Source organism: Phoenix dactylifera, chromosome 3, assembly GCF_009389715.1.
Source record: "Phoenix dactylifera cultivar Barhee BC4 chromosome 3, palm_55x_up_171113_PBpolish2nd_filt_p, whole genome shotgun sequence".
Classification (NCBI taxonomy): Eukaryota; Viridiplantae; Streptophyta; class Magnoliopsida; order Arecales; family Arecaceae; genus Phoenix; species Phoenix dactylifera.
The window spans coordinates 19,689,064-19,813,246 of NC_052394.1; the positions used below are offsets into that span (position 1 = coordinate 19,689,064).

General features: G+C 38.6%; 8 protein-coding genes, 2 long non-coding RNA genes and 1 pseudogene across 14 annotated transcripts in view; 5 read left to right on the forward strand and 6 right to left on the reverse strand.

Annotated features, from left to right (window-relative positions):
- Positions 1-49, forward strand: part of LOC103713428 (putative potassium transporter 8) — a 9,618-nt gene extending 9,569 nt beyond the window's left edge. The window contains exon 9 of the mRNA XM_008800354.4: positions 1-49. This exon is cut by the window's left edge and continues 1,412 nt beyond it. The gene's annotated coding sequence lies outside the window, so the exon portion shown is untranslated.
- A 9,274-nt stretch (positions 50-9,323) lies between these two features.
- LOC120110129 lies at positions 9,324-12,399 on the reverse strand (annotated as a pseudogene).
- A 2,254-nt stretch (positions 12,400-14,653) lies between these two features.
- On the reverse strand, positions 14,654-17,120 carry LOC103713429 (U-box domain-containing protein 16). The gene has a single exon (XM_008800358.4). It carries the CDS (start codon positions 16,891-16,893, stop codon positions 14,863-14,865), a length of 2,031 nt encoding a protein of 676 aa, XP_008798580.2. The 5' UTR covers positions 16,894-17,120; the 3' UTR covers positions 14,654-14,862.
- A 13,766-nt stretch (positions 17,121-30,886) lies between these two features.
- On the forward strand, positions 30,887-31,561 carry LOC120110093. The gene is made up of 2 exons (XR_005510845.1): positions 30,887-31,184; positions 31,315-31,561. It is a non-coding gene; the product is annotated as an uncharacterized LOC120110093 (long non-coding RNA).
- Positions 31,562-41,408: 9,847 nt separating this feature from the next.
- On the forward strand, positions 41,409-43,189 carry LOC103721959 (EPIDERMAL PATTERNING FACTOR-like protein 4). 4 transcript variants are annotated; one of them, XM_008812353.4, is made up of 4 exons: positions 41,410-41,544; positions 41,705-41,854; positions 42,357-42,391; positions 42,724-43,189. In XM_008812353.4, the coding sequence occupies exons 2-4, from the start codon at positions 41,716-41,718 to the stop codon at positions 42,913-42,915; spliced, it is 366 nt and encodes a 121-aa protein (XP_008810575.2). In that variant the 5' UTR covers positions 41,410-41,544; positions 41,705-41,715; the 3' UTR covers positions 42,916-43,189. The 4 variants fall into 4 exon arrangements, 3 of the variants coding, with proteins under 3 accessions (XP_008810577.2, XP_008810575.2, XP_038980842.1); XR_005511189.1 differs by having other exon boundaries at positions 41,409-41,544; positions 42,357-43,189; XM_008812355.4 differs by having other exon boundaries at positions 41,409-41,845.
- Positions 43,190-47,217: 4,028 nt separating this feature from the next.
- LOC120110301 lies at positions 47,218-55,553 on the forward strand. 2 transcript variants are annotated; one of them, XR_005511191.1, is made up of 3 exons: positions 47,218-47,538; positions 51,421-52,160; positions 54,184-55,553. It is a non-coding gene; the product is annotated as an uncharacterized LOC120110301 (long non-coding RNA). The 2 variants fall into 2 exon arrangements; XR_005511190.1 differs by having other exon boundaries at positions 47,218-47,423.
- Positions 55,554-60,691: 5,138 nt separating this feature from the next.
- LOC103721957 (CBL-interacting protein kinase 18) lies at positions 60,692-63,714 on the forward strand. The gene is made up of 2 exons (XM_008812351.4): positions 60,692-60,915; positions 61,870-63,714. The coding sequence occupies exon 2, from the start codon at positions 62,191-62,193 to the stop codon at positions 63,541-63,543; it is 1,353 nt and encodes a 450-aa protein (XP_008810573.2). The 5' UTR covers positions 60,692-60,915; positions 61,870-62,190; the 3' UTR covers positions 63,544-63,714.
- A 1,148-nt stretch (positions 63,715-64,862) lies between these two features.
- On the reverse strand, positions 64,863-71,236 carry LOC103721956 (structure-specific endonuclease subunit slx1). Its single transcript, XM_008812350.3, has 4 exons — positions 71,057-71,236; positions 70,101-70,239; positions 66,300-66,433; positions 64,863-66,205 (listed from the first exon to the last, which is right to left on the reverse strand). The coding sequence occupies exons 1-4, from the start codon at positions 71,218-71,220 to the stop codon at positions 65,377-65,379; spliced, it is 1,266 nt and encodes a 421-aa protein (XP_008810572.1). The 5' UTR covers positions 71,221-71,236; the 3' UTR covers positions 64,863-65,376.
- Positions 71,237-73,735: 2,499 nt separating this feature from the next.
- On the reverse strand, positions 73,736-82,468 carry LOC103721955. The gene is made up of 13 exons (XM_008812349.4): positions 82,088-82,468; positions 81,018-81,683; positions 80,080-80,174; positions 79,865-79,981; positions 79,414-79,501; positions 78,561-78,652; positions 78,371-78,475; positions 76,890-76,999; positions 76,056-76,143; positions 75,943-75,978; positions 75,640-75,723; positions 75,459-75,553; positions 73,736-74,063 (listed from the first exon to the last, which is right to left on the reverse strand). The coding sequence occupies exons 2-11, from the start codon at positions 81,670-81,672 to the stop codon at positions 75,640-75,642; spliced, it is 1,470 nt and encodes a 489-aa protein (XP_008810571.2). The 5' UTR covers positions 81,673-81,683; positions 82,088-82,468; the 3' UTR covers positions 73,736-74,063; positions 75,459-75,553.
- A 1,504-nt stretch (positions 82,469-83,972) lies between these two features.
- Positions 83,973-96,453, reverse strand: LOC103721954. Its single transcript, XM_008812348.4, has 4 exons — positions 96,337-96,453; positions 94,499-96,229; positions 93,292-94,373; positions 83,973-84,429 (listed from the first exon to the last, which is right to left on the reverse strand). The coding sequence occupies exons 2-4, from the start codon at positions 95,918-95,920 to the stop codon at positions 84,297-84,299; spliced, it is 2,637 nt and encodes an 878-aa protein (XP_008810570.2). The 5' UTR covers positions 95,921-96,229; positions 96,337-96,453; the 3' UTR covers positions 83,973-84,296.
- A 12,896-nt stretch (positions 96,454-109,349) lies between these two features.
- Positions 109,350-111,154, reverse strand: LOC103721952 (CBL-interacting serine/threonine-protein kinase 14). The gene has a single exon (XM_008812346.4). The coding sequence runs from the start codon at positions 110,989-110,991 to the stop codon at positions 109,564-109,566; it is 1,428 nt and encodes a 475-aa protein (XP_008810568.2). The 5' UTR covers positions 110,992-111,154; the 3' UTR covers positions 109,350-109,563.
- Positions 111,155-124,183: the final 13,029 nt, after the last annotated feature.

Genomic DNA, 124,183 nt, shown 5'->3' on the forward strand with positions numbered 1-124,183 from the left:
ATTTGTAACTTTTGAACAAATAGTGATTCACTTTTTGGTTCTACTTCTCTATGTCGGGCGCACTTATTATTTGTTGAGAGAGTTTTTCATTCAAAAGGGTTTATTTTATTCCTCAAGCATGTAGAAATGTGCTATACTCGAGCGCATTAGGCAAGCTCATGCAATCCTGGTTGTAATTACACAAAATGACTTGAAGATGGTCTTCAAGTTGTCAACTATGACAATTAGGGCTAGAAATGGCATAGATCTTGAATGTTCTCATAGGAAGATGGTCGTCTTATTCCTCTGAATTTTGAGCTGTTTGATGCATCTCTCTAAAACATCTACAATACATATATTTTTATTTGGATATCTTGCAAGTCATATCCAATGATTTATATTTTCATTTTGTAGTATATATTTGTAGCTAAAGCTACCATCTTCATCTAGATCAGCATCAACATTGACTGTGCTTTTTATGCTTTTGGTTCTGTCCTTCGGTGCCACTAAATATTCAGGTTCATTCTGTTTGTGTATGCCTAGATCACCTGATATGCGCTTCCGAGATCTGAAGGCCCAAGAAACCGCGCAGTGCTAAAAAAAACAATTCAATGGGGTGGAAGATCCACTATGATCACTTTTTCATCCAAGGACATCTCTCTTTCCATCTATACTACCAGGTTGGGCATGTGAGTTGATGTTGGGAGGTCTCAGCTCATTAATTTGAACCTGGGTAATTATAATATAGATGAGTCCCTCTACCTATCTTACAAAATAATATAAGATTTTTTTTTAAAAAAAAAAAAAATCTTCTTAATGAAACCATGCAACCTGAGATTACTTTACATGGAGTTTCAGAGATACAGAAACTCCATAATTAATAATTACAATATTTTAATTTGGGTAACCACAACAATCAGCATTATAAGGTGTTATGTGAAGTAGAGGATAGAGCAGATTTGGCAATATATAGGAAGTTGTGTATGTGATCGGTGACCAAGTTTGGTGACCCAATCAGCGGTCCTATTGCCCTCTCAAATGGAGTCACCAAAATCAGTCCAGCTGGGGTTTGGGTTTATATTTTGCGCAGAAAATAATCGATCTTCTTTCATGACATTAATCGTTGGATCATGCCTCACATGGACCTCAAAACACTCCATATTTTATCTTTCATCTATCTACTTGTATAGATTTTGTAGCGGCTATTGCGTGATTCAACAGTGCGCATCGTGAAAAAAGGTGAATTATTTTTTTGGCGTGAAAGATACAATCTGAACCCGCCCAACTACAATGCAATCCTCCAAACGCCTGAAAGAAATAGATAAGAAGAAGATAGGATACATAAGAACAAAAGTGAGCATACTTGTTTGATTGAATAAAAGTGAGCACACCAATCAAATTAAATTGGATTGGATGTGGATTTATAGCTTGCATTAAGCACTTGTATAACATCTATTGAACCTGTCACGTGCATGGCAACGTGTTGGTAGTCTCCAAAAGCTGAAGGATTCCACGTTCATGCTTCCACAAAATCAGGGATTATTACTGTTGCCAGCATAGCTAGGAGCCTTGGTGGCCAGATGCGCAAAGTCCACTCAAACTTATGCTTGAGTCACCCATCTATTCCGAGGTATAGGGGAGAGATAGGAAACCTAACTTCAGCCCAAATAGAAGCATGACTTAGAGAAATTAAAGTTCAGGTTCTAATCCAACATGTTGCGGGGACGGCATTCTGCCGGAGCCTCACACAACAGCCTAGCCCACATTAAGCTAGCAGAGAAAGAGGACCGCGTTCCTCCCGAGGTATTGTCCGCTTTGGGGGTCGAGCGTACCCGGAGCCCTCCTCACGGTTTTGTCCCACAAAAGGGCCCTCGAGAGGAAAGGATAACCATCCCCCATTTAAGGCACGGAACCTTTCCGCTACTAGCCGATGTGGGACTAAATTCAAGGCCCCTCCTCTAGCGCCACAACATAGCCCCCCAGCGGGAAGGTTCCGGCCAGGTTTTACCCCAACGGGCCCCCACAGTCCTGGAGGGTAGTCAATGGCGAGAGGAGGCGCCCCTACCTGGCGCGCCATCTGTTGCGGGGACGGCATTCTGCCGGAGCCTCACACAACAATCTAGCCCACATTAAGCTAGCAGAGAAAGACACATTAAGCTAGCAGAGAAAGAGGACCGCGTTCCTCCCGAGGTATTGTCCGCTTTGGGGGTCGAGCGTACCCGGAGCCCTCCTCACGGTTTTGTCCCACAAAAGGGCCCTCGAGAGGAAAGGATAACCATCCCCCATTTAAGACACGGAACCTTTCCGCTACTAGCCGATGTGGGACTAAATTCAAGGCCCCTCCTCTAGCGCCACAACACAACATATGGATAAATAGAAAACAAATTAGAGTCTAGGATTTTAGCCAATGAAGAGAATGGAGCAAGATATATATATATATATATATATATATATATATATATATATATATATATATTATGGCTTACCTTTGATTATCTTCTGAGATAAATTGGAAGCGCTCAAATGTGAGAACTTTTCATATTTGTTAGTCTTAAGCGATCATCGCTTCACCACCCTGGCAAAAATGAGCATGGGAGCTAATTTATTTATTTTTTTGGAATAAAAAAGGAAAAAATTAATTTTATATAGCATATTTTATGAACATTTGAATTGAGAGATTTTTTTCTTCTTCTTTTCCATGAATGAATTGAGAGTTATTGGCCTTGTATTCCTCAAAAAGTGGAGTATATCCCGTAATTCTAGGAAATCCACGGGTTAGACCGGATAACAAAGATTTGCCTTCACCTAACAACTTCTAATCTGATGAAGTTAGAATTTCAACTCCAATTCCGGGTCCAATTACTCTGCTAATTAAGCAATGAGACATAATATGATTTGTTTATTTTAATTATATGATTTACTTACGTAATAAACAGATATATGTATATTCCAATGCAAATCCGGGTTCTCCCGAGACTGTCGGGTGCCCGAGGTGGGCAATTCCACCTGTCTGGGTTACAGAAGAATTTGCCTTGTAGCAGAAGAACTTAGATCCTAATACGGATGCAAGACGTAAAGCCCACTTTTTATACCATTATATATCGTTTCACTTCTTCATCCTTCAGCTTCTTCTTCTTCTCTCTCTCTCTCTCTCTCTCTCTCTCTCTCTCTCTCTCTCGTTCCACTCCCTCCTTGCTCATGGATGATCGAGTCCTGCAACGCATCTTGCTGTTGCTGGTCGTCTTGGCTTTCCTGGCGGTCGGCATTACCATGTCCTACTGCATCTACTGGCTCTTCTACCGTGATGAGCCCGAAAACAGTCGCGGCCGGGGATTAATTAGCGGTTGAAGACCTCCAGAAGCTCCCCATATTCGAATGCAGAGATGAAGCGGCTGCCAGCTCCGACTGTGGTATTTGTTTGCGGAAGTTTGAGCAAGGTGATCGTAGCCGGGTTCTTCCTCCGTGTCGTCATAACTTCCATGTTCACTGTATTGATCGATGGCTTAGAAAGTCCTCCACTTGCCCGACCTGCAGAGCAACCGTGAATGTGAAGCACAAGAAGTAGAGTGCGATGGTACGACCTTTGGTTGGCGCCAATGAAATTACTGTTTATTTCCAAAGATCTTTTGACGTAAAGGAGGAAGCTTAGCTTTTCATGCAAACACAAGTGCTAGTATACATCAGTTAATTACATAGAGAGAGAGAGAGAGGGGATAATTAGGCTTTCCGTTCTTCCTTCTTCATAGGTTCGAGGTCGAATATATGATCTCTTTAGTTATCGTTTTTCTTCCTTTTTTTTCTGAGAGGAGTTTTTCTTGATCAGGTCTTGTAACGTGAGAATATGCTTCAAACCTAAAGTAATTTCTAATTTCTAACGTGAGCAAATTGTTTGATTATGCATGCTCTTGCTCAGATCTAATTTCTAATTTTACTTGATTAGTGTCATGCCTCCGACTTGAGTTCATGAATCGGAGGTCGTGACAACCACCACATATTCATAGAGAACCCTCCCCACAAACATGCAAGGCATCTCAACATGATCTCATAAATATGCAGTAGAATAATTTTAATAATAATATACAAACTTTATTGCAATAACTAGCACAACATTTAAAGTCCTTCAGGATTGCACATATTTCGTAATAATATACTATCCCTCAAATTCATGCATCATGAATAATACCACTCAAATTCATAAATATAATAATTTAAGGATTGCTATAAATTTAGAAAAGTGAAATATTACTTATCTTGCGAACGCAATCTAATTAACAGATTCAAATAATTCTGAAAATACTTCCCAAAGCTTAATATCCAAAAAAATATTTTTTTTATTAAAATTTCATCATAATTATTTTTTAAAAATAAAAATCTTAAATTCTAGCACCTTTACAAGGCTGACCAAGTGGGAGTGTCCGACAGTCCGGTCAATCCGATCAAAGTGAAATTCATTAAATCATGCTCAGACTATGGCACATATAGTTCAACGAAGATCGGGGCAATCAAATCTAACAGTATATGACAGGAGCCAGGGTAGGGGCTGACACGCCGCCTGATGATCCTGGATCAGGACTTTCCACCTAGGTCAATTTAAAAATCACTAAGAGTCATACTTACAAGGTTCAATCAAGGCGGAATTCATCTAATCATACTTGCACTAGGATACAGGGATTTCGGTAGACATCAGGATGACTAATTCTAACAATATCCGAGAAGGGCCAAAGTGGGATGGCGCGCCACCCACTAGTCATGGATCATGGCTCTTCACCAGGGTGGATCTAGAATCATGAAGAGAAGTATCTTATTGGGTCTATTATCTCTAAAGAGAGTAGAGAGAGAAATTCCAGTAGAGAAAGAAAATAAGAGAGAGTAATAAAAGAAAGAGTAAGAGAGAGGAGAGAGAAGAGAGAGAGAGAAAGAAGAGAGAGACTCTCTTTTTCTTCTCCAAAACAAGGGAGAGTTTGTCTCTCTTCTTCAGTTGGATCGATCTAGGGGGCAGTCGTGGTGGCCAGCCCCGATAACAGCAGGAGGCAGCCAGGCTTGGCCAACAGCCAGTCGGCGATGACTGGCAACCAGCAATGCCCAAAAAAAAAATTCAAAAACAAGGGTTTCAACCACTCAAGTCATGAAACAGCAAATCTGGTGGCCAGATCTTTGGCCATGACCATTAGCCGCTGTAAAGGGATGAAGGAAGGTCTCAGAGACAAGAACCGGAGACAGAACCTACCGAAAAGCAGAAGAAGGTCTGTTTTCATAAAACAAGGGAAATAGGGGCTTTGCTCTTTCTCAGCCAAATTCTGGCGATCTCCGGCTAGAAACGAACTTTCAAAGGTTGCGGAAGATGGAGAGAAGGGTAATCCGAAGATTTTCGGATTCTTACCTGGCTTTCCGACGGTGAACTGAGGCAGTGCGATGGCGATCGGTGATTGAAAAAAAAAAATTAAGAAATCCAACGACTACTCTCCGATTGGAGCTAGTTCTCTGACGGGGGTATGGGGAGGATGGGGAAAAGCTTATATAGAATGGAGACTAGGATATCTTAGTCTCCGACAAAGTTCAAGGAGGAGGAGTCGTGCTCAACCAGGGCTCTGCCCTAGTTCTATTTCGGACAGGCCTTCGGGGCTGCGTTCGGATGCTGTGCCAAGCCAACAGGCCAGCCCAATAAGGTTGGGCCTCACAATTGGTTTTGCTGAATAATTTTTGTTTGGTAATTATATTAAAACGCAAGAAGGCCCAAACAAGTTGGCACTCAATCAGGTTGAATTGCTCAAACATGCAAGCATAGTACTTATTAGCCTCTTGCAACCAATCTGATGCTCAAAATCAAAAAGTCACTTCGGATAAAGCGTCCTTTGAGCTCAAGCTAAACGCCAACCCTATTTCGAGTAGGTTTCGTGATCAAATCCGCTTAAAATTAGGTATCGTAATTACCTGTCCGTCGAGTCCTTTTCGGAGTTGGATGTCTCTCTCCAGCACTAATTACATAACATAGAGCCCATTCAGATACCTAGTGGAAGCAGTCGCAGTAGTACTCCTCTTATAACTCTTCTCCTTGTTAAGAGACTTCAAACTCCTCGCTAACTCCGTTCTTACCTTCGATCACTCCTTGCTCTATACCTACACCCATGTTTCCAGTGCTGCCATACAATACTATTCTTGGAGTTTACTCAGCCATTCTCCTAGGAGTGTTTGTTTATTTGATCTATCGTTATCGAAGAAGAGACTATGCGATCCCCGGTCTATCACCTAGAGATATAGAGAAGATCCCGTTATTGCATCACCAAGATGGAGCTACTTTCTCCAGCTGTGTGATTTGCCCCCGAGCATTCCAGGGCGGCGATAAATGCCGGCTTCTAGGGTGCCACCACGCCTTTCATGAGGAGTGTATCGTCCGGTGGCTGCAAAAGTCGGCAACTTGCCCAATATGCAGGGCCATTGTTAGCCGACGGCAATGACGCAATGGCGTGACGCAATAAAGGGTAATAAGCTGGTCTTCTTCCCCCCTTTTTCCTCTTTTTTTTTAATGGAAGAAATATTCATATCACATTATTCTTTTGAGAAATCCATGACGCTTATCGAATTTATAGTTGTAATTGGGAAGATAAACCTTTGAGTTAGGGGTTAGCCAAAGATAATATTATTGTAGCAGGATAGCAGCTACATGCTAATGCACGCCAACATTGCCAATATTTTCATGAATACATGCATTTTTTTTTTATTTCTATCAAATTTAATTTTTTCCAAAATTTATTGACTTTAATTTGTACGTACATATATTTGTATGATAAAGATTTCCTTGTAAATCAATAAAATATATTATCCATGGATAAATTTGACACAGATCCAAGAGACCCTCAACGCTTGGTATAGATATATATGTCAAAAGAAAGATCTAATGTACCTGTAATATTTCTCTCCTTGTAATCTACTCCCTGAAACTTTGTCATCGTAAGCTATTCTATAGGCATTGTACTAAGATAGCAAATAAACTTTCATGATTTCTGTTTTCATTGTGAAATTCCTACTGCTGAATTTTTAAGGAAAGGATTGTCTCTAAAGATTTTGTATATGAACTTCTGTAGCACTATGGAGAGATTTAATGTCTTTAGAAGTATTATTAATCCTTCCAGTTATGCAATATAGTCGTTGGGTTGAATTCGGAAAAGTAAATTTTATACTTTAAGAGAAAAAAGATGTTGAGAGACTTTAGTTAGTTCTATGTGCCCAACCCATGAAGCAATGATATTCTAAATTTAATTACTATTTGGATTGTTCGTAAATTGCAGAAAACATTCTAAACTTAATGTGTACGCGCGCATGCATGTATCTATATATGTGGGTGTTGGGAGAAAAATGGATTGCCCCAGAATACGTGGACGCATTGCCGGCACGTGACCTCCAGGCGCTCGACCTCCAAGCGCCCGACCCCAGCGCCCTCAACCTCAGAGCTCACAGCCTTGCGGTTTTGATCGACCTTAAGTCCGAAGAAAACCTAGTCAAAGAATGAAGCAGACCTCTCCACTCCAATGGGGATCAAGCTCCCCTCCTCCTCTCCCAGGATCTAATCCCGCGATTTCCGCCTAAACAACTGTCAACAATTAAATGCGCATGATCTCCACGGACCTCCAGCTTACTCAAAATCTCAAGCCTTCCACGGCAACCAGTTGACTTACTCAACTCCGTCCAGTTGCCCACGGCAACTCATTAATTTACACGATCACGCCCAATCATGACGGTTATTCATTAATTCGCCTGGTCATATCACACAGGTAACCCTGGCACCCCTCCTATAAAAGAGAAACCTTTTCCTCTTGGGGGGGGGGATGGGGATTTTCTGGCTTTAACCTCTACATAACAACTATCTCCTTGACCATGAAGGCCCCCTCTGACTTAACCATCGGAGGGTCGGCGTCGGAAACCCCGGCCACCGGCTTCTTACAGGTCTCCGGAGGACGCAACCCGCCGACGCACCAGCACCACCTGCCGGAGCTCCTCCTTCTCAACCAGTGGTCACCCCCGGGTCCAATTTCCAGCAACAGTGGGTATTAGGGTTTACAGAGGATCCAACTTGATTCTTAATTATGATTTAGTTGTGTCTGTTAAATTTGGATTTTGAGCCAGTCAAACTTACTCTTGATTGTGATTTGCAATGGGAAAGGATGCCAACTGACTGCGATAGGTTGATTGGTTTATTGCAAGTCAAAATTTTAAAGTAATTTTAAGATTTCAATTTTCTAAATCTCCACTGGTCCTATTCTATATATATTCTCTCAAAAATTGTAATGCTATTGTCTAAAGAGCTATTTGGTCATTAGAAGTCAAAGAATGGGACAATTTTAAAGTAATATGTAATATGATATCATAGGCTTAGAGAACTACTTTCAAATTAGAACTTCAATACATAATAATTTTAAGAATTATGAATTCTGAAGGACCTAGCAAACTATCATTTGATAGCTTGACTTTAGATCCTTAATATATGCAATTAAACTACATGATGCAGTTGTTAGTAGCGGAGTATTTATTGTAAGGCTATCATGGAATATAAGGGGGAGCCATGCATTAATTTTTGCTACCCGGACGCCAAGTCAATGCAACAAACGAAAACTAGATTCTGCTGCATAGATTTTCCTAGTTTTGCAGATTGTAAAAACAACGTACACAAATGCATGAAAAAATAATAAAATATAATCAAAAGTTATAATTGTTCATAATTTAATTATAATTTTTTGTCTAAATTGTTATAGTATATTATTTAAAATCTTTGCCTATGGTGGCCATAGAATCATTTATTTTATGATTTTTATATTAAACTTGAAAAATAAAATTTGAAACAAAAATTGCTCTATGATTCTCATTGATGATAGAACTCAAATTTTGCTTTTTCATAATAATAGCTACAAAACTATCCTTGGGCCACCATATGAAACATAAAGAATAAAATTTATTGATTGATTTTCTATAGTTTATTAATTTTATTAAAATCTAAATCTCATATCTTTTCACTACAAAAGAAAGGATATCTCCCGGCGGTTTTTTTGGTCTATACCGACGCTTTTAAGCGTCGGCGAATTTCCATCCCACGCACCCGAAAGCGTGGGTCAGACGTCGGGCAGGTGGGCGTGGGTCCGGTTTTTGCCGACGCTAAAGGAAAGCGCCGGCAAAAACAGAACTTTCCCGACGCTAATAAAAGCGTCGCTAAAAGACTCAACGCCGACGCCTATAAGCGTCGGCATTAGCCACCTGTTTTTAAAAAAAAAAATAAAAAAAGAAAGAGGGGAACGGGCATGGCGCTCGCTGGCCTGGAAAGAGAGCTGATGGTTCATGGCATGGAAGAAGAAATTTTACAAAGATTCCATGAAAGAGGAGCCAATACAAATTGAATCTATCAAAGATCTAAAGGAACCGGGGCAAAGATGAACCATAAAGGAACCATAAAGCAAAGATCTAAAGGAACCATAAAGCAAAGATGAACCTAGAAGGAGGAGGATGATCTCAATGTCGTCGATCATCGAGATCCTCTTGACTGATAAGAGCTCCATCCGACCTCTGGCCTCCGGCAAGGAGGAGTCCACCCTGGAGTCCTGCACCAAGTGCCCCTGTTTCGAAGCCCAGGCGAGGACCGCAGGGACCCCTGCCTGTGCGAGATCCTCACTCTCCGGCACGTTGAGGGAGATGTAACATGAGAATCAACGCCTCGGTCTGGAGCTGCTCCCCAAAATACACCAGCTGGACGAGGTGCTTGGCCCCTCCGGCTTCGATGATGGCGGCTGCTCCCTCGACACGATGGCTTCCCTCTCGTCCAGCAGCCGCACCAGAGGCCCGATGATCCGCGTCTCCATCGCCCGGAAGGTCTTCGACAGTCAGCCGAGAGCAGTGATGCTGGGAATCAGAAGATCGTCGAAGACGCCCTTGTCGGCGATCCGGAGGAGCTGGTCGACGACCGCCTTGGCGGCAGGCGAGGTGGGCTTGAAGGCGGAGTGGCGGAGGTCAGGGTTGTGCTCGGCGACGCGGTCGATCTCCATGATGGACATGGCAGAGTAGTAGCGCACGTCGCCGGAGCCCTTCTCGAGGAGGACGGCGAAGCAGAGGAGGGCGCGGGACTCGGTGATGCTCTTGCAGATGGAAGGGTTGTTCTTGGCCAACTGCCACAGCGCCATGGCCGCCATGGCCTTCATCTCGGCCTTGGTGGCCGGGTCCTCCACCTCCCTCCCAGAGAAGACGAGGAATGGGCGAGAGAGATGAGGGCGGTGGCCGGGAAAACGGAAATCCGAAGAGAGGAGGGAGGAGGGATGAGAGAGATGAGGCACGAGGGTAGAGAGAGAGAGACTGGTGTGTGAGGGAAGCTTCCGACGGGGGTGGTCAGAAGAGGGTTGGGTTTGGCTTCCGACGACGCTTTTTAGCGTCGTCTTAGGCCGGAGACTACACCGACGCTTATTAGCGTCGTCTTTTTCCGACGCTTTTTACAAGCGTCGGCAAATTTTGGCGCTAGAACGAAACTTGCCGACGCTTGTAAAAAGCGTCGGCAAAAAAGCGTCGGCAAAACCGACTTTTTCTGTAGTGTTTTGTTGCGACAATAAAATAACTCTATAGTTATTATATCAAACATGAAACAATAGAATTTGATGATAAGTATCACAGATAAATTTCGAATTATATGCTTTCATATAGTGATCAAAGAGCCATTTTGAAGCCACTATATGAAATGCATAAAAAATAAAAGCTCATGGCAGACCCTTCTATTACTCGTTAATTATATTGAAGTTTCACTGGAAGTGTAGAACCCCATTTCTCTGTGGGCCTGGTCCAGCCTGTTGGGCTTGGGCTGGCCATGTGGGCCACTCAACATGCATCTGGCATGTGAGTCAGGGGAGAAAGACTCTCGATGGGAGTCTTCTTTCTCCTCGAGTATGGCAAGGAAAGCAAGGATCTAAAGGCCTGTTGGACTCCGGCACTGCTTGAAATTGGCTTATAAAAGGCCCTCATCTCTTCTCTAGGATCTCGCTCCTAATTCCCAATCAACATCGGCGAGATCCATTGAGGTTGTTTTGATTTTTTGTTGAGATATCTAGGTGAGTTGTTGTCAATTTCCTCACTGGAGTTGAGGTAATTGTCTCTAACTCTTCTTGTCCATTTCTTTTTCGATCCCAAGACCACCATTGACGACCAGATGAGAGTTGTCGAACACCGAATTTAGCCATGAGAGGTTCATTTGTTTTGATTTTTTTCTTTGCCCTGTTTCGATCTCATTTTCTTTCGAGTTCGTTGCCGCCGGCCGCCGGGGTTGGTCGAGCCTTGTTGCTGTCTCCTGCCGTTATCAGGGCTAGCCACCACGGCTGCCCCATGGATCTGACCGAAGAGGAGAGAGACTCTCTCCTCTTTAAGAGAAAAAGAAGAGAGACTATCTCCTTTTTCTCTCTCCTCTCTCTTCTCTCTTTCTCTTTCCAGTTTTCTTCTCTCTTATTTTGCTCTCTATTGGACTTTCTCTCTCTACTCTTTTTAGAGATGATAGACCCAGTAAGATACTTCTCTTCATGATTCTGGATCAACCCTAGTGAAGGGCCCTGATCTATATTCGACAGGCGACACACCAGCCTCCATCTTGGCCCTTTCTAGATCTAATTAAATTTGTTCACCTCCGATCTCTATTGAACCATTTGTACCCTAATTTGAACATGATCAGATGAGTTTTGTCATAATTAGACCAACCAGAGTATCAGGCACTCCTGCTTGGTCAGTCTTATGAAGGTATTGAAATTAGGGTTTCTATTTTTGGAATAATTATGATAAATTTTAATAATTTTTAAATACCAAGATCTTAGAAGTATTTTTGAAACTAATTGAATTGATACTTTAGATTCACTCACAAAGTAAGCATTGTAACTCTTTTTCTAGATCTGGTGGCAAATTATAAAATTTTCTTAATCAAATTATTTTTGATTTATGAAGTTGATGCATATATTTTATTATTATATGTGCCTCTTTCTAGAATATTATATAATTCTTAATTGAATGTATTGATTTCGATGTCATATGAATTTATGTATCTTTCGATTTAGAACACTGAATATGGCTTTGAAATAGATTTTGACTTGCAGCCAGACTATATATCGATACCCCACCAGTGGAGGTTATTCGCTAGTATATCAACTCCTTACCAGTGGGGGTTATTTGCTGGTATATCAACACCCTGCTAGTGGGAGTTATTTGCTGGTATATCGATACTCTGCTAGTGGAGGTTATACATTAGCATATCGACACTCTACCATGGAAGTTATTTGCTGGTATATCGACACTCTGTCGGTGGGAGTTATACATTGGCATATTGATACCTTATTAGTGGGGGTTATACGTTGACACTTTGATGAATAAATTCATATTATGGCCCAACCTTGGGGTATAAAAATGGTCATACCTCATGGCTGTTGAGATGAACTTGATGATTTGAAAGATAATTGATTTATATAACAAGATTCGAAATTTGAAGTGACTGAATAGCATATCGATTTAGTTTTGAATCAATGTATTTTGCATGCTTAATTTTAGTATATTATTAATATTTTATTACTTGATTTATCTAGTTAAAGTATTCGTAGTTTACTGGGTTGTCTAGCTCATTATACGATTTCTTACTGCTTTTACATATCCGAAGAATTAGCTCGGCACAGAGATTTATCATTAGAGAGCGATTAGAGACAAAATTTTGACATCTTTATTTAGACTAAATTTTATTTTAGAATTGATGCAAAATTTTGGAATATTATTGGTTCCGTAAGACTTTTAATTTTACTATTTAATTAAAATTTGAACATTATTATTTAAATTATTTTTGCTGTTTCATTTTGATATCATGATGAGATGTCTTTCATACTCGTGGGAAGAGTTTTCTATAAGTGTACGACAGTTACGATCGATTGTTATATCATAGATTTCAAAAATTACTTTATTTAGAAAGAAGAATATCCTAAAGTAATATTGCATGTAAATTTTAGACCTCTCAAAAAGTTTGTTGTTTGATTTAGTCTCAAATGTGATTTCCGAACTCTTTGTCTGGACCTATCTGAAGGGCCAGAGTAATAACAATATGTTTTTTCAGTTTATGATAACTAGTTTAGCTCCTAGAAACTCAATCAATCTTTTCTTTCCATTTGCCACATGGGATAAGAATAGAGCGATGAATAGCATGAATCATCTCATAAACAAGCACACAGGACAGTCCGAATTACCAAGTTGGGAAGCTATATATTTAGATAATTAACATCTTGTGCATGTCACTTGGTCGGTCAAACATGCCAAACCAACTGAATAGTGCAGGAAATGAATCCATCACGATAAGTACAAAAAACCAAAAGAAAATGGTAAGGGGATTCATAGAAATTAAATGGTAGACTAAAAGATGGAAAATGATTCTTTTCTTTGATCATGGATATTTGTAGACGACTCCATTTGAATTTTTACTTTTCTGTCAACTTTGATTAGGTAGGCATAAACATCTATATAGTATAATATAAATGCTGATATTTTCAGGAGGGATTGCATATAACATTGCCAGCAAATATTGCCACGTTTATGCAGTAAAAGCCTGTCACCTATTCAGCAAAAATTCTTTAAGATTTAGCCGGCTATTATTTTTTCCCCAGAAAATTATATATATGAGTGTTTCAAAAAAATTTAGAAGCTCCAAATACTTTTTTCTTCGATGTTGCATAGATTGAAGAGTTAGAGTAATAAATATAATTTTACTTGAAAGATTTCTAAAATTTTTTAAAAGCATGCTATCTATGTAGCAAAAAATTCTTAACATAAAGCTACCTAATAATCTTTTCTTAGAAAATTTCACATGAGTATTTCAGAAAAATTAAGAAACTCCAAACAGGTACCTGTTTTATATGATGCATAGGTTGAAAATATATCTATCTAAAGTAATAAATAGAATTTTAATTGAAATACTTCTTAAAATTTTTAAAATGAGAAAGAATTGAGAGAGATAGAAATATTGATAGTAAATAGAAGATTGGTAATCAATCCCAAAAAAATATAAAAATATTGAGAGAGGCGTACAAAAAGAATCAGTGACTCTATCTTTTATCCTAAAAGACTCGCTATTCTCCACCAATTCACTAAGTATCAGATCGATACACTTCTTATGATAAATAATAAATAGCAGTTCCTTTATAATCTAATAAAATGCAATTCAATAAAAATTTACCTTTATTTATAATTTCTAAGTCTACAACCTGTATATATATGTTGGCCCAGCCCTTTTGGTCCAAATTATGGGCTTGGTCTTAGCACCCTTATTTTATCCGGTTCGGTGGCAAACGCGTCAATCATTAGGATTCGAAGTCAATAGAGTATGATACAACTTGCTTATGCTGTCACGCATAAAAAAGGACAATCGTCTCCATCATGGTTAGGTAGCACAAATATCGGCGTAGAACAAGATCAAATCGGCACCCGAAGATTCGGTGAGCCCTTACCAAACGCACGGATAGGATGGTTCTTGATCTCCCACAACTCGCCTAGATCAAGAGCCGGTCATGGGGAATCGTTTCCCCGCAATCTCCAATTCCTTTACGCATTCGCTTCTTTTATTCGCAAAATAAAAGCTTCACGGATCGCCAAGACTCGAGAGATTGCTTGCGGTCCCCTTACGTTCCCCCCATCTGAATAATGGTAAAAAATGAAAAGAATAATTTTCTTTTCTTTTCTTTTCTTTATTTCATTTTTCAATTCCGAACAAATCAATCTCAATCCAACTGTGAGTAAAATTGTAAATTAGAAGAAAAAAAAATCACTCCAATATACACACTTGACGAGCCAAGCACATCCGTCCGATGGGAGAGTACCTAATTATTGCTGTACAAGAGAACCAACGAGACATCAAGATTGCGCCACCGTCGTGGTGGTGGACGCCGTAATGGTCGGGGCGGAAAATCCGGCCATCCGGTCGGCCTCCTGCGCCGCGGCCCACCTCCGGCAGATCCGGCCGAGGGCGGCCGCCTTCCGCCTCGCCCTCTCGGTCCCCGACCCCATCAGCTCCCATATCACCCATTCGATTCCCGGCGTCGCAGCCAGCTCCGCCACCGCGGAGCCACAAGCTCGCCGGCAGACCTGCACCAGCGCCGCGGCCGCGCTCTCCCTCGCCCAGTCCGACCCGCGCCTCAGAACCCGTACCAACTTGGAGATGGACCCGTGCGCCTCACCCACCGCCTCGGCGCCGCCCCTCTTCGCCACAGCTGCGAGAACCGCCACCGCCTCCGCCGCCACCTCCGCCGCCTTGATCGTCTCCAGCGCCGCCTCCACCACGCCGCCCTCGACCAACCGTGAAATATTCTCCCGGTCTCCGGCCAAGCTCAAAATCGCGGCCAGCGCGTCTTTTTTCGTGCTGGTGGGCCCCGCTTTGACGAGAATGACCAGTTGCTCGATGACACGTGGATTGCGGCCCAATCGCCTGCGGTAGGCATGGACGGAGGACAGGCTCAGGATCGTGGCGGCCGCGTTCTCCTTCGCCCGCCACGTGGCGCCGCTCGCCATCACGTCGATAATGCCGTCAACGACGCCGTCCGCGTGCATGATCCGCTTCTTGTTGGCTTCCAGGATGGAGAGGTTGAGCAAAGCCGTAACGGCGTTAACTTGGAGGCCTCGGTCTTCCGAACGGAACAGGGGGAGGAGTAACGGAATGGCGCCGGCCTCCGCGACGAAGGCGCGGTTATCGGATCCGGATTTGGCCAGCTGGCGGAGCTCGTGGACGACGCGGTTCGCCGCCTCCGTGGACGGCGAGGCGGCGAGTTTCTGGACGAGGAAGGACGCCGTCATCCTCGCCGCCTCGAGGGCGGCCTTGTTGGCGCTCACGGCGTTGGCCTCGCCGCCGTTCCCGGGCTCGGCGCCGTCGAACGGCACGTGCTGCTCGCGGCACCACTGGGAGATCAAATTCTTGAGGCCCCTGTTGGGGATCAAGTTGGTGTGGGCGAGGGCCTGGCCGGTCTTGGGACAGGTGGCGTGACCGGAGGTGATCCACCGGCTGATGGACTCCCGATCGTACGTCTGCCCGGTCGCCACCACGACGGGATCCCGCATCAACTCGAGCGAGATCGGGCACCGGAAGTCGGCGGGGACGGCAAGATCCGTCGCCGAGAAGCTAAGTTTTCCGGCGGACTCCGATCTCGGGGTGGAGGCGCCGTAGAGGACGCACTTAGCGTAGCGGACGAGGCCGACGAGGGCGATCATCTCCGCCGTCCATTTCTCGGCGACGCGGTCGCCGATCTCGCCCTCCAGCGACTCGATCTCGCTGCGGCAGCTCCGGGAATCGTCCAGCCCCAATCTTTCGAACAACGCCTCCAGCTTGGACCGGTCGGGGACGATCTCCCGCTCGATCTCGCGGATGATGTCAAGAATCTCGCCACGGAGCGCCGCCTCCGCCGGATCCACGGCAGCCACCGACCGGCGGCACTGGCGGCGGACCAGATCCACCAGATCCTTCACATCCTCACCCACATCAAGCTCAGCCAGGGGAAGAATATCCAGCAGAGTAGACAGCTCGAGGGTGAGCTCATGGAACTCGTTGGCGACGCTCTCGGCCTGTAGGAGAAGCCGCATCCGGCTCCGGGTGGAGCAATCGCCTAGCAAAGCCTTGAACCGCTGAAAAACGAGAAGAATCTCTTTGAGACAAAGGGATGTGGATCGGGGAAGCTCGGGGGCGGGATCGCGGAGGAGCTCCTCGAAGAACACCGCCAACAGCTTCGATTTGCGAGCAATTGATGAAAAGTTTCGATTTTGGAGTGATTTGGGGTGCTCGAAGAGGGAGATCTCTCGCGAGAGCCGAAGAAGGGAACGAACGACGTCGGAATCGGAGGGAGTGGGGAGAAGAGGGGGACGAGAGGGACGAGGGAGATTGAAGGAAGAGATTGCCATGGAAGGCGTGTGGAACCAAGAACCAAAGGCCAAAACCTTTTCTATTTGGTTGGCAGGGCGAGGGGAGAGAACATTTATAACACCGATTCGGCGTTGCGTGCGACAAGTTTTGTGAGGTGTGAGCTGGGAGAGACGAGGCAAAGGCCGGAACTTGGAAGGATCGCCGGCTTTTCTAAATTTTATATTTATGTTTGCGACGAGGGAGATCGGGGCCGTTGGATGGGGAGAAGGACGGCGGATGAGGCGCTCGCGTGGAAGTGGTCGTGGGCTCCGAGCGGGGTTGGGCGGGTCCAACTTTTGATCTTTTCGCGGCTTCCCGGTCTCCTCTTTCCGGTGGGCAGCCGGCTGGAATTATCGCATTTCTTTAACGAAATTTACTGGAGTTAATACCACCGAGATTACAAAAATTTACCAGAATGCCATGACGATAAGGACCGGGCTCCTTCTGGATTGGTCAATTGGTGGCGCCTGCATTAGTAGGTTTGGACATGGTACTATTTTGTTGTGCGGCCGAGATGATGGATTGAGTCGCGTATTATTTCTCTTGACTACTATTATACACGTTTTAAATATAATGAAACAACTGTCAGAGATTCAAATTAAGAAATTTGAATCTTTCTTAAACATTAAGCAGAATTTAGAAGAAAAAATATCTGTTGAAAAAAAAAAAGAAAACTGATGGAATTCATGACAATTTTTCTGATCCTGACACCATGCTAGCATGTGAATTAAGTTCCATCATTTTACGCTAAAAATTAAAACCATTAATAATTATTAGATTATGTTTTATGCGTCTCTTTTAAGCAGAACAGATAAACTTCGACACAAGTGTTGTGTTCTTCTCCGATTTCCAGAATTTTGTTGCTTTTCGGCACTATGGTAGCGCTTCGAATTTAGACATGTTATTTTTTTTTTTTCCATTTCCGTCCAAAAAGAATCCCTCCTTTAATGAAAAGACATACACGATATATTTTTATGGTAATTAAAATAATGTATTCTATATTGTTCAACTAATAATTTCTTTAGTTATTATCCACTTCTCGGTGATCATTAAGTTTTAATTGTTTATTACTATAATGAATATTTTCAAGATCCATGATATATTCTCCTCTTTAAAGAATTTGGGTTCTAACCAAAACAATTAATAGTTGACAAATGGAGGTTAAAGACTATTCTGTCTTGATCAAAAATGAGATACTACACATCTTCAAAAACAAAATAAAAGAATATCCTTTAAAAAAAAAAGACTTGTCAAAATTTTCTAAACTTTTTTTTTTTTTTTTGCATGCCCGACTCAACTTGCGCCTTCTTGATTAATTTCATACGTACGTACGTATCATCGTGGGGGCAATTTCCGCACACCTACGTAATAGACTTCCTCAATCACAATTAAGCCTTGTCATCTTTTCCAGTTGTTCTTGGATCCAATTGCAGGCCATGGTCCCGTCGATTTGACCCTTGGTTACTTTTAGAGGTGGATTCCATTACGTCCAAGATCATACATTGGCCAAGTGCATCTTCCACGCGGTTTAATCACGGATGACAGCAGGATGATTGAAAGAGAAAGACGGAAAGACAAGCAATGCCTGTCAAATTCCTTCAATGTCTTCGATTTAGGTTTAATTGATAACAACATCAATGGCAGGTTCCCCCTTGTGAACACGCCGAAATTAGCTGACTAGATAAAGGCCTCCTTTTAGTTGCTGCGAGGTATCCATCTCGTACACCATTACCTTCAGAGTTCAGACCCTGTACAGAGTATGAAGATTTGTTATTATCAACGTCACCACCATCTTAGATCTTATCCAACTTCCATGAGACTTCTGTTAATATTAACTGATCCAGAACATAGACCTCTGGTCTCCCCTCTTCCATGGAACAGGACAGAGCTTTGAAATGGTCATGGGGAAACTGCTGAGAAATATATTTAATACCTCGACATTTTTCTGTCAGTGCCGTAGCTTTGCATGGCATTGGGCATCTGCACAACTTTTAGCATTCTAAACTTGTGTGGGCAAAAATTAATAAAGTGTCCTTTGCGTGTTTCAAAAAAATATTGCAGAATAATATTTCTTGTTCAACCTCTTTTCATTAGTTATATCAAATAAATTTCTATTTTGTACATAAAAAATAATGAATTTCCTGCTTGATCCCATTTATTTTTTATTTCGCAAAGGAACATACCATCGAATCTAATATATATTGCTGATCTTTTATATATCAGCTAAAACTTTTCATTTTGATTGATTGTATATTACATGATCAGGGTGGATATATAACTCAGGGTATCAGAAATTGAAAATGAAGGTAATATAATATTTTCTTTTTTAATAATTTATTTTATTTTTTTGAATGTCAATCTATGAAAATTCGTGCGGGCGTATATTAGTCCCACATCGATTATTCGTCGAGGTGATCTTACGTATTTATACATGATCAAAATACCTAAATAATATCTTCCGTCTAACTATTTTCGGCGAGGTCATGGGCGAGGAGTATGTGAGGATCCGTGCGGACGTGTGTTTAATCCCACATTAATTATTTGCCGAGAAGATCTTGAGTTAAACAATCGATGGATGTCAGATGCGAGATCTTCTCCAATAGTGTCATGTTCCATGCATCTGGTACATTTAGAGTTTATATCTATATACAGGAACACATGTATGCTTCAAAATGTGCAGCTCATGGCTGATTTAATTGAGGAAAATGTAACTATGCATGCAGGTCAGTGTAGACTTTGATCTTGGGAATCAAAAGAAACCGTGTCGTCGCAATAGTGACGAGGAGAGCTAAATGAATTTTTTGTTTGCACCAGGAATAAATTCGTACTTTGTGCAACATTCCTGGTATGGCATGCTGGAAGCTAGGAAATTAATGGCAGCGGAAAACTTTGACCTGCAACCACGTCTGCAAAATGAAATTTTAATTTTATTTGACAGATTCTAAGAGAGACTCAAAGAAAGATTAAAACCTTCATTGATAGCCCTTATATGCACCAATCTTGGGTAAAGCCCCTCGAAATATCTACTGTAATCACCATGAATTTGTTATATGATGATATGAATGAGAAATAGCAAACAAACCACGATTGATAAAAAGCTTCCTGGGGTCCAGGGACACCCTTATCCGGTTATATTCTTCGATTTTTGTATATTTTCTTGAAAAAAGAACTTTTGTTTTCCACATAAAAGGAATCCACAAGAAGGATTTTTAAGAAAAGAAAAGGGTTCGAATTTTTTTGACCTTTCATTTTCCCTTGTATTTATAGCCTCATAGTTTCTATTTTGGATTTCCTCTCATATGCATAGTAAAATGTATGCCATTTTTCAGATGAATTCATGTCTGCGACATTAGAGTAGAATGGTCTCTCTCTTTGAAAAACAAAGACATCCATGTCATGCTCTCTGAGTAAACATGTATGCTTTGAAGCTTTCATGTTAGAAGAATCTTGCATAATAAATCAACAAATATATCCTATTATTGTAGCAAATAAGATGCCTTCTTTTGATGTTTTGAGCATGAATTGCATATGTTTGGACTAGTCAGACTCCAGCGGCTAAATATTCATTTTAAAAGTTGATGCTTTGATGATGAAGCTCACAAATTTCAAAAGGATGGAGAAATGAGAAATCAATGCGTAGTATCCTAACAATGAATAAATTTACAGGGCAATATTATTCATTTATTCATAATGTATAACATGCAAATCTTGTAGTCACATAAAAGCCAATTTCTTGGACTAGTCCAGACTAATAGGCAAATATATACTTTTGACACTTAAAAACGTATCATGAATTGTGTAAGAATATACTAGATAAAGTAAATCAACCTTATCTTAGTTGGTTGACATCCCTCTATGAGAGATGTCAAGGATTTAGATCCTGTGATGATATTCCCACTATATTTTATATTTAAAAAAATCATGTTCATATGTATTTGTAGACTTTTTAAGTAGGGCAACTTTTTTACTTCTTAGTTCCTCATCAAAAGCTCCTTGGAATAGTTAGGCCAGAAGCTTTTATTACTTGATGTGTGTATGAAAATGATGACAATGTCACATTTAAAAAAGTAAAATAGTACCTCCCTCGATCTCCTCCTCTTCTTCTACCATGGAATCTTGGCTAGAGCCTAAAATTTTAATGATTTTGAAATGTCATATTGAAGAATATAAACAGTTTAAAATTATGGTTAATAAAATACATAATATCTTTTAACATGTGCGCATGTGTATATCAATGCTATAACCAGATTTTGATTTAAAGATCGTATACTAATTAACAAATCAAAGAAGCCAAAAAAAAAAATCCACATTGATATATTACTATTTTACCTAAGACCGTCTTGTGTTCTAAGGTGGTGCTTCATCGATGGCACCACTCCGAAGCAATGATCTGATTTTGCTTTCCAAATTCAGCCATTAATTTAAGAGATTCCAATATCAATCATAATCACTTTAAAAGTTGAAACTACTCCCGAGCAACCTTTGCTAACCACCTAATCTAAGAGATTCTCATACCAACATCATTGAAAAACTAATATTTGCCATTCCAGCACATACGGGTCCCTTATCTCCTTTTCATCTTAAAGCCACGCAGATTTTCACCACAAGGACACTGTAACCAAGGATGCTTATGCTAATGTATAGAAGCTAAAAATGCTTCTAAACGTATCCCATCGGCCTAATCCTACACAAGCCTTGTCAAAAATGACTTCAGCTTTCATATCTGAATCTCATTTGCTGACTTCGTAGTGGTTTCCATCGGATCTTATTTCTGATCATGTCTTCAATTTGAACTTTTACACTTGCTTTTGGAATTATCACTAGATTCTACTTTTGTTTTTTTGTCGACTCTAGTGACATTATAAGACTTTGGAGACAGAATAATATATTGATGAAAAAAAATACTTATTAAGACAGTCATTCAAATGGATCAAAGTTGCACCACATTCAACGATCACAAGAGCATAAGATCAACTAGTGAGTACTCTTTGTTGGCACATTTTGTATGAAAAAAACTCTCTCTCTCTCTCTATATATATATATATGAAAAGCTATAGAGAGCCACAGAAAATTAACGTCCACCAATGCTGACCCCTAATTGAATCTTGCACAAGTCCCCCTCCTTTTCTTTATTATCCCCTTGTAATTAAATAATTTAATCTATTAATAAAATTGGGGAAAGTGCCTTACTTCCTGCGTTACCTTTTTTTTTTAAAAAAAAAAAAAAGTTGCACCACATTCAAAACTGGCCATACCCTTGTGAAACAGCTGTGTTTGAACTTGATATTATATTTGTATAAAAATAGTGGTCACGAAGTTAAATGGAAGATGAGGTGAAAGCACCACAAGATTGTAAGAAACAAAGCAAGACTATATAGAGCAAGAGAATATAATAATGGCGCTAACAGAGGGAGCAATTAACGTAATGCCATGCACTTACCATGTCATTATGAAGTTTTTCTTGCAGATGTGGCGGGAATTGGTTGGTGTAAATTCAGAAGACCATGCCACATTCGTGCGATGAACCAAGCAAAGATACGATGGGGTGCCAAAATATTTTCTTTTTTGGTTGCATTTGTTTGATACACTTGTATATACGATCTATAGCGTATCAAAAGAATATCAATTGTTTGAATAAAGGTTTTATACTATTAGCATGTAGAATATCAACGTGTCATATGACTACCATATATCTGAGAAGGTAAACCAAAACAACTCTTCTCCTCTCTTTTCTCTCCTTGTTAAATATAGATCTCACGGCTTTTCTAAATGACCACGCCCTCCGGCTAGAACGTTCGTCCATCCAGTGATCCTCCCTCGAACGAGACCAAGCGTCGAGCTGAGGGAACTAAAGGAGTAGAAAGAAGGCAACATAAACTATTTCTAGCTTTTTAGATTTCATTTAGAAAGGAAAAGAAATGAAACAGCCCATAGTTTGAGGTTGGTGATTCAAGGTGCGCCGTGACAAGTTTGGGAACATGCTGTGTGCTCCATACCAGGCCTCTTTGTCTTTATTAATTTCTACCAAGTTGGCCTCGTTCTTATCATCATAATTTAAAGCCACCATGTGGACCACACGTATCAGTTCCATCCTTCCACGTTGGAAGATTATCTAAAACTTCACCTAGATATGTGTCATCTATCCAAAATGGATGCTCAAATGGAACCGAATGCTCCTAATACATGCAAATCCCACCATCTATCATCCTTTTTAAATTCATGAGAGCTGCTTCGATTGAATAATTCATTTATACCTTACACGCAACTCCTTCAGTTAGTAAAGATCAAACATCTCTAATCCAAGCTCGAGTAACGATTTTGATCGAGCTTGTAGTATATGCATCTTCTTCTCATCAAAAAAAAAAAGATGAAAAAAGAAGCCTAAAGAATCTTAAAAACTCTATGTTAGCTAGGTTGCTTTATATGTTACAACATGAACTAAGAGTTTATTGGAGACGATGTGTTTCCAAGCATTCGAAACCTAGACATCCATCCTCCCATATATATGTGCATCCTATGCAAGCACCATTCTTCGGGTAAACGATATTACACGAGCATATGAGATGGCTTTACAAGGTCAACAAAGATTGCAGATTCAGCAGCATCACAGAAAGTTCCATATGCTATTTGCAGTCAAGCCTTCTTTACGAAATTAGGCAATGGATGGCGAAAATGGGCTGAATCCGTGTCCATCCAACCACTTAATTAATTATAAGCTACAGCTTAGTTGGTTGGAAATTTGCTCGAACGGACAATGGTATCCAATCAAATTTTGGGATGGTCCCGCGGAGTGGACCCTCTAAAGAAGGTCAGAATGTCCAGCCAAAAAAGGGGTTGCGAGCCCAGCTCAGGTAGGCCATGGAGTTGTCACGTTCCTTTCATCTTCTCAAGTTGGCGCAGACCCCACACGGCTGAGCGACACGTTTTGAGCCCCACCTGAATCCAACTGGTCCCAATTGCACCATCGTTGTCGGTAATGCCGAGGGGCCATCTTTCACTTTACCATGGTGAGTAGCTGCATTTCTAATGAATCTTTTGAAACTCTTTTTGTGCCTTGTTGCTGCTCCAATGCCATGACACGCCACGAATGTTAAGGCTGGACCACCAAACCAAGCTTAGAGTAAAAGTTCGAGACCACCAACCATTGGAAACCTTCGTTATGGGAGCCAACTCATCTCAGAATGTGACGCTGACGCCTTTTCTCGGGTATCATGCCGCAACATGCTGCGGGGGAATGCGACAAGAGTATTAATGGGTTCTAGCTACGAGCATAGCCGAGGTCCCCAACGTGTTCTCCCAATCCATCCTAAATTACCTGTTGAGGGCATGCAAATGAATCTCCCTAAAATCACCATTTATTCTAAAAACTTAAGCTAATAAAATAATATAAATTTTTTTTTTTTTTTCAGACGTAGGCTGGATTTTTTTTTAATGGATGCGCCCGACATGTAAATTTTATTACTAATAGAGTTAAAAGTGCGGAGATAGAATTCGAACACAGAACCTCTGCTCTGATACTATATTAAAATTACCACTTATCCGAAAAGCTTTATAAGAATATATAAATAAATCTACATTATTTTATTAATTTAAGTTTTTAGGACAAGTGGTGATTCTAACGTGGTATTAGAATAGAGGTTTTGAGTTCGAATCCTATCTCTGCACTCTTTTAACTCCATTATTGAAAATTTCACATGTTGGGCTCGTAAGGAGAAGTAAAAGAAAATATAAAATATATAAATAAATTTACCGTATTCTATAAGCTTAAGCTTTTGGATAGTGGTGGTGACGATCGTTTTGCCGATGAGTGGATAATACTGTTATGGAAAGTTCCTTGTGCATATTATTTTCTTTTCCCTGAAGAAATACAACATCATCCTCCTAATTCAAACATGGGCCATAACCCGGGAAGCCGAGTTAGTTGGCTAGTCCCAATTTTAATTTATAGCACCTAGATCCTAACTCATATTTAACAATAACAATTTATGTTTATTGATTTTCGTACCGACAAAATGGTAAAATGGGGCCTAACTAAATTTTAGGCTAATTAAGTAGATGAGTCCTTTTTATAATAAAAAATTGGATAGAAAATATTCTCGAGAATTTTTTAAAAAGAAATCTCACAATAAAAAAATTTCAAACAGCGAACGTACAACTTCAATCTTGCTTCTCTTTTAATTTAAACACTATGCAAGAAGGACAGAGAGACGTGCCATGGTGTAACTACAAAAGAAATGTTGACTTATTCATGTGATTGCTCTCTTTTTTATTTTATTTTGATGAAAGTGATTTCTCAAAGTCATAATAGCATAAGTTACAACATGTCGTTTCTTTATTGCATTCTATGTATGTTCTTTACCATTATAAGATGATGATCAGGTGACACACCCACTTCAAGACCGTCCGAGCCATCCAATCATTTATTTGATTGGTGCAGGCTCCTTTTCGAACAGATTGCAGGAATCTTTAGGCAGTGCTTAATGATGGACACCCAACAGTTAAAATTATAGCTTCAACTTCTAATCATCTTAATGTTAAAGGTAACCACCTCAATTGCATTCCCAGGCTAGTTTCAATCTTCACCATTCAATATAGTAGTACCCATTTCTTTTTGGGAGAGGGTGTGGGGGTGTGGGGGTGTGGAGGATGGAACCCTCCCCAGCCAGAGGCGGCCCAAGCCCTAGGCGACCGAGGCGGTCGCCTAAGGCCTCAGCCTCAAGGAAGGCCTCCGGGCTCCGGCCTTCCACAGTGAGTTCCACAGTTCCACTCTCCTGCCAGGCAGCCAGGGCATCACGATTTTGGGATTGGGATCGCCATTCGCCGCCGAAGAAGAAGTCGGAAGAGTCACCCGTCACCGCGTCACGGAAGGAAGCTACGAGCCTACGAGCCCTTAGCTGCCTACCCCTTGCGGTCTTGCCTACGAAGTAGGATCCAGGCATCCAGCCTCCACTCTCCAGGCATGGCACTGGCAGCATAGCCAACGCGGCAACGCCCAACGGGCAATGGACAGCGGGGCGCCGGGGCTATGGCCTATCAGCTTATGGAGGGCCCTATGCGGCTATGCCCCCCTACGATCCTCATTCCCCCATAGCCCATCTTCTCCATCCGCCGGCCATTGTCACCAGAGGCAGAATGGCAGTCTTGGCAGATTTGCAGAATCCCAGATAAGTAGATAACCAGAGGTCCAGAGAGAGTCCTTCTCCATTTCTCCTTCTAAACTCTTCTTCAATCTTCCGTTCTTCCTTCCAGGCTTCCCTAATCCCCAGCCCTAGTTGATTCAAATTTCAATCTTCGGTTCTTCCGAGCAGGGGCGGCCCAATCTTCCGTTCCGAGTTCCGACTTCCGAGACTCCGACCCGACTCTCCGAGTTCCGAGTTCCGTCCTTCGCTCGTTCGCCGTCCTCGGCTCGGTTCTTCCGAGTTCCGACCTCCGAGACTCCGACTGTCCGAGTTGACGAGTTCCGTCCTTCGCCCGTTCGCCGTCCTCGGCTCGATTCTTCCGACTTCCGAGTTCCGTCCTCGGTCCTTCGCCTATCTCTTCTCCTTCTCGACCCAGCCCGGCAGCCCTCCGCCCTCGCCGCCGTCGCCGGAGCCCGGAGGTGACTGGTGAGCTTCCGTCCCCACTCCCCTGTGTTCTGTGTTCACAGTTCACTGTTCAGTGTTCTGTTTGTTTGTTGGGTTACTTGGGTTGGGTAATGTCGTAATGGGTTATTGGGTAATGGTAGTTAACTAGTTATTACTTACTTATTTTTGTTATTATATACTCATAATCCTATTGCAGGTTATTGGATATTTGGGTGATTGAATAATATAAAGTTTTAACAGATTTCCCTTCTTTTCCTAAATTCCCTGTCAGTGAAAATTCCTGGAGCACCTATTTGAAAGAATGGAATATATTATATACGATGTAAATATGTAATGACTTATGAATGCATGTTTACTTTTCGATTATTCATCTTTTCCTCTTTTATGCATGTTTTATTGTCTATTGCTTTAAAATTGACATTAGCTTTTCATGTTTAGGGTCCCCATTAAAATTGACAGTAGCTCCGGCACCACTTCTCGCCGTTGAGCTCGGCACCGCTTGTGGGGACTTGAGTTCGTCGTCGAATCCGGGCCGTCCAACACTGCTTCTGTTGACATTTCGGGTTATATCATTTTTAACTCTCTTATATTTTAATTTGTTTGTAGTGATTGTCTTAATTATTTTGTTTGATAATATTATTTTTAAATTCAAATGTCTAATAGAAAATTTGAATGTGGATATGAAAAACTCAAAAAGAAAAAAAAATTGAAAAACTTATTCTATCTCAAAAAGGTGCTTTAGATAGATTTATTGTTACAAATAAACAAAATACTACATCAAGTTCAACTCAGAATGAAATAGAGTTTGAAGATGACATAAAAAGAACGAAACAAAATGAGATAGACAATCAGATTCATAATAGTATTCAAACATCTGATGAACCAATCTCTAATGAAGAACACAATGAAAAATTAGATGGAGATAAGATAAATAAGGATAGTATAGAGTTTAATGAAACTAGTTCTAATCCTACAAATATATATGATCCTGGTCAATGGAAAAATATTGATACAAAGTTGAGAGATCTATTAGTGGAAAGAGGTCCAATTAGAGACTATGATCTTTACTTTCCTAGGGATGAAAATAATAGACACTTCTCTACTATACATTATATTCGTAAATTACCTAATGGTGAAAAATATGATAGAAAATGGTTAGTGTATTCGAAAGATTTGGATAGAGTATATTGTTTTTGTTGTAAATTATTTGATTCAACACAAAGCACGACTCATTTAGTCAATGAAGGAACTAGGGACTGGAAAAATCTAGGTATTAAGCTCAAAAATCATGAAACAACTAATGAACATATTACTAGCATGAATAAATGGATTGATTTAGAAGTAAGATTGTTAGAAAACAAGACAATTGATAAAAGTCTCCAAGAACAAATAAACCAAGAAAAGGACCATTGGAAAAAAGTACTATTAAGAATTATTGCTGTTGTTAAAAATCTTGCAAAAAATAATTTAGCATTTCGGGGAAAGAATGAAAAGATATACCAAAGCAATAATGGAAATTTTCTAAGTTTTATTGAAACAATTGCAGAATTTGATCCAATAATGCAAGAGCATGTTCGACGTATTCAACAAGATAAAATTCACAATCATTATTTAGGTCATAAGATTCAAAATGAATTAATTCAAATGTTAGCATCTGAAATTAAAACTATAATAATTAAAAAGATTAAACAAGTAAAATACTTTTCTATAATACTTGATTGCACTCCTGATGCAAGCCATCAAGAACAAATGACTCTAGTTTTAAGATGTGTAGATACTACAACAAGTCCAGTAAAAGTAGAAGAATATTTTTTAGAATTTTTAGAAGTAGATGATACAACTGGAAAAGGTCTTTTTAGTGAACTTATAAATATACTAGAAAAATATAAACTTGAGGTTAATGACATAAGGGGACAAGGGTATGACAACGGGTCTAATATGAAAGGAAAACATCAAGGTGTACAAAGAAGATTATTAGATATAAATCCTAGAGCGTTTTACACACCATGTGGATGTCATAGCTTAAATTTAGTATTATGTGATACCGCTAACTCATGTCCTAAGGCTATATCTTTTTTTGGAGTGATACAACGAATTTATACCTTATTTTCTTCTTCTACAAAACGATGGAAAATTTTACAAAATAATGTATCCACATTAACTCTTAAACCCTTATCACAAACGCGTTGGGAAAGTCGTATTGAAAGTGTCAAAGCAATTAAAAACCAAGCTCCTAAAATAAGAGATGCCTTAATTCAATTAGCAGAAACTAGCGAAGATCCTAAAACAAAGAGTGAAGCCATATGCTTAGCTACATATGAGATTGAAAATTTTGAATTCTTATTAGGCATGAATATTTGGTATGATATATTGTTTGCTGTTAATTCAGTTAGTAAAAACTTACAATCTGAAGATATGCATATTGATGTTGCTATAAATCAATTAAAAGATCTTCTTTCTTATTTGAAAAATTATAGAGAAAATGGATTCATGACTGCTTTGATTTCATCTAAAGAAACTGCAATTGAAATGAAAATAGAACCTACATTTCGTGAAAAACGTGTGATCCGTAGGAAAAAACAATTTGATGAAAATAGTGATGATGAGATAGAAAGATCAACCGAAGAATCTTTTAGAATTGATTACTTTTTATATATAGTAGATCAAGCTATTTCTTCAATTCAAAATAGGTTTGAACAATTCACCATATATGAAGATATTTTTAGTTTTTTGTTTAATTTTAGAAAGTTTAAATCTTTGAATGAAGAGGAGTTGAAAAAGTATTGCCTTAATCTTGAAAACTTTTTAAAGCATGGTGAAAATTCTGATATTGATGGTCTTGATCTGTTTTCAGAGTTAAAAGTTTTAAAAGAAGTTTTACAAATAGAAACTAGTACCCCTATTGATATTTTAAGTTTTATAAAAAAAACAGATTCTTTTCCAAATGCATGCATTGCTTACAGGATATTGTTAACAATACCTGTAACAGTTGCTTCTGCTGAAAGAAGTTTTTCAAAATTAAAGTTGATAAAATCTTATTTACGGTCAACTATGTCGCAAGAAAGATTAAATGGATTAGCTATATTATCGATTGAAAATAGTATTTTAATGAATCTTGAGTACAAAAGTTTGATTAGTAATTTTGCATCTCAAAAAGCTAGACGAATTATTTTTAAATAAAAAAATATTTTATATTTATTAAAAAAATTATTATTATTTTTTAAAAAGGCCTCTTTTAGTGAATTCGCCTTAGGCCTCCAAATGTATTGGGCCGCCCCTGTCCCCAGCTTTATTAAAAATATGTACAAAGGATAAGACCTGGAACTAAGTCCTCATACCAATGAGATTCTCTAGAGTTGTTACAAAATATTTATGTATCAACCAAGATTTCGAAGAGCAAAGGACACTTCATGATTGGAAATGAATGACCTGATCTCACCAAGATTTATGGCCTGGGTTGGGTTTTAGCAGGCCTGGTCTAGGGCTTGCCCATGCTTACCCAAGGTTATGAAGACTTGAAGCCTCTGCAAGCAGATGAGGCCCAAAAAATAGTACCTCATTAGGCGAATAGTATGGACCAACCCAACTAGATCCTGTGGTTAAGTTGTTCTAATTCGCCATAAAATATTCCAAAGAGCTGAGACTTAACTAAATTGAAAGCAATTCAAGAATTGTCTAATGGGGCAATCGAACTTATTTAAGGGCTGTTTGGATATTCATATTGGACTTGCATAAGAATCGAGCCTGTTGGCTCATCTAGTTTATATTTTCTAAAAGTCTGTCTAAATCCAACCCAAATCCCCAACTTTGTAACGGTCTATCCAAACCCAATTCAGATCCTAATCTATAAGCCGCAAGATAAAAATATATATATATATATATTGATGTTTTTTTTTTCTTTCTGCAAAATTTGGATTGGATAGAGTTTGTTTGATGTAGGACTAGTTCAATCTATAATTTTTACTGAATTTTCAGCTTAATTTTATAGAAATAGCCAAACAGGCCCTTAGAAATTAGATTCTTCTTAAAGTAAAATTCCAAAAAATTCAGGTTTTTCCTTGGTTAGTGTAATGCGTGGTCTCCATTTATTGTAGGGATCAAATCAATGTTCTCAAGTTATAATTAGCAACCCATATATTAACAAATCCAATGTCCTTGCCAAATAATCAAATTAGATGAAATTAAATCAGCAACTTTTTTAATGCTTATTATTATTATTTACTATATTGTGCCGGTACAGTCTAACACATTTATTAATCGATAACTCACGTTATAAATAGCAGTCTATATATCGTCTGGATCATTTAAAGTCATAAGTTACATAAAATTAAATCATCACATCATGCAAAAGATTCATTCCCCACCCTCCACCAAGAAAACCTCTATAAATAGGGCCTTCAGAAATTGCTTTTTTTCCCCAGAGTTAGGCTTCATCCTGCTGATTTCTCATAGGCTATTAGTCATGGAGTATAATGGTGTCAAGGCGATCTTCGCAGTAGCTACCATTCTAGTCCTGCTTGTTGGACAAAGCTCGGCATCACAATGCTTCGACCAATGCTTTAACGAATGCATTTTCTTTCGAAACCCATTCCCGTTTTGCGTAGAAAAGTGCCATCAAAAATGTGATGGTCAGCATTCTGCAGCTAAGTCTGATTCCGGTTGTATCTCTGCGTGTGCCAAGTCCTCCTGTAGCCAACTTGATCCAGGTGAGAACGAAATTATATTATCTGGTATCCTCCCTTGGGTGGTATTATAGATTCTATTATGAGCCACTTGCTCGTTAAGCATAGATTATATCCAGCTGCATCTCTAATTAGCTTTGATGCTTGATGACAGAGGGAAATGATATGGGGGCCTGCTTGTCTACATGCTCAAAGAGCTGCACCAAAGCGAGGAAGTCTCTCTGATGGAGGCCTGCATCAATCTAGGACAGATGATAAGAATAAGCTCTTGACTTGCTATAAAGGGAGAACATTTGGACAGAGATAAATAATGACAAGCTTTGGCTAACTTGTAATAGAATAAGAATGTCCTAGTTTCAATGATGTATGGTAGAATTTATGGGAACTAAATAAAATGTTAATCTCTTAGTTACCTCGCTTCAAGTTTTTCTTAGCTTTCATATGCTTGTTTGTCTTCATGATCTCTCCCCACTTAACAAAAGATGGAGACAAGAGTTTTTTCTTTTATTTATTTATTTATTTATTTATTTATTTATTTATTTTATTTAGGTCAGAAATATGAGTTTCTTCACAAAAAACTTAAGACGCGGTATTTGTGTACATTCGACATTATGCGGTGACAAGATTCATATCAAGTTCGAACCCAGGCTACTAGCTAGTACTCCATCTGACTAGTTCCGGATTCGAGTCCCGGACAACCCATACGGAAAAAAGAAATATTTTTTTTTATTTTAATTCACTTTATTTAGAAATTGTTTCCTCTTGCGAATAAAGGCTCGAAGCGAGAGTATAGTGGGCAGCCTCTCACGAATGGCTTTCGGAGGGCAAGTGTGACCTTCAAGAAATCCGCCTTAGACTATAATTTGAATTAACTAGTCGTATTGAGTTGAGGCTTATTTCCATGAAAAAAAATCCGCCAATCCCGATAAACCACGTGATAGGTCAGCGAAGCGTGAGCGGGCGCGGAGAAGGAAAGGCCAAACACTTCGGCCTAACGGGAATGAGCAAGGACGAAATGACAAGATGAGGTGCCCCGGGTATGCGAGGATTGGTCAATCTTCCCTAGTTTTTTTGGGGGGCCAGGTCCAGCCCGAAGCTCGGCCATCAGTCCTTTCTCTCTCTTAAGGGGGCACCGAAAGGGCTTTCTTCGACCTTAACCGATAGTTCTCAAGGGGTTAAACCCCAAGGATCCGGATAGGGCGGCGAAATGGGCTTGGCCGTTTGAAGGTTGGTTCCTTTACTGGAGGTTTGATCGGGGATAGACGGGAATGGAATGCTTTCTGTCAGTTACTAGTCCAATACCATTCTATCAGGCAGCATTATTTCAGCTCCACGGTTTCTTTCCCTTGAATCAAAATTAAAAAAATTAATAAAGTATAGCACTAAATTCAGTTATTTGTAGCGAACAAGTATTTAGTTCATCGTAATCAAAAAAATGTACCAACACCAATTCAAATTAAAATTGGATAATTGGATCCTTAAATTAAAATTCCAAACTTTCATCTACCAAAAACAAAATTCTAAAGTTTCATTTTTTTTGCCTTTATAGCTATATTGCCCCATATCCCTTAATTGTAGGAATCAAGTCATTCTTCTTAGGCTATAAATAGCAGCCTACATATTATCTCGATCACTGAAGAATACTAACAAATCCAATATATTACAACAGAATCTCAAATAATATGAAATCAAATCAAACATTACAATAATTGTAGCTTCCAGCTATCTATAGGCTAGTATAGATAGCAGAATGAAGAATATCATTTTAATTGTTCTCATTTTGATTGTATTCGTCATGCAGCAGCTGAAGTTTTACTGTAGCTGTAACTAGAATGTGTGAGGTCCATCTTGACTTAGGATATATTGCATCTAAAATATCTAATGTCCTCCCTTATCATGAAGTGGTTGATTTGATCTCTTTGCCTTATATTTGAGTGGTATGATTTGTGCAAGCACCAGACATCTGTTCATTTAGATTATATCAACCGTATTCCTTATTACCTTCAATGCTTCGCTGCAGAGGACAAGGATGATCTGCCTACATGCTCAAAGAGCTGCACCAAACTGACAAAGTCTCCGTGAATGCAATGTGATACACGCCTACATCATGAAATATCTAGAGGGATGATAACAATAAGCTCTAGGCTTTCCACTGAGCACAAGCATTGTCAGGGCGATGGCAGAATTCATCGAAACTAAATGAACTAGATCTGCTCGAATCCATGCGAAACGCCGGTGCATAATTCTTGGAACGTGCAATAGCCTGCCAGTCATGGCCGGCCCACATGTCCAAATACTTCGGCGGTAGGTGTTAGCTCTCACCTATACAATCCATCCTTAGGAGGACTTTCCAAATACGTGCTTTTGTGCTCTAACATGATATTACGCTATCACTTCTCTACTCCCCAAGCTTTATTTTGGACACTCTCCGGCAAGAAGACTTCTCCGCCTTTGCTATTTCAAGTCAGAGTCGGACTACGAATTAAAGTCCCATATGCAGCCAGAGTTTTTCAGGGCGGTTCTGAACGGACAACAGCTTTGCACAGCATCCTTTTTCGCTCGACGACTGGGTCAAATGGATCCTCGGTGGCAAAAAGACCCAAAAGGATCGAGTGTTTGCGTACAATTTGTAGTTCAACATGTGATATACTTCAAGTTTGAGGTGGCTCCAGCATGTATGATGCAATATACCAAGACTACTTCAAACTTCATATTATCAAATGAGACTATTTGCATCCACCCAGCTCAACTCTTTGACTGGAGGTCAAACGGTAGCACCTATTAATGCCATCCAGGCATCTACTACTACAAACATAGTGGGTCACAATTTATACAGATCCAAATAACTGCAGCACAGGAACCTAAGAAGTAACTTGAGAGCACAAAGGCGGGGGCCCACTCATATATTGTTCCAAAGCCATCACCGCTCTTAAGGGCTCCCTTCAAGTAGTGTTAAGTTACGTACCTAAAAGAAATATATCTTGGTGATTTGCGCATCAAAATGGCGACATGTTCAGCCGTACGTGATTTGTCCCGTGCTATATCTGATGCTCAAAGGCATAGAGCTTAGATTTATCTTGATCATTCTGATCATATCTCATTAGAACATAAAATTTTTAATGCACATATATACGAGCAGCTCCATGCCATGCACATGCAAAGTTCTCTCGTTCTCTCCAAACCCAATAAGGTGGGGATCGGTATTCGGTACTGGTGGTCGCGAAAAGCCTGGCTCCACTGGAAAGGAGTAAAGGACTGTCTTTGAATTTCCCACCGATCCTCCTAATGTTCAAACACCAAAGCTTTTGAATAATTATTGAAGCATTCGCACGTGCACTCGTGGATGAAGGGGATCGAGAGACCCGAGGGGGACGTGAACACTAGCTATGACACATGGGCATGGGGGTGGCTACCCATGAGCCAAGGATGCGGATAGTTATCGTACCGTGGCAGTGGTGCACCCCCAGTTTTGCTCCCAATAAAACCAGGGCTTAGTTATTACATAAATAGATGGCATGTGTACGTAGACGTAACCTCACTTGCAGGTACAGAGGAACATGTGCTCCTTCACAGTTTTGCAGAGTCTACATATATGTGTGTGTGTGTGTGTGTGTGTGTAGGGAAACATAGCCAGAAGTAATTAGAGTACACTGGCAACCAGATGGCAAATGTAGTTGCCAAAGGTACGAAGATAAAGTGAAAATTCTGATAATGAAACGAAACACAGAACATCAAATGGATGAAGATGCATGCAGGGTGATCTTGATAACATGTACATTATTGGACGCACAGCTGGTTTGCATTAGGCCACTTGCACGCATCTTGATGTGTTTAAGGTATCATGCGAAGAGACTCGGTATTCGTCCTGTCAGCGAAGCTGAACTGTTAACCCCGTTAAGAAATTCTAGTATTTTACTTAGATAAATTCACCTCTAGCAGAGTATATTTAGTACCCTTAGTTTTTTTGGAACGAGGGGGAGGCAGAAGCCACCCAATTTATTCAAAAGAACTGAACGAATTGCACGACAGTTGGTACATTGCAGAAAAGTAAAGAAGTGGACGGATGAACAGAGAGAGAGAGATGAAGGACAGAACGAGAACAGCAGAGGGGAGTATCCGAATAGAATCAGTAGAATAGGGTTAGAATAGTTTGTTGAAAAATACTAAGTTACATGAATTCACCCGTTGCAGTCGTTCCTCGAAGAACTGTAATATTTATTACTCAAGGTTCAATGTCTAAGAAATGTTAATAGTCATGAAACCGAATATACTATCCGTATGATGTGCCATCTCAAACATAGCAATTCAGGAAACATGTAAACATATCAACTAATAATATAGCACCCTTGTCGGCATGTTCGTGATCTCCAATTTTTATTCTGATAAAGTTTATTAAAAATGAAAAAAAAATCATGCATCGTAGAGTAGTTTATAATTTATTTCAGATATCATTTCAGACACTAATGTGTTGGAATTTCTTTGAAATGCACTAGTAACTGGCATTAGCAAACTAACACCACAATAAATTGGAGGGAGAAACTATATCTGGCAGCATGCCATGATCTTGGATTAAAGCTTCTGTGTTTCACCAAATTAACAGGGTGAGGGACCCTAGAGCTTGGAAGACTCATGGGATGTCCAATTGTGTGGTCTAGGATCCTTTTCCCAACATTGTCAGGACTCAAGTGAAAAGGAGGTCTCTCTGGTGCGTGAGCTACTACATTTTAAGAGAGGAGACTGGGGCCGTCGTCAGAGTCTCAGAGATAATTAAGGGATAAGGTGCGCAATGCCAGGGTGCAAACAAAAGCTAGAGAACAAAGACTTCCCAATTGCCCTGAATCAACTACTCCTCGCTTAAATTTGACCAGACCTTTAGGTTGGGGGAAGGAGTCTTTTTCTTCTGTGTTATAACTCATAACACAGCGTTGGTTGGTAAAAGAGAGAAGGGACAAACAGAGAGAGGTTGGAGAATATTGTGTAACATGGAAGGTGATGGCTTGAAAGGGATGCTTCTTTTCCTAGTCACTTTCAGGTGCCTGAGATCTTGACATGCTAATTAACACAAGGAGATGGTTATATTGTAATAGCTAGAATGGCCTCCAACATTGTGGTAGATAATGGATTAGCTTGTTAGCCGCATTTTCCAAACCCTTCCATTCAGAGGGGGCGAAAAAAAAAAATTCCGAACCTTTCTTCCACAGGAACCCCTATAATAATTAGTGTACAAAGACATTTCGCTTCTCTTATTGGTTTTTTGAAAATGATTCGCCTCTACTAGATGCAGTTGGTCTTAATTCTCTTAGAAGACATGATGGGGTGCACAAAGTGGCAGGGTATGTGTTCTTTTACTGTGTCTGAAACATTAGTTGGATGGACTTATAATCAGGAGGTGTGGGGTTAACTACTATAGACAAAAGAGTCCAAGTTAGGCTTGATTTTTCTGTTATCCTCTGAATAACAACCAAGATGTTTGGTCCCATGTAATTGTCATGTATGGTATGATTAATCAAATGACGAATGAGATAAAGTTCAAATGTTTTTCACAAATGACGCCCGCACAAATTCTCACATATACTCATTCTCATAAATGACCTAATCCAGTCTCTTAGCTAAAACCTACCTATACTTGAGAACATATCGTCTAGTAAATTGTATTATAGATCCAACATAAATCAAATACAGAATCTAATAGAATGTGCAAGGCATGGAGTTTGAGACTCATGGTGCATGTAGACAAAATTTTGCGTGCATGCATCATAGGCCTAGCACCTCCTAAAAGAACACGAGGTCCCACTAAAAATTTTGTGATCTTTCACCCTTTGACCAGACTTGTGGGCATGTGGTGTGACTCAGGGGAAGCCAGGGAGGACAATGCTGTAAAATCTCATCCTTAGGTTCTATATACACCCCCCCTATTGCTCAGGACACCCCCCAAAAATTAAAAAAAAATTAAATACTCTCTACACCCCCCCCATTTGCTAAGGACACCCCTAAAAAATTGAAAATTCCTAAATTACCCCCCACCCTTCCCACCCCCTCACCTAAATTGCTCTCTACACCCCCCAAACCCCCCCCACCCCGCTCTTCCCCTCCAAAACACCCGCCGGCTTCTCCCTTCCGCCCAAAAAACCTCGCCTCAAGCACCTCCCCGGCCATCTCCCGAGCAACGAGCACCTCGCCGGCGGAGGAGGAGAGGGGAGGCGGAGGAGGAGGACGGGGAGGCAGGGGGAGGCGGAGGGGGAGGTGGGGGATGGGGAGGAGGAGGAAGGAGGACGGGGAGGTGGGGGAAGAGGAGTGAGAGGAGGACGGGGAGGTGGAGGGGGAGGTGGAGGGGGAGGACGGGGAGGTGGAGGGGAGGAGGGGGGAGGTGGGGGATGGGGAGGAGGAGGAAGGAGGACGGGGAGGTGGGGGATGGGGAGGAGGAGGAAGCGGGCGCAGGGGGGAGGGGGGGAGGAAGACGAGGCGGAGGGGTGATGGGGGAGGCGGAGGAGGAGGCGGAGGCAGTGAGGAGGAGGGGGGTGTACTGAGAAAATTTCAAGGGCAATATGGTAATTACACTAAAGGTTAGTTTGGGCATTTTTTTTTTGGTTTTTGGGGGGTGTATATAGAACCACCCGTAGAGCTGCGGTGCTGGCGACTAATCGACTCGTCCGAGTCCAATTACTCGGCGAGGTCGGATATTTCTTCTGGAAATTGACTGAAGAGCCCTCATGCTATTACCCATCGTGGAGCGCTGCCAACGGGACCAATTTTGTGACTGTTCATGGGACCCACCTTTATGGCGCAGCTTTACAACACAACGAGGTGGTGGGACCTACAAAGGCTATGTCTAGATCTACGGATTACGGAATCAATGTAGGCAACCGTCTGCCTCCATCCACGTTCTTCGCTGATTCTGTGATTCATGGAAGGAATTCGATAGCCGTGGCACCAAAAATTTTCTGGGTGACAACTATGGCACGAAGGGAGGAAGAGGGGCACGCTTTTCCTTGGAAGAGAGAGATCCTTTTTATTTTTAAATCAGGTTCTATTATGATTCTAGTATCTTGTCTTGCATTATAAATTCGCGGAAGTCTCAAGAATTTACATAATAACATCAAATGTGTGCATGTGTGACTCAAATGACAGAGAGCAAGAGCGGAAAAGGCTTTTGGGAGGATTAACAAATAAATGTTAACTTTATTTTTTTTCTAAACAAGTCTCTAACTTAAGAGTTTCGGGGAGGTATTTATCTTATATAAATTTTGCATCAAAATCTACTTCATTATCATCGATTTTGTAAGAGCGAATTGGATTTTTTTTTTTTGATAGAATGAGACATGTTTAGGGATCCTTCAATAAATATTTGGTCTTGCATATAAATATAAATGAGAAATATATGTATACTTAATACTCGATAAATGTTTGCTAAATAGTTGACGCCTATATTTTAAAATTTTGGTATGTGTTTGTTTGGACTGCAATTTCTCTTAAATGCAAAGCTAGATATAGAATCATTGAGAAACTCCTCGATATTAAGTGAATTATTATGTAGTAATCATCTTCTCGTATTAGACTAAGGTGGTTGCTTGGATGCAACCATCTCTTACCACTCAAGCAAGGATTAGGATTTAACCTGATTGGAGTCAACCTTCAAAGGATGAGCTAGGTATAAATTAGGAAGGCGAGAATGACCCATCCATATCTAAAAAAATCATAGAAGCATAATAAATTATTATTTGATAGGGGTTCACCATGAGGTAGAACTCTTCATGCTAAAAAAACCTAGCAATGGAGGTGCCTCGCATATGGGAGCATTAAGAGCATTAAGGTTTTGTAGTGGAATAAATAACCATTAAGACTATTAAGAGCATTGGGGTTGCTTGAATCCTCACATGTGCCTCACATATGCTGAAAAATTAGCAATGGTTATGATTAAGATGGATCCACATGATTCCTCTAAAACTATCTTAAGATTATAAACTATTAAGTACTAATGGGGTTTTTGTAAGGTTGTACCACGAGCGAGCATAGTAATATTCTAGCCGTAAATTGAGAAGAGAATTGGTTGGTGTATATCATGCTAGGGCAATTGATTACTCAATCTAGCGAAAATGCACCGAAAGTCAACAATGAATTTATATGTATGTCTAGCTTCATTGATTTATAAGCAAGTTAAAGTGCAATTGGTACGTGGACGCTACCGAAAATTTGCCATCAATATTTTAGAGGAGACTCAGAAAAGATAATTAATTATGACACTTTGAGGGAGCATGATTAATTTTATTAATTAATGTCTCAAGGTGCATATTGTTGTGCAGGTGATTTGACTGAATTTTGTGTAATTGATGTTTAAGCTTGTGTTATAAGAACCATGTGTACAAAATAGAAAGTTGGCATTCCAAGGAAATATCCCAAACTTCACAAATCTAGAAGATAAACTCCCTTGAATTGACTATTAAACAGATAGAATGTTAGGTTTGCTTGATAAGGTTCACAAAATAGACTAGACATTTAGTGTATTGGACAATAAGCCATACTTAGCTCCAGTTCATATGGCCTAAAAGCATCACTTTTAATATCAAAGTTTATAGAAAATCTTTAATAGAAGAAAAAAGAGTCACATCAAAGTTTATTTTTTTAATTAATTTTTTCCTAGAAAACACGGGAAGAACACCAACACATTTATAAAATAATTTTATATCAAAGTGATATGTTCATTCAGTTTATATATTTTTTTCTATAAATAATTTGACAAAAAGAATTCATCTAGTATTCTCATAAAGGACAAACCCATGGCTCCCATGGAAGCGACGTTACCTTGATCTAAAGATCGACTTTTTCTGGCCGTTCAAACGATGTTACCCATTTTATCCGACAGCCGGAATCGTCTGATCGGTGGAGTCGTCCCAAGCGAATCTTCGTTCCAGAAACCTTCGATCGAGCTGATTTCTCGCTGACGGCGAGGTCACTTGACGAGGCGCCGAGTTTTTAGACCACCACGGCGCTGGGCCGGTTAATCGCCGGCTCAAGGCCTGGTAAAAGTGCTAAAACGGGCAGTGGATAACTCTAACGGAGGAGGGGGGGCGGTACATAAAAACGGTAAAAAAAAAGGGAAAGGACGGTTTGGGAGACAAAGGGTCTTGGGATGCCTGAGCCAGCCTGCAGAGTCCACTACCCGATGCGTCTCTTCCTTTCCTCCCTCTCACTTCCAATTATTTGCTCATGACCACAGCTTTCCCATCCTTTTTTTTTCAAATAAAAAGATTAAAGATTATACAAGCATCAATAATGTCAAAATAATTTGATTGAATGGTCCCAAATGCATGATTAGTGATCTTTTTTCCTGTGTTTGTTGTCTAAAATCCAAAATTTGATGGCTGTATACTTCTAGTAGAGGTTGATCTGATCCACTTCAAATAGTTGGAGTAATTTTTTTTTTTATTTTGACAGGAGATTGAGTAAGAGAAATGCATCCATTGGCCTTTATTAATCAATAAGAGGAATATTTACAAGGTGTGAGAAATAGTTTAAACTCTACTATTACATTTCGATAAAGTCTAGTATCGATCTTGATGTAAATAATAACCAAGTTTTGATGCATATTAAATTGTCTATATAGTAATAGATTGAAAATAGACGTTGATATGACATAGTTATATTCACGATATTGCAACATATATTTATATAATAGAATGAGAATATATCTATTAGCGTTGCTTTATAAAAGTTTTTTCAATTTTTTGAAAAAAATATTGCATCATGCAAATTTGTTTTCTGCTTTCTATTATTTGATATCTAACTTTGTTTCCATGGCAAAAATTTAGAGTACGCGAGCACCAATCTATTTATTGAAGCCCATGCGAACCGAACAATCAAAAAGGTTCAAAACAACAAATTGACAAGCATTGGGTGATAAATTGGACCACAAGTACCATGTATTCAGTTGATGTTATTAAATTATTGCCCTCTAATCTGACAATGTAGCCATAACTCAATTCTTTAATTAGATCTTTAGATGGTAAAGTTGAGTGAATCATGAGGACAATGTTAATAACCTAAAAAAATTAAGAACTCTATTATAATTAAGTTAGGCTGTCTCTGTCGAAACCAAGCCTAACCAGCCCAAATCCACGCCCAGATGGTCCCTAAGAGAGCCTACGGACGATCTCAATCAATAAATTCGTGGATTCTATTTTTTAACTAAATGAGCGGGTAAATCCGTCATTTCAGAAAAAAGCTGATATAAAACTTTAAACGAGCGAGTCTATCAGGAGATTTTTCCTTCCGGTTTCTCACAAGACACACAGAGAGGTGGAGAAGAGGATCAAAAAGCCCCGAGGAAACACACGGAGCGAGGGCGGGCGAACCAGAGAGAGAGAGAGAGAGAGAGAGGTTCTCAAATGTATATTATATTTCTCTGCTTGTCTTGTTCGATTGGTAGTGCCTGAGATCTGGCGCTGCTACAGTTAGCGGGAAAACGAGGAGATATGGCTTGAGATCTCGAGTTCTTTGTTTCTTCGTCTGCTCTTTTTTCTCTTATGGTTTCTTCTAACTTGTTTAAGAGGTGGTGTTGATGGAGTTGATAAGAGGGAGGACGAGAGGTGGATCGGTCTCAAAGTCGGCTCTTTTATGCTGGGTTTTCATCTGCCTCTTCTCTGCTTGCGCTTTGATTCCAATTACTAACAGGAGGAGTGTTCATTCAGGTGATCAAGGTTCGATTGTTATCACTCTCTTTTCGTTCTTTTGAGAAGTTGGAAAATTTATCAAAGAATGTAACATATTTCCATTGTTTGCTCCTCTCTGTTTCTGTTATCTTCTTTGGAAGTTAACCTTATGTTAACTTGGCTAGTAAAAATTTACAAGATACTCACTTCAAATCACAAACTCTTCTTCTTCTTCTTTTCTTCTGAAAGTATGATGGTTGTAGAGCTTTGCTCATTTGCTGCCATTATTTTCACTTGAAGGACATATTCAAAGAATTTGCTTTTATTAGTATCAAGTAGATTCTATAGCAGTGTTATTTCACTGAGATGTGACTCATCGAATCTATTTTCACTGTTTCGGACATCAAACTTACTTCCCTGCCATACCACTAAGAGTCTCAGATGTTAGACTTTGCTCCATCTCAGTCTTTCAAGTATCTGTTCATTTCTCTCTCTCTCTCTTTTAGTTCTGGACTTTACTTACTTATTTTTCTCTCTGTTACTTGTGCAGAGAATAAAAGCTCAAGAGCGGATTCTTCTACTCAGGTGCTCTTCCTTCTTCACCCTATTCTGCCACTTTTAACCCATTATATATATATATATATAGTCTCGATATTCTATGACTAATCAACAATTACGAGATGTTAATTTTAACCATAAGCACCCTATCAAATGCGGACTGCCTTTGCCGGCCCATTGTACAAGATCAACGCTCCCCGGCTAAAATGCACCCGTTTAGGTTAACCGGCGGCGATGGCCGCGTTTAGGCCGCCGGCTGAGAGCCCGCGGCGCATGTTAGCAAAGACTCGTGGGTTCTGCCAAATTCTATCTCGGTATAAGGTCTGTTGCTAACGTGAGCTGGTGGGGGGTGGTCGCAGGGAGTATCGGTGCGGAGGCGGGAGCTGAGCGGCGGGCCGGGGTCGTATCCGCCGCTGTGCACGTCCAAGTGCGGGGCGTGCACGCCGTGCAGCCCGGTGCACGTTCCGGTGCCCCCTGGCACGCCGGTGATCGCCGAGTACTACCCGGAGGCCTGGCGGTGCAAATGCGGCAACAAGCTCTACATGCCCTGACCTCATCTTCTCTCTCTGTCCTCATCACCACCAGCACCACACTAGAAGAAGAAAAATTATTATGCAATACTCTTCTTAGTTCTCATGTTTACTTGAGAGTTCTCCTGTAGCAATAGCATAGAGTTTAAATGATGCCCGCATATGTATCGACCATGAGATGGAAATTAATGATGGGGTGTGAAAGAGGAGAAAGGAAGACTTGTGTAATTCTTAGATGAGTGTACAGACTTTTTGTTTATTGAAGTAGGGGAAATTTTTTTCTAATTTTCTTCACCTTCACCTTCTTCTCTTACATATTTTACACTTCGACTCAGGAAGGACAGAAGCGTATTGGGATGTTTAAATTACAATGGTTGTCTGCATTGTTCCTTGAGAAAATTATTCTGTGACATCGCATGGTGGTACAGTTTAATTAATTAGTTGGTGCAAACAAAGATGGCCTGCGATTAGGATATCGGCATGGTTAGGTAGAACAGTGCTTTCGCAGCCTATTAAGCTTTTTACGTTATCCAGCTCAATGCAGCTCATTTAACCAGACAGAACAAATCCAAGCAATTATTGTTATTCAGCATCGATCCAAAAAAGTACTAATTATCTGAAGCTTATCTGAAGCACTAGAGCCATTTTATGCTAAAAGAACGTAAGACTATTGGGTGTTGGTTGAGCGGCCATGCTGTCTTCTTGGTTAAGGACTACAAGTGAGGCCGAGTGACTTGCCGCCTAGTCAACCATCGATGTTTCTGGCTATGAATTGCTAATTTTCTTCTTTTTTTTTTTTTAAAGAAAGGCAAGAGGCAGAGACTTCCATCATTGTGACAAATTATAACTAACAAACCCAAACTCAACTCTGTTATGCTCCAACTCCCATATGATTCCGTGGTTATGAGTAGACCTGTGCAAATGATTCCTGACAAAATGATTCTTGAAAATTATTCTCAATAAACAAACTAATAATGAATTATTCCGTTGTCCTCAAATTTGAAAAGCGTTTTGCAGTCTATAAATAAATCATTCAATACCTAATTCTAGAAAACTTTTATCGATTACAAAATAATTGATGTCGAGTATTTTTATTTCCTCTTTCTTTCGCTAGGTGTTATTGTACGTACCTCTCCTATGCTTATCAAAATACTTTATGATCAAATGTGATTGAGCATTCTTGATTTTTTAATCCTAACCCTTGAAACATGTAGTGAATATCCCAATTTTTTCAAAACTACAGACCTTTTTTTTCTGGGTAAAAGCGGCTACTCATTTCATATAACTCTAACGTAAGTACAACCTGCCAAATCGTGAAAAAGTAAAAGGTACAAAGAAGGATGAACGTCTGATGCAGATGTCCAAAAAAAATTCTCGGAATGCCGGGCAATAAAGGAGGCGATTCAGTCTGCAGCCCTGTTCACCTCTCTAAACACGTGTCCTGTCTGAACATCACCCATCAACCGTCCCATTCTACGGGTCTCCCGAATTGGTTTGAGGGCCAAACTTATGAAGATGCCCCAAAATACGTGTTGTATGGAGGGCTGACATATGATATCACATGAACATATTTCTATTGTGTGATTTTATGGTCTTACCAAATTAAATATATTTAACTATATAGACTTAGGAAGATACCTAATTATTTTGTTTATAGTATTTCTTGATGATTATATTAGAGACCTCATGTAAAAATCTATATGGATGTATGTCCAGCCTCACATCGGCTATGCATCGGATAGATTTTGAGTACTTATATAGGATCAACTATCAAAAAAAAATTAATGTAAATAATTTTTTTGGGTGCAGCAAGTATCAGAATAGGTAAACTAAGTTATACTGTAATATCGTTTTATTTGGTTTGATTTATTTATAATTAAATTTGTACTATTTATAGTTATGTTTGAATGGATTAGGATCGGTATCGGGAATCTGACCAACTAAGCATCGATAGGGCCTCCTTATGAGCAAAAAGGACGGGCCTGCACCATTGTGGACTCCGACCATTGGTCTTATCCGGCCCGGGACTCGAGAGAAAATATAGTCCTCTAAACTGTGGACTGGCACTATATTATTGCTTGTGTACGGACATGGCTCAACGTGTCAGCAAAATCTGATCTGAAATTAGACACTAGTGGAGTTAGGGAGACGAGCTCCAGTCCGGCGATCATGTATGGGAGTTCCACAGTTCTAACGCAAGTGCTCAATTTTGCCTCCAAATGGGCACTATTAAAGGTTGCCTCTTGGCTCGAGTGCAATGGAGTATGCTCGAGTCAGAATGATGTTTGGAGCGGTTTAGCTTGGTCCAGTCCAATGATATAGTCGAACAGTGTTAGTTTTCATTTCATAGATTCCAACTTTGATTAAGTTGCACTTGGTCAAAGCATAATGATACAAATGAATGAATGATAATGTATATGTATTACCTCGGGCCATTATTTTTCTATATTTTTTATTTTGTCGCCCCCTTTTGTCTCTCTTGGTCTGACATTTCTTTAAAAAGATCCCCTTCGATGCATTGAATTCTCTAAATCCACAATTATGCATTTCTATTTAATGACCTAAGTATTCAATTTAGAAGTAACAGTTTGCCTTTCCGTTTAATCTGCATCCTTGCTATGTTACTTGGTCTTGATTATGGTGCTACTCTCTTGTTATCTCAATCACCTAAAAATCTTCTTAGACTATACATAATAGTCGATTTACTATCTTAATTACCTAAAGATATGATAGAGCCAATATCCTTATATAAATTACATGAAATCAAGTCAGAAAATTGTCAGATGAATGATGGATATTATTTCAAATAGTTTAGGACAATACATAGAGTAGTATATGACCTGCCCACTCTTAATTGGAATGAGCTTTCTAACGAAAAACTTGTAATGATCTAATCAGTCTTCTCATGCTATATGTAATATAACTTCCATATATAGTATCTCAATCACTTGGGGAAATCACAAAACATATGAAATCAAATCAAATTAGTGAGCCGCTCTCGCCCATCCTTTCAATGACCTTCATATGATAGTGCTTACAGGCCATTTTACTCCGCTCTTTCCGTTGTTTCTCACAGCGGGATCATGGAATCCAAAGGTGTCATGGCAACTTTTGCAATCAAAACTCAGAATGTTAGGACAAGTGCTATGCAAAATGCAGGTCCAAGAATAACCCTCCATGGATATGTCAATACAGGTGCACCATTTAGTGCATTGGTCATTCTGCAACTTAGACCGTCTCCAATTGTAGCTTTGCATGTGCCAAGTCCTCATGGGACCATCTCAACCTAGGTGAGATTGAAATTTTAATATCTAGTACCCTCCCTTGGCATGATGCACATCATAATCTCTAAGCTCTAGATTTAGGCAATATAACTTGCTCTAGCACAAGCCATTTGATCAGGCCAAAGTTTTAATCCAAATTTGACCCAAATAGGATTTCGTGACCAACTGTTGCCATCCCTAATTGACATAAACTTGGAAGTAGAATTCTATTTAGGTCAAAATAGTTTAGATTGGATTTAGTTATGGTTTTAGATAAATACTTTTTGAATGATTGGCAGTTTACTTGATACTAGTTGTTTAAATTATTTTAAAAACTAGTCAATGAGAATTATAAATATTGAATTTGATAGGTTAGCTTATATTTATTAAGAGTTGAATCTTGCAAAATAGATCAGATTAGAATCAAATGGATGATCTGAAATGAGCCAAGAGTCAGATGGGTCGAGAGGTCCTAACTTGATGGTGGGTTGGATTGGATATGGTATCATTACTTGACCTGATTAAATCTAACTTAACTCAATCCATCGCCATTTGTAATCTCAATTTACTTATACATTTTTGCGATCTATCTTCAAATTTCACTTCCGAACCTTAGTTTGGATGGTATATGCCTCACTCTGTGACAAAATGTAGATTTGAATCCTAAAGGTATTGGCTCTCCCTTCAACCATCGTATATATAAATTCTTAATCTTTGAGCAGTAGCTTGGTATGCTTTGGGGCTTGGACTCTCACATAAGTTAGGGTGGCTGGATGGATGGAGAGCAGAATGGGTAGGGACTAGCCCCTTCTAGATCCAAAAATAAATGTGTACAGGGCCATATCTTTCCTGGGAAAGAAGAATTCATCTCCTTTTGGACTAATCTACTATTAGGCCGTGCTATGGTTGCTTCAAAATCTATGGAGACAAATGAGCAAAAAAGTTGTGAATGCTTCTAAATTTGCCCAAAAGGGCTCGTGGATGTTCAAGCGAATGTTGCAAATAAGTCCTTCTAAGTTATAAATATTACAACGAGATCACTTACGACCCCGTACTTTTTGAGAATCCCGCCCGCTCCCTAAACCCTAATTCGCTCCTGATCCCCTGTATTCGTCCGAACGCTCCATCGCATCTTCACTCTTCTTCCTCCTCCTCCTCTGCGTTTCTTCAGATTCTTATTTCCCTAATCCATGGAGATGGACACCGCCTCTCTCTCGAAATCCGATCTCCCTACAAGGACTTAGCTTCGGCTCTACTTGGGATCAGGTAACCGATGCCAACCTAAACCTAATCCTAACCCTAACCCTCGCGTTTTATAAACCCGAAACCTATCTTAACCCCAATGACGATCAATCGAGGAGAACGAACAGCTACGACAGTGGTACTTGGTTTGCTTTCCTCGATTTCTTGTTACTTTTTCGTCCCCACTATTATTCTTAAACTTTTAATTTGTTTTCAGGGTCAGGTATCACTTTCATGATCGATATTAATTTCAGCAATATCTTTTCTTCCGTTATCTAAAAGGTTCATGACCGTCTTTGATCGAATCTTATATATTTCATGTAAGCTAGGTATTCTTCTTGTAGATATGAAGTATTAGCTATCCGAATTCACTAATTGGGAACTTGGAAACTTGGATCGCCTTTTTGCTCCTTGATGATGAATGATGTGAAATAAAGAGCTTCTGAAAAGTAGTATTATGTTGGATAACTGGAGTAGTGCGATACGAACCTGCATGAGAAAATGTTGAGTAAAAAGTGACCAACCACATAATAAAGTTGTTGAAGAGTTGGTTTAGCATAGGATTGATTGGTAAAGATGGCGGCGTGAGATTTTTTTTGAATTTATGCTAGCAAAGCGGATCACTTAGGCAGTAAATCAAATAATTGATCAAAAATGTTAAAGAAAAACTAGTGAAAATCAACTCCATCAAGAAAGCCCAGAATTACCTTGGTTATACAATAGTTTTTAAAAACATTGTAATTATGTTAGGCATACGTTTTACATTAGAAAAAATAAAAGAAAGCTAGAAGTTCTTATTACCTATTTAAGAAAAAAGAGGGAAATACTTTTGGCTTGTTTGGTGTTGCTTCAGCTTTGTGAGAAGAGAAGGAGAAGCCAAAAGCTAGGTTTTTTAGATTCTGATAGAAGCACTTTTTTGATCTTATAGAAGCACCTTTTAGAAAATGTTACCAGACACTATTTCTAGAAGTATTTTTGTTGCTTTAGAAGCCATAAAAATGCTTTTTTTAAAGCAACATGATACATTCCCTTAAGCCGTTACACTCATGCTATTTCTATATGTTAACATTGCATTCTCCAATGGTACTACCCACAATTTTTTTCTCCTCCTGCCTTTTCTCACTTTCTATGCATTACCAAGATCAACTTAACTTCAGGAGAAAAAATGATCAAATGTTGTAAGTTTGGGTTGTTCAGCTGACCCTTAATGTTCTCTGTGTACGATGTCCGAATATCTTATGCCTTTTTACCACTTTTCATACACACAATCTGCATGTTCTCCTTCATGCATTTTGTCCTGTGTGAGTTTACTTCAATATTGCGTGATTCTTGCTAGGGTAGATATTACTTTTCAGTCTACTAATATCAGATATGATGTCTTCAAGCTTCTAGAAGAGCTGGAGCTGTAAGCATCATGTTGCCAATTGACGTGATTCAAAATAGTCATTATGAATGTTGTAGACTTGTCTCAATGTGCTTCATGTGTTCTCATTTTTTATGTATCTAGGTAAGCCAACTGCCTCCACAAATACTCCGGTTACTGTAAAGCCTTGCAACTATTATAAATTGATTATAAAGTGTGGACATTATTGGTCACATTGGGTTTACAACAAGGGTGAAAACATGGTTCTGATTTGAGCAATGGCCAAGTTGAATGAATTTTGATTTTCACAATTTCAGTCATAGAATCATGAAACATGCAAGAAAAATAAAAGAAGGAAATTTAAAGAGAATAAAATAAGTAAAGAAGTTACATTATACATTTATTGGAATATACTAATATTTGTCTTGGACCTTTGGGTGTATAATTTAGTTGGTTTGGGCCAAACTATCAAGGAATTATTTTAAAATAAGTAACTGTGCAAAAAACATTTTTTGATGTCTTGTATAGCCATTGACAACTGAAAATGATTTATAATTAAATCCTACAAGTATTATCTCAAATCAATTGGAAAGCTGATCTTTTAATCTATGTTTCTAATTTTTCATTAGTAGTTGGACTCTTCTACTGAGGGTGGTTGCACTCATTTGGTATTTGTTAAGAATCTTGCCCTTGGACCTGGTTCTTATGCAATTCCTTCATGTAATTTTTTTCTGGAGTTTTACTTCTGCTGCTCCTGAATCAACCTCTGGTTTAGGTAACTAAGAGTCCAACTTCTGTAGATACAATTATAGATATTTTTTTTACAATAACATATAATATTGACTTATAGACATTTTGTTTTCAAATTTGTTTAAATTTGTCTTAATAGAAATATTTGTCCAAGCTTCCCTATGGTAACAAATTGTAATTTAAACTTATATTAGTCAGAATATTTGGTGCTCCAGCAAGTATGTTGAGGTCGAGGAGATGAGTTTTCTATGACTAGTGTTGGGCGTGTGTGATACATGTGAGTGAAGGTATGAATATGATTACATGATAGGAAACTTAGATGGTTGGGATCTCATTTGGTAAATGCACTCCCACATTTGGCTGGTGATTCCTCTTTTTTCCCCTCATTCTTAAGTAAGAGTTTAGCTAGCAGGGTGTATGTTAATTTGAAGAAAGAGTGTCATCTAAGTTTGATTCATAGGTGAACACATGGCAATGCTTCAGCACGCTGGAGGCTTGAGGGCCATGAAAGAAGGTTCAAATAATTTGCAACATAGTAGCAGAAATAGGTTTACATCACTTGCAACACATGCATTTAGGCCCCTTCCTCCTCCTCCCTCTTCCTCTTCCTTCGTAATGTTCCATAATCCTGTTAGTTCCTTGCTAAAAGTGGGCATCATGCCGTCAATTTGAGTTGCTGACTTGGATTGTACTTTATCATTAGCTCTTATTTTTGGTCAGGTCTTCAGAAATTGAAAGTTGATTCAATTCTTAAGACTTATTTTGAGCCAATACTCTTGAATTTATGGAAATCATTTTTGAATCCATGTTCAGTATTTTGTTAGGGCATTCCCTGTATGGTGGTCCTTCGTTATCATTGTGAATTTCATCTATCTTGGTCCATGGGAGTTCTCAAGGCAAATCCCTGATGGGGCATTTTACTTGCCCCTATGTAGCTATTATTGCAGCTTGGTTATACACGGTGGCTAAGTAACAGCTGTCCAGTCGGTACTGCACTCTTGTATGACATTTAACAGAGTGGTCTCGGAAGTGACTCAAGAAGAGAACAGTGTCGAGTGGTTTTTCCTTGCATAAAGTTGTGATTTGGGGTCCCCCTTGAATGTCAATTTTAACAAAAAAAGTTAACGTAGAAAACACTTATGCAGGAAAGTACGTGAATTAAGGACTAGCTTGTGAAAAATGGGGCAGATATAACATAAAAAGAATTGGTTACCTGTTTTTCTCTGTGAATGTTAAATTTCGGAGATGAATGATCCATGATTTGCTTTTTAAGTGTCACCCTGTTATCAAAAAAATTATTGCATTATCTGTGTTAGTGGAGAGGAGACGTGCGCTTGATCTGATTCAGAACATGTAAAATAAGAGAAATGTGTTTGCAGTCAACTTGCTCTATTGTTTGCAGGCATTTTATAGTTTTTGCTAATAATACATATAGTTGTTTCAGAGTATCCTTCTTATATTCCACCAATCCCTGTGATGAGAAGTTTAGTAATCCGAACTTTTGTTTGAATCATGAATGATCGGTGCTCCTTCATAAAGCATGTTGGTGAGGTTGAGGAACCGGGATTTCATGATATGTGGATATCAGGCATTCTGAGGGATGTATTTGGATTTAGCATCAATTATTTTCCCCTTTCTTTTGGCTGCTTGCTTCTCCAGTTTTTCATGTGCTTTTGGTTATGTATCTTGACAGCAGGTTCTTCATTGTTTTTTACTTGTTTCAAAATGTTTGCTGAAGTATTTTTCTTTACATCCAATAGTTATGTGAATTTTTAATTAGTTTTTTCGGGTTATTTTGAGAAAAAAAATTCATATTTCTCAATTGAAGTAAATCATACTGTTAAATTGAACACAATTTAATCATGGATATTAATTCATAAGCACTGGTTCGTATTGTTTTTGATGAAGGACGGAGTATAAAAGAAACCCCTCATTTCTCGTGTTTCAATAGAAAATACGGACAGGAGGGAGGGAGGAATTGATCGAGGATCTGCTGCTCAACATATCCCATTACTTCTCAAATACTTGAGGAGCTAGTTTGTACATGTCCATGTGGGGTTTTTCTTGTATTTCTTGATCTATATCGGTTTCTTCCTGAAAATGGAAGTTATCAGAGAAAGGAAGAAGAAATAAAGGGTCTGATTGTTCTCCATTTGAAGTCTTTTAAGTGTTATGTACCAAATGACATGTTCTAAAAATAGTTATTAAGCAAATCTTATTAGTTTCTTATAAGATGAAGACTTCTGTCAGTGAGTGAGAAGCACTTACTTGACTTTTGATGGCTAAGCGTATCTGAGCTTGCTAGTGAAGGATTTGTATGTTTTAGAGCACAGGTGAATATTTAGCCATATGAAAGGCTAGGTTTGGTAAAATGAAAAATTTAAGAAGGTTTCATATCCCTGATCCTATCCCCATCCTTCTCTTTTCTTTTGACAGAGTTTTGAATGAAGACCTGAAGAGAGATATAGATTCCTTCTGAAATGATGGAAGAATTCAGTTTTGAGATTAAAAAAAAGCAAGGGCACTTATTTTCTTAGAAAATGTTATATCATTAGCCCCTTCTCTTTATTCTTCCCCTAAGTTTTGATGACAGAAGTTCAATTCTCACTCCAAGTTGAAGCTGCTTGCTCTCCACTGGACCATCAGATGTATCTCTTTTTCTCAAGAATTTCCATTTTCTCCTTAAACTACCACTCATTTTTATTGTAATTTGAGCGAATTAGGCTTCTCCTTAAATCCATAGTTGTTTATATACAAACAAGTTCTTTGGCTGCCTAATTTGAAGTTTCTGAATGCTTCTCATATAGTGTACTTACATTCATGCACATATACTTAATCAAAGAATTAGAGCTTTGAAAGAGGAAAAGAATGGTGAGACTGTTCATTCCCTTCCGCTTAATCTCACAACCATGATATGGGATTGCATTTAGAACTTGACTTTAAAATAGATCTTTGGTAAGTTGATGGTATTTGCTTATTGTTCTTGTTCAAAGCCCCATGATCATGAAATTAACCATTGATTTAAAGACCTCTATGGGAAGTTTACCGGGGGAAACATGTTTTGAATGTCATTATAAATGGTTTTCCCCCTCCCCAATAAAGCCTCATGGATTATTGTTTCTCCGATTTGCCTTAGCTTGCTTGTTTTTGTCATAATTGGTCAGGATAATTTTAATTTCAATTATGCATCCAGGAGTTGCTAAGATTTGTAATTATTTTTTTGAGTGATGATATTGCTTGTCTGTCCTACCTACCCTAAATCATTAGGGCTACCTACCAAGTCTTTGATTGCCAAACCTTGTGACCAATCGAAAGCTTACACAGTATGTTCATGAACTTTGCATTTCATGTATGTTGGCATTTCATGTGTACAGAGACCCAGTAAAGTGTTCATAGATTAAAATATGCTTCGTATTTGAGTATAAATAACTTCATTCTTACAAATATGATTTTCATGCCATAAAATTTGGTATCTTACATTTTGATGCTAATATTATGAATTTCAATTTCTTTTATTTATTCTTACCAGAGACTAAAAAATATGATCAATTTGGATTATAGAGATATCATGTCCTCAATTGTTTTACCTTAGTTAACAAAGCAAAATTTGCTTAACGAATGTGCTTGCATTTCGCTTCCTATCTTCTGTATTGTTTGCAGCTCTTTTATGATCTAGACTTCTTAATTCCACCTTTACTTCTTTCATAGGACACAGACCTTGGTTAAGAGTCTTTGGTGACATGGGATCCGACTGTAAAATTTCTCTCTACAGGATCAGCATGTTATTTTATTTTTATGTTTATGTCCTCATGGTTTTATCTTGATCTCCGTATTTTCGAGATTATTTAGACAAAAAAATAGCAGCATAAAGAACTGGTTTTTAATTAGTGATTTTTTGTCTTTTTTCTTGAAATTAATTGCTTACCTCTTATCATTATGATCTGTCTAATGTATATTCATAATTTCACATAATGATATCCTTTTGATCACTCGTTCAAGTTTTTATGCAGCACCATGTCTGCTGCTTATTGTGCCTTCTCAGCGTAACTCATTTTGCGATAAGCATTACTTGTTAGGTGCTTGCTCGAAAGTTTCTATGCATCGCTGCCTCATATCTTAAAGTAATTTACAGAAAGAAATATAATTGTCATAGATAAGATAACATAGTATGAGAAGGGTTTTAAAAGTTTAATCCAATATTGAGAACATTATCTTCCTTGTGCGGACCGGCCTTGAGCCTGAAAAAGCTTGCTTACATGTGCATCTTATTTCTACATGCCCGGCACATTTTATCCTCCTCACTGTACCCCTTAAAATGATGAGTTGTTAGTAGTTTAACTTATTATACTAAAAATATTTTAAAATTTAGTGTAGTCTCTGCAGGCACCAGTTTTTTAAATAGAGGTTTCATTTCTTCCTCCTTTGGGATTAGTACAACAGCTACAGCTAATTCTAAGCCACATAAAATATAATAGAATAAAATATAATAAAACATCATCAACCATTCCTGTTAAAGTAATTGTATTTTAATTTGATGTAAGGAGGATATTCTTGTTAATATTCGCCTTATATCCTGGTAACTGTATTTGAATCTATCTCCATGCTTTATTATTAATTTATGTTCTCTGCCTGGATATTGTTGGTGCAATGATAATCTTGTTTAACTGGCAGTGCAAGAAAAGTTCCATCAAAAGACAGGTGGAAGAAAAGTTAAGAAGGCGTGCAAGAGGATAGCCAAGCAAATCCTGCTTGTCAAATGCGTCATCTCATGAGCAGAGAAGGCGGAAGAGTTGGTCCTTGATTGGAATGGTTGATGAGCACTTGATCTAATATTTTTCTCTCTGCATCCTAAAACATCTATGATCTTACTTTGGGGAAGGTGGGAACCAATCATGAGGCGCTGTGGTTTCTCTTTCCATCCTTGGCTTGGCCAATGTCCAAGTACAATTGAAAGCTTTTCGTTTTTAAATAAAATGGCTTGTCCAACGCCCAGAAGTAGTTTTGGCATTGGTTCTATGATTTCTTGCTGCAAGCTCTGCCAGATGTCTCCTGGCCTTCTCATCCTCTTATTTCGCCCTTCCAAGTAAGTTAGACCACATGGCGTCTGAACTTTTGCTAATTCTCCTGCATAGCTTGCAGACAAAATTATCAAATGATTGCATACGCAAGATCAAGCCATATCTTGGCCCACAAACTCTTCGAAAGTTTGTGGTTTAACATAATGAACTCGGTCTTGGCCTTTTATGTACCCCTCAAATAAAGTTTTGATGAAGCCGGAAGCCTTTCCAACCCCATATTTGGTGATGACATGTAAGCATGACCTATAGATTCATGGCTGGATTTGTCATGGAGATTTAGCTGGCTTAATAAAACCAGATGACCACTTTTTGATAAGAAAATGCAAGCATGACCAATAGAGATACTACTAGATTTGTCTTGCAGATTTAGTTTGCTTGCTGAAACAAGAATGGCAATTTTCGATGAGATATTGCAAGGACAGAAAATGGATGTGCCACTAGTCTTTTTTTGTCTGGATCTAATTTAGTTATAGAAACAAGAATGCTGCAATATATGCATCCAAAAACAAGGTACGTACTTACCCCAAGCACTCATTTGCTTCATTTATCATTTGATCCACATTTGGACCTAGCAAAGTGGTGCGAAATACAAGGGAATTGCTGGGGTGACTGGTTTAATGCCTCTAAACCATGGCACCATGTACTGCATTACACTTACAGCTAGTTAATCCGTGTCAAATATTAGTTCGGGTGAACTCTATTGATGTTCATGGCAATCAAGTGTTTTGATTTTAAGGTGTATTTGAAGTGGTCCTTTCTACAATGTAAATGGTTTTAATCTAGTTGTGCAGGTTTATGTGATCACTAGGAGGTATATTGGGAGCACCATCCATGAATCAAGCTTTGATCCTGATTGGAAAAATGGAGGGCACAAGGACAATGTTAACTGAAGAGAGGAAGAAAATAGTGCGGCATCCATGCATTCTCTATAAAATTTTCTAAAAGAATCCCTCACGAGACATCTTATTCTTGGATGAGCTTGAAATGTCGCATGAATGATTATTGGCAAACAATTGCAAAAATAATATTATTATGTTCTGTAATTGATTATTACTTTGCATTACAAAAACTAATGATGATTGTTATACTAGCTATTATTTTTTAACTAAATTCAATATTCTCTGTAAAATTTTCTAAAAGAATCTCCGATAAAATATCTGATGCTTGTAATATCGTGCAAATGTTCGCTGGCAAACAATTGAAAAAATATTATTATTATTTTCTGCCATTAGTTATTACTTTACAGAAACTAACAATGGTTGTTATAATAGTTATAATATTAATTTAGCAAATAATAATCTTTTATATTATAATTATGCGCAATGGTCTAGGAGGATTTTTTTTTTTGGTACAACGGCTGCTTATCCTATTTTAGCGTAGGTGCAACCGGCAGAATCAAGTGCTACAATCTAACACAAATGCGAGGGAGAGCTTGGCTAACATATCTCTCTGGAGTGCTGCGCAGCATAGAACCGACCTAGTCTGCGGCCCTACTCATCTTTCGGTACACGTGCACTGCCAGAAAGGTGCTGCAGTTTCAGCACGAGACGGATGTCGCATGGTAGGAGATTTCTATTTCTCTTCTCGTATCCAGTTGATTATTGTAGCCGAGTCTTCTTCGAGAATGATGCGCTCAGCCTCTAGCATCCGTCTTGCGTATGAAATGTTTTTTCATGCTGTCCTGCGCTCCATCTCTATAGCTAATAGCCCATCGGTGCTATGCACGTGGGATGTTTCTCAAGATACTCGGTCATTGAAGCCACGAGCCCTAGAGGATTTTGGATCGGATTCACAACACTATTTCGAAAGCTGCGTGGCATCAATCCCTAGGTTCTATGAAACGGCCACCATTGACTCCTTGCAGTAAGAGTTGAGTGCAAGGCAATCCAAGATGACAAAGTGGCGAGACTACCCTCTTTCAATGAGTCAATTAATGCCATCATGGAGGGGGAGTAACGTAAGAATGCGGGTCCGTCCGCCAGAGGGGCCGGGTATTGTTGCAGCAACGGTCATTTCTGACGCCACGTGGGTTGTCCATTTAGAACACGCGTATGGACCGGACGGGGGCAGAGAATCTTGTCACTCGACGATTGGACTCTCGTCCAAAGGTAGCTCGCGGATCACGGGACCGCGCCGGCTTCCGAAGGAATTAATACTTAATAAGAAAGATACCCCACCATAAATTAATTTTTAGTTGGACTGAATCCACCACTAACCAGCAGCACGACAAAAAAGATAAAAAAATAAATATAAAAACTATTAAATATCAGGAAATATAAATAGATAGATTTAAAGTTTTAAATTTTGGATCCCGATTTGATCCCATTCTACTCGTATTGATTTGCGTTTAGGATGAAATCGGATATGGATATCAATATATTCATCCCATTCTATTTCATATTAGTTTTGTTTGATTAATACAAATATCAATATGGATGTTAAATGCAAAATATCATTTTCTATTTGTTTTAAACTATGGCTTAAATCGAATCGAATCGGATACTAGTATATCCATATTCATATTTGTTTTATTTGACGAATACAAATACGGATATGAATGTTAGTCAGATGCAAAAATTCATAGCCATATTTATTTTAAATGGATATGAATATAAATCAGATACCAAAAGTACGGATATCAATATGGATATAAATTGGATGATTAAATTTTATAACTATAGAACCAAAAATATGACTACATGTATGATATATCAAGTTAATAGCATGGTAATATGGTCATTTATGTTTTTTAATATTCATGAGTACCATTTTAAATTAAATAGGGTTACAAATGAAATCGAATTCGGATACAGATCAAATAGTTGTCTATCTATATTCATATCTTTTTTTTTTGACGGATACGAATATTAGTCGAATGCCCAAATTTCTATTCATATTTGAAAGATTCAGATACGAAAATAGATCCAAGCAGATATTATCTAATCCACTTTTATTCCTATTTTAAACAGATATGGATACAAATCAAATACTAGAAGTATAGATATAAATATGAATATATGTCAAATAATTAAACTTTATGACCATAAAATAAAAAAAAAAATCTAAGTGAAAGGTAAACGAAGTTAGTAGCATAGTAATATGATCATTTATTTTTCTTAAAAATTTATAAGTGCTATATAAAATAAATAGATTTATAAATAGAAGTAGATATTTGGATACAAATTGAATAGTTGTCTAACCATATCCATATCTATTTTTCTTTGATAGATTACGATATAGATACATATGTCGGGTTCAAATTTCTATCCATATGTAAATAGATTCAGAATCGAAAATAGATTTGAACAGATATTATCTTATCTACTTTCATCTCTAGTTTTGATCAAAAATTATTATTCTCTTCTTCTTACCGATGTCACTTGGTACATCATTGAAGCTTATATCTTCTTTTTGCTAGCTTGAGATTGAAAAGAAATAGATGAGTGAATTTTTAATTGCTTTAAGTTACAAAAAAAAAAAATCTGATTAATTTAAGAAATGATAAATCTTTTCTTCCACCTATAGCTATTTTTTTTTAACTTATATCTATTTGGAAAGGCCTTGAGCTACAAATAAGTTTAGATTTCGAAATTGGGAAAGACATGATTCGTTCATAACATGGGAGGAATACTATTTTTTTATTTTTTTAAAATTTTATATATTTCTAGATAGGGGAGAAATTTAATAGTTAAATTAATGGATATATAGATATATACGTAGATATGGAGATAATTTATTGTCCACTAGATATATAGATAAATAGGGGGATAATTTAGTTAAATGAGCTCTACAATAAATTAATGCTTATGATTAATTAGGTAAACTAATGAGCCGTTGGTTTTTCCTCTACTTTTCGGTGCGGAGCCGCTGGTTTCCCGCGGGAGGTAATGGCATTCCGGGCCCTTCGGGCATGGGTGGTTCTATATACACCCCCCCTATTGCTAAGGACACCCCCCAAAAACCAAAAAAAAATACCCAAACTAACCTTTAGTATAATTACCATATTGCCCTTGAAATTTTCTCATACACCCCCCCTTCCTCCTCCTCCGTTTCGTTTTGAAAAGAAAAAAAAAAAAACACCCCTCAAACCCCCCTTAAATCCCTCGATCCATTTACATCGTTTAGGCGATCTTTGAAAGAGATTTAAGCCCCATTCGAAGCATGGACAAGCAACTAGTGATTTGGGACGAAGAATCGGCCGCAAAGGTACGTGTTCCACCTTGTTTCGAAATTTTTTTTTTTTCACGGTTCGTGCTCCGTTCGGCACTGGATCGCCGAACAAAAGGCTTCTGTTCGGCTGAACAGTGCCGAACAGAAGCCTTCTGTTCGGCAACCCTCAACCGAACAGATCTGTTCGGCTGCACAGTGCCGAACAGAAGGCTTCTGTCCGGCACTGTTCAGCCGAACAGAAGCCTTTTGTTCGGCGATCCAGTGCCGAACGGAGCACGAACCGTGAAAAAAAAAAATTTCGGGAGAAGCCGGCGAGGTGGTTCCGGGAGAAGCCGGCGAGGTGGTCGGAGATCGGGAGAATGCCGGCGACGAGAGGGAGAAGGGGGAACGGGGGGGTTTTGGGCGTTGGCGAGGTGTTTTGGAGGGGAAGAGCGGGGTGGGGGGGGTTTGGGGGGTGTAGAGAGCAATTTAGGTGAGGCGGTGGGGAGGGTGGGGGGTAATTTAGGAATTTTTAATTTTTTAGGGGTGTCCTTAGCAAATGGGGGGGTGTAGAGAGTATTTAATTTTTTTTTAATTTTTGGGGGGTGTCCTGAGCAATAGGGGGGGGTATATATAGAACCACCCTTCGGGCATGTATGTCTACGATCAAGATTGACCTTACACTTCTCGTAAATTACGAATTAGCTAAGGATGGACCTTTTATCTATTGAATACTGATCCTAGTCAAGTTGGCTCCGAATGGAACTCCAATAAGCCAAATTGACTACATGTTAGGTATAGACCTTATGGGTCCTTGTGTATTTCCTCTTGTGAATCTTAGGTATGGTCATTTTTTAAACAAGCGTTTGTACCCCCCAAAAAAAAGCATTTCTATGTAACCTACATTAATTTTTCATAGCAGATGCTATTATCGGGTTTTTATAATATTGTGGTGATATATTATATATCATCATGTCCATTGTATTTCTCTTTCCTACGTTCAATATTTTAATCGTTTGTTCATCATGCTGGCGTCAAAAATTTTCTAGCTAGACTTTATATATGTAATGAAAACTTGACCATTAAGTCTTCGTACAATAATAATAAAAGCTTGACCATTAAGTCTTCTCTTCTTTTTATATAAACGTCACAATCATTGGCCAAACATTTTCCAACCTATGAACTATGTGCAGAGAATCTATATCAACGAGGCTACAAGGCCGTTGATCTACACACTCATGAAGTCGTCATAGATCCTAACATTATGTGCCCCAACTTTCGTGTAAGAGTAATACTATTGTTGGTAACACGAACTATATCATGTTAATTATTCAATGTGGATTCACAAAAATATGATTGTCTTAGTTCATGTATCATACCCATACAATTTACTAAGCTGGTTGTCTCAAGTTAGGCTGGCGTGTACAATATCAGAAGCCCGGTAGCTCTTACAGTTGCAATGCTCCTCGATACTTTGAAACATTCGAGATTGGCTTTGGACAGATGCCCCACAGGGTAGTAGAAGGCTGCTGTCGCAGCGGACTTTCCACATTGCATCGTGCAAGCTTTTTGGCCTGCGACGGACGTGCTACGCACTATTCGTTCTCGACGAAGCTGGCACGCTCTTACTATTGCTATAGCGCTGCCGCCAGCCTCTCATGGTGGCCGTGTGCGGCACTTCGGCTCCATCCGTCCGTCCATCCAGGACGCGCATACCATACATCCTGTTTACATCAAAATGGATCGCGACCAAGCTGAACAACAAATTAGAAAGCCTATTGGACTTGTCATCCAGCTACGTACGCGGAGCCGCCATCATAGAAGCGATACAGGCGCGTCCGAGGCCGGTCTATCTCTATCACGGTAAATTCGAGAAGAAGCAGGGGCACTTTCGTACATTGGAAGGGGACTACGGAGAAGTTTCGAATCGCCGTATATAAGGCAGCTTGGGCTCCCGCAGCTAATTTCATAAAAAGCCATCGAGAGGTGAAGCATAAAAATAGGGCCAGGGTTAGGGTTTTTTTCTCCTCTCCGCTCCCATCCCCGATTTCGATCTCAGGCTGCCTTCCTCTCCTCCCCTTCTCGATCGATCCATCTGTCGGAGGTTGGAGGTTTGGATCCCATAGGATAGGCCAAGAATTTACGGATTTGGTGGATTTCTGGTACATTGGGAAAGGTAAATTTCCTTTGGGTTTTTTTTGTTGCCCTAAATTTTTTAACTGTTATATGTTTAACTCCAATTTTTTGGCTTATGCTGATGTTCGCTTTGGAGGAAAAATGGTTTTTCCCCCTTAAAAGATTAGGTTGTTAAAGGACCTGTCTTTGATTGTTTCCCTTTTCCCTCACAAAGCCTAATCGTTTTCTTGATATAAAATTGTCTTCGCTTATTTGAATGGTTTCTTGCATTTTTTCGTGTTATGAGAGCTACAAAGTTCCATTTTTTTTTCATAAAGTCGAGAATTTGATTTATTTTTTTAAATAAGGATGGCGAACCTATTATTTAGTTCATAAAAAGAATGAAGGGGGATTTTTTTTTGTTGTTGTTTCTGCTACGGTCGTGTTTTCTGCTGATAATTTTATATCCTTGACTGCTTACTATAATTGGATAGTGAGATCTTGAATTTTCTTCGTCTCTGTTTTGTTCCCTGCGTGTAATTACCTCTTTCTTTGTGATTTCTTTATTGGTTTTGCAAAGTGTTCGGCTAAAAGGAATTAATATCTTTTAAATTCGAGGCCTGTCTTACATCTACTTTTTTGGTAAATTGATATTTGCTTTTACTGGGTTAAGGCTCCAGTTTTCTGGTTTGCCATACAAACCGATCATGTTTGAGAATTAACAGAGTTGAAGTAGATGTCCTCAATTAGAACTTATCGACTTTGCTTGTATTATTGTAAATGATGAATATGCTTGCGTCTGTGCTACAAAGAAGGAAAAATTATATATATGATCATTTTGGTAGCTGCATGGTTTCTGGTTGTTAACCTTTCTTTTTCCTGCTTGTGTCAGATCTTTCTTTCTTTTCCGTTTTCTGAATGTTAGTTTACGAGTCAACCCTGGACAAGTAGTTATAACTTGAGATGTTGTACTAAAATTTTAATATGGATTTGTCTTTCTTTCAATTATTTCCAGCCAATCACGGAAGACAATTATCTGGGAATGCTGAAAGATGTGCTTGAACGCCAAGGTGTCCTTGTCTGAGGCACATGGGATTGTAACTCCCTTTGGGCCTCCCTCGGTCAATCTCTATGGGATCAGACAGCACACACAAATCCACTTCATGCTCCATGTGCTTATGCACAATGGAGATAAGGGAATTATAAAGCCTGCTGTGCTGGATCATGACATTGGCGACGATGGTTGAATTCTTCCGCTGGTAGAGTTTTGTAAATAGTTTATATCGTGACAGCAGGATCGTGTAGCATTTGTTTTGTGAAGATATAATAGAAAGGAATGGAGAATAGAGGGACTACTTTGATGCAAAGGTATGAGTTGGGGAGGTTACTAGGACAGGGAACCTTTGCAAAGGTACACTATGCTAGGAATCTTAAAACTGGCCAGAGTGTTGCTATAAAGATCATCGACAAAGAGAAGGTGTTGAGGGTTGGGCTTGTTGAGCAGATTAAAAGAGAGATTTCGGTAATGAGATTGGTGAAACATCCAAATATTGTTCAACTTTATGAGGTAATGGCAAGCAAGACCAAGATTTACTTTGTCCTGGAGTATGTCAAAGGTGGTGAGCTTTTTAACAAGGTTGCCAAAGGTAAGCTCAAGGAGGATGTTGCACGAAAATACTTCCAGCAGCTGATCAGTGCTGTGGACTATTGCCACAGCAGAGGTGTATACCACCGTGATCTGAAGCCTGAAAACCTGCTGTTGGATGAAAATGGCAATTTAAAAGTCTCAGATTTTGGGTTGAGTGCCCTTGCTGAGTCTAAGAGGCAGGATGGCTTATTGCACACTACTTGTGGGACTCCGGCTTATGTTGCTCCGGAGGTGATCAACAGAAAAGGATACGATGGTGCAAAAGCTGATATTTGGTCATGTGGGGTGATTTTGTTTGTGTTGTTGGCTGGTTATCTTCCTTTCCATGATTCAAATCTGATGGAAATGTACAGGAAGATTGGAAAAGGTGAATTTAAATGCTCCAGTTGGTTTCCTTCTGAAGTTCGGAAGCTGCTATATAAGATCCTAGACCCAAATCCCAGTACCAGGATATCAATCGCCAAAATCATGGAAAATCCTTGGTTCAGAAAGGGTTTTGATGATAAAATAATAAATAGTGAAGGAGAAACCCAAGAAAGTGTTACTGTGGATGTTGCTGCAGCCTTTGGTTCCTCTGAGAGCAACACTGTTGAGGGAAAGCAAGAGTCAGTTAGGGTCACAAACTTGAACGCTTTTGATATCATCTCTCTTTCGGCAGGTTTTGATCTTTCAGGTTTATTTGAGGAAGGGGACCACAGGAAAGAAGCAAGGTTCATTTCTATGCAACCTGCATCGGCCATCATCTCAAAGCTGGAGGATGTTGCCAGGCGCTTGAAGTTAAGAGTGAAGAAAAAGCATGATGGGGTGTTAAAGATGGAGGGGTCAAATGCAGGGAGGGTCCTGGGCATGGATGCTGAGATTTTTGAGGTTGCTCCTCTATTTCATTTGGTGGAATTGAAGAAGTCAAATGGGGATACTCTGGAGTATCAAAAGCTCTTGAAAGAAGACATGAGACCAGCTCTCAAGGACATTGTCTGGGCATGGCAAGGCGATCGTGAGCCTCAGCAGCAGCAGCAGCAGCAGCAGTCGCAAAATCAGTGATTGGCATTTTTCTTTTATGTTTGTACGAGTGATTTCAAATTGCTACTGTTTGCATGTTATCATAATCTCTATGTTGTATTTCCAGTTTCTTGATCGTCGTGATTTTAAATTTTGTGAACTTGTTCCAATATTAAGATGTGTATGAGCACTACTATTTGCTGGTATTTTATATTTTTGGTCTTTGAAATGACACGACCCTCTTCAGATTCGGCAATGGTCCTTGGAATGGCGTAACGATATAGGGCTTTTTACCTTGAATATGCCCGGTAGAAACGAAAGTGTTTCTAAGATCAGTCTTTTCTCGCATGGACTTTGGAACTGCCATTTGGTCTTTATAAGGTCAGATAATTGGAACAGTGAATGGGTGGAACCTTGCACAATCTGTGCGAGGGAGCTGCTGGTAGTGCGGTGCCAAGATTATTCTGATTGATTGATGAATCAGGGGTCTTTTAGATCCTTGATTACATTTTTCCAGGTTTTGTAGCAGTGGCTGTTCTTGCAGCTACTGGGCTATATTTGTATCTTTCATGCGAAAGAATGATTGATCTTCTTTTGTGGCTTTAACCATTAGGTCATGTCCTGCATAGATTTTAAAGCATTTCTGAATGCCTTCATTCATAAGCCTGTATAGATCTTGAAGCGACCATCGTACGATCCAATGGTAGATTCGTGCGAAGGAAGGTCAATCCTTGTTTCACATGAAAGATGCTACCGTCTTTTTGCAAACTGCAACTTGCATTTCATGACTGAAAGAAAGCAACAAAGGATGGTGCAATCCAAGATCTGACTGTTGGTTTGTAGACAATGAAAAATGTCGGTGGTCCGTTATTATGGACTGGTAAAGCAAAGTTTTGCCATAGTTTGTTGCCACTTTTTCTAAGGACTGATTTAGTGCATGGCCTTGCCCCACAGGTCATTTGCCTATGTAAGGTCGGCATCTCCTTGTCCATGACCTGGGCCTCTCAAAGTAATATCAATGAATTTTACTAGGGCACTCGATGAAGGTAGGTGCATAGCCGATTGAATGATTTCGAAGGTCCTCACCTGCAAAGGTGGGTTTTCTATCAAGCTCTAAAGATCTGACCAAGCTGATCAAGCTAAATGGAAATTGCCAGCTTTAACCAGTGAGACTTTGGTCCTCCAGTGGGCGCCTCTCTCAGTACCTGCACTGGGCTGATGCTCCAAGTTGGAAAGTTGGAAAGGTAAGGGCCAGTAGCTCTAACATGTAGTCTTGGTCTGGAAAAGCACATTAATGATCATGATGACTAGAAGTTGTGTGATCTAATGATGAATATGCCTAAAGGATAAAATTATCTATGAACATTAGGTAAGTGGTCATCTTCATTACAAGTCAGCAGTAATACAATAATTACAGGCAACATCTCATTTATCTGAAGAAGCTTAAGTTTACACATCCCTTTTTACTGATCATTCCTCAGTCCACACAGCAGAAAAGAGTCGAGAATCATCAGGTTGAAGAGTGGACTTGGTAACTATAAAAATCATAACTGAAACTCCCTGCCTCGATAAAATGCTGTAGTTTCATATGGCCATGTGCACTCCTTGCACAAGGAACCATGAGACAGCTTTTCCAACCACATGGTCCTAAAGCTCAATCAATGATCACAAACACTAGCTTCATTTACTAAACTTGCAAATTCACCATAGCACTTCCAGGCTCAAGTTTCTAGAGCAAAATCAAAGCAAGATGTACAATTAATATCTCCTCAACAACTCCAACATACATAGATTGACCAGGATTAATGACAACTCCAACATACAGTGCCGAGCAGTGGTGCATGCTTGCTGGCCATTTCCGGTGTCCAGAAGTTATTACAGTTGAATAATGACAGGAGAGTCGGTCAGATCGATGATCTCTGGGTAAACAAGAGTCCTCTTGGTTCGGAAGTGAATCAAGTAGCTGGATGGTGTCACCAGATTTATTACATCACCTTCAGGGGAAAGAGATTGGCTATCCAACGAAGCCTTATTATTGGACCTTTGGGGAGTTGATGGTTGTCTGGACTCGTCCAAATCATTTCCTTGAAGACACCCAATGGGATCTCTACCACATGATCTGGGAGTTCTGCTTGATGAGGTTTTGCTGCGCTCCAGGATGGGCTGAGGAGATTCGCTAAGGCAATATGACATTGCCTCCATTGACCGTCTAGAATTATCAGATTCCTTCCAATGGAACAGGTCATCGAAGGAAGCCTTACCCACATTATAAAAATCTTCCACTTCGTGATTGACTGATACATCCAGCATGTTGGTGGAACTGTTGCAGGATGCTTTTCTGCAATATTCCTTGGTGAGCTTTGGAGACTGGAGGACGGCACATAGAGAATCCTCTAATTCCACTGACCGTCTGAAATCATCAGCGTCCTTCCAATCAAAGAGGTGTTTACTGGATGTCTGCACATTAGAGGCATCTCCTTCCACATGATAAATTGATATATCTGATGAAGCAGAAGGATTCGCATCTTCATTATTGTTCTCGGGCTCATCTTCTTCATTGTTGACATCTAATATCTGACCTTTCACATAGCAGGGAAGTTCATCCATGACACAAATTACAGCGTTCATTTGCTTCGGCAATCCCGGGCAGCCAGAAGTATGCTTCATATACTTTGTTGAGAAGAAATTAACGGTGAGGTTTAAACTGATAGAGGAGAATCACAGTAAGTGTTCCTACCATTGTAGACAATGGCCAAAATGTAGAATATGAGAGTCATAAATTGCATAAAGGCACTTACTTCTCCCAGGCTGGAAGAGAGAGCATCGTGTATGCAAGCTTGATCTTATTTGCTACGCCAGAGAGGGATTTAAAATTTGAAGCAGCTTTTCTGACAGCTAAAGACTCTTTCGGGTGCTGCCAGGCCCATTCAAACTGCAGCCATAGGCTTCAAGAGTTATGTTCTAAAATCTTGTAACATCCTGAACAAATGATATCAATTTGTTTCTAAAAGATCACAACATGAGAAAAACAGATGTTTTTTTAACTAAGAACAGAGTAGATGGAGGTCCAAAGGGCTGATGTCTTCATGTTTTCAACTGCAGTAAGAACTAGAGAATATTGTGTTTCGATGATTATTAATTACATAATATTTTATCTTTTTCTTTTCCAATTTTCAGCAATATCACTTTTTGTTTATTTTCTTCCTTTTTTTTCTAAAAATTTCCATTTAGCACATGTTTCTGGAGGAAGGTTAGCTATATTTAAGGGAGCTTTGTCCCAATGCGCTAGATGGGAAATTTTATTTTGGCATATTGGGCATTCATAGTATACTAAAATATAGCTAACCTTCCTCCAGAATCAGAACAATGCTTATGTATTGTATTCTATATAAAAGAAAACATAGAGCTTGAATAAATTCTAGGGGCACAAAACTCAATATAAAATAGTGAAATACCTTCACATAAGCAACAAAATTGAGCTAAATGAATCTTGATCATTGTTCTTTTAAAAAAGCTTCCACCTCATTTTCATTCATACAATATTGCAGAAGCTACAAAAGCTTAAAGTCTATAAAATAAGCCTAAAACAAATATGCCTATCTCAAATTTATTCCACCTCATTCTCATTCATTTTATTAATAATGCCAGCTATCAGGTCATTAAATGACATTTCTGTAGATATGACTTAATTTTTTTTGAAAACATAAAGATGCTGAACCTTGGATCAAATTTCTTTTGAAAGCTTTATTCCCCTGCACTGATCCAAGGAATCTGGCTATTCAAGAAGAAAAAGAAATAATCTAATAATATATAACACTTTCACGAGCAAAGAAAAATCTTATAGATATGCCATGCATTGCCTCCCTCGCCCACCCACCAGGCGAAAAAAGAAACCCCCTCATCAAACTCTGCCTACTGAATATTTTTCACATTATTTCTCTATTTCCTATAACTTCAACAATTTTCCTGGCACAATAATCATGAATCTGAATGTGTTACTATGTTTCATGCGCACCACCGATGAACTTATTTATGCCTATATGAACTCTTTTTCATTTTATCCTGGATAGATGAAATACCTTTTTTGAATCTGTCTTTAATTGGCCCTTAATTTTTTTTCTGCCCCTTATGGCTCATGCAATAGTAAGGCAACTAATTTAGAATGCTACCTCTCAAGCATCAAATTATTGAATATCCAATGTTACAACTAAAAACACATTTAGTGTATCATGCTTGCACAAGACTCACAAACTCTTCCAGCCAAATTTTGTCCTCCTGGGCACATCCATCAATAACATAAACCCCTCTGATCACCAATATGGCTGAGAAACTCTACCTCCAAGATCCTTATGAATCCAAGGAACTTTTTGAACCCTTACAGAAGCAACAACAACATTGTTGAACATTAACATGGATCTAAAATACAAGTTAAACTGAATACCTTGTAGCAGAGGCAGTAGTTCTACAATACAGAACACCAGAAAACATACTTAATGGCCAATCTTCTCCAACAGTTGTAGGGGTAAAAGAACATATATTATACCACGAAAGTAAGCAATCATGCTTCCTCTCTAAAGACTCATTCTTCAAATTCCTCAGCTCCTTAATTTGATTCTATTCATCAAATTGTTGGGCGGCTTACTCCAAAGGCAAATCTCCTTCATCTGGAATAAGTTTCACAAACTCTTTTCATAGTGATGGAAATATGCCTCAACCATCTTCACATTAGCAATTTGTTAGGCAATAGGATCTCAACAAGCCAAATTGCTAGCAGCGCAGCTGGGCGCATAATATGACATCTACAAGCCACAGCCTTTGGCCAGTACACGTGATTGTAAGAATAGATGTAACCAACAAGTCTTGTCACAAATTTTTCAGCTTGACCTTGAAATCCTCAATCCAACGATTTTGGTCAGATTATGTTTGGAGTTATATTATTGCTCAATTTGAGGTTTACTTCCTCAAACATAGTATTCTCTTGAAAATAGTTAAATGTTTGCTCAGTTAAAGTCCTCCTTTCCACATTATAGACTTCTCTAACAATTGCATAAATCTTATTAGTCGATATTCTCTCTTCTAATCATAGTCAATATTTAAGAACATGTCAATTTACTAGTTAAGAAAAACTAAGATGCATGAACAACAGTTTGAACAATACTACTCCAAAGGTAAGAACATAAAAAAAGCATAATTTTAACAAAATATTCCAAAAGTAAGAGTATATAGACCTCTCACAAATCTAGCATTGAGATTTGATCTAGACACTAGGTTTAGAGAAAGCAAGAACCTAAAGCGTATACTTAAGGACTCTCATGAATTGGTACAAACAATCCCTGACTAGAGAAAGATGAAGTAACAAGGAAACTCCATTGAGATATTGTCAGAACCGCCGTGCAAACATAAAAATATGATTCAAGCTAACTTTGCCACTCCAAAGGAAAAAAAAGAATTATTCTGTTTGAAAACACATCCATAGAAACATTCAACATGATATATGTCAAATTATGTCATCGTTATCTTTCCTTGCTTCACATCTTTCACCAGCAGGTGCAACTATCCTAGTTGTTTGTTTGTTTTGAAAATTCATTCAATCCGTATGTTCTCAAAGGACTTCTTTAACAGCTGCATAAATCTTATTAGTTAATAGTCTTTCAACTCATAGTTAGGATTCAAGAACATGTCACCTTACTAGTTAAGAAAAATTTAGATGCACAAAAAACAGTATGAACAATATCATTTCAAAGGTAAGAAAATGTAAAAGCATAATTTAATAGAATATTCCAAAAGGCTAAGTCCATAAGGCTCTCACAAATCTAGCATCAAGATTTAATCAAGACCCTTGGTTTAGAGAATGGAAGAACCTAACTCTTATAGTTAAGGATTCTCAAGAATTGGTACGAACCCATCCCTACCTAAAGAAAGACAAAGTAAGAAGGAGAGCCCCATGAGATATTGTCAGAAGACTCAGAACCTCCACGCAAACATAAAATATGATTCATGCTAACTTTGTCATTCCAAAAGGAAATAAAAAAGAATTATCCTATATGAAAACATGTATATGTTAAATTATATCAGGGTTATATTGCCTCACTTAATATCTTCCACCAACAGGTGCAGCTATCGTAGTTGTTTCCATACTCCAAATCTTTTTTTATTTTGAAAAGTCTTCAGTCAATCCTTATGTTCTGGGAATTGTAAAAAGCACTTGGTCTGCATCAGACTAAAGAAAAATTACTTATGATGTAGTGACAATCAACACCATAATGTTTCAGTCCTTGCGGTGAAACATATAGCAAAATGTCATGGATTTGGTGCATAAAGCTTTTGTGATGTTGGAGACTTGTAACTACCCAACATCCACGAGTATCTTTTAGTTCCCCTTTAAAATACTGCATGACAAATAACAAATTCCGGTGTCAAGGTCACCAATCATATAACCACGTGTATTAACCACCACAATCTCAACTGTCAAATTATATGTTCGATCTTATCCGGATTGATAGAGAGTTAAACTATTAAGATTTTCAAATTAACAGTGAATTTGGATCTTTTAAGTCAAACATGCATAATTAATTAGAACAAATGCACATGGTAACAACCTGAAGAGCAGAAACATTTGAGGGAAAGCCGTAGATGCACAAAATCATCTCCCAAGGACGCCCTTGCTTTGTCCTCCATGCACCACACCTTATTTCACCATTGTGCTGTCTAATCCTCCGTCGAGGATTGACAGTAAACCTACAAAAGGTAGAATTTTAATCATATATAATCATGATGACTTTAACATGTACATCACTAATATTATGTTTAGATAAAAAAGAAAGAAAAAAACCTTTCTAAATGGAGAGTGTTCACTAATTGTTAGTTGAACATTTGCAATCTGGTCACCTAACAAAATTCAGAGACCAACACAACAACAGAAAGCTATAATTTGGCGTCAATAAATTTCATGACAAGTACTTCTCGAGCAGCAAAAATGTCCAATATGAACTGAAATAACCTGTTCAAAAGAGACCGCTTTCCTGGAGTATACTGGATTTAGATGAGTTATACGTAATCGCTAACAAAAAGATATCAATAACAAGATGGGCCTCTAGTAGGGAAGAAAAGTAACAAGCGATTATCATTTCATTTTACAAATTTCACCTTTTCTTTCCTGGTATAACCCTCAGAGGTAACATCAAGAATTACAGCTACAGATTTGGATCACCACTACATTTTCCTTACTCACATTCATTCTTTTCTCTCTTTTACCATTCCTTTGATACCACAAGAACAGTTAAAAAGGAAAGTGCCATAGAAGACAGTATATAAAACCAAAAAAAAAAAAAACTTAAGCAAGAATAAAATATATAAATCGAGACAAAAGTTCAACAAGAACGTTGAAGAAGCCTGATTTGGGTTGTCCTGTGTGGAAAGAACCAAGAAACAACGACTAAAAGGGGGAGGCTTTGTACAATAAAGATCCTAACTTTCAATTGAATGGATCAAAAGAAGAAGAAGAAAAAAAACAAAAAAGAAAAAGGGACGGAGATAGATTGGATGAATGGAGTACCCGATGTAAGTGCGGCGCTTGTGGCGCGGGCTCAAGGAGCAGAGCAGATAACACGCAAAGAAACCGCTCTCCTTCCCCTCATCTACTTCCTCCTCCCCCACCTCCCTCCTCTCTATCTCTCTCGCCTCCAACTGGGTTCCCGATCTCCCTCTCCGTCTTCCCATCTCTCTCTCTCTCTCTCTCTCTCTCTGAGGCTTGGCCGCTTAGGGTTTCATGACAATTTGACCGTTGGAGGCGTTTGGGGCATTTTATTGACAAGGTTGCCCCTTTCATTCTGGAGGCTTCCATTCGAATTGCCAAGAACCGCACAGGGAGAAGGAACACCGGATCAGGAGGAACAGCAAATCCAATCATCCGTGTTATGTGATACACCGATAGCGGATGATGATGAATTGGACGCCACCGGTTCAGATAAGAGCCTTCTCTCGAGTGGCCCCAAATAGACTCGATAAACAACCTAATCGAGTCCCAAATAGAATCGCAACAGATATGGACCGAGAACGATTAATCTACAAAAAGTCTAGTCTATCCTGGACATTAGGTCTAACCAAGATCCACTGAGTAATGGAGCCGAATCCAGGGTTTAAATCTACACCTAAAGCTACGCAAATCTTACACGCAATCTCCAGAATTTTTATTCCTTGCAAATCTAATCATTAGATCATCCTCAAAATAGACGCTGCAATTTTGCATCTAAGATGCAGTTTAGCTTGCTCACGCTTGAAGCCCATGACATTTAATAATGCACGACACTTGAAGGTCATCAAAATCATAGTTTACTACAGTGATTTATCGAGAATAGCAGCATTAGGCCGGTTGCGTGCCATTCACCGCTAGTGGAAACCCGCATCCTTGCTGGCTACCGAAGGCAACCTTCTTTGTTAAGTCATTTACTTTGCATAGCTAGTGAATCAAATAGGGCAGGGGGAAATTCCGAAGCATATAATTATAGTTGGAATTGCGGTTTTTATGTTCTCTTAGTTTTAAATCCAACAAATTTGGAAACTAATTTTACTACACCATGTTTGCATGGTATTTTTGTGCATGTTCTACCATCAAGAAAAATTGAAGGTTAAGATCACAACCTTCGTATACAATTGATTTTGGCGTATATCATCCAAAATGCATAGAATGATAAGAAGTTGAATGGTATGGGTTCGCATACAAAAACACATGCAAACACATAAGTATCATCTTTGAATGGTAGTTTCAAGGACCCTGAGAAAATCCTTCCTCATTTGTTCATTGTGATCACACCATTCATTCTTTGCCAGCAAATCAACTGGTTTATTCTCATCCTTAAGGATACCAGATTTGCATAGCTAAAATAGCAGCCCAAGCAACACGCAGTGGGATCAAACCAGACCTGCTCTTTATGTTTGAAGGGATGGCAGAGGAAACTCCAGATTAACAATGCACTTGGCGTCTTAGAGTATGTCTCAGTTGGTAGAAGGACCTCCTGCATGCGAGGTAACCTAGGTTGGAATCCTTGGATATGTATATATTTAATCTTATGAAACTAAAGTTAATTGGTGCTAACATGATAATTACCAAAAGTAATTATCGTATCATCAAAACTACGGTCATAAGCAATCACATTCCATTCTTCATAAAGTTGGAATCTCATGTGCGTGTTGTATACCATACTTTGAAATCCCTGCACAAACTTCCTGGGCACATCTTTGGGATAGACTGCTTGATGAATGAGAAGGGAGCGTTATGGAACAACAAGAATGAATGGAGTGCTGCAATTCCTTTCAAGGATAATTCTGCATTTCATATGTTTAAACTATAGTTAACTACTTGCTCACTTGCTCCTAAGCCAGTTTGTATCTCTGAAGTTAAACTCCTTATTCAATCTTTATATAATGGTACGGTGTTAGCCAAGAATAGACACAACGTCCAAAACTTCTGAAGGTTTTCCTGCAGAGAAGGAACATAAACACACCAGGGAACATTGTATCAGACAATGATGTACTTTTATTCAAAGGTCGTTTCCAATGGTGATTTCAGATACCACCATGCTCCATACTTGGAGAAAGATCAACTAGGAGACCATCCCCTATTGGCTTCACTTCCTCACAAGCTTTCTAGACTAAAAAAAAGTATTATAAAATTAACTAATAGTAAGCCCACGAGATTCATGCCTCTCTTATTCTCCCTAGATGACTTTTAGCGGGATGTATGGTTATAATGACACTAATCTAATCATGTGGCTAAAAAATATTTCAGTCTTTAACCTGCTTGTGGTTTTTTTTTTTTTTTTTTAACTAAGCAAGTTTCTCCACCAGCATTTACTCAAAAAGGGGGAAAAATTACGGTGTTCTTGAGAAGTTACAGGGCGAATCAAGGCACCAATAGTAACTGCTATTCGGTACTGCTTGGCTTTTGCCGCTTCATGTCATTCAGTCAGCTGACAACAGAGTAGTTGTACCAGCCAAAACTTATCTACGTATATGATTGTAATGCCTGTTGATGTACCTCAGGTGTCAAATGCTGTACCTGGTCCTTCAAATTAGTTTGAGAAGGTGGTATTTCCTGCCTAAATTTTCATTTATTCAACAATATGTCTGCGGGTATTTTTGAAAGATTGATCAATAACAATGCTGTTCAAAGCTTGCATCCTTTTGGGATGCCATCAAGCGGACTGGAGATTGAAGAGGTGGATATACAGCATGGTAAAATTACTGAAAACTGACCAAGATAAATCTAAATTGTTCGAAAGTCTCGCATAAAAAAAGTTCTTTCATCACCAATTTTGCATGGAATGGATAATTGTCTAAGCTACATATAGTCCTGATTCTTGATTCCACGTAAGAATTGAACAATCATTATTACAACAGCATTAGAGAAAGGAAAAGATCGGCAGAGGCGGAACCTCTTCCAGTTGGGATCAGCTCTGCTTCCTTTCAGAAGCAGAAGTCGGGGAGACCACAGTCCTCCACAAGTAGCGTCCGCTCGCCATATCCACACATGTCCAGAATCCAGCACAGATCGCCTTCCGAACCTTAATTTTATACCATCAAAGGAGACCAAAAAAAAAACACCCTAATTAGACAGCAAAAAGATGAAGGAACAACAAAGAAAAGGAGATTCATTTTGGCCAGAAACCCTATAACAGAGGTATTTGATGAAATCCCGAATGAAAGCAAGGAATCCTTGTCTGGCTTCTACCTTTGTGGAAAGAGGAAGAACTTCTTTGGGAGCAACCTCTTGGTCCTCTTGATGGACCTCCGGCTGGGACTTGATGCCTCTCAACACCAAGAACCCGGCCAGCGTCGCCGAGAGGAAGATCAAAATCACCCTCAACGGGCACATCTCTCTGTCACAAGACCAGGATCGATTTGGCTCAAAGATCTAGAGCAACGAAGAGAGCAGGGCTCGAAGTGGGATTTGGAAAGGATCGGAGCCGCCCCCTCCTTTCTGACTTTTGAGACGGAGGGCGAATTAGGCAGGGAAAAATCTTTTAATACTAATATCTTTTTTTACAGAAGATGCGGAAGAGGTGAGTGGCATCCTCGGTCCAAACACGCGCCACATTTCTCCAGCGGGACCCACCACTGGTGAGTGGTGAGGCGAGGTGGGTGCGGACTTTGCCCCTCGGAAAGAGTCTACCAGATGTACCAAAAAAAAAAAAAAAAAAGAGGCTACCACCCCGCGCGGATTTCGTCTTCTGTCTTAATCTATTCGAGGCATCTCCACCGTCTGATTTATCCTCCACTCTTTTTAAAATTGGCAACTTCTGATCATGGCAACCACACTTTTGGCCTCATCTATTCCATCTAGAAGGACCCCGACACAATTACACGTAATCCGCTGCGGCATGGATAAGTAAATCGGGGACGTTCATCACGTGTATCCTCCTAATCACACGTGATCAGACGATACATCCCTACTTGGACCTGATCCAACCAGGAATAGGTCATTCCGGTCTAAATTCCTATAAGTTCGGTATCTTGTTTAACCCAATAGGAGGGCAATTGGGAAATCTAGCAAGAAGGCGGCATTTTTTTTGTTTTTTTTTGCTCTCAATCTTTCAGCGTGGCAAAGGAGCAAGATCAGAAATGGGTGGATAAAATCTGATGGCCGATCTAAGAGCGAGGGGCACACAGATTGCACCTTCGTGGTTGGTTATACACAACAAAAGTCGACCATGGTTGACGAAAGCAGCATTATTTGCTTTGGTTCACGCTAAAGAAACATTAATTGCAACCATGTGCCCAGGCTGGCTAACTTGGGATTGAAGCTGAAGGTCTAAAGGAGAAAAAACACCTGCCCCGGGTATAGTTTTGGCCTAATATGAGTGGCGCACTGCTTTGATTGAACTAAACATTGACTTTGTAGTTGATACCACAAAAATAATAAATAAATAAATAGGTAGATAGATAGATAAGAGAAATACCATCATTCAGCATATGCTTCACCTATATCAGTATTATTCCATTCCGTGAACTGCATGGCAGTCAACCATCAAGATGAATCATTTCACTTCAAATGCTGCAAGCAGGGAGGTTCATGAAGCCCATATCAGCAAATAATCAGAGGCTGTTAAAAGTGCAAGAGAATAAAAAGAGCATCATCACCTATGGCTTAATAAAACGAGCCAGGGTTGCGAGCACGGTCCTCAGGCTACGAACACCAGCTCCTGATTTTGAGCTCACCATCATCTGCGATCATTTAAAACCCATCATATTAATGGGACATATACTGGTGGCCAGAAACCAAATTTTTCTTTAACTTTCAATTGCAGTCAACAAGAGCACAATTTCCACCATACAAGGATCGATCAACACGACCCTAGTTTGCTGAATTATGCTTAATAACATACAGGCAGAAGCAACTGTATCATTTAAAGGGGCATCCATTTAGGTGGGATGGAAACTCACCACAGGATTAACTGCTGACTTGTTTTTCTTGAGGTCCTGCAATAAACAACAAACAGTGTCACTATATTCTCAATAGTTCATCAAATAACTCGTGAAGCCAGGTAGATCTTTACCTCCTGAATTTGCATTGCACGCCGAGCCACATCAATAGGGAAGACAATATCAGTCTTGGTTAACACAATTTGGTAAGGTGTTTGGGACCTGATGAAGTGCATGCCGCAGAATCAGTCAAAATACTTTGAGATGAGAATAATGGGTACAATCATCTACTGCCTTTATTCTTCAGCTTCCTTTTACAATTTGTGAATTGAGAAAACGAGACATGAGACATATTGCATGTGTCTAAATGCCAATAAGAAGCATAATAAAGATCCATTATTGCCTTTGTTGGCATGAACCAAATACTAAACTTGCTTCTTTAATACTAGAAATCAATCTATTTTAGAAAGAAATACTCCTGTCAAAAGAAAGCTTTGTTTGGTAAGAAATGATCATGTATGACTTGACATAGACATGAATAAAAGATCACAAGGTATAAAGGCCTCAGCTCTTTCTAGTCTTTTTCTTTCAGTAATTTTTTATATGTGAAGGGAACAAGGGGTACTGAAAATCTGAATTTAACCTTGCATTATCTGAAGCAGTTCTGTCATGTCAGGATAAAGTTTAACACCCTTAGCACATGTAACTATAAAAAGAATAGTAATCTTGACAAAAACAGAAAATCATATAAAAACTGCTAGCACTTCAATACTTCTATTCGTCTACCCACTTGTCAAAGCTCAGAGATTATTACATTTTAGAAATATTTAAATTCTTGAAATTATGACAATCAGTTTAAGTTCCAACTGAAAAGTGAAGCAGCCTCATCTATGTGCAGGGTTTAAGATGGTATTTATATGCTACGACACGGGAAAAACAAGAGTATGATATACAGGCAAAGGTCGTACTTCTCCATTAAATCAATGAGCTCACGATCCCTTGGTTTCATACCCCATTTGGTATCAATAAGAAGGCACACCCTTTGCAGACCAACTCGTGTGGACACATACTCCTTCACCTGCACAGTCAAAGATTTTTTTTCATTAATCATGCAAAATGATTGTGTTTTATTCGCAGTTGAATAGCAAAAGATATTTGATCTTATTAAAATTTCAAATTTTCCAGCATAATGTCAGGCTTATGGATATGGATTCATTGTGAAAGAATTCACACAAAAAACACCTATTTTTATGTAAGTGTGCCTAACCAAGAAGATAATCATAAAAAAATCAAACGCATCAGTAAAGAGTAGTCAATCATGACAACCATTCTCCACTAACTTTTTTTTAGTGACCGACATAAGTGCTCCATTAGAGATGAAAGGAGATGTATCCAAACAAAATCTATGTATCATAAAACACATCAAATAGCTTAGATGCTTTTCGACCATAAATCGAAACACACCATTTGTCTCACTATTTGAAAATGTCCTCCCATGACCACTTAATGCATTGGTAAGAAGTTCCCAAACATTTTATTTTAGGTTTTATGTATTCTATATGATTTAGAGAATGATGATGGATGCCCACTAAGGATTTTTGTACCAGGGCCATTTTGCAGAAATTTAGTCTTTATTCAACACTAGTCCCAATTCACAAGAAAGACTATGATTTTTTTGTCGAAGAAGAGCAATTGAGATATTATTCCATAGCTGAAACTGCCAATACATAGAACAAAAGGAAAACCGAGTTTATGCGATCCACTTTTCCTTTTTATTTTCTTTCTTTTCTTTTCTTGCCCTTTTATATTTGGGTTTGGGGGGAGCAAACTGCTCCTTTGCATTAGTGGTTTTAAATTTGCCAATCTCTTCTCATGCATCATTTTTCTCATGACCCAAATTATGAGAATCATATAATGAAATCAAATCCAATGTAATCAAAATGACCGGCATCTGAAGCTTGGAGATATAATATAACCAATCTTCAGAATGCCCTAGAATTACATCACATCATCTTTGTCATCCATGGTTATGTACTGACTAAATCTAAAAAGCACATATGAAACATATAATAATACTGACACCAAGAGGTTGGGACAAGGATTGATGGTTATCAAATCACTGCAATCTAGAAAACTCCAAGGCATCACATCAAGAATGCATGTCAAAACTGCTTGTTGATTATTGTTTCAATGTATTTCCAAAATTATTCATAATGAAGATATATAAACAGAAGATTTATATAATATTAAATGGCACCAATCGTGCGCTCGGCTTATGAAATCAAAATTATGCACAGAAACAAATGGATTTTTCACACGAAACAATACTTGACACGGTAACAAAAAATAATCCTTGTAAAAATATTTTTGTAACATCAAAAGGATGAAAATAAAAATCATGCCGAACTGATACTGAAATAGTAAATATACACTTCCAATGCATACTCACAAGCTCCTCCCAGGCTTCTTTGACTTCATCTTTGGCATAAGCAAAACCATATCCCGGCAAATCAACTAAACAAAGCTTTGACGCAAGCTTGAAAAAGTTAATGGTCTGTAAAACAATCATATAATTAGGATATCAATCCATATATTTCAATATCGAAATTATTTTTGGTTAGAAATGGTGACTACACTACCTGAGTATGTCCAGGCTTATCTGATGTCCTTACTACTCCCCACTGTCTAGTGAGTGCATTTAGCAACGAAGATTTTCCAACATTTGATATACCTAAATAGCCAAAAAGCTTGTTATCCAGCAAATACTGTCAAATTTCACAAAATTGAAAGTTACGCAGTTCTAAGGACCTGGTCTGAGCAACTCTATGGGTAAATTTATGTAAGTTATGGGTAAATTTATGAAAGAGAACAATAATAGCAACTTGAACAGCCAAAGAGTTATAAATCTGATTTAGCAAACCAATCTAGACTTTGCACTATGGGAGGCAGCCTCTGATCTAATAACCTTAATGAATTTAAAGGTTAAAACAGGCTCAGCAGTGGCCACAGCTATAAATCATACAAAATTTGAAGGCAATTTACTGAGAGTATCATGAAAGATCTAAACAAGTTATAATTAGCCAGTCATGGATAAGCACACACTCAAAAATATTCAAACTAGAAAAGAAGCAATGCTCAAGCATTAAGGCAACTGTTTTGTACAATATCATGTATTATTAACAACACATGAGGTAACATACGTGAATAAAAGAGGAAAAACTATTATGACATGTTTCATCAACGAGATATAAATCATGCATGATGCAGATAATCTTGATTTCCAAGTGTCAAAAACAATAGGTGGATATGTCAGCATAGTGCACATATTGAGAAATAAGAATCAAATCATGAGTGGGACTTCGGAAGTGTCATGTCTGCAACATAAAGATGGAAACATAACTAAAAGGACAGCATAAGTTCAAAAGTTGAAATATGTCTTGGTTTAGCAACCGAACATTATTTCCTGAATACTAATTCTCTTTTGTAGTTTACCTGCAAATGCTATCTCTGGAATCGTAGGAGGTGGAAAAGATGAAGAGATCTTTGCAGCCGCAAAAAATTCCAACTTATTTCTAAACACCTGTTGAAAATATTTCCCCAACAAACAAAAAAAAAATAAGTTTGTTGACCAATTTAAACTGAAACTTAGTCAAAATAGTGGACTATCAAATATTTCCTAAGATTATGTTCCGTACTGCAAAATGTATGAATACAGCAAGTATTCAAAAATTGCAAAAGCGTGTATAAAGGGTCTTCTAGCAAGATGTAATATATCATCTAAAGCAATAATCCTTAAAATATGCTAGAATTAGAGTAAAATCTCGTACTTGCAAAGAAAGGGATTGTCTTCATTTTGCCACATGAGAGCAATAAGCAAGCAATAATATTATGAAGAATGAGGCAAAAAATGAATTTTCTAGTTTCAATTAAACAAACATCATACACTTTCTTCAATTCGCTCTCTTTCTTTGCTGGTTGAGAAGGGGATATTATCTAAAGGAGAAAGCTTGATGTTGTAGCCAGCATTTTGTAGTTCATTCAATCGTCTACGGCCCAATAGCTGTCGATAACATAAATAGGTTAATTATAGTATTTTCGAATATAGTAGAAACATAGTGACCAAAAAGAATATATTAAGAGACAAAAGGTTCTAGATACATTGTCTTCCACAAATGAGAGGATTGAGGGGCTTGGTTGTATAGCACGAAACTGAGCATTCTTTGACATTTCCATCTTTTTCTCTACAACCTTCTCTGTACGACAATGGGAACAAATAACCATTAAAAATAAAGATCATAAAAAAATAAAATATAATATTCTGAAATTTGGAAAAAAATTATCAAATTCCTGTTCACTAGATTATATAACAGAACAGAAACATAAGTACGCTCAACAATATAGGTCATAAAGGACACTGAAATTCAGAATCAAACTTCATTTGACAAAAACAATGTGATTTCTCAGTACTTTCAATAAGAGTCACGAAAAACATGCTGTTGACAAAAGGCAAGCACGTTTATTGATAGAGATCCCTATTTTCTTGTCTGGGGTTTCACATATCAAGAAAACCATTGCAACCTCATAAGCTGAACCGCAGTTATACATCACATGTTCAACAAAAGGAAACTACAAATCTGATAGTGCAAAGCTCCTAATAGGATGGCATTAGTTCCACCAATCTCTCACTGCCCTTCAGTGCTGAACCAACCCCCACTCAGTCAAAAGAAAAGCTCAAATATGCAAGAAGTGGTGGATCTCAACTACACTAAATTTGATACCTATCTAATTAGCAAACAGGTATGCTGCTACTTGACTTTGAAGACAAACAGGACAATAATGCAAGAGTATGCTGCAACATCTGACACCATAAAGCCAGAAAAAGAAGGGGAAAAAATGCAATTTAGTCACATGGACATATGCTCACAACAATAACTGTTGCAGTAACTTCCGCCAGGAAAAGGCATGAAAAAGAAACAAAAGCAATGGAGTTGGAATGGGGAATAGAACAGACTAATATTGCCAACCAGGACATCAGACAAAAAGAAATTAACTGCATTGGATATCGAGATTACTGATAGAAGATAGAAAATACTGACCATTATTAGGAACAGTATTGTCCAATCTCTTGTTGGAGATATCATATGGATCAATTTTGATAACTCGCTTTCTCTTCTTTGGTGGAGCACTTGATTCTGCAGAGCCATCATCTGAGGCCTTTCTATTAATCCTCATCTTCTTTCCAGTTCTGTCAAGCACTCGAGTTTGGAGCCTAATTTGCTTCTTCTCAGCAATTTGATTCGATTTTTCTTCACTCTTGCCATCTTTTCCCAATACTTCATACTCAGCATGACCTTTATGTCTATTAGTAGATGTAGTTCCATCTATCTTCTTCCCCTTCAGTATGAGCTTGTCAGCAGACGTTTCACCACTTTTGCGTCGACCTTTATGTCTTTTAGAAGATATAATTCCATCTATCTCTAAAGATGATTTGACACTCTTATCCCTTCTATTTCTCTGATAAGGTTCGCTATCAGTTTCAGTCTCATCAGACTCATACCTCTTACTGTTTTTTTTCACATTATTTCTGCTCCCATGCTTCTCATACCTCTTACTGTTTTGTTTCACATTATTTCTGTTCCCATGCTTCTTTCCATCAACAATTCTAGTACCATCCCCAGCTACCCTCAACCTTCCAGCTGATACCTTCACTTTGCTCTTGAGGCTTGTCTTCAAACCAGCTCCCACCGCCATTTTATCAAACTCTGGTTCCATTCAAAATAAACCAATCACACAAACCAATCTCTTAGAAATTCTAGAGTGAAACTAATAAAATCCTATTATACTACTAGAAGTATATGAAAAAAATCACGCAGTGTTAAACTTTTGGGGAAAAAAATATCCAATCTTATGTCGGGAAGCTAATCCAAAATGACAGTTTCATTGTATTTGAGTTCACGTGATGTAGAAAAAAAATTAAAAGAAAGAGAGTTGAAAGCATGAGATTGGATGAGAGGGAAAAAAAAGAAATTAAAAAAGAATGATTTGGAGAGTATAATAACACGATGAACGATACAAGTAGGGAACGAAAATGAGTGATTCAAGAAACTTTTCCAACGATGATAGAATCAAGAAACGACATTTGGAAACCCTACGGGATTAGAGTTACCAAGTAACGTGGTTTCGATGGTCGAAGAAGATGCGAAATCCCTAGGTGTCCCGATAGGCCATGGAAGAGTAGAGCTCGAACCTTCCCTCTCTCTTTTATTCCGTTCTTTTATGAAGCTACCTTTCGTCCGCTGCCTCCGATGGTATATTGTCTCGTGTGCCCTAGTTTTCGTTCCGGCGCCACCGAATCGTTCGCCAGGACCAACATTCGGCGCGTGCCACGCACGTGAGATATAGCCGAACCGCCTATGACCCGACCCGATTGTCCAACCCGACTTAGGAGCCGACCCGGCCCGAGCTTCACCACTGCCGTCGCCACCGCTGCTGCGCCTCCGCCACCCATCTCCATCGCCGGCGACAACCTCCACCGGGACGCAGCGGGGGAGGGGTCGGCGGAAGTGGAGGAAGTTCGAGCGGCTTACTACGGGCAACTTAAAATGCTTCACCTCCGAAATTGAAAACGAGTATTTTTTAATTAACCTACTGGACTAGAAAGAACTTGGTCGAACGGTGCATGGGACGTCTCTTAAAATCTATTTCTGATAAAATTTTACTTGCGTACTTACTTTTTGATCAATCAACGGTACCTTTTTATAATATAACAAATCCTTAGTTATGTTTCTATTCAACACTCGAACTAGCAATCAACACATGCAGCGCATGTAGCCGATTCCTCTTAAGAGCTAAGTTCGTCAATTTCATCCGAGTATGCACTTCAAAATTAAGAAGCACATGCATATGAAAATCCACGTTGTTTATTAACAAAATTCTTGGAGGGGTGCATTTCTTCGAGCAGAGTTTTTTTATTTTTATTTTTTATTTTCTGCGCAAAAAAAAGGGAGACGAAAGGCATCGTCGCGAGAATTTGATCCTCGACGAGGGAAGAGATGCCAACCAAGTCGAGACTAGTTTGTAGTATCATCAAAGTATTGACATAACCTTCTTCGATAAAATATGAATTTGGCTAATTACATTTATCATCCGTGGCGTCCGCTCCCTTTCAATTATACTTGCTAGTTATGTTGCGGTGAACCAAAGGATTCGCGTCATTACATGGCCTTCGACGCCGGCCAACTCTCTTGATTAGTTTTTTCACCATCATAAAACACGCCGGTCATAATAGCTTTTTTAATGTTCTGAGCGGTAGTCGCTTCCAGTACAACCACGGTTTTGTGTCCGGGGCTCTTATTTCTCAGAACTTGGCAGCTAATGCCGTAATTACCGGCAGAGACAGTTGCAATGGACCGCCGGTGGCTGAAAGATAGGCAAGACCTCAACCAAGTTTCTAGTCATGATTGCTCGTGGCAGATATATCTTCCAATGTCACGGACGCAGTCGCGGATGAACGATCTTAGGCCTTCCAAAGTGTTTCTCTAGCAGCTGTTGGGTATTGCTTGAGGCAACCGCACCACATCTCCAGTCTCGAAGTGAAAAGAATCGTACAGCTTGAGCGCACTAGAGATCAACGACCTAAGCCACATTCTCGTTGATTAACAAATGCAGGGAAGAAACGTGTGTACTTGCAAATGTTGGCACCATGACAAACGGTAAGCCGATCATCCATTCCAAAAGAATTCAACAAGCACAATGACCATTCACCATAAAAATATTATGAATTTATTACACTAGGTTTTATGCCATGGGACCATTATGAGCAGGAGCGCAGGTGCTTCCTATGAACGTATTCCTGAAGGCGGAAACTCTAGGCGCGCGATATGCTGAGCGCGTGCTGAGCTGCTGTCTACTCTCTGGAATTCCTAAAAATTAACATGCCGTTTGTAAACACATGGAAGCTTCTAATTGTATCCCACCAATAATAATTGTGACATAAAGCTGTGGGAATACTCTGCAAGACAAATTTATGTCATAAAATTTTATCAAGATTATAAAAACAACCAGAGCGTGCAGGGGCACACGGTTCCAGTAGAAAACCAGCACAAGCACTCAGTATATTAATACAGGAAGCAGTCCTGCATCATGTACCATACCCAGTATCGTGCTGGTTAATAAAAAAAACTGGTACACAAAACTGGCACACCCTCTGGGACTGATTTTTAAAATCTCGGATTTAGATAGATATAAATTGACCTTTCCCTGCAGGAATGCATGAATGCATGCATGCCAGGTATTCATGCTAATGAAATGATCATATCATTCGCATTAAGAAGGATACAGTGCAACTAATATTGGTGACATTGATTCTGTGGTGTTTATATAGTCTCTTTTTGATTGAACGACCAGACTGACTGTACATCTGGACTAGTAGAAAACAGGCCTCCAATATGTGGGCTTGCCGGGGTTAAGTTTCCAGCTTCCCGAGGGCCATTGAGTGTCCACTCCTTCCTGCAAAAAGTAGGACGTAAACATTGAGCTGCTTGACAAGACAGAATGCTGTAAGTAGTGATATCCAATCCACATATTGGAAGAGCCGTGTAAAGAACAAAAACTCGCTCAACAAAATATTATGTTATAAGAAAAGATAAATAGATACAATACCATCTTCAATAGAAAGATTCAAATAAAACGAAAAGACTGTCAAAAACTGACACTGCAAACTTTGACACCTTCATTCGTAGAAAAAAGAATCAAGTTCTCGACAGAGGAAAAAAATCTACGGTGAATATATAGCAAAATCCTGGAGAAAATTTCAACCACACCAGCAAGTCGACAACAAAAACATTGTTATCCAGGGCAATTTCGACCGAATGTGAGGAAATAAAACCGATCATTATTCTTTAAGATACATCTAGGTTTAACTTCACCAGCTTTGCTAATTCACAAGTCAAAATATCAAAGGTCATCATTCAGTTATGTTTACATCTGACTTTATGGCAACAAATAACAGGTAAGCAACCAAAAATATTAAAGAAATATACAAGACAGGTAAAAAAATACTGATGACATCCTCAGCATCTAACAGTTCATATTTTTCAAAGAGATTCTTGCTTTAAAACACTTCTTCCCCAATCCATATATCAGGATGACACTCAACAGATATATCAGGATGACACTCAACAGATAGCTGACTAGAATGGTTTCTACCAGTGAAAAGAAAGAAGATTAGCAGTACGAACAAGCAAAAAGACAGCATTGTAAGAGATCAAACTTAGAAGGGCTCTCTGCATTGCAGCATTGCCACATTAAATCTAAGACAATCTGGATATACATCATCTAGATTGTGTCACCATTTCCACAATTCCTATTTCAACATGAAAAAAATATGAGAACTCTTTATGGGTCACTCAACTGGCAAGAACTAGATCATTTTAAATATATTAACTGTAAATAATAAAAACAAATTATATGTTAACAATTTGGAGTCAGCTGTGCAGAGCCTACTCCATTAAGATTTATATCCATAGCCAAGCACTTAACAAGAGAACCGCAGTGATACTAGTTCTCGCCGCTCGCATATACTTCTTTAACTAACCACTTACTTTTGCCAGAACATTCATATTCATATTTCAGACCCTCCTCACCACAGATATCCCTGGAAAGAACAAGAAAAATGAATTTTCTGTATTTATGTGCAGTGATAAGCTTATGAGCGTAACTGCTAGAGCGAAGGCAACAACTCATATATTCGAAAGACAGAAGGGGAGCCTGGATGCGGCACAGATATGCTCAAAATTTTCCTTTGATGCTCTTGAGTATTGACCATTTTGAGGAGGCGAAGAGCAAATTACTACTGATATTTCATATTGTGTGCTCCATGTGCAAGGCCATACCATTATATTGGCAGAGAAGGTGATAAAAGTAGCTTCAAGGGTTCAAAAGCACAGATCATGATTCGTCAACACGAGAGGCCTAGCCGAAATGATGGAGGTGAGACACTAGGAACCAAGGAGCAAGAGCTGGCAGAAAGTTGCCAAACAATAAAAGCATGGTCTAGCAACAGTTTGAAGTATTTTTAAAGCTCAGTTGCATGCAGATGATATCATCATAGTCAGAATCAAGGAGCATTGAAATGAAAATTGGATAGCATACATACATCATAATTGAAGTATATAGGCTAGGAGCAAGCAACATGCAGAATATTCAGGGTGTGGAGGCCTCTAAAAATGGATAGCAACATCACAATTGGGGATCAAAAAGTTGAAGGCCAAGTGATATAAAACAGGATAACTAATACAACTTAGTAGCAACATAGCAGGATATCCTTTAATGGAGCAACAAAGTCTTGTCCGACCAATAGTTGCAAGAATTCTCAACCCTGGATGCGACTATATATTTAGAAGCTCTCCTCATAAGATCTTTGTGCTCCTGGACCCTTTCAACTAGCTTTCTTATGCTCATAATCTCAGATATTGCTGCCATGACCGAAGCATTATGTCACTTAATATATTCCTCTCAATTTTGCGCAATTTTAACAAAGACACTAATAACCTGCTTAGGCAGGTTTCTTCATTCACAGACAACAAAATTGTCCAAATGGTTCTTGGAAGCCCTTAATTCTTTTAACAATTTCTAAAACCTACTAATTATAAAATTCCATAACCCGATATGCTCCATATGACTCGCCCACTCCAAATACTGCTTAACCAGAAAGTTACAAAATGGGAAATATTTGCTGAGTTCATTTACACCCTGATGATGGATGCATAACTTCTAAATCATTAAGTGACAATGTCAAAAGAGCAGCTACTTTTGGTGGTCATCTTTTTATAGTGCTAATTGAGTTCAACTGGAAGACCATATGGTAGAGATGTGTGTAGGGCCTGATTAGGATTGGTAAAAATGAGTTTTGATAGGGCTAGTAAAATGTTCAATACAGACATCTAGTTTTACATTATAACACGATATTGACTTTTAATGGATATAATTATAGGTCTACAAACAGGTTTAACCTAACTAAACATGTTTCTACATCAAAATGCAATACTCTTTATTTTATAGTTTCTTCATGGGATTCAAGGTTTTGAAAACTACTAGCATGGGATGGTACCGGTTCCAGCAGAAAACTGGCACCAGTACACAGCATGTCAGTATGGGACGTCCCATACTTTGTGACTCTACTCAGTACCATATACCCTCTGGTACCGGTTTTTAAAACCTTGCGTGAAGTAGATCCATGCAAAGATAGTTTTTTATATAAAAAAAGAATTTTAAATTGTTTTAATTACTCTAATGGTCGGAATTAATTAATGCAATTAGCATGTGCCTTAAGTCATCTCTTCCATGGTTCAAGATTATTCACTAACTCAAAATGAAGTAGCAAGTAGAATTGCAGAAAGTTTAGTAATTCCTTAAAAAAAATTTACACCTGATTCTTTCTCGTGCTTAAAAAAATATTGATGAATGATCTCTTTATGGTTATCTTACATCACATTGAGGACAATTACAAAGAGGAAAGGAAAAGATATAAGAATTTCTAGATTTCGTTTTGAAATTGAGAAGCAAAAAGAGTAACTCACTTACGATCCATGGCTTGAAAGGAAGCTATCTTGGGAAGTACCATCTGTTTCTTGGCAGCTAGACATGATTTTTGTCACATTAGGACAGAGAGATTTCCTAATACTGAAAGTAATCAAGATTCAATGTTGACATATAACAAGTTATGGGATTTTTCCTTTATTTACATAATTTAGTTGTATAAGTAATCAATATTGTCTCAATCAACACGATGAGAACCAGGGTGCATGTTAATCAATTGTTTCGATCCACAGGACGGGTGTAGCAGATGTAGTTAAAGCTCTTGCAAATCACAGAATACTCTCTAGGTAGTGTGGTGAGGTTGCAGCAAATTAATCTTCGGATATTTGAGAGTGAATGGACAATTCTTGCTGATGATGGAGGAGCGAAAAGTAATGGATTTTAATTAGCTTGATATCATGTATAAACTGCTTGTCCTGGATATAGCTTTGAAAATGAGGGAAAAAAGGTAAGTTAAGGATAGATATGTATCTGTTTCAAATACTCAAGTACACAAGGAAAAAGAATCAAATTCTGATGCTGATACTAAGAGGAGGAACTTTTGTGGAGGTAAACTAAGCAAGACAGCCCTTTAGTTTCATAAAGCAATTGCATCCATCTTGGAGGACGTAATTTGAAGTGCATTAACTTTCCAATAACAGAAGGCAGGTAAATACCAAGAAAAATAAAAGAAAGGACATCACAAGGTTCTTTGGATTTAAAAAGAAGAGGCAGAAGTGCAAATATAGTTTTATAGTTTCGGGATAGGAGAAGATGGGATTTGAGAGGTTTTAAGCAGCAGTTTGATAAGGTGAAAAAGCAAGAGAGAAGAAATTAAGGAGGACGGAAACTAAATATTGAATTCAATATTCCAATTCTTTAAGATGATGATGATGAGAAGTTCAGCAAGATGACAATGGCCAACAGCAACTCAAATTATTGCTTCTTGGACAGAATAATCCTAACTAACAATAGAGTAACACAAGGTATGGTACGATAATGGTTTAATACTGTACTAACATACGGTACGAGTTAGCGTACAAGTCATTTAACCTGTATGCCATTTTGACTTTTTTGTTCTTTCTTTTTTTGTTCTTTTTTCAATCTGTTTATGCTTTTAGATATCATTTTAACTATCATGATTGTTTAGTTTATGATTTGATGTTGTTTGGATGCCTTTTTGGTCATGAAATAAACTTTAAGTACAATTAAAGTACTTAAAAGTGAATATACATATAATATAGCAAATGGAGTCCATTTAATGCATTTAAAACACAAAATACATACGGATATCTAAAATTTGTGAAGTGTCTGTGACCCTTGTAGACATTAGGATTGAGATTATAGTCCGGGCCTAGGATGTTACACCAAGTTTCCAGATATTCTACCCTATATTCTTGCATCTCATAACGTGCACCTACTTGATAGCCACTCGAATAATGATCCTATCTCTGATACTAGATTGGCTATCCAAAGATCGTGGAAGCAGAATCCAACCGGGAAGTTGCTTGAGATTGTGGAGGGTAGTACCCACTCAAATATGGCACCTTGGACAAAGGATATCTATGTGGGTCATAGTTTGGCTGTCTAGAATAGGATCCCATTTATGACTCAGATCCAGCTACATCTCAAAACCCTACTCCACGTGTGAGGTCAAGTGCAGCAATGATGTCATATTCAAAACAACCTCAAGAGACCCAACTCTTGTATGCAATGGCATCCTTGCGAACTCTACTAGATCAAGCACCATGCCCCCTATCATGTATGGAATAAGTGTACTGAGACTCACCGGTGAGTCGAAGACCCTAAGAATGTGAGTCATATGTAAGGGTGGTAATCGAGTAGAGTCAGGTCAGATACGGGTCGGATTAGATGTGGGTCAAGTCAAAAAATCATCAACCCAAACTAGACAGGTTTATTAAACATGTCAAAATTTTAAATCTAAATCCGACCTGTTTATTAAATAGGTAACCTGACCCGACCCACAACCCATTTATTAAATGAGTCAAGTCAGGTTACACGGGTCAGACAGATTTTTAATGGGTTAAATGGATTTAATCAGATTAAATAGATTAAGTAGGTCAGGTTAAACAGGTTTCAAATAAGTTAAGCAGGTTTTAAACAGGTTAAACAGTCGGGTCATAAGCCGACCCAATTATTAGATGGGTTAAATGGGTCAACGGTTTAAACCTGAATCCAGGGCACGTAATAAATAAGTTTAGACAGATTGACCCATTTACAACCCAAGCCCGTTTATATCAAACCCAAACCTACTTAAAGCGGTCGTTCGCAGGTCGGGTCAGGTAATAAATTGCCACTCCTAAATTCATATGCAATCGTGCCATGTGATAGCCCTAATCACCAGATGCATCATTGCTCAAAATATCATTATCATCATTGCTATATATCAAAAAGATCTGAGCAATCGGTCATCCGAGGGCTCATTAGTCTCTGAATCGGAGTGAATAGACTCTTAATCGACTCTCCACAATGGAACTGCAATTCCCTCTCCTTTCCCTTTCTTGCTGACCTGAGGAACTGCCTTCTTTCCCAAGATGCCCTCATCTGCTTGGCTCTGCTGGGTGGTTCGCTAGCATGCACCACCCTTAACATCATCATCTGTTGTGCTGGTACCAAGCTCCGTACCGGTTGCCCGGCGGCACGAGTTGATACAGCCCTGCGCCATGCCGTGCTGGCCCAATACCAACAGTATTGGCAACGGAGAGAAAAAACGAGAGAGGAAAAGAGAGAGCAGAGTAAGGAGGGAGAGGGAGAGGGCGAGGAAGAGACGTCGGTTGAGGCCGACCGGCGGAAGCCGAAGAGCCTCTGCGTGGAGGAGGCAGAGGCCGAAGAGACGCGGAGACAAGGCTCCGCCTCCTGTCCCTTGTTTCATTCGAAATAGGAGCCTGGAAGAGGCCCTTCTATTTTTTTATTTAAAAAAATTATAGTGAAGTTGGCAATGGGTTTGCCGACTTCAACATAAAATTCACAAAAATAAAATAGCCCCCCTCCGAGCCCCTGTTTTGAATGAAACAGGAGACCAAAATCGAGCCTTGCCTCTGCATCTCCCTGGCCTCCGTCTCCTTCGCGCGGAGGCTCCCCAGCCTCCGCCGGCCGACCCCGGTCGGCCTCTCTTCCTTCCTCTCCTTCTCTCCCCTCCTCTCTCTCTCTTCCTTTTTTTTCTTCTCCTTCTCTCCCTCCGGCGATAGCGTCTCAGTTTCGTTGCCGAAACCGTTCTAGTTCGCGCCGGTACGGCTCGGGACGCCCCAAACAAGACGATTCGAGATGGTTCCGCCGACCATGCTTAACATAGTAGCCTCTTCTCGGCATCTCTTTGCCAAATCTATGAGAGGATGTCTCGAATATAAAGCCTCACGATGATCAGCTCCTCCCCACCTCTATGGCTGCTCGGATGGATGTGAGCATGGCATGTGTTATTCTACCCATTGTTCTGCATCTGCCTCGGCCTCCCTTGGCACAATATATCATGAAACCATGCCAAAATCCAGAATTTTGGTATGATCTCCAGTTATTTTCTCCATTTTTTGCCGATTTTCAACATAAAAAAGAAATAACAGTAAGGAGGAAAGCAAAGAGGGCCCTTTACCTGATTTGGAATTGCATCTGAGCTTAAAAAATCCACGAAAATCTCATGATTTTATGGTTTCTACGTGGAGGAAAAAATAGTGAGGAAGCGAAGGCACGAGAGGCCTTCTATGCCTCCCTCTCAATCGTTTAAGGGAGAGTAAGAGTTGAAACACCTTGAATCAAGCAGAATAGGACAGTTCTGCTCGGTCCAGATTGAAACCACTTAGTTCGGACCCTGTCTTGACATGATCCTATGTACAATTCCGATTCGGGGATGGTACGATTAAGTATGCCCCGAACTAGGCAATTCGGGATGGTTCGGCATTCCGTGTTTCAGCATTTTAACCATTTTGTCCATTATTGCATACCAAATAAATTGAAAATTCAAAGATGCATCTAGTATGATCATAACAAGTAAATAGCAACCAACCAAACTTACAAGTGCCACCTTTCCAAATTGAATTTCTTATCTCACTCAATGTGATTCCTTAATATTTATAGTTCTATTGGAATAAACTAAATTTCAAACAATCATCGGTCAACCCAAGGTCTAAAAACTTGGTTTCGTTTTCATTTCAGCCAAGTCTGTGGAGTTTGAATTTCAACGACCTTGAAAGTTTCACTCCAAGTGTTGGGCTTTCGATCAAAAAAAAAAAGAGTTACAAATTGAGAAAAAAGAAGGCAAGAGAAATTATTAGGCAAAGGTTTAGAGTATTTTTTATTATACATAAGTTTTTTTATTTGTATAATTTCAACAATTTTAGGTTAGAGTAATGTTGCATCTAAATAAAGTGTACTAATATTTTTAAAATGAATATATGCATTACTTACTTCCTGAGTTTCAGTTGTTCAGGAATTCATTGTATTTATTCTTTAGCAATTTTGGAATTATTAAGTACTGCATGCATTCAAATATTTTTCTTCATTTTTTAGTAAAACTACAAATTTATTGCACTCTAATAATTTTTGAGGTTAAGAGGATATTTAATCAATTATATGTACATATAGAATGTTATATTCATCTTAATGGAAGAAAGATGTTATTCCTTTGAAATATCTTGTATTTAGTAGTCCATTTAGTCTTTACAATGTGTTGTAATAAGACCTCTCTGAAGGCCTCAGCCTATCAAGGGGGCTATGTTCATCATTTATCTCCTCATTTAAATCAAAAAGAAAAAAAAAACCAATGAACATTAACAATATATATGTACTTAAATAAATAAAGAAATGACCCCATTGTGATTGTAATTACAAAATAATACTTAAGAAAAGAGTTTATAGCTAGCTTCTATCGATTTCGGCCAAGATTGACTAGACCACCAACACTGGAACAAAATTGGTCAAAACTAACCAAAACCAAAAAGGTCAAACCTGCAACAATAACAATGATCTGCAAGTGGTATTTGTATATATTAGTAAGAAAATTAGTTTTAAAGGAAGGGGAAAATTCAACATTTTCGTTTAAAGAGTAAAAATATAAGAAAAAGCATTACCATTTCTCTCTCTTCCCCTTACTTCTTTCCAAAACGTGAAAAGTCTAAACACCAACGAGAGGTAGGACACAAGGAACCACTTCCCTCTCTCTCTCTCTCCCCCCTCCTGTGGTCCCACACATAACTACACAAGACGGCAAACTAGTACATGAAATGCAATGTAACTTAGGGCTAGTTTGTGCCACTTTAATTCTTAGCAATTAAACCTTTAGTATTCAATTTATCCAAAACTTCAATGTGCTGCATTTTAGCAGCATCTTTTAGGAACCAGTTGTAATTAGGATCTAGAAAGTTGGCATCAGATAGATGATACAGATAACATATAGGATGTTGTTCTGTTCATGTCTTTGATTACATTTCATGAAATGTAATAAATATTTAAGATCAAAAAGAGTTCCATGTTTTCGAGAGGTTTTAAACAAGCATAAGGTGTTATTAACAATAAGTAGCAAAATTTTGTACCAACAAACGGACAACCAAAAGAATGAGACAATCCATATTATGAAACAAAAGAAAAAAAAGAATAAATCCATTCAATTATTGAGACAACATTTTTCAAAGGCAAATTTTATCTATTGTACTGTTTGATACATTCAGCAACTAATTACCATAATTATTCGCAGTAATGCAAAAGGCAACAAACAAGACAAAGCTTAAAAGGCTGACTAGAAATCCATCACAAAATGCTTCAAGAAGTATATGGGTTACTTACTTAGACCAACAATTAGGTGGGGGTAGCTCAAAAGGATGGCTCCCTGTTGATCCATTTGAACTGTCGTATGTCGCATCATTCCTCGCAATATTATCTATGAGATTAAGAGGAAGAAAATGGCTCTCTCCATCAACAGGTAATGGTTGGAAGGGTGTTTTCTGCACCCACATATCATTCCCATTCACACTAGGACCAAGAGGACTGTATGTTCCACCATTCTGCTGATCACCAACACAAACATGCTGCAGAGATTGAATGCCAGGAAGAACATAATTCTCATTTGGACTTTGTGATATCACAGGGTTGTGCGTCAAAGGATGCATGATATCTTCTTGCTTAAGTTTGTTCGGTCCTACGGGTGAAAACCAGCTAGGATGCCTACCAACCAATCCCAATGCATCATGAGCCAGTGGAGCGCCCCACATTTGCCATGTTCCTTGTGCATTACTTGACTCATCCAAATTTGAAGCATGTGATTCCTGTGATTTTGCAGTACCAGATAATTGGCTTGATGCAGTATATTTTTCCTCAGAAACTCGCAGTCTGGACATGGGAGACTCAATGGGTGAAAGCTTGTTAACGTCTCCAGGGGCAGACACGTTCTTTAAAACATGAGGTACCTCCACCTTATCAGTAGAAACAAACCCAGAACCCAGGTCCAATGGAAGATTATCAAGTGACTCAGATACTGGCCCAAGCAAGGAGATAGGGTCCGGAACATAGCATGGATCTTCAAATAGCTCTGCTTCTTCTAGTGCTGTATTTGGTGCTGGGTCTTTGAGAGGAGGAAACATGGATTCAGATACCAAAGGAGGAACTGGATTGCTCGAAAATGATACGCTCACTGAAGGATAGGTGCTGAGAGGCAATGATCGTCCAAAATTGATTTGGTTATCAACTGAACAATTAGGAAACATTTTTTGATCAGGTGATTTTGCACTTTGAGCTTCTAGTTGGCCATTCTGACTCAGACAGCTAGAGGTATTCACATCAGGATAAGGAGAAACAGCTTCTGAACAAGCAAATAGTTGATGCCAGGATTTCTTTGGGGCAGTACTATGTGGCTGCACGTCTGAACTTACCTGGAGAGAGAAAAGAAGCATTGCAAAACAAAAGGATGCATATCATGAACTACGTTAAAATTTCTTATAAGAAAAGCAAATTTATAATAACAAAGAGGAGACATATTGTGCAGGTCATAACTCACAGGCCGATGAATGTTGGTCAAAGAAGTTCCATCTCCATTAGCAGCAGATTTCACTGTTACATGCCCAGCAGAATGAACATCTCTTTTAATTCCAGAACCATGATCAACAAAGCTAATGGCAGCCCTACTTGCTTTGTTAACTGGAGCAGCAATGCTCTGAGCATTTCTCCCAAAAAAAGAGGGACGACCGAAACCTCTAGAAGAAGATAGGAAAGAGCTCGTCATGCGACCAAAGTATCTTGGCTTATTTGTTGTCACCTTGCTTCCATGCCCAGGTTCTTTAGTATGTGATTTGTAGTTCTCTGCTGTAGATTTCAGTGCCTCCTGTTTTTCAATCTCACTCTTTCTGTCAAACTCATGCTTCCTTTCGCTTTCCCTACTCGCCCTTTTCTCAAGGTCTTCACCATCAGAATTGCTTTTGCTAGAACCTTTATCTTTCTCCCTCCTCCTCTCATGCCTCTTTTTCTCTGCTTCTTTCCTATTGTCTCTTTCACGATCAAGAGTCGAACCCTTTGTCCGCTTTCTCTCAGCTTCCAGCTTCTCGCCACGTAATTTCCTCCTTTCCTCCACTAACCTCGCAACCTCCTCCCTCTGTTTCCTCTCTTCCTCTTCCAGCATTTCCCTTTCCAACCTAGCCTGTCTCTTCTCTTCTGCTTTCCTTCTAGCTTTCTCGCCCCTGCTCTCCTGCAAATTTCCTTCATTCTCCCCTCTGATAGATGATGATCCCTTGTGATCTGCATCTGAAGAGCTCTCCTCCCTTGAATAAGGAAACCTGAAAACCTTCCTGCAAAGCCATCTCACGCTAGAGAAAAAACACGTAAGCAACTTGCAGGCAAAAGCCACCACGCCTGAATAAGACTTCTCTGTCAAGCACTGGTCATCACCGCCACCAACCCAATACCGTGGGACAGGGCTGACCCAGCTCCCATTCCCGTCCGCTGACCAATCTTGGCTGCAGATCCAACCATTCTTTCTGACAAGGTCGCCGATGATCCCCGAACTCCCAACAACAGAACCCGGAAGGTCCAGCACGGGCCTTTTAGAGATATGTCCGCAATACGAGCACATGAACCGGCCTCCGCCAGGGTTCTGGTGGCGATATGGGGTGAGGCAGTTCCGGCAGCGGCGTGTGGCCGTCTTCCGGAGCTTCTGCAGCTCGATGGCCCTGGTACGCTGCCGCTCCCGGAGGCGCGCCGACCGGCGGGCCCGCCACACCGACAGCTTCGGCATCAGGATCTCATACCAGAACAGGGTGAGGAGGAGAACCACCACGCAGGCCAGCCGCGGCGAGGTGATCTCGAACCGGAGGCCCGGAGGGAAGAACTGCGACAGCGCCCAGAAGAAGATGAGAAGGAGCACCAACCGCGGCAGCATGGTGGCCACCTGCCGCGACCACCTCTGGACCACACAGAGTATACACATTATCCGAAAACCTTAGCTTCTGAAATCAAAATCGCCGTTTCCAACCAATGCCCCAGAGATTGAAAGCCCGAGACCTCAAAATCCCTCCAATCCACAAACCCTAGGATCAAAAAGATTCACCTCGGACGCTTCCGCGCTAGCCCACTTCTGATCCGGGGCGTATTCCACCTTTATTGAGCGACTCCCAGCAAAGAAAGACAACCAGCCTAGAATCTCCAAATCCCTAAACCACAGGCAAACGAATTGCGTAGAACCTAGCGTTTGGAAGCCCTAATCTTCGAATCTCGGAGCCGTAATCCACTCGGATCCCTGAGAGAGGAAGCGATCGAAAGGGGGGTTGGTTTCCTTCGGCGTTGGATTCTCTACGGAAAGAAGAGCGCGAGGAATCAAATGGAGAGAAGGGATCGGAGACTTACGTATTGGACGTCGTTCATGGCGAAAACCCTAGCTTCTTCGGCGACTTGTCCGCGTCCGTTCCTTGCAGAAGAAGAGAAGCGAAAGGAAGGAAAGAAAGAAAAAGACAAGTATTAATTCTTTTTTTATTTTTTCTCTTTCCTCTTTCAGATCATCCCTTTGTTTATATATTTATTTTATTGTACTTTAGAGTCAGTTATCCCTCAGGGCTTTCCTATCCTATAATTTTCTCCAGCATATGGATGGAAAAACAAAGATTTCCTTTTTTTATAGATAACTCCGTCCTAGTCCCTAGAATGAAACTACAAAATTAAAAAATAAATTAATATAAAACAAAGAAGGAACAAATACAGAATCAGTCCGCATAATATTACTGTAGTTCTCCACCATATAGAAAATCATCCAATCCGTAGCGCTATTCATCTCACAATAAATATAAATAGTCAAAAATATAGTGCAACTTGTAGCTATTCTCTAGATATCCAACAACAAAGAGGGCCCATCCACCGGCTAAGCCTGGCTCAAAATCCACCTAATAACAGTTGTCAAGTTTCCCTCGAGATAAATATGGTCAGCTCTTACGACAAATCTCGCATAATTAATACCTTTCTATACCGCTTTTAATTTGCGCTAGAAATTGAATGTCATAGATTTGTCTGCCACCAACGATAATAAACACAGAATCAGAGTCTTTGATCACAAACCTTGCACCTCATCTTCCGCCTCCATTAGCCACGTTACTGTCAAAGTTCATTTTAAGAAAATGAAGAAGCTCATTTAGGGTGCAACTAAGACTAAGGAGTCGTCCTAGATGTCTCTAATTGTCATAACTTCTCTAACTGCAAGGTGGATAATCTCATTTGCTTGTAAATAATAATATTAACCTTGAAGAAATTCTTTTTCAATAAGAAAATAATAATGGTAAATGAAAGATATGCCATGCTGGGCAAGCAGTGGTAGAAGGTTCAACACTCTTAGGGTGCATACACCTACTTAGGGTTTCCATTTATGCGGCAATCACTTTTTCCGACCTAGTTAAGTGTTGCATCCATGATGGATTAGGTGACTTATTAGTAATTTTGAGGCAAATGCTAGGAAAACTTGGCTCGAATTATGCAATTAACTACTAGCATTTTAGTGCATCATTTGTGAGCCATGTTAATATTTTATAATATTATAACCGATATGGAGCATTCATGTACATGCGCGACAATTTACATAAGTAAACCATATGATGATGTAGCAATATCGAACTGGCTATGCATAAGATTGGTTGGTGCAGCTAGGAGCACAGCCAACCAAATGTAAGCCGTTAGCACGTAGGATTGCACCTAAATATCCATTCACTTTTCCTTCGATGGGCCAACAATAACAAGATGCGACATATAAGAGTTTGATAAGGTGTTCGACGAGTTATGCATATGTACACAATCTAATAACATATCTGGTTACAAAGAGATGGCCAAGATGTAGATTCATCTATAATTGTGCTTGTTCCAGTATTTGTGGATCGATGGATGTGTTTTGTCTCAAAAAAGTTAAATAGCTTGTAAAAACCATATCTAAGATACATTGCTGCATATATATGTATGCATGTATGCATGCATTTATGTATGTATATCTCACAACTTACATGTTCGATCTTGCACGATGATCTAGCAATCCACAATTAGCTACCCATGGGGTTTGCATCCATGATCCATGTGATTTGCACTTGACACCCATGGACTTAGCACGCTGGTTCGTGCTCGTCCATGGCTATACAAGGCATGTACTTTTTCTAATTAGATCTTCACACGTGAGAGGAACATGATTGACTATGATTAAAGACATAAAAATCAATTAAGACGTGCAATTGTGAAATGGTATTTAGAAACCATAATTTCTTAAGAATAAAACATAAAAGAGTCACAATTAAGATGTCGATTTATGAGAAGAGATTTTCAAAATCTTGATTTCTTCAAAGAATGCAAAAGGAGTTGGTTCGACTACCAATTTTTTAGGATTTGCACATTCAAATTTGGCAATGTTGGTTTCTTAAGTGTATGATCTTATAATGTATTTTGCTTTTCTTCAGAATCTAGGTTTCTCCTATTTTTTTTGAGAGATTTTGACAACTTGGGGGATCAGTTTTTCCCTTCTAAATCCATTCAATTTTTCTTAAACTTGGAAAATATTGTTAGTGATGTATGTGCAATACAACCTTGGAGTTCTAGCACTAGCTTTAGAGCTATCTAGTGGAAAACTAGACTATCTAAATAGAAAAATAAACCAAACTTAGAAGCAAAAAAAACAAGTTTAATCTTAAAACCTATGAGGCAAGGAAAACCAAGTAATTAAACCACCTCGGCATAACTGGTAGCTTAACTCCTTGCTACCAACAGAGTTATGTCATTGCTAAGGACTTCACATACTGATACCTTCACTTGATGAGCAAGAACTCCACCAACCGGCCACATCATTAATTTTAAGAATCTTCCATGGCTTGGAAATCTACCATGCAAAGAAAAGTTATTGCAATCATGAACTATATATGTCGAAGAGAATGCAAATTTCATTGAACAATGAAAAACTGGAGTGCATTGTGAGTAATAAGTTATAGGGTCCTTTGCAATGATAGTGACGAGCGGATCCCTATAGTTTAAGAAGAAGAAGAAGAAGAAGAAAACAAGTTCTAAATTTACTAAGCTATCCTGGTCTATTTGAGCTTCTTGGAACAAAAACTGATCTGAGAGTGAATTAATTACCATCAGATCGGCTTGGATGACAATTATACTGCCATGAAATATAGCATGTCCGGCTTGGATTCAGCATTTGGTTCTTTGATTGGTGACTTGTCACCACTAGATATTTTCGAACAATTTTTTTTTCTACCATTGGATCAAGTGACGTACTAGTTTCTCTAAAGGAAGGTATTTTAGAAGCTAGTTCGCCATAACACACTTCTAACAAATAACAAAGAGTATCCTTTTAACAGCAGACTCCTTGCCCTTAAATGTGTTCTGATGGCAAGTTTTTGCTATTAGATCATTTTTGGATCCTTTTGGTTCAAACCTAGGCCTGGGGTGGGTCAAACCTTGTGTGGTTTCAACTAATGTTGGATATGTAGTATAAGACTAATAGTAGCAAGGTGAACTCATCTGGTATTAGTCTTGAGTTGATATTTTGACCTATAAAATTATGCGATGAGGGTATACTTGTGCATCTATCTGGCTTTTTTTACTTCAATTTGCCAAATGTTTCTCTTTCCTCTTTTTTCTTTGAATATTAGGAAATATTTATTTAAATTTCTCCTTGAGTAACAATATAAATTATGAAAAAGATGAAAATTAGTATTTAGGCTACCAATTTATTATCTAAGTAATGTAAAGCTATATATTTTAGTCAACTAAAAGAGAATTTAAGTTGAACATAGATAAATTTGCTATGATTTTAGTAATAACCTTCCCTCCAACAAACCACTCGATGAGAATAAACTAAATATATATATCTAATTAAAGTCACCATACAAGTCAATCATTGGACATATGCCACATACCCTAACCTTGTGCAACACATGCAATGAGATCAATATTGTTCATATGTCATATTAGATGGTGTAATTAGATATGTTCGTCATATATTTATCCTATTTAGATACATTGTACTTCTCATGCGATGGAAGTATTGCTGCTTATAAAACTAGCCATGTGCATCTCATTCTTTCGAGCAAGATGATTCTAGTCATGCACATTTCACGTGCTATTTGTTAGCATCATGATTATTATTATTATTTGACAACATTGCTAATATTCTAATTTAAATTATAATTTTGATTATTTCATTTAACTTCAGCTTAAAAAACTATTCTAAAAACAAGGCAAAGGTGTTGGATTTGATTGATACAAGTAATCAAGAAGCTCACACGGATTTCTAAATCATTTTTTTGAAATAAATCACTAAATCATGATTAGATGATGCAAGAACGTTAGCTTGTCCTAATTGAATACCATGCTGTATTTTGTGTACCCCTTAAGTGGACTGGGTTTAGGTAACTCGGCATTAAAAATTGTTAGATCTAATAACCAATATGAGAAATGGACAGTGTGCCGGAATTGCTCAGTCCTCCTGAGATTTTTCTGCATTAACGCGTCTTTATCATGATATCTTGTCCGATTACAAAAGAATGGTGCACAAATTATTTTTTCTCGCGAGTATCGACAATGCTTGTCCCTTTTTTTTGGTTTGGGGGGGGGGGGGGGGGGGGGGGGAGTTGATGCAGCTACTTGAAATAAGCACCGAATCGACGAAAACTTCAACAAAGGTCAAATCTTTGACACGGCGAGAGACAGGGAGGGCGAGAAAAAGCATTCCAGAGGGAACCCGATCTACCGTACGATCTCCGAGAACCGCCTTGGTGCCGGGGAGAGTGGCCCTGAAGCGCACGGTGGACGACGCCACGAAGAGAGGAACCCTAGGAGTACCGCCACGACCTCGGCGAGAACGGAATGACGCATCCAAGTTCCTCGCCTTTGTTTATTTTCTTGCGTATCATCGAAAGGTTGCTTAAAAATTCGATCTTTGTGCAAATGGTGCTTGTTTGTTAGCGTAATCATCTACCTTGGTCTCTTTCGGTTCATTTTTAGCGTGGCATTTAGTTCGTTTCTTCTTTGATACCTATTTCAGCTTCAAGTTAATTTTTAGTGATTGGCATGGCTCTGAATTATGTTTTTTTACCATGACTATTATAATGTTTTATAGAGGCTGTTGTATAAGTTTGGAGAAGCAGCGCTGGCATGCCATTTTTGATTTGGTGGTTCTTATACTGTTGTTTATTGTTGAAGGAAGTTAATTTTGGCTTATTGTTTTAGGTTGTTTTTTTTAAAAAAAAATGATTTAAAGTTTTCAGCTAGATTAGCAGTTACGTTTCATTTTGCTTAATAGATTTTGTTTTGTTTTTTGTTGTCCATGTTCTACAAGTTGACTGATTATACAGAGGAAAACTGCTAATTAGGGATGCGAATTCTCTAATCCATTTTTCATTCCAAACAACCTCGTGCATCTACTTTGGCCATATTCTTCTCTTCTACCTGGATTAATCCTACGGTCCTAATTAATTTTGTGAACTGACTAGAATGATTAATTAGGTTAGAAATATATTGAGGTTTGAGGTTTGAGGCCAGAAGAACTGCCATCAAATTTTGGAATGATCTTATCTAGGTGGTTGCTCCAAAATCCACACTAGGATCTGGTTCTGATCCTGTCTTTGTTCCTAGTCGTTTCCAAAATTTCCAGTCTCATTTGTGAAACTATCTCTGCTGATAACTAGTGAGATTTCGTTTTTCGTTTTAGTTTTTGTAAGGGTCTGTGTGTATGCACGGCTTGGATGGAAAAGTATTGTAGAATTCTTGTGGTTGCCAAGAGTCTCGATATGGTGGTGATGCAATAGCATCATTGATATTGATTTCAGGATGATGGATTATAAAGTCACGGGGTGTTATATCCTATGAGAGACAACCTAAACTTATTGGATGTCCGAACCCACAGCCAGAGCACAGCATGGTTCATCCAAAATGGAACATCAAAGATTTTTGGCCTACCAAATCAACATGAACAACAAAATAAGTTTGTATTTGTTTAAGTTATCTTCAACCTGTTACAGATGATACCTGTCAGAATTCATGCAAAATGCATGGCTATGTGGTGGAACTAGATGCTGTTGTCCTCCTCATCATCATCCATGACTAAATACATTAAATGAAATGATGTCATCCTAAAGATATATAGTAACCTTGATTACATTCTAACATATATCTATATGTCCTACTTTTAAAACATTGATGCATGCAATCCCTATACACTCTATAATCATAATATCGACAACTTATGCCATTCAAGCCCAACAATTCCTCATACAGTTTCTTTCACCTATTGACAGGGCAAAACTGGCCCCAATTAGTAGATATGCTGGGGTTTGTGGCATGGTTGTTGGGCTGAGCATGCCAATATCTCCAGGACATCTAAGGACAAGTAATTAGATTTTCAAGTCTTTTTCTCGGAGTAAGTGGAACAACTGCCATGATTTGGCATCATTTCTTCAATTGAAGGGGCTTTCTTTTTTGGACGATTCATTATATACTTCATTTTTTTAAAATAAATATATAAAGTAAAAGAGAGCAATAAAAGATCCTGTTTGCAAATGGTTGTTTTGGTTAGTGTACTTCTTTTTTACTTATTGCCCATCCCTTGGGCATCACCTCAGAAAAAAAACAAAGTTAGATTGGACTTTGGAGCTGTTTTTCAAATGTCTTATGCATTGAATCAGCTATGTTTCAAAGCCATGCATCCTAAACATTTTAAGAAAACATTATTTTCTCAAAATAAGGTTAACATTCTTTTGAATCCTGGTATATTGGCATGAACTGTACTGTCATAACTGATAGTTTCGTTGTGGGCTCTCACAGAAGCCTCAAGATATTGATCATCAGAAGCTCGTAGCCTACACAATGTGCTTGCAGCAGGACAAAGACATTGAGTATCGGGAGATTGATTTCCAGTCTCTAGTCATAAGGTGCAAGGAACTTGGTATTGCCACATGAGAAGGCAGGCAGGTCATTTTCTCCCCCTTTTATGCTATCACTCTCAAAAAGAAAGAGTGAGTTGATGATTGCATGTCATGTTGTCTTTTATGGTCCTATACCGGCTGAGAAAAGGGTGCCATATGAGTTTATAAGCCTAGGACGATCCTCCATCCAATATCTTAAGCTTTTTGGGTTGTGAGTTTGGGACAAGTGGTATATTAGACCCAAGCCTAGTTTGCATCACAACCGTATTAGTCGTGTATGCCCCACACTGGATGTCCAAGCCATGTCCTTTCAGATCTTTAAGACTTAGCACCTTCCATTTTTGCTGCCATTTTTGGGAACAGTTATCCACACTGGATCATATGATAGATCACAGCACAAATAATTTGAAAATAAGGAAACCCTTCGTCTTTCCATCTCTATGGTTGTATGGAAGTTTTAGGGAATTGCCCCCTTAAACCCCCTTCTATGACAAGCATGTGGCTGGAACAGGGCTTGTCATGAATACGAGGATTTAGATGGGATGCTTCAATAAGGAAAGCATCTTTTGCTAGTATAGTAGGTCAATGGATGGTCAAGCCATGTCCTTCCAGAACTGTAAGACATAGCACCTCCCGTTTTTGCTGTCATTTTTTTGAGCATTTATCTTTTTCACATCAAAGTTAGACTTCATAATCTTATATTGAATATGTCATTTTATATGTTTTCTGAGTACGTGGATAGCCTATTCTATTATCAACACTCTTGCAATATTTAACATATGTTACGGAAGAAGATGTCTGTTATGGATCTATTTGCAGATGAGATCTTGATTGCTTTTGGTCTTCTGCATAGTCTTGGTTGGTGTTTGGTTCTCTTCATATTCCACTTCTTTTAACCAGCTAAATTCTAGTAAGTAACCATTCACCGACATGTAGTGATTATGCGCCATTAAAAAATTCTGACGGAAGTTACAGGATTTGTGCTTCAGCAAACCACACAATGAAGAAATAATATATCCATGTAATACTGACGTGATGACTGGAATCTATGTGTTTACTTGCTTTCTTCCACTCTTGAATTTTTGTGTTATTTGTAATGTCATATTAAAGCTAGAAGTTTTCCAAGAGTAAAATGGTATTAGAGAGATCTCTTCTTTCTTATTTGCCTGGTCTCACTAGAAGGTTTATCATCTCTGCTTCTTTGGATATTGTTTGATGGCTCTGTGACATGAAATTACTTGTTTAGCTGCTTGAATTAGCTCAAAATTAAGTGTCTTTTCTTTCTTTCTGCATTTTCTGTTCTCATTTTACATATTATATTGTCTCTGACTCTCTGTGCTTGCCCTATGGACCTGTATTTGTTGTCTTCATTTATTTGATGCCTGTATTAAGGTTTATCATCTTCTTTCACTCACTTTGCTTGGTTTGCCTGACCTATACAGTCAAACCTTATCTTCATGCTCTGCTTTCAGAACACTCGCGGTGATCTTGCCAACAGCTGGTAAATATCTGTTAAGAGTTTTCTTAAATGCTGTTGTCGCTGACTACTGAGAGGAGATCATTCTGTTAAACTATAGAAGGTGTCATTCTGTTAAACTCTATAAGATGTTATTAGCTCATAGAACAATCAATCACCATTACTGACAATTCTGGCCCGTCATTTCATGGCTTTTTCCTAACAGCATCAATTGGTTAATGAATGCTTCTTTGCTATTTCCTTTCATTTAAGGATTACATGCCCCTTTTCAATATGAGCAAAGTCCTCCAAAATGAAAAGCTGTTCTTGTCTTTTCAGGCTATATCAAAATTTGCATCTTTCTGATGTCTTCTAATTCATCAAGGACTCCTTCCTTCCCAATGGTGTCTCTTGGCTTTTATAACACGTCTAAACCATCTAAAATAGCTCTTATTCATGAATTTTTCAAGTGGTCCTACTCCCGATTTTTTCTAATTAAGGATATGTTATCAAAATGAACATTTAAAAGGGAATCCGGCTTCAAATGAGAAGTGTTATGAACAAATAAGTCTTCTTAAATAAAAAGCTCATCTATATGAAGATAACCTGAAAGATCTTTTAAATCAGGCAAAGGATGTATACTTAATTTATGATTAGTGACTAGAGCAGGTAACCAACCAAGACTGGAAAACTGCAAACAATGCCCGTTTGAGATGGTTGTATTATCATTTTCAATTGAATTCTGTGTATTTGAGGGTTCTGGATCAACTGTTATCTGTGATATTTGGAGGGCTGATATAATTTACTCTGACAAGAATGCTTGTTATGGATCAATTATGTGGAAATCCAGAGGCTGAAACTATACCTTTTTTTCCCTGCTGTCAAGTGCGTTGCATGCGCTGAATGCTCGTAACCTTAAAGAATTACTTCATAATTCTCTTTTTCTTTATTTTTATTTTCTATCAAAAGCTAGGTCACATCACTTAAAGGTATAAATAGCCTCCTAAAAGCAGATAAAGCAATCCCTAACAGAGCAGGAGGAAATTTCTTAGGGTATATTAGTGTTCTGACATTATGCAAGTAGCTTAATGAAAAGGTCTTTCATCAAACTTTCTTGAAGTTTCCTTATCCTCTCAGCTGTGACTCAACTGTCTATTCTTTTCATTTTTCTTTTTGTTCGTTTTCTCTATCCCCTTTCCCTTCCTGCCTTCCATTCTTTTTCTTCCTTCAACAGGTAATGCATTTTCATCAATGGAAGTAATTGGTAAACGAGCAAGCTGGAATTGGGAGTTTTCAATGCACCTGCTCTTCACAGAAGGAAATAAGAGTAAATCTATAATTGCTTTTGAGAATGTTTGGCCTCAAATGCTTCCGAATAAAAATCAATGGTATACTTATCAAAATCAAAATTCACACCGTTGATAATGATCTATGATGTTTAGAGTGCTCGAAACAAGAAATCATATGTTTTAAAGGTTTTTTACCCTACAGAATGGATAATTTAAAAGGTTTGGTATAATTTTTTTATTTGATTTATAGTTTAGAAACATCTAATTAAGCTATATATGATCTATAAATATTTTAAGATTTCAAGATCGAAATCAAGAGTTTGGTTTTTCAAATTATATAGTCTACGATAGAATTTTGACCCTGGTTGATGCATGGATTTTTTAGGGCCAAATGCTTTTTCAAAAGTAACATGGATTTACTCTAGAAGATATTCGATAAATGTATACAAACTACTTTCTGATTAATATACAATAGAGTAGAAGCTCATATTTGGGTGATCGGGGTCGTGAATCATACAATTTCAAAATGATATCTTATTTATGTGATCCGAGCTTCATCACCTTTTGTCCAACCTATGGCTGATGCCGATATTCTTTGTGGTTAACTCATATTTATATCGAGTAAACTGGTTCTAATTCAAATACGTGCGTATCGTTCTGTCTTTTTTTTCTCCTTCACGGAAAGCATCATTTTTTTTCAGAAGTTTTTTGGTGTCAGCTTTGAACTAAATAATTAAGAATCTGTCGCTTTTTTTCAGAGAGAATCTGTCACCTTTTGCCTTAAAGCGGATGTGGTTGCCATTAGATGCATGAACTGCACTGTCCCACAACCTGAATTCCTCGACTCTTGCTGCGGTGGCACGCCTGATGTAATCCACAGACCCATCTCGGCATTCAAAACATTGAAGATTGCGTCCAGTAATTGGATTGTGAAGACCCCACCATGATCGCGACTTCCGTGGAAAAAATAAAAACGAGTGGAAACGCGGATGCTGCTGCTTTTCTCTCGAGTTGGTCGGTCTTTTGCTTAACAGTAGAGAACTGCTTCCTGTTAGTCTTGGAGGGGTCAGCACTCACTTTCTTCCTTGAAATTATTGATGAGCAGAGAGTTTGGGGCAATTCTTTTAGAAACAAAGCTTATTTTATTTCATTTTTTTTTAAAAAATTTCATATTTGTTTGGGGTAACCAGTCTTACATGCATGTGTATATGACCAAGCCATGTAAGCCGCAGCAGGGTGGTCATGCAGCTAGTAGTGTCTTAGCATTGTTCACCCATGAACATGTACAAATTTTTACGTATAAGTAGCTGCATGCCAATCTCCAACTACTATAGTTTGGTTGCAAGGATGGCTATCCTTTTGAAGTGTCCCAAACCACTCATCTTTGACACCACACCAACATGCACCCACTCGAACCAAACCTCTTCTATCCATGTTACTATGCCAGCACTGGCTAAAACCTTAGATTCATTAGCACGCCTATCTCGAACTAGGCTCACCAATTGGTTTCAAAGGGGCATCCCATGAACCCTTTTAGCTGAGGTTTCTTGAGATTTGAGAATGAGGATGCACGCTAAGAGAAACTTCTTAACGAAATTGGGTTGGGGGGACTTGGTGCGAACATGAATGGTGAGGAGAGAGTCTGAAAAGACTATCATAAATTGAACCTGGTAGGCCATCTAAATGGCTTTTTGGTGGTGCACTGAAATGATAGAATCAGAAGCAAATTAAGCACTAACGGGATGGGGTGGAACCTTTCTTTCTAGTTGAAGGACAAGACAACGTCCTAGATCCACATGAAGGTTTTGGTGCTTTTCTTGAATCTGCCATCCGTGCTGCATTAGAACATACCTTTGTCTACCTGATGATTGCATCACACATGGCAGGTTTAAAGACTAAATAGAAACTTTCAAGCATGCGTGTGGAAGATAGCCTTGTTTGCACCAGAGGATTTTGGTAATGGCTCGTGGCTTTCGGATTCAATCTGGACACGGGACCTGTGCTTCAAATTTTAAGTCATTTACCTACGAAATATTTTTAACAAAGCCTTTTTCATCACCCAAAGAAATTTTTTAGCATACGAAGCTCCAATTAGTGAGCCCCTGCAGCAGGAGAGCAAATGATTGCTTCCCATCTTGAAGGATAATTTCCGTTGCAAATCATTGGCTATATCAATAAGTAGGGCTCAGGTGGACCTATCTGCTAGGATCCAACAAAAATCCTCTAACGCCAGTTGCAGGAAATCTCTACAGTCAGAATGTATGCTGGTGGCCTTGTAATTCATGCCTATATCCACAGTGCTATGACCTAGGTTTTACAAGAAAAAAGAGTCCTAGGTAAAATTTTTATTTTTATTTCCTTCAACCTTGTTATAGAAAATCTGCTACTAGCGTTACCCATATCCTAGACCAAGGCCCAATGTGAGAGTTGGACCAGATCCACGTTGCTTTTAGGTTTTTTTGCATGAATACCCTCATACATATTAGATTTTGCATGAATACCCTTCCAAAATTGATATTTGTATGTATTCCCTCGTAAAATACTTATTTCGCCATTCTACTCTTTTTTTTATTTTTCTTTTTGCATATGTACTCATACTATCTAACGATGTTAAAAAAATAACGGTTTCAAATTAAAATGACTAAAATATCCTTAATGGATGGACATACAAATAGATCGCGATAGAAAGAAAAGAAGATAAGAACAATAGCATAATTTTAAAATTTATTTTATTTTTAATTAATATAAATATGATTTTTCTTAATACCGTTAGAACAACTGTTATATTACGGACATTTGTACAATAACAGAGTTTTATGAAGGTATACATGCAAATATCAATTTTGAAAGGTTATTCATGCAAAATCCAATATTTAGAAGGGTGCTCATGTAAAAAAACCTTTTTTTTTATACTCTAGTTTAACTTTCGGTATTTTTCTGCTACAGTGCTTTCAGGATCATAGTTAGTTCTTGCGTGTCTCTGTACATGTATAGATATAAGAGAAGAATATCTTTGAACGATCCCAATGAGATCAAGAAAATTCCATACAAGCAGTTTATAACAACAAAACCAACTCCAGATGTACAGCAAAGTTAGCCCCTCTAAAAACATTATTGGCAACGGAGAAATCCAAAGTTGCAGAACGATAGAGGACATATGGAAGAAGGCTTTCATCATAGTTACTATATATAAAATGTTTTTTTGGCTCAAATAATGCTGGCCTGACACCTTAATATTCAACCGTATTTTATGCACAAAATTATTTTCTGCAGGTTGCATTATTCCTCTTACAATACATAAAACATGCATCTTGTAAGTACTTTTTTTTCACCATTTAGCCTAAATATAACATGTCCACTCACGAGCAAGATGTTAATTCCTTAAAAGGTTATGAAAATACATGTCAAATTTTAAAATTCATATAAAATGAGATACATAGGACAGGGTAGCTCGCCTGTGTATTAGAAGATGATTATAGGCAAAATTGAATCCGAAAATCTTTGCAAAAAGGAAAAAAAAAATAAAACAATAGAAAAGATTACTTCCTTTTAGCATTTTTTTGGTAGAACAGAAACATCGTACCATTCTGATACGAATACATCCTACAAAATTAAAAAATAAAACATTATAAATACTAATATTAATGTTGAAAAAAAAAACTTGTTAAGATAATAAAGCTCAAACATCTATAACGGCTTGAAAGAAGCCAAACTAATAAGAAAAACTTTAATTTTAGAATTGTCACCAACTCTGCTTATCTCTGTCTACAGGGTAACAAAAACAACTCTAAATAAAGTTACCCGGGGAACATTAGTACCTCTTATTCCATAAAAAGCCAAAAAAAAAATTGTAATTCTATACATACAACAGTAAACATACATACATACGTACATACTTGTTAAATTAATACTCACTGCCGGAATTAAAACCCCCGGCGAGCTAATTCGAATCGGTTTCGTCCCACGAGTCAATCGAAGAAACCCGGTCCGACGACCAACCCGACGAACACGAAACAGGAGTCTGCGGTTCACTAACCGACCCACACTTCAGACCCGGTCCGAGCTTCTCCCTCCAGAACTCCCAGTTTCCTTCCCCCTCGCGCCCGATCTCGACCTCGACCAACACCAACTCGCGGTTCAGCCGGTACACTTCGACCCAAACCACCATATTCCCGGTCCGATCCTCAACCGCCGCCCCGCCACCGCCGCCGCCCGGCTTCCCCTTCCTCCGCCGCACCACCAGCTCCTCCGCCCTGCCCACCTCCTCGACGCGGCCCAGAATCACCTCCGGCGGCTGGCCCGACACGAACCGCTCCCGATCCGCCGCCGCATCGAAGAGCCCGGAGAGGTCGAACCCGGTCGAAAAGGATATAATATCGAACGCGTTAAGCTCCCGCTCCTCCTCGCCGCCCTCCTCCGTCCACGCGGCCGGCAGCTGGCCCCTCTTTGAGATTCGCGCGTCGATGTCCTCGCGGAACCGCGTCATGGCCAAGAACCGGTCCTCCTCGAGCCCCGTCCGGAACCAGGGGTCGGCCACGATGCCCTCGACGGTGAGCCGGGTCTCGGGGTTCGTGTCCAGGAGGCGGCCGAGGAGTCGCCGGAGCTCCGGCGAGATCCACCGGGGGCATCGGAAATCGCCGCGGTAGATCTTGCGGTAGAGGTTCATCAAATTGGGATCGTTGAAGGGGAGATAGCCAGCGGCGAGGACGAAGAGGATGACGCCGCAGGACCAAATATCGACCTTGGCGCCGTCGTAGCCCCTCTTGGAGAGGATCTCCGGCGCGACGTATGCCGGCGTGCCGCAGAGGGTCTGGAAGAGGCGGTCGCCGTTGGCGGTGGAGACGACGGCGCTGAGGCCGAAATCGGAGACCTTAAGGTCGCCCTGGTCGTCGAGAAGGAGGTTCTCCGGCTTAAGGTCGCGGTGGAAGACGCCGCGGGCGTGGCAGAAGGCGACGGCGGAGACGAGCTGTTGGAAGAGGCGGCGGGCGGCGTCCTCGGGGAGACGGCCGTGCGCGGAGATGCGGGCGAAGAGCTCGCCTCCCTTGGCTAACTCGAGGACGAAGTAGATCTTGGTGCGGGAGGCGAGGACCTCGTAGAGCCGGACGATGTGCGGGTGACGGAGGCGGCGCATGGCGGCAATCTCACGGCGGACGTTGCCGGCGAGGCCGCCGCGGAGGACTTTATGCTTGCTGATGCACTTGATGGCTACGCTCTGGCCGGTGCCGGCAGTGCGGGCGTGGTAGACCCTGGCGAAGGCGCCACAGCCGAGAAGGCGGCCCACCTCGTACTTCCCGAAGAGGACCTTCGCAGCCGACGGAGGCGCTTCGCCGCCGCCGTCCGGCGGGACGCAGCCGCCGGAAACCGGCATCGGTGTGGCTGATTTCTGAACCTTTTCTTCTCTCTTTCTTCTTCTCTTCGCCGATTTCTGCTTCCAGTTCCTATTCTAAAGGAAAAGCGTCGATTGTTTTGGAAAAGAAAAAGTTCACTCCCTTTGGGTGCTGACGAATAGGAATTTTTTGCCAATTTAGGAGGGAAGTCCAACTGGATTTAGGTGGGAAGGGGCCGTGGAGATTTAAATATATGCGGGGGCACCGGTGTGTTGTTACCTACGGATTTTCTATCTTAAATGGTATCCATGGAATGAGACGGGAAAAATTGTGGGCTCGTCTTTCGAGCAAATGGATAAGGATGCAAGGAGCGCGGCAAACGGACGGACGAGTGAAGGGGTTGGAAAAACAATATATCTGGCCCACCCACGTGGCTTACCGGTGGCAAAGTTACAACGGTTGCGAGGCCTTAATTGGGTGTGCGTGGTTGAGAATTGAAAGAGACACAGGCAGGAAAAAAAAAAAAAAGAGAAACTGATCAGATCTGATTTTTTGAAGTTGAAAATTGAGATCAAGCTTAATTTATTCATCATTGCTTTAAGCTTGAAGAGAGCCAAATACGAGCTAAATGTATCAATTTGAAAATCATAAATTGAAATAGAAATCAATTTAAGCTTAATGTAATCAAAACTTATTGTCCAACCATCATTTGCAATTTGGTGGAAAATGATGGACAAAGATTGTTTTATTTAGCATGCATATCTATATCTGCAGATCAAGTTCATAGGCTGTGAGAGAGAGATTGAGAGAGGCAAAAGAAAATTATCGAAGATCATTTTTATCTTTGAAGTTAATCTTAAATTTTTGTTATCTCCCCAAGTATCAATACAAATTGAGGTATATATTTAAGTGGGGATAGCAGAGGATGGGGTTGGATTAAATTTGGGTCGGGTCAATAGGTCATGCAAGGATACCAATATAATAAATCTTGACTCATACTGGACTTGGCCTGATATTGGGTCGAGACCACTTGATCCATACTCGCTTACATATTATTTTGGGTCATCCATTTAACTCTAACCTAATTTATCATCAATTCCAATATTAACAGTATGCTAACCTATCAAGTCCAATATTTACAATTTTATCGATTAATTTCAAAATTAAAAAATAGTATTAAAAAAGATTAATTACTCAAAAGTTTTTTTTATCTAGGACTATGACTCTATCAATTCTAAGCTATTTCAATCCAAATAGAATTCTATTCTCATGACTCAAGTTGAGTATAAACTTTGACGCATATTTAACCCATTTGAAATTAAGATAAAATTTTTTGACCCTAATTGGATCCTAACTAAAAACTCTTGACACAAACTCGATCTAAACAAGATCAAGTCGAGTTGGGTTTTTTAAGTCAAATTAATTTTTGCCACCTCTATATTTAGGATAATTTTACTACATCTAATGCTTGAAGGTTGATTCTGATCAAGAATGCATTTCATAGAACTTTCACTTGTTACAAGTTCGTTTATGTTAGTAAAACCTTATTTTAGGTGGTCCAGCAAAAAAAACCTTATTTTAGGTAGAAAATTAAGGGAGAACATTTACCAAAAAATCCATTTAATCTTTATTAAATTGCAATTAACTGTAACATAGTTTCTATTGCTCAAAATATTCTAGTTGTTTATTTTGTTCCTAGGTGTTTTAGATATTTTACTTTACAATATGTTTCACGGGCGTATAGTCGAAGGTGATGTATTCTAGTATTTAGATGGTTTAGATTTATACAAAAGCATAGATTACATAAAACATCATAATTATGCAAGGTTATAGTCTGAAAGTCTTATTGGCCATTATAATGTTTAGCAAATCAATATGATGTTTAGACAATCAAATATTACTTTATGAACCGTCCTTTTAGGATAGATCAGATAAGTGAGGTTTTATCCATTTAAGTCAGAGGTTATCCCACCAAACACCCAAAGAGAATATAATAGTCTGATTCAAATAAGGCCAAATATTCAAATAATTCTATTTCCCCAAAATGATGGAATGGAATTATTTTATGGAATAGGAGAACCCATCTCTCTCAATTACAATTTTGTCCATTTCCGCTCTTTAAACATAGTGGGAAGAGAGAGTGCAATTCTATAGCTGTGATAAAACTCAAATAATTGCAAAAATTAATGCACTCACCTATTTCTCCACCTCTACTTCTGGATAATACCATAAAGTCATTTATTCGATGGAAGAGACTATCCTGTCTATAGTAGGAGGATAACACTCCAAAAACCATCCCCTTTACGAAATGCAACTTTGATATATTATCCTGATCATATTAGTCATTTAATGACATAGAATGGTTGGTAACAATAATGTTCGAACGCACCATTAGCTAAATAATATATTTTTTTGTATAAACAAATATTTTTGTTAACCCATAGTGACAAATCCAAATGCAACTGTCGTGCTTATCTAAGTAATTCTACGTGACAGCCAACCTAAACCGGCCGCGGAAATGAAGCTGCCGCTACTATGGGCTCGTTTGGTTCGCAGGAAAAGGAGGGGGGAAAGTGTGGTCAACGGGAAAGTAATGAAATGCCTCTTGTTTGGTTGAAGTTTTCAAAGGAGAGAGATGGGAAAATTGTATTCCCATGGGAATATGATTCCCACATTTCATGGGAAAGTCTTTCTCATGAGAAACATGGGAAAGTTACTTTCCCATGAGGTGGGAATCACTCCTTTTTTATTTTTTCCCAAAAAGACCCTTCAGCATTAAATAAGCATTAAAGACCTAATTTTTATTAAGGGCATAATAGAAATTATACATAACTTTCCTAGGAAAGTGGATGGTCAACCAAACATAAGCACTTTGGAAATTTGTCACTTTCCCATGGTTAACCAAACATGCCAAAAGTACTTTCCTAGGTATCCTCTTCCTAGAAATCTGATTCCCAGGAATCATATTCCTAGGAGGAAAAATACTTCCCGCGAACCAAACGAGCTCTATGATTCCATTTGTGCAGGCTGGGGGAGGCAGACATGGGAAGTCGCAGTACACCACCGAACCCCCATCCCCCCCGCAAAACCAAAAAAAAGGCCACGTGCGAGCAAACGAGGTCGTCATTAACGACATCAACGGTCGATAAGCTCACCTCATTATCTGATAACAAGCGTACCGCACCGTCCGGCTCGTGTACCATACTTTTGATCCACGGTAGCTGAAGCCTTCAATCTCGGTGGCCTCCCAACATCCGCCGGCACTTGCTTTGTTCCGTGCTGGTATCCTGTTCCCATGATTGAGCTCGTCGGGTCCCCATGATTGGTGGTCCCTGAAACGAGCAAAATTCGAGGTGGATGGTCGTGATTATACTAGTTGGGCGGATGTCAATTCTTGATCGCGAGGGTCAACGTGTCCACGGATGGCGGAGGAGGAACGGTTGCAGATGGGCAAACGGAGTTGGAGATCAGATGGCCCCTACCATGTGATCAAAGGCATCAGTCTGAGGTCCTTGGCTTCAAGCGGTTGGCCTTTCTCAAAGATTTATGCAATGGTGTCTTATCCGGAAGGGCAATACAAGCCAGGGCGCCAAGGTTCCTGCCCCGAAAAAGAATCATGTTCATCCTGTCTATGGTGTCAGGCAATAACTAAAACACACAACTAGAAAAAAATAAAATATGAGCAATTCTAATTTCTAAAAAATAAATTATATATATATATATATATATAATATTTATAAGTTGGTGTGTGTAGACATGTATATATTTTAATATCAATCTCAAAATTCTACTTTTTCTACGTCACCAAAGCTGGCATGCTATGTTGCAGCCGGAGGGAGACATATTTTTAATAAGTTCGAAGTAAAGTTAAAGGCGGCATAGGAAAACATCACCTACACGAAGCTGGTTTTAGGTGCGGACAACATTTACCTGGAAAGAGATTCGGTTATAATGATCGAGTGGATTTGAGGCCAGCATAACTGTGATGACCGGCACCTACTACTTTGGGACATATGCGAGCTCCCAAGAGAGTTTGGTTTCTTCCGAACCTCTCATGTCTGAGTCACCTCCTATATTGTGCATCATTTAGGAGAGATTCTCTGAGAGAATCATAAGTCTGCTTATTTTTCTCTCCATCATATATTTTTTTCTGACTTCATTGGTTGCACTCACGCCCGACTAATGTGAGTCTCACTGTATGGCATGCTATGTTTATCTAGTCCATGCATCTGGCCTACATCTATTTATCCTTTGTCTAAACTGGCATAAATAGTTTATTGTAAATCTTCTACCTAGTCTAACCGCAAATCAACATTATTAGATCAAGTACAACGACGACACTAAATTCGAGACTACGACCGCTATTCCTAAATATTCCTCGTTAAGACAGGCCAGGCTCCACGGAGGGATGGCTCTTTGACGGCTCAAAAGCTATGGCCTATGAACAGCCTCCAGAAGGCGGGCGACGGAGACGGGAGGGGCAACGGTTGTGACCACACGAACCGACGGTTGAGGGGAATAGCGTGCCCCGCGGGATTAAATTAGTGTGATGGCTTGCCCTTGTCCATCAACAAAATGTTTTGGTCGATGCCCAGTTTTCATTTGCTAAGACGCTAACACGGAGATGTCACATTTGTTCTTGGGTCTTTGATGGAAGCCCTCCGTGTCTACATATGAAACTTTTCTAGGTGTTGGAATCATAAATTATGTTGGCCAAAAAAAATCTTAGAATGGATAATCTTTTGAATTTATTAAGGAAAAGATATATATATATATATATATTTATTTTGTTTGGAATTGGTCTTGGAAGGGATTTTTTTGTACTTCTTTTCAAATCAGCTCTTCCTCTACTTGAGCTAATATCTGATTGTACATTCCTTGCCTTGTTCTCTTAACAATAGCTTTGGGTGGCTTTTGGCCTCCCCTTACATTAATTATATATATATATATATATATATATATATATATATATATATATATATATATATATATATATATATATATATATATATATATATGACATAGACCTGCTGCCATATATTCAATCTCAGTCCTAAATTTGATCCATCTTTCATCTAGAACCTTAAATTGTAAAAGAAACATGACGACTAGTTTGATAACAAAGAAAGTCTTTGCTTAATCCTTTCAAAAAAACAAAAATAAATAAATAAAAGGAAATCTTTGTTTAATAAGAGAGAGAGAGGGACTCTCTTATGAGCTCAAGTTTTATTTTGTCTCTCTCTCTCTCTCCCAGAAGAAAAGTTTATCACCAAAAAAAGCCATGAGACAAATTAATGCATATTATTCTCCTTCTAATGCTTGGTAGCCTATGTTAGCAGGTTGTATCTTCCATACCTTCATACGAAAACACCATTGGATCATCCACCACATAAATCTCAAAGCATTCTAAACTCTGTCATCCATTTTGGCATACATCTCAAAGTGAATAGCTGATGATCTAATTGTGGATTTATGAGAAGAAAGATAAATCTTTCTTTTGTGTGAAAGATAGATCCAGTTCTATAATTTTACAAGTCAGGACTTGTGGTTGAGATGATGATGCCTATATTAGATGTGGAACGATAAATGTCGCGTCCTTGCATGCTACTTTTTGACCACATACTTTTTGATTATGAAAATGACATAGATAAGCATCATGGATCATGCCCACGATTCGGACACATATCATAAGTAGAGAAGGATGATAATATGGTTCTATGGCCACTGTGCAACTAACACACTCCCAATCATGACTCTTCTAAAGGCTACAGTACAAACATTCTAGGCGGACCGCAAAAGAAAATGATGGTAATCTTTGGAGTTATTATATTTGAGAATTAAATTGGACGAATAATTTAAGCAGTACCATGAAGTTTTGGATCTAGATTCTCCTCTTGTATGGAGGAGGGATGCAGTTGCCCGTTGTTCTTTACAACCATAGATATGCCTTTTGAGTCCAATTATCAAAATATTCAACTAGGAAGGCAATTAGATAGAGTTCATCACGTTGACAGCATGCAATTGGGAATCAAAGACGGGTTACGTTAATAGGAAGTTTATAAAGGCATATGCATGGTAAAAAAAAAAATTTCCCACCTCATTAGTATGTTATTATAGTTACAAGGCTAACAAGATCATTGGTTACATACCATACAATATTTTACATTAGTTGAAAATCTACAATTAGAAGTATTAGGAATGGTTAATCCGAAATGGAAGTGGGCAAAGTGGCATTATAGCTAGAAAGCAGGTTGGAGGGAGCACACTGGGTTGCTTTAACCTCTGACATTTCGGTCATTTCTAAAAGGAAGGGGAACAATTGAAGTTGGAAGTATGCAAATACTCTACGAGGGTATCTTTTAAATAATTTATTTATGGAAGCTCCAAAGTGCTTGCTATGCATCCTAATGTTTAAGTTCTTCAAATTATTTTTTATATTTTCTTCCAATCATCCACCAAGAAGGAAACTTGTCTAGAATTTTTATGTTTTAGGATAACATTTCCCTTCAACTATTACACATACTTCTTTCTTAGTAAATCCGATGATTTAAATTACTTCAGAGAAGGAATCCAAAAAAAAAAAAAGCGAAGATGTCCAAAGAGTCAATCCTATGTGATTTGCCACATATGATGCCACTCAATTGGCAGTACTGTCCGTTTTCTTACAAATATGCGAGATCTCAAAGGATAGTAACGACCGCAATAATATCCGACAATTCTAAAGAAGATGATGAAGCTGACTCTTCTCGGCCGGCAAATTCAAAAACCATCAGATGACCGTCATAGAATTATCTTCCAGATAGATCTGTAAAAATTGTAATGTATATACAACATAATTAAGTCTCTTCCTGTTGATCTATCAAGATGCTTTGTAAAATATTTAAATCACATAAAAAGAAAATCTAACAATTATAATAAAATAGTGGTAAGAAAATATCTGGCCTGTGAGGTGTGAGAGGCACGCCAAAAGACGCACTGTCCTAAAACCGTTGTTGCCTCCCCACGTGCAGGTATTGGCGGTCAGCGACGGCTCCAAGATACAACCCAAACGGCTCACAGCGGGCCTAATCTACAGTGCACGTCTGTAGTAGGCAGATTACCTAGTCTATATCGGTTGCCCAATAATATAGAAAATTGTAAAAGAGAGAATGGTGGTAGAGAGAAACAATGAGAGGAAGAAGAAGGGTTTTGTATTGTATTTTTTGTTAGATACAAGGAATGGCTCTTTTATAGGCCTTTTGTCATCCAACCATAACGGTTGAATACTTATGGCCTCATTAAGGCCATAATGAAAGATAATGGGAAGTTTTGAAACTTCCAAATGGAATTTGAAAAACTTAAAGATTATAACAACTCTTTTTTAAAAAATTTGGGGGTTACAAAACTTTTCAAAATTTATTCAAATTCCAACAATCCCCCACAAGTTTCAAAACTTTATAAAATCATATACATATATATAGAGAAAAATTTGGGCAGCTTTATACTATGCAATGGGTGCAGGTGTCTTCCGGACTTGAACCTACACTTAGTGTTGACAGTTCTAACCTGAAGGATCATAGTGAACTAAGTCTTGAACTAGACCCTTTGGACCAGATTTTAACATGCCACACACATAGTATTGATATAGACTTGGTGCGGGTTAGCGCTATTTATGGCCATGCGCTGAATCTTGATTCTCATGAGAGTTATTAGAGAACAGCCCAATTCTCACGGTCGCGGCCTCACGACAACTCTCATTTAGGTGAGTCCTCCAAGAATACATGTGACCTGTATCCTGCAGAAGTATGCCTGCCTCGGGCTCATTCAGGGTAATACCCTTCCTTAACGTCACATATCAAAGCACTATTGCCATAGGGATGAGCAGGAGACTCTCTCCTTAAAATTAGTGCTGAAATGAGTCACGCAATATGGATTGTTTCTACCCATTGAACCTTCTTCATGGGATCTCCAATCATAAAGGTTGGGTTACCTCCCTAGGTGACTCCCTTATGGGCTTAAGCCCATCCCCCTCGACAAGTCAATGACAGCTCTATTAGAAAGAGCTTTGGTCAGCTGATCAGCTATATTTTTCTCAGATTTTACAAATTCCAAAGATACAATATTCTTATTCAATAGGCTTTTAACTGATTTGTACCTCACTTGCAAATGTCTATTCATTTTCTTATTAGTATGTGCCTGCCTTACTAACTCTATTACTGCCTTACTATCACAATGTATGAAAATGGCAGGCATGGGTTTATTAACTAAAGGCATGTCAAGCATCAAGTTCTTAATCCACTCAGCCTCAGAGCAAGTTGTATCTAAAGCTATAAGTTCTGACTCCATAGTACTCCGAGAGATAATAGTTTGTTTCTTAGATCCCCAAGATATTGCTGCTCCACCCAAAAGAAATACATACCCTGAAGTGGACTTTACATCCATATTGTCTGTTATCCAATTCGCATCACTATACCCTTCAACTACATTCGGAAATCCCTTATAACACAATGAGTATTCCATGGTTCCTCTAAGATATTTAAAGACTCTCTCTAAAGCAATCCAATGATCTTTGTTAGGATTATGAGTATATCTACTAAGTCTCCCAACAGCATATGCTATATCAGGCCTAGTTTTATTTGCTATGTATAACAATGATCCAATCATTTGTGAGTACTTCAGTTGAGATACTGGTTCACCATTATTTTTCTTCAAATGCACATTTAGATCATATGGTGTTGATATAGATTTGCAATCAAAATAATTAAACTTTTTTAACATCTTTTCTATTGTACTGGTTTGATTAAGAGTAATTCCATTAGGTGTTCTTTCCAACTTCATTCCTAAAATTACATAGGCTTCTCCTAAATCCTTCATGTCAAACTTTCTAGAAAGATAAGACTTAACATCATTTACTATCTCCAAATTTGTCCCAAATATTAATATATCATCAACATAAAGACATAAGATCACATGTTCTCCATTACTCTCTTTGTAGTACACACATTTATCATATTCATTAATCTTAAAGTCATATTCTAAGATCACCTTATCAAACTTCTCATGCCATTGCTTAGGAGCTTGTTTTAAACCATACAAGGATTTAACTAACTTACAGACCTTATGTTCTTGACCTTTAACTACAATACCTTCAGGTTGCTCCATATATATCTCTTCATTTATGTCTCCATTTAGAAAGGCAGTCTTAACATCCATTTGATGAATCACTAGATTATGCACTGATGCTAAAGCAACTAAAATTCTAATCGTAGTTATCCTAGATACAGGTGAATATGTATCAAAGTAATCTATTCCTTCCTTTTGTGTAAAACCTTTAGCTACTAGTCTAGCTTTGTACTTGTCTATGGTTCCATCAGGTTTTAACTTCTTCTTGAACACCCATTTACACCCAATAGCTTTATTTCCAGGAGGTAAACTAGTTAACTCCCAAGTGTTATTTTGAATAATAGACTCTATCTCACTTTGTATAGCTTCCTTCCAAAATGGAGCATCTAAAGAAGACATAGCTTCCTTATAGGTAGTAGGATCTCCTTCTGTTAAAAAGGTATAAAATTCGTCTCCAAAATTTTTCTCTATTCTAGACCTTTTACTCCTTCTTAACTCTAATTGTGTTTCTGGTTCCTTAGATGCACTTGTACTAGTGGAAGGTTTATCATTAGTAGATGATTTATCTATTACTTGGTGTGAAATTTTATTTTTATAAGGAAATATATCTTCAAAATAGGTAGCATCTCTAGATTCTATAACTGTGTTATTTGAAATTTCACTAATCTCAGAGTTTATAACTAAGAATCTATTGGCACTACTATTTTGAGCATACCCTATAAAGACAGCATCTATAGTTTTAGGCCCTATTTTCTTTCGCTTAGGCTCAGGGATTGCTACTTTAGCTAAACACCCCCACACTTTCAAGATTTTAAGATTAGGTGTTCTTTTCTTCCAAATTTCGTAAGGGGTCTTATCATTATCTTTCACAGTTACTCTATTCAATATGAAACATGCAGTAAGAATTGCTTCTCCCCACAAATTCTCAGGTAGCCCAGAACTTATCAACATCGCATTAACCATATCCATTAAAGTTCTATTCTTTCTTTCAGCTACTCCATTAGATTGAGGAGAGTATGGCGGAGTTATTTCATGTACTATTCCATATTCCTCACAGAAGATGCTAAAATTAGTAAGGGTATACTCACCTCCTCTGTCGGATCTGAGTTTCTTAATCTTTCTTTCTAATTGATTCTCTACTTCGGTCTTATAAATCTTGAATTTATTAAACACCTCATCTTTAGTTTTTATTAAGTACACATAGCAGAATTTCGAACAATCGTCTATAAAAGTCACAAAATACTTATTTCCTGCTCTAGTAGGTGGTCTGTTCGAATCACATACATCACTATGTATGAGCTCTAAGAGTTGAGTGTTTCTTTCTACAGACTTATAAGGCCTTTTAGGTTGTTTGGCTTGTACACACACTTCACATTTATGTTTGAAGTTTAGATTGGACTTAGGGACTAAGTCTAGATCCATCATTCTTTTAATTTTCTTTAAGTGTACATGTCCCAATCGTTTATGCCATACATTAGAAGATTCAACATTGAAAACACTTGAAGAGATAACTTTAACTTCTGAAAGTACATTTAATTTAAACAACCCCTCACTAATAAATCCTTTCCCAACAAATACATTATTTTTTGAAATTACAACTTTATTGGATTCCATAACAACCTTGTATCCTTGTTGGACTAAGGATGACCCACTAACTAAATTTCTTCTGATTTCTGGAACATGTCGCACTCCTTTCAAAGTTAAGATCTTTCCAGATGTCATCTTCAAATCTATGTCTCCAACTCCAAGCACACGTGCAACAGAGTCATTACCTAATGTTACACTTCCTCCACTTGATTTCTGATAAGTTTTAAAATAACCATGATCAAAACAAATATGTACATTAGCTCCAGAATCTAACCACCAATCTTTATTTCCATAAGTAAAATTAATAGAAGAAGAACTAAAGTTATACCTAAAGGATGGCTCAGCTGAATTCTCTTGATCCATCAACATATAGACTTGAGCCTTTGGATCTCTTTGATAGTGATTTGACTTGGGCTTCGGCTTATACTCCTCAGTCTTCTTGAAGAAGCAATCTTTCGCCATGTGATTAGTTCTCCCACAAACAAAGCATAGCCTTTTCTCACTTCCTTTGCCCTTGAATGTTTTATTATTATTATTATTACGGTATTGGAAGTTTTGGTTTTGGTTAGAACGATTGTGGAACCTATTATTTTTCTTGAAGTTCTTACCCCTATGTTGGAAATTATTTCTCTTGTAAAAATTCTTAGTATTATTTTCAACTAGGTTCACCTTAGGAGTCTTTTCATCCTCTTTCTTAGTATTGGCTCTATGTTTTTCCTCAACTCTAAGAGAGTTTATGACTTGGGTTAAGGTTAACTCTCCTTGTTTATGCCTAAGGATCCTAGCAAAATCATTCCAAGATGATGGCAACTTATCTATAAGACATGAGACTTTAAAATCTTCACTAAATTTGGTTCCCTTTTTCTCAACTCCTCTCAGAAGTTCTTGATACTCATGAATTTGATCTCCCACTAGTTTATTATCTACCATTTTATAACTATTAAAATTTGAGACAGTAAACCGATCAATGCCAGCATCTATCATCCCATATTCAGCCTCTAAAGCATCCCAAAGTTCTTTTGCACTTGAGGTAGTGGCATGATACACATCATAAAGGTGGTCATACAAAGCACTAAGTATTCTATTATAGCAGTGGTACTCTACTTGCTCATTAGTCATTTGTGAAGGTAACTCTTGATTAGACCGTGGTTCCTCTATTGCAGATACAAGTCCTAACACAGTCAACCAATATTTAAGTTGTCTTTGCCACCTACGAAAATTTTGTCCACTAAATTTTTCAGGCTTAATACTATTAGCTTCTTCCATATTTGCCATTCTAAATTTTAAACTCTAAGTTTTTAAAGTTTAAAAAAGGGCAGTAGAGTATTCAACTGTGAGGAAAAATAATAACAATAATGTCACTAATGAATAAATTTAAACAAGATGTTCCTAAGAGTATCTCTTAATAATATACAATGTAACAATAACTTTACTAATAATTGTAAAGGAAAACAACCCTAATGTCACCAATTAAATTTAATACTTATATCTTCACCAAAACTATTTTTTTTTAAATCAGAACAGTAAACTTTTTTTTTATATATATTAAATAGTAAACTGTTTTTTTTTTAAAGCAGTAAACTATTTTCTTAATTAAAAACAGTAAACTATTTTTTATATTAAAACAATAAACTGTTTTTTTTAATTAAAACAGTAAACTGTTTTTTTTTTTAACAGTAAATTGTTTTCTTTGATTAAACAGTAAACTGTTTTTTTTTTCTATTAAACAGTAAACTGTTTTTTTTATTTAAAACAGTAAACTGTTTTTTTTTAATTAAACAGTAAACTGTTTTTTGTTGAAACAGTAAACTGTTTTTTTTGTTGAAACAGTAAACTGTTTTTTTTTTTTTAACAGTAAATTGTTTCCTTTGATTAAACAGTAAACTGTTTTTTTTATTAAACAGTAAACTATTTTTTTTAATTAAAACAGTAAACTGTTTTTTTTAATTAAACAATAAACTGTTTTTTTGTTGAAACAGTAAACTGTTTTTTTGTTGAAACAGTAAACTGTTTTTTTGTTGAAACAGTAAACTGTTTTTTTTTTTTAACAGTAAATTGTTTCCTTTGATTAAACAGTAAACTGTTTTTTTATTAAATAGTAAACTGTTTTTTTTATTAAAACAGTAAACTGTTTTTTTTTTTTTTTGATTAAACAGTAAACTGTTTTTTTTTGTTAAAACAGTAAACTGTTTTTTTAATTAAAACAGTAAACTGTTTTTTTTTATAAATTAAAACAGTAAACTGTTTTTTTTTAAAAATTAAAACAGTAATATGTTTTCTTGATCAAAACAGTAAACTTTTTTTTTTATTAAAACAGTAAAACAGTAAACTGTTTTTTTTTTAATTAAAACAGTAATCTGTTTTCTTGATCAAAACAGTAAACTTTTTTTTTATTAAAACAGTAAAACAGTAAACTGTTTTTTTTTTTAAATTAAACAGTAAACTGTTTTTTTTTTTTATTAAGCAGTAAACTGTTTTTTTATTAAACAGTTTAATATTAAAATTGAGAATCTAAAGCTAAACTATATATATATTATTATTTAA

Bases quoted from the DNA above. Each gene is read 5' to 3' on its own strand.
- LOC103713429 (XM_008800358.4), bottom strand. From the start codon at position 16,893: ATGGCAATCTCTTCCTTCAATCTCCCTCGTCCCTCTCGTCCCCCTCTT.
- LOC103721959 (XM_039124914.1), top strand. From the start codon at position 41,716: ATGGAGTTGATAAGAGGGAGGACGAGAGGTGGATCGGTCTCAAAGTCG. The intron at 41,855-42,356 runs GTTCGATTGTTA...TTACTTGTGCAG, and splicing joins TGTTCATTCAGGTGATCAAG to AGAATAAAAGCTCAAGAGCG. The intron at 42,392-42,723 runs GTGCTCTTCCTT...GGGTGGTCGCAG, and splicing joins GAGCGGATTCTTCTACTCAG to GGAGTATCGGTGCGGAGGCG.
- LOC103721957 (XM_008812351.4), top strand. From the start codon at position 62,191: ATGGAGAATAGAGGGACTACTTTGATGCAAAGGTATGAGTTGGGGAGG.
- LOC103721956 (XM_008812350.3), bottom strand. From the start codon at position 71,220: ATGGGAAGACGGAGAGGGAGATCGGGAACCCAGTTGGAGGCGAGAGAG. The intron at 70,240-71,056 runs GTACTCCATTCA...TACCTTTTGTAG, and splicing joins AAGCGCCGCACTTACATCGG to GTTTACTGTCAATCCTCGAC. The intron at 66,206-66,299 runs GTAAGTGCCTTT...CTCCTCTATCAG, and splicing joins TCTCTTCCAGCCTGGGAGAA to TTTAAACCTCACCGTTAATT.
- LOC103721955 (XM_008812349.4), bottom strand. From the start codon at position 81,672: ATGGCGGTGGGAGCTGGTTTGAAGACAAGCCTCAAGAGCAAAGTGAAG. The intron at 79,502-79,864 runs GTATGATGTTTG...TATTTTCAACAG, and splicing joins GAGAGCGAATTGAAGAAAGT to GTGTTTAGAAATAAGTTGGA. The intron at 78,653-79,413 runs GTAAACTACAAA...TTGGCTATTTAG, and splicing joins TCCAGAGATAGCATTTGCAG to GTATATCAAATGTTGGAAAA.
- LOC103721954 (XM_008812348.4), bottom strand. From the start codon at position 95,920: ATGTGTATACTCTGTGTGGTCCAGAGGTGGTCGCGGCAGGTGGCCACC. The intron at 94,374-94,498 runs GTGAGTTATGAC...TTCTCTCTCCAG, and splicing joins TGACCAACATTCATCGGCCT to GTAAGTTCAGACGTGCAGCC. The intron at 84,430-93,291 runs GTAAGTAACCCA...TACTTTTTGCAG, and splicing joins CCACCTAATTGTTGGTCTAA to GAAGGAGTGGACACTCAATG.
- LOC103721952 (XM_008812346.4), bottom strand. From the start codon at position 110,991: ATGCCGGTTTCCGGCGGCTGCGTCCCGCCGGACGGCGGCGGCGAAGCG.